Below are 144,179 nucleotides of genomic sequence, written 5' to 3'. Positions count from 1 at the left end.
CACAGAGTCACCTGCTTTTCTGACCCTGAAACCTGGTAAACGGAAATTTCAATGACACCAGCATCCATGGACATTGTAGATAAAAAGAGACAGAGAACTTAGGAAGGATACTAATGTGCACCCACCAGAGACAGGCTTAACACAGGGTCTAAAAGAAAAAAAAGAAAGAAAAGAAATAACGGTGATACGACATCTCTTTGGTTCTCCTGGAGAGAATTGGGACCCATTATATTAAGTGAAGTATCCAAAGAATGGAAAAACAAGCATCACATGTACTCGCCAGAAAATTGGTTTCCCTGATCATCACCTAAATCCACATCGGGGAAGCATACCAATTGGATATCAGACTGAGACGAGGGGTGTATGCCTACATGATGAGTGTGTTGTGCACCATCTGGGGAATGGTAATGCTTGAAGGTGCTGACTCGGGGAGGTGGGGGGTGAGGGGAGGGGATGGAGGTATGACTACATGGTGAGTGCCAGGCACACTGTCTGGAGAATGGACACGCTTGAGGCTCTGACTCAGGGGGATGGGCGGAACATGGACAATGTATATTACCTGAACTTATGTACCCCCATGATGAGCTGAAATAAAAAAAAAGAATCAATGATTATAAGATCTTCTTTACTGAGCTTGCGTTCTGATAAACCTCAGTTACTCAGAATGCTTTCAAACATTCTAGATCATTGAGATTTTTGAAGTCCTTTGGGCTTCAATTCTTGTTGAAACACTTAAAGTATCAAGTGTTTTTTCCTGCCTTAGTAAATGGAACTAAGTATGTGTGGTTAAGTTTTTCTTGCCTTAGGGGGTCTGTAAGTGATTTGTTAAAACGGCAGTTGTACAAACTGTGGACTATGAGATAGTTTGGGTTGGATATATATAAATCCCAAGTGTAATCTGGACATTAATTTATTTTAACTATCCCTCATTAAAGATTATAGGGTATACAAGAAAAAACTGGGGAAATATCAGATAATTGCGAGTTCTCATTAATTCTGGGGAAAAACAAAAATTTGTGATGTATATTAAAAGAAAAATAATTCTGATCTCTTGAATGGAAAATCAATCTCTCTCTCTCTTTCTCTCTCTCTCTCTCTGTCTCTGTGAAGACTGATTCATTCAACAATAACTGGCTCCCAGATCATTTGTGAGGCCCTGGAAATGCAATGGTGTACAAAGACCCACATAGTCCTTGCTACATGGAACTATTAATAAAAATTCAGGGCCAGGTGTGGTGGCTCACGCTTGTAATCCTAGCACTCTGGGAGGCCGAGGCGGGTGGCTCGCTCGAGGTCAGGAGTTCACGACCAGCCTGAGCAAGAGCGAGACCCTGTCTCTACTAAAAATAGAAATAAATTATCTGGCCAACTAAAATATATATATAGAAAAAATTAGCCAGGCATGGTGGTGCATGTCTGTAGTCTCAGCTACTCAGGAGGCTGAGGCAGTAGGATCGCTTAAGCCCAGGAGTTTGAGGTTGCTGTGAGCTAGGCTGACACCACCGCACTCACTCTAGCCCGGGCAACAGAGTGAGACTCTGTCTCAAAATAAATAAATAAATAAATAAATAAATAAAATAAATAAATAAATAATAATAAATAAAGTAAAAATTCATCTGTGTAGACAGACACCATCAAACAGTCACACCAAAACTTGTGAAAGTAATTGTATGAAGGAAAGTTTCGAGATGCTACAGAAGTGTGTCTTAGGGGCTTCTGTTTCACTAGGGAAGTTGGGAAGGCTTCCCTTGGGAAGTGACAGTTGAGCTGAGATAGAAGAAAAGTGGAAAGCAAGTTAAGGGCATAGAAAGCAGCAGATGTAAAGCCCAGGGTGAGTGATAGCAGAGTTGGAATAATCATCCAAGAGAGGACCCTTTGCCCCTGGAGAGTGTGTGTATGCAGGTGGGGAGAGAGTGGGAGATGCCTGAGGGAGGCAGGGAAAGGTCAGTCCAGATCCTTAATTGCAAAAACAATCTTTTATCATTCACTGTTCTCAAGCCTCTTGTGAAATTCTTAGAAATAGTTTCCATTCTAATTTAGGATCTGAAACCATGGGTCCCACTGAATTAGAGATTTTGCCAAATGCCTATCAGTTCTAACTAGTTGTGGCTTAAAGACTTTACATATTCCAGTGTGGTGTAAATTCTCCTTTGGTGGTGTGTGCTGGTAATTCTCCATCCGTCACCCTCCTAGTCTATGAGTCACCGTTCTCTGCCTTGCTTGTTGACCCAAGAGGGTGAACCTCTCTGGCCATGATGATGGCTCCCACTTTGGTTTGCTCAATGGGAGGTCCTGGGAAAAGATCAGGCAATGAGTAGGGAGAGAGTTGCGGGGTATCTACTCCCACTGCAGTCTGTCTTTCTCCTCGTGTTTCTTGCAGGATCTGTGTCCTTTCATGGCTCCAGCCTGTGGTGACATTCCTCCACCCTGTCCCCCTCTACCTCACCAGGCTCTGGTAACATGTTCTCTTCCTTTGCTTGTTTAGGCCCAGGGTCCTAAAGGCATGCTACTGCAGCTACTCCCAGGTGCTTCAACATCTTTAACTTGTAACCATACCTACACCTCTGAAAATAGTTCCCTCCTGTAATTCTCTTCAAAGTTGCAGATGAATGTGACCTCTGCTTCCTGCCAAGATCCCTGTGGATAGCATCAGAGCCTGGTTTTCTCCTGCCTATTTTATTCTCTCCCTTCCAAAACCTGAGCAGGCTTCAGATTGAGATGACTGGGGACCAGAAGAATGATGGTGAAATTCCTTGGATTAGACACGTTCACTTTCCTCTTTAGGCTCAAAATAGATGAGTCTCTGGAGGGAGGAAGGGCCCTGTTTGTCATCATATATCTGCCTGGATGTCATTCAGGACCTAATTGGACTCTCTTAAATTTCATTCTATTCCTGCTTGTCATGTTTCTGGGCCCCTGTGAAATTTCCTGCCATGTGTATTCTGAAGCAGGACATTTTGACATAGCCATTTTGATGGATATGTTGCTCTTCAGAGTCCAAATAAGAGGATTTAGGCCACAGGCACAATAAACATCTTCACACTCTCCTAGGTCCTCTACCCTATCCTTGAAACTCACCTTCACTTTAATTATTTTTTTACTCTTTTAAAATGCAAATATTCTTATATATGCAAAAGTTGAGGGACTAGTATAATGGACTCTTATGTGCCTGTCATCCAGCTTCCATGATGATCACCTTATTCCTTAGCACACGTGTGTGTGTGTGTTTCCTGAAATATTCAAAGTGAGTCCTAATCATTTATTTAACCTGTAAATACTTTAGTATGTTTCTTTAACAGATAAGGACTTTAAAAGTAACCACAGTAACATGCAATAAAATAAGCAATGATTCTTTAATACCTAATATATAGTCCATGTTGGGTTTTCCTACATTCCCTCAAAAAAGTTTTTTTCAGTAGAGTTTTTCAAGTCATAAGCCATATGATATCCACACATTGCCTTTGGTTGCTATGTCTCTTAGGTTTCTTTTAATTTCTAGAAAACTTTTACCTATAATTTTTTTTATAGAAGTATAACCAAAATATAGAAAAAGTAAACAAATTTTAATTGTATAGCTCTATGACTGTTTTCAAAAAGAACATTCCATGTAACTACTACTCAAAAAAGAGATAGAACATAACTAGTGCTCAGAGGTTTTCCAGCCATTAAGTGCACACTTGCTGCCCAAGATACCCACTGTTTTATCACCATAGATTGGTTTTGCCAAATTTTGACCTTTATATAAATAGAATCATACAGCATGTCGTCTTTTTGGTCTGGCTTTCTTTGGGGAAATTCAACTGTCTTTTTTTAAAAATCAACTTATTGAGGTATACTTTGTATACAATACACTCTGCACATATAAAGTAGTTCAGTGAGTTGTACAAAAGGTGTAAACCCATGACTTCACTGCCGCAATCAAGATACAGAATGTTTCTACTGCCCCCAAAACTTTTCTCATGCTCCGCCATGATCATTCCTTCCTCCTATTCCTAGCATTCAGGCAACCTTTGATTAATTTTCTGTCACTACAGATTATTTTGCATTTGCAAGCATATTTAATAAATGGAATCATATAGGATGTATTTTTTTTGTGTCTGGCTTCATTTAGTGAGCACAAGGACTTGGAGAGTCATCTACGTTTAAGTAGTTGCATGTTCCTTCATGTCGCTGAATAGTGTTTCCATTATGTGCTTATTCCACACTTTGTGTATCCATTCACTTGGTTTACATCCGGGTTGTTCACAGGTTTGGATTATTATGAATAAAGCTGGTTGTGTACAGATCTTTGTGCAGACATATTTTCATTTCTCTTAATATATACCTTAGAATGGAATTTACTCCGATTTCCCTGGTACTCTTCCTTCCATCCTGCATTCTATGCTTTCATCTGGGAAATTTTTCTTCTGACCAAATAACTCCCTTTAGTTCCTTTTAGTATTTTATTTAATGTGGCTTTTGCTATCTTCTTCCAGGGAGATGTTAATATTCTGACAGGTAGATACACTATGAACGGGATATATTGATGTAATCAGGAAATGAGATTTTTTTCAAAGCCATGTCTGGTCTGTTTCCAGTTTGTCCTAACAACTCAAGCCCTTGGGCTTTCTCAACTGAAAGTGTGGGGTGTTTATCATGGCCCTTTGTTCTTAGCAGGTCCTACATTCCAATTTTTGTCTCCTCAATGCTATTAGACAAAATTACTTCTTATCCTTTTAGTCTTTTAGCAACTGATTTTGCTCAGTTTCTTGGTCTCTTACTTTGCATATTTGTAGTGTAGAAATTTTCAAATGCCTCAAGGGGAAACTACATCAGGAATATTAGGCTCATTTTTATGTGGTCCCCCATTCTCAGAAATCTTAGCCCTCAAGTCCTAGCTGCTTCTTTGGTAGCCCTTAACTTCAAGATTTCTCTCTCCCACTCAGAGAAATTGCTTCAAGCTCTACCTGCTACTTTCTACTGACAATGCAAATTAGCAAGTGACCTTAATGGGCTTTCTTTCGCTCCAATGGGCTTTCTTTCTCTGCAGAATCTAGCATGCTTGAATCCTGGATGCTTTGTTTTGTGCCATAATGCCTTTAAACAGCTCATCTTATTTTTTATTTATGCAGCTATTATAATTGTTTTCTGTAGGAGGATTAGTTGAAGTATGAAGTTATTCCTTCATAGCCAGAAGCACAACTCTTCTAGTTATATTTTAAGAACGGTCCTCCACCCTTGCCCCCACACACATCATTTTTAAAAATGCCATGTGTTTGTTGGAAAGATAAGCCATTCCTACCCTCTTTGAATACCCCACACATTGGATTTCCCTGATTGTATCCTTTTAGTGTCATTCTTTAATATGTTTCCCTCTTCTCTGTGTTTCTAGCAAATATTTAATGAGATTTACAGGTGTTAGGTCATAGCATATCAAGGCAGCATTGTGTATCTCCTATTGCGTCACATCATGAACCACAAAGTGGAATGGTTCCCAAACTTCGCTCCACATTTGAATCACCAGGAGAATCTTACAAAAACCAAAACTACTGATGCTTGAGTTCTACCCCAGACATTGTGATTTTATTTATTTGGGAGGTGAACTAAATATTAGGATTTTTCAAAGTTCCCCAGGTGATTCTAATGTGTGGCCAAGTATTGGAACCACTGATGGTAATGTCTGATTATCCAAGTTGTAGTTTGGTTAGGATGACTTCATAGATTCAGGTGTTGTCCATCTGATGCCTTCACTATCAAGTTCCCCATCAAGCTTGAAGACAAAGGTTTTGCAGCAATCGATGGTAGTTGCCTAGACCCATTATTTCATGAAGAGCTGTGAAATGGTGATTTTTCTATTTCTGTCATTCTTCCTGCTCTTAGTAGCTGTGATTCCTCTAAAAGGAAGAACTTTCTCTCAATGCCTTTTTGGTTACTTTGAAATGTTGTCCACATAGGAAAGACATGGTAAATGCTTAACTTACCTTAATTTTTCTTTTTATTTATATAGTTTCTGAATCATAAGTTGGTGTTCCAACAACTTTTAAAGGTGACCAATGATTGTTTAAATGCTATTAAGACATGCATGGATTTTTATATATTCGATCTATTTCATTCCACCATTTTCATTATTCTTACTGAAGATGATTCATCTTTGACCAGTGGGAATCCCTTTCAAGTTGGCTCCAAGTCCTTTTGACATGACTCCAGTAGTTTTTGATAACTTGCCATGACAAACTTTGATAGTATATCATCTCTATTTCCTGACACAGATCTGGAATCAGTCATGTATTTAAGGATCTCCAATACCTTTCAGTGAAAAGAAATGTTTAAAAGTCTAAAATTAAAGCACTAAGTACAACCTTATCCTTAACTCTCAGCCTATTTGTCATTTTCCCCAGTTTATTTGACCAAGAATATTAATGATAACATAATTATTCATATTCTACCACCTACTGTATATTCGTCTTAGGATACTTCTCACTTTTCTGTATCTCAGTATTTTCATTTATAAAATGGGAATGATAACTGAAATAATCCAGGCATAATGTCTACCCTATCGCATTTTTATTAAATAAAAATAGACATCCAACAGGAGAAATGGTTAAAGTAATGGGAATTATAAAGCAATACTGGTAGTAGTGATAGAAGCAGTTCATTTTTTCAGCAAATTATTATGTACCTACTGTGTGTAAGCACTGGACATGGGCAGTAGTAGTGATGTTCATAGTAGCCATTTATTTTTTCAATAAAAATTTTCATACCCTTCTTATGTGTGAGGTACCATGTTGGGCACTAGAGAAGCAATGGTAAAAAATACAGCCATAGTCTTTGTCTTAAAGGAGAGAGATAAAAAACAAGTAGGCTGGCAAAGATTATTATTATTGATTATTAAATTATTATTACTGATCCAAAATCATTCACTTGGATATTTATCTAGTTTCTTTCTACTGAAAGTCCAAGTAGTTTCATACCACCATCAAAATGACTGCTTCAAGTGGTGCTGTCAAGATGGCCATACTGAAATGTTTTCTATCCAAGTAGCGCCCCACTCATTTTGCTGAGTCACCACACTTTTTTCCTAAGAACCTTTCCCTTGAGGAAACCTAATTTTAATAAAGGGGAGTCATTTTCAGTGGCTCAGAGGATTGAAACTGGAGCTTCTCTTCTTCTGCTCTCTCTTCCCCTGGTGCTGCCAGGATTCCTGGAGAGCAGCTGCTTCCCAAGGAAATCCAGCCCTCCTGGGAATAGAAAAGGTGCCCTTCCCCCATGACTTGGCCTCAGAGGAGCAGAAAGATGCCATCAAAGCGAAGTTTTCTACAGAACCTGAAGGCAGGAAGCCACTTGGCTCTCTCTGTTACTTCAGAGTGAAAATAAGGTCACAGGATGTCCCTTTCTGTGAGTGATTGAATTAAAGACCAAGAGAAATCCTCCTCCCTGTCCTACGGCTAAAAGTACCCTCACACTGTGAAGGACTCACTTTTCTGGCTTCTTGTACAGTAGCCAAAAGACAGTCTCAGCAGGGCAGGAGCACAGGAAGCCAGCAAGGTGAGAGCAGTTATTTTCCTCCTCTCTCACATCTGGCGATGCTTCCTTTCTCCATATGGAGAAAACCTCTTAATTGGAAAAGAAATAACAGATCTTTCAATTTTGTGCCATTCCTGACCAGCTTTACATGTCCCTGACTGCATAGGAAGTTCTCAGGGTTCTGCCTCCTCTTGGTCAATGTATCCAACTCCAAGTCTTACCTTTATGTAAGCTCGAAGACCTTGCTATCTAGAGGGCAGAGGTAAAATTCATTCATTGCACAAATCTTAACTGATTCTGTACAAGGTTCTTAGGCCTGGGATGAAGTCTTGAACCAATAGAAAATGCTCTTGTTTTCTTGGGCAAAGATTGGCAAACTAAGGCCAAATTCAGCTATGGGCTGTTGATACCCTAAGAATAGATTTACATATTTAAAATGTTCTTTTGTAAAGAACTGCAAGAGACTATATGTGGCTCACAAGTCAGAAATACTTGCTATTTCCCCTTTAGGTAAATAGTTTGCCAACGCTGCTCTTGGACTTTTAGCCTCAGATGACTTTTCCATTGTATAAAGCTCATGGGTATGGGCTGGAGTTGAAGTCCTGGCTTGGCCACTTACTTACAGTCTTAGGCAAGTGGCTTTACTCCTCTGAGCTTTTAGTGTCTTTATCTCTCAAAAGGAAATATTAAGAGTCAGTCAGAGCCGGGCATGGTGGCTCATGCCTGTAGTCCCAGCTACTCGGGAGGCTGAGGCAGTAGGATCGCTTAAGCCCAGGAGTCTGAGGTTGCTGTGAGCTAGGCTGATGCCACGGCACTCACTCTAGCCCGGGCAACAAAGTGAGACTCTGTCTCAAAAAAAAATAAAAAAAATAAAAAAAATAAAAAAAAAAGAGTCAGTCAGGCAACAAATATTTATGGAATGTCTACAATGTGCCTGGAATGTCTAGGCATGGGGGATGAAGTCACACAACAAACATATATACAAATAAATGAGATGGTTAAAAATCATTATAAAACCATGAGGAAGTCCAATAGAGCAGGATAGTAGAGAAGGAATCAGGTAGTGTATTGGGCGGCTTGTGTGTAAGAAAATGGTTTAAGAAGGAGGGGAGCAGCCAACTGACCAGATGCTGCTAAGTGGTTAAGTGAAGGGAGGCCAGAAATTGGCCAATGGCTTTGGCAAGATATGTTTTACTAGGGACAGACTATTTGACCTTTATATGTGCATAATAAAGGGGAAAATGTGGTGATTCTGGGTTTTTAAAGAATCTAGGGTGATCCTTTAAAGTCAATGAATTCTATAGTTAGGCTGAATTAATAAAAAACTCTACGTAATTTTGCATTTCTGACTCTAATAATTGCATTGTAGATAATAGGAATAAAATGAATGAATGCCTGCCTGCTGTCCTTTTGGTTTGTGTTACTAAGATCTGCTGCAGTATCCTAGAAATATCCTGCTCTTGGGGTGCTCATTAAAAACATTTGTCAATTAAAATCTTTTACAATCCAGGCATGGTAGCACATGCCCCTAGTCCCAGCTACTTGGGAGGTCCAGGTAGGAGGATCACTTGAGCTCCGGAGTTCAAGGGTATAGTGTGCTATGACTGCACCTGTGAATAGCCACTGCACTCCAGCCTAGGCTGCACAGCCAGACCCTGTCTCCAAAGATAACCAGATAAATAAATAAATAAAATAAAAACTTTTACATATGGGAGCACAAAATTGACCAAGTTAAAAAAAATCCTGGTGATTTTTAAATGCATATCACAGCCAATATTCATAAGCAGCAAAGAATGGAGCACTTTCTGGGGTTCTGACACAGAGAGGGAGTCTCCCAAACTTCTTTTCCTCTATTTTTCATTTAGCACAAAGATTTTTTCATCTTGTTGCTCATCTGCAGCTATCAGAGGACACTCTGGCCACAGAGTGCTGCATCACTGGGGAGAAAAAGCTGGTGCTGTTACCCTGGGAAAGGCAAGGGAAAAAAAAAGCCAACTTCCATTGATTCTCATTTCTCAAAGTGATGCCTTTAACACTCTGAAATGAAATTGTTTATATGTGAGAGGGATTGATAACATTGGGCTGTTATTGTCCTTTGATGTGCCTCAGAAATATTAAAGTAGAAGTTATTAAAGAATAAACTGTGGGGAAGCCAACTGCTCTACTCAAGTGGCTTTTTCTTTGCCCCTAGCCAATTTATGTAGCAGTGAATTTTCTTTCTTCCTCTCCTAGTTAAGTTTGCTAGCTTTTGGAAACTTTTTGTTTTTTTTAATTAGTGGTGTGAGAGTAGATTGGCAACCCATTTCAGTTCAGGACAGCAAATGAATCAAGTCTTCAAAAGGAATAACATTATCTAGGCATTTGTGCCAAACATGCACAGATCTGCAGAATTCATTAAAGTTGGCTTTTGCCCATTTTACAGACAGGGAAAGTGAAGCTCAGAGAGATCAGGACAAGGTCATGGTGACAATTGAATGCCCACACAGGAATGTAAAAAAGACTCGTATTACTCAAAGTCCAGTGATTTCTACTTATAGTACAGCAGCTACTGTGTCGAGAGAGAGAGAAGGTTAAAATTGTTTAGAACCTGGAAACTGATGAAATACAAAGAAATCATGTGTTGTGAGCCTGTGTGTCCCCAGCTTCCCACTGAACCAGAAATTGCTAGAACACTCCTATTGGTCTGAAACCTGTCCCTGGCAGCTGAGCTTGGCATCCGCAGAGGCGAGCTGTGGCTTGTGGTTAAATTGTACAGATGGATACAGGCAGTGCTCGGGTATGGGCTCATGCTTTTTGCCCGCTTGCCTGAATTAAGCTGCCTAACTGTGTTTCCGGAGAGGGTGAAGGTTTATCAAGGGTCAGCTAGCATTTCTTAACAGCTCTCCAGAATGCAAGGAGGTCCATTTTCCTTTCCCAAGTGACCACAGACACAGTCACCACAAAGTAGTTCAAAAGATTTTTCTAAATTTGGATTGGCATATTAATCCAAAGGACATTGCATAATGCCATGTTTCTTACAACTCTGATTTGTTCCTTAATGTTATAGATTCTCAGGTAAGAAATGTTCCAAGTATGTAAAGATTACCTTTTTACATTTAAATAGAATTATTCTTCATTGTCTTTCTAATAACAATGATTAATATTTATTGTGTGTTTACTGTGGGTGTGGGCATTGGGCTAACAGCTTTATACATATTTTTGGATTTAGCGTTTGCAGTAACCCTGTGATATTGGACCTTTTCTTATTCTTATAATACAGATAGGAAAGCTAAGACTCAGAGACGTTAGGCACCTTCCTCAAGATCACACAGCTAGTTCATAGTGCAATGAAAATGTGGAATCAGTTGGTTTTACTCGTACCTCCTATTTCTAACCACCATACTACATGGCCTCCCTAGTGCAGATTTATAAACTATGAGGATATTTTGAGCACATTTTTCTTCCTATGAATTAAGTTGCTTTAAAGTCCATGTTATTTATTTCTTAATTAGAAATTGACTTTTCTTTCAGGCTTGTCTGAATCTACCCTTGCATTTTCCACAGGTAGAAACTAACACCTAAAGAAGTAAGGTGCCAGCAGCATGGTTCTTCTGATGTTTTCTCACTCTCGCAGTCTCTTCCCTTTCTCCTTTGTTCTCCATGGCTTGCAAGGTACCCACCATGGAAGAAGTTCAATGTCAAATTTCAAGATTCTGTGTTCTTTTTTTTTTTTTCTTTTTTTTGAGACAGAGTGTCACTCTGTTGCCTGGCCTAGAGTGAGTGCTGTGACGTCAGCCTAGCTCACAGCAACCTCAAACTCCTGGGCTTAAGCAATCCTTCTGCCTCAGTCTCCCGAGTAGCTGGGACTACAGGCATGCGCCACCATGCTCAGCTAGTTTTTTCTATATATTTTTAGTTGTCCAGCTAATTTATTTCTACTTTTAGTAGAGGCGGGGTCTCGCTCTTACTCAGGCTGGTCTCAAACTCCTGACCTTGAGCTATCCTTCCACCTCTGCCTCCCAGAGTGCAAGGTTACAGGCGTGAGCCACCTCGTCTGGCCAGGTTCTACATTCTCGAAAACATGCTTAGTGCCCAAAGGCTATGGCTAAAGAAGCTGTTCCTTTGTCTTCTTGGGTCTAGAAGTAACATTTGTTGTATTGTCTGAGAAGGTGGTGGGAGAAATGAATCCATCCTCAAAAGAAAGAGAACTTTAGATTTTACTTCTTTCCTAGATGACACTAAATTTTAGAAAGAAGATTTATTTAGATTAAGACTGGTTTAACTCTTTTTTATTTCAGCTTATTATGGGGGTACAAAAGCTCAGGTTATATATATTGCCCATGTCCTGTCCATCCCCTGAGTCAGAGCCTCAAGCGTGTCCATTCCCCAGACAGTGCGCCTGGCACTCACCATGTAGTCATACCTCCATCCCCTCCCCCCATCCCCTACTTCCCAAAGTCAGCACCTTGAAGCATGACCATTACCCAGACAGTGCACAACGCACTCATCATGTAGGCATACACCTATACCCTCCCCCCACCCCACGGCTCGGTCTGATATCCAGTTGGTATCGTTCCCCAATGTGCATTTAGGTGATGATCAGGGAAACCAATTTTCTGGTGAGTACATGTGATACTTGCTTTTCCATTCTTGGGATACTTCACTTAATATAATGGGTTCCAACTCTCTCCAGGAGAACCAAAGAGATGTCGTATCACCGTTATTTCTTATAGCTGCATAATACTCCATGGTATACATATACCACAATATACTAATCCATTCATGAATTGATGGGCAGTTGGGTTGTTTCCACATCTTTGCAATTGTGAATTGTGCTGCTATAAACATTTGGGTGCAGGTGTCTTTTTTATAGAATGACTTTTGTTCTTCTGGGTAGATGCCCAATACTGGGATTGCTGGATTGAATGGTAGGTCCACTTGAATCTGTTTAAGGTATCTCCATATTGTTTTCCATAGGGGTTGCACTAGTTTACAGTCCCACCAGCAGTGTATGAGTGTTCCTGTCTCTCCGCATCCACGCCAACATGTATTGTTTTGGGACTTGTTGATAAAGGCCATCCTCACTGGGGTTAAGAGATATCTCATTGTGGTTTTTATTTGCATTTTCACTGATGATTAGAGATGTTGAACATTTTTTCATATGTTTGTTAGCCATTTTCATATCTTCTTTTGAAAAATTTCTATTCATGTCCTTTCCCCCTTTTTGATAGGGTTGTTTGATTTTTTCTTATTGATTTTCCAGAGTTCTGAATATATTCTTGTTATCAGTCCCTTATCTGATGTGTAGTATGCAAAAATTTTTTCCCATTCTGTAGGCTGTCTGTTTACTCTCGTGACTGTTTCTTTGGCTGTGCAGAAGCTTTTTAATTTGATCAGGTCCCATTCATTTATTTTTGTTGTTGCTGTGATTGCCTTAGGGGTCTTCTTCATAAATTCTTTGCCTAGGCCAATGTCTGTAAGACTCTTTCCTACATTTTCTTCTAGAATTCTAATCGTTTCCCACCTAAGGTTTAAGTCTGTTTTCCACCGTGATTTGATTTTTGTGAGAGGTGAAAGCTGTGGGTCCTGTTTTAGTCTTCTACAGGTGGCTATCCAGTTTTCCCAGCACCATTTATTAAATATGGAATCTTTTCCCCAGACTATGTTTTTGTCTATTTTGTCAAAGATTAGATGGCTATATGAGGATGGTTTTATATTTGGATTTTCTTTTCTGTTCCATTGGTCTGTGTCCCTGCACTTGTGCCAATACCAACCAGTTCTAATAATCACAGCTTTGTAGTATAGTTTGAAGTCAGGCAAAGTAATACCTCCCATTTTGCTTTTGTGGCTTAAAATTGCATTTATTTTATTTTATTTTTTTTTTTGAGACAGAGGGTCACTTTGTTGCCCTGGCTAGAGTCAGTGCCATGGCGTCAGCCTACCTCACAGCAACCTCAAACTCCTGGGCTTAAGCCATCCTACTGCCTCAGCCTCCCGAGTAGCTGGGACTACAGGCATGCGCCACCATGCCCGGCTAATTTTTTCTATATATATTTTAGTTGGCCAGCTAATTTGTTTCTATTTTTAGTAGAGATGGGGTCTCGCTGTTGCTCAGGCTGGTCTCGAACTCCTGACCTCGAGCGATCCACCCGCCTCAGCCTCCCAGAGTGCTAGGATTACAGGCGTGAGCCACCATGCCTGGACTAAAATTGCTTTTGCTATACAGGGTCTTCTCTGGTTCCACACAAAGTGTAGAATTATTATTTCTATATCTGTGAAAAATGACGTTGGTAATTAAATAGGGATTGCATTGAATCTATAGATTACTTTGGGCAGTATAGTCATTTTAACAATGTTGATTCTTCCGATCCACTAGCATGGTATGGTTTTCCACCTATTTACATGTTCTGTGATTTCCTTCCTCAGTGTTTCATAGTTCTCCCTATAGAGGTCATTTACCTCCTTAGTTAAATATATTCCTAGGTATTTTATTTTCTTTGTTGCTATTTTGAAGGGTATTCAGTCCTTAATTTGGTTCTCCGTTTGACTGTTATTGGCATGTATGAATGCCTCTGATTTGTGTGTATTGATTTTGTATCCCGAGACTTTACTGAATTCATTGATCAATTCCAGGAGTCTCTTGGTTGAATCCTTGGGGTTTTCTAGATATAACATCATATCATCAGCAAAGAGTGAGAGTTTGATCTCTTGTTTCCCTATTTGGACTCCCTTGATTCTGCTCTCTTGCCTGATAGCTCTCGCAAGGACTTCCAATACTATGTTGAAAAGTAAGGGGGACAGTGGGCAGCCTTGTCTGGTTCCAGTTCTAAGTGGGAATGCTTTCAATTTTTCCCCTTTCAGTATGATGCTGGCTGTGGGTTTGTCATATATGGCTTGTATCATTTTTAGAAAGGCCCCATCTATGCCTATTTTGTTAAGTGTTCTTATCATAAAAGGGTGTTGAATTTTGTCAAATGCTTTTTCTGCATCTATTCAGAGGATCATATGATATTTATTTTTGCTTCTATTTATGTGAATTACATTTATAGATTTGCGTATGTTAAACCATCTCTGCATCTCTGGAATGAAGCCCACTTGGTCATGATGGATTATTTTTTTGATAAGCACTTAAATTCTATTTGCTAGGAATTTACTGAGAATTTTTGCATCTGTATTCGTAAGGGATATTGGTCTATAGTTTTCCTTTTTTGTTGCATCCTTTCCTGGTTTTAGGTATTAAAATTATGTTGGCTTGGGAAAAAGTGTTGGGGAGAATTTCATCCTTCTTGATACTGGAAATATTTTATGTAGGATGGGCACCAGTTCTTCTTTGCAGGTGTGGTAATATTTAGGTGTGAACCCATCTGGTCCAGGGCTTTTCCTTTTGGGAAGGTTTTTTTATTACTGTTTCGATTTCAGATCTAGATATTGGTGTATTCAGGAATTCTATTTCTTCCTGGTTGAGCCTGGGAAGGTTGTGTGTTTCTAAAAATTTGTCCATTTCCTCCTCATTTTCCAATTTGTGTGCATAAAGATTTTTGTAAAATTCATAGATGTTGTCATGTATCTCTGTGGAATTGGTCGTGATTTCTCTGTTCATGTTCTTGATGGAGGTAATTAGAGTTTTTTCTTTTCTGCTCTTGGTTAGCCTAGCCAGAGGTGTGTGAATCTTGTTTATGTGTTCAACTAACCAACTTTTTGATTTATTAATCTCTGTTATGGTTTGTTTGTTGTCTTTTTCATTCAATTCTGATTTGATCTTAATAATTTCTCTCCTTCTGCTGGGTTTGGGGTCGCTCTGTTCTTCCTTCTCCAGCTCTTTGAGTCTATTCATTAGATTGTCTATTTGTAACTTTTCTATCCTTTTGATATAGGCATTTATGAAAAGAAATTTTCCTCTCAGGACTGCGATATCTGTGTCCCACAGATTTTGATAAGTTGTGTCTCCCTTGTTGTTTAATTCAAAGAATCTTTTGATTTGCATCTTGATTTCTTCATTTATAAAATAATCATTCAGGAGAAGGTTATATAGCTTCCATGACTTCGAGTAGGAATGAGAATTTCTGTTAGGGTTCATGAATACTTTTATTCTGCTGTGATCTGAGAAGACGCATGGTATAGTTTCTATTTTATTTTTAATTTTTTAAGACATGCTTTATGTCCTAGGATATGGTCAGTATTGGAGAATTTCCCATGGGATGATGAGAACAAAGTATATTCAGTGGATTTGGGGTAGAATGTCCTGTAGATGTCAATCAGGCCCATTTGTTCTAGTATTCTATTTAAGTCCTTTGTTTCTTTGTTTATTTTTTGTTTGGAGGATCCATCCTATACTGTCAGCGGGGTGTTAAAGCCTCCGAGTATCAAAGTGCTGTTATCTATCATTTTGTTCAAATCAAGTAGGGTTTGCTTTATGAATCTGGGTGCACCTAAGTTGGGTGCATATATATTCAGTATAGTTATGTCTTCTTGTTGAATTCTACCCTTCACCAGTACATAGCAACAATCTTTGTCTTTCATTACTTTTATTGATTTAAAAACTAAATTATTGGAGATTAAAACCACCACGCCAGCTCTCTTTTGGCTTCCATTTGCTTGAAATATCGATTTCCACCCTTTTATTTTCAGTCTAAATGCATCCTTGCAGGTTAGATGAGTTTCCTGAAGACAGCACATACTTGGCTTGTATTTTTTTAACCATTGGGCCAGTCTATGTCTCTTCAGTGGGGAATTCAATCCATTCACATTTAATGAGAGAATTGATAAGTGAGACTGATTTCTGTTCCTCATGTTGGCTTGAATTTCATTATTCTGTTTTCTCACTTGAGCCATTGTGATAACTGGTTTTTTTCCTTCTCTTGAGTAGTTTTATATTCGTGGGTCTTTCTTGTGCTGGTCCATGTGTAGCTCTCTTTTGAGTACTTCTTGGAGAGCTGGTCTTGTCTTTGTGAATTCTCTGAGTTTTTGTTTATCTGAGAATGTCTTAATTTCACCGTCATATATAAAGCTGAGCTTAGCTGGGTATAAGATTCGAGGCTCGGCATTATTTTGTTTCAGAAGAGTGAGAATGGGGCCCCAGTCTCTTCTTGCTTGTAAGGTTTCAGTTGAGAAATCTGGCGTAATTCGGATGGATTTTCCTTTGTATGTAACTTGTTTCTTCCTCCTTACAGCTCGTAGAGTGGCCTCTTTAGTGGAAATTTTGGTCAATCTGATAACTGCATGACGTGGTGTCTTGCTATTTGGTATGAATCTCCCAGGGGTTCTTTGAGCTTCTTGAACCTGTATATCTAGCATTTTGGCAAGACCTGGGAAATTTTCCTCAATTATGTCTTCAAATAGCTTATCCAACCCTTGCTTATTGTCTTCCTCACCCTCAGGAATGCCGACAACTCTCACATTAGACTTCTTCACATAGTCCCACATTTCTTGTAGACTCTGGTCTTTTCTCTTATTTCTTTGCACCATCTCTGTGACTGACTTATTTAATTGGAAAGTGTTGTCTTCGATCTCTGAGATTCTTTCTTCTGTTTGATCTACCCTGCTCTTGAGACTTTCCACTGTGTTTTGTAGCTCCCTGAATAAATTCTTCATTTCCAGGAGTTCAGTTTGATTTTTCTTCAAAATTTCGATTTCTTTAGTGAATTTTTCTTCCAAGTCCTGGATCTTTTTTGTGGTTTCTTTGTGTTAGTTATCCATTTTTTTCTTGCATAATATTCAGCTTATTTATGATCCATGTTTGAAATTCTTCCTGTAACATGTTGCTATTTCGAGTTTGGTTTGTGTCAATGGTGGAGAACTAGTAATCCTCTTTGAAGGCAAGGTTTCAGCTTGATTCTTTATACTCCCAGAGTTCTTTTGCTGAGGCCTTCCCATCTGGATCAATCCTTAGGTCCCTTCTTTCAGCTAGCTTTAGGCTGGACAGAGGCACGCTGTGTATGCGGATCTTGGGCTGTGCAGCAGGCCAGGTAAGCTGCCTCCTCTATCACTAGGGGGAGCCCTTCACATGTTGTTCAGGATTTTGCTACCTCAGCTGGGAGGCTGCTCCTGTTGGGTCCAGCCCAAGAGAGTTAATTTGGCCTGAAACCTGTTTAAGAGTCCCGTCACTGGGTTGATTTAATTGCAGACGGAAAGCGACTTTTTCCTTGCCTCTTCCTCTCCCGAGGTGTTTTCTGCATCTCTCTGCATGAAAGACAGCGGCTAGGGGGAGGGGGAGTTGCCCACGTTTGCCCAGCGCCCCAGCTGCTGAACATCCCGGGGGGCGATGGTCCTCCCTGCCCCAATGTCCGCAAGGTCCACACTGCGCTCCCTCTCGACTGGGGAAGCACTCATTGTTCAGGCAAAGGCAGAGCACCTAGTGGGGGACCACGGACTAGGGGATGGAGCCACCTGGTTCCCCATCACTCTGCAGCGGCTAGGCTGTGGACCCCAACAATGGCGGCTGCCCACCCGCCTGTCGCTGATGCTAGGGATGAATGTTCAGGGTCCGGCAGGGGCTGGAGGAGCCGGGGATTGAGGGAGCACAGCCGCCTGCATAAAAGAGGCAGTTCAGCGTCCCCCAGGTGTCTTTCGCTGCAGCCTAGCGCAAACCATCTCCTGCCAGTTGCAGTCTGCCCACAGAGTTCCGGGGTCCAAAATGCCTCCCGCTATTGTCTCCTCTCCGCAGAGCCCTGTGTCTCCCGTGGTGATTCTGCACCAGCTTCAGGACGATCCCTAATTGAGTGGGAGTGGAGGTCAGTGGGGAAACAGCCCACTTTCCTGTGAGGCTGAACCTCCCCTCACTTGCTGGTGAGGCGTGTACAGCCGTCCCACATTCCCCTCTCTATTGTCCATCCCGCACTCTCCAGATTTTCAGGATCTGATTTCCCGTTCACCTGAGTCTTTTCTTGCTCTCTGTGTCCCACGCTGATTCTCCATGGATTCACACCGCTGTTCTTGCAGGGGAGCGATCCTCTAGCATTGTGGCAGGCCAAGATCCGTGCCTTCCTCTCCAGGAGCACGAATCCAGGAGGTCACCCCACTCCGCCATCTTTCAGCCCCCAAGACTGGTTTATTAATAGAAAATATTAATTGAGAATAAGATCAAAATACCACGAAGTGTGTCCTTTTCATGATTTTTGGAACAAGGGACAAATCATGGCTGTTTGCCTATTCTGTTAATAGAAAAATATTATTAACTATCCCCAAGGAGTTCTTTAGAGCACTGTGAGAGGTTTGGGGCACATTTTTATCTGATTAGTTTTATTTCTGAGCCAGACCTGGAAGGTGGGATCTGTATTCCTTGCCTTTGTTGCCTCTTTCTGGCCCTGAGAAGAGGCACTTTCATACCACACCTCTTCTGTATTCCAAGTCATTCCTTATTGCAAAACCAAAAGACATTGAACCTTCTGTCAATGGGTCCATGTCAACTTGGAGCCTAAGATAGATGTTGCATTTTGTTTGAGGAGAAGTACAGGTGTAAGAAACACCATGTGCTATCAGCAGTTCCGTGGAAACCCAGTTCCTTCTATATCCCCCACTTTAACTGAGAAATCAGAACTCCTGGGAGAAAAATTATTCTCATACATCATTTGCTCTTTGACCACTAACCACTCTCAGAGGAAATAGCAAGTTCAGAATTAGGTAAGCCCTGATGATGTCTGTGGCTGTCTTCATGATTTCCCCCACTCTTGGAAGTTAGCAGCCCTGATTCCCCAGAATCTCCCCAGCTGCAGGTAACACAGGCCAGTTGAAATTAGAGACTTTGGCACAAAAATAATTTCCACTTTAAGAGGTCTAGCCATGGGGTCCCATGCATCCATTTCTAAATCCCACTGGAAGCTGGTAGTAATCCACCCCATTCTGCGTAGCTGTGTAGCGCAAACGATTGCAAGCAACAGTTAACACTTTTCCATGCCTCATCTCAGAAGAAACTGGGTTTTTGTGATACTTAAAGTGATATATTTGCTGTGCAGATGAGAGCCAAATTTTAAAGTAGCATTAAGATTGTTCTGGAGAAATGGCACACTCTGCGTGTAAGTCATTATCTGGGGGATGCTGTGCAACACGTATACATCTCAGCATATGGCAGTGGTGGATGGACCCAGGCCCAGTGAGACAATTTGATGGATTTCTTTGAGACTCTGAATGAGACAGTGCCTCAGGAGATGGAAGTGTGGATGTGTGTGGACGTGAGTGGACATGAGTGGACATGAATGGACATGAGTGGACATGGGTGGGCATTAGTGGACATGAGTGGACATTAGTGGACAGGAGTGGACATGAGTCCACATGAGTGCACATGAGTGTACATGAGTGGACATAAAGGACATAAGTGGGGGTGGGTGGATGTGAGTGGGTGGTAGTGGACATGAGTGGATGTGAGTGGACGAGAGTGGACGAGAGTGGACATGAGTCCACATGAGTGGACCTGAGTGGAAATGAGAGGAGATGTGTGGACATGTATAGACATGAGTGGACGTGGATGGACGTGGGTTGACATGAGTGGACGATAGTGAACATCAGTGGACATGTGTAGGCATTAGTGGATATGAGTGGACGTGGGTGGATGAGAGTGGGCATGGGTGGACATGAGTGTACGTGGGTTGAAATGAGTGGACATGAATCGACGTGAAAAGATGTGAGTGGATATTAGTGGACGTGAATGGACATGAGTGGACATGAGCGGACATGAGTGGACATGAGTTACATGAATGGACATGAGTGGACGTGGGTGGAAATTATTGGATGAGAGTGGACATGAGTCCACATGAGTGGACATGAGTGGATGTGGGTGGACATGAGTGGATGTGGGTGGACATGATTGGGCGAGGGTGGACATGAGTGTACTTGAGTGGACATGAATAGACATGGGTGTACATGAGTGAACGTGGATGGACAGGTGTTGACCCTAAGTTTACTGAGTTATAGAAATGCCCCCTGAATTTTTGGAGACAATATTTGATCTCAGAAGACAAATAAGGCTTTGCCTTAAAGAAACAACAAATGTGTTAGTTCCAAAGCTGCTTCACCTCAGCGGGGTGTCTCATTAGTCAGTGATAGCTGCATTTCAAAGAGACAGCTGTAAGCTGGGCCTATGGTTCTCACCTGTTTTGAAATACAAGACAAGCTCCCCACCTAGGGCCATAGGCTGCCCGCAGCTGATCAAAGGCCACCGGAAATGAGAGCTGATCAAATAGATATGCTAATGCCCAAGCCGGGCCCAGACGGAACCGTGCGGTTAAAGTAATTAACACAAGGCACAGCTCATGTTGACTTCTGAGATCATCTCTGTCTCCAAGAACCCAATTACCGGAGCTAAGATGTCTCTGTTTTTTGCTAAAGTAATAGCCTTATCATAAAACTTAGAAGTTTGTCCTAAGAAGATTTGTAACTCATTGTTCACCTAGATAGTGTTACTTAAAGGATCTGTAGTAGCCTTTTAGAAGACTTTGACCTAAACCAAACTGCCTGTTAATATGTAAATCCCATTGCCCTTGGCAACGGGAGCCTGTACCTACCCTGTAAAGTACCTGTGTGGAGTTTCAGTCTTGGATATATTTCCGTGGGAGAGATATATCCATCCGGACACCCTCTCTTTGTCTATCTTCATAAACCTTTACTTTATAAACTATATCTTTGGCTCCGTGTATTATTGTTATTATTCTTTTCTTTCTGTTTCCTACTATTTTTTCATCCTTTGCGATGACCCTGACCTGAGAGACTTGACCGGAAGAAAAACCTCTTTGCGGGGAGCATAGCTCACCCCCCAGACAGGAGTGGACATAAGGTGATAAGTGTGGACATGAGTGAATGTGAGAGGAAAAGAGTGGACATAAGTGGACTCAGGTGGACATGAGTGAACATGTGTGGACATGAGTGGATGATAGTGAACATGAGTGGACATGAGTGACATGGGTGGACACCAGTGGACATGCGTGGATATTATTGGACGTGTGTGGACACGACTGGACATGAGTCCACATGAGTGTCCATGAGTAGACATAAGTGGATGTGGATGGACATGAGTGGACATGAGAGGACATGAGAGGACATGAGTGGACTTGAGTTGACTTGAGTGGACATGAATGAACATGGGTGGACATGAGTGAACGTGGGAGGACATGGGTGGACGTGCGTGGACATGAGTGGATATTAGTGGATGTAAGTGGCGCTTAATGGATATGAGTGGACGAGAGTGCACATGGAAAATCATGGGTGGACGTGATTGCACATGAGAGTGAACATGATTGGATTTGACTGGACATTACTGGACATGCCTGGACATTAGTGGACACGGGTGGATGTGGGTGGACATCAGTGGACATGAGTGGGCGAGGGTGGACATGAATGATCATAAGAGGTCATGAGTTAATGTGGTTGGACAGGAGTGGACATGATGGGTATAGAGTGGACATGAGTGTACAGAAGTGGACGTGGGTGGACATTAGTGGACGTGTGTGCACATGAGTGGACATTAGTGGACGTGAGTGGACATGGGTGAACATGACTGGAAATCAGTGGACAGGTGTGGCCATTAGTGGACGTGTGTGGATTAGAGTGGACATGAGTATACATGAGAGGACATGAGCGGACATGGGTGGACATTAGTGGACGTGCATGGACATGAGTGGCCATTAGTGGATATGAGTGGTGCTTAGTGGACGTGAGTGGACAAGAGTGCACATGTATAGACAGCGGTGTACATGAGTGGACATGAGTGGAGGAGAGTGAACATGATTGGATATGACTGGACATTACTGGACATGATTGGACATTAGTGTACATGGGTGGATGTGGGTGGACATGAGTGTGAGTGAGTGGACGACAGTGGACATGAGTGTATGTGAGTGGACGTGGGTGGCGATGAGTGGAATAGAGTGGACATGAGTGGACGTGGGTGGACGTGATTGAACATGAATCGACGTGAATAGATGTGAGTGGAATTTAGTGGATGTGAATGGACATGAGTGTACATAAGCAGAAAAGAGTGGATGTGATTGGACATGAGTGGTGGTGGGTGGACACGAGTGGACATGACTGGACGATGGTGGACATGAGTGGAATGAGTTGACAGGAGTGGACATAAGCGGACAAGTGTGGACGTGAGTGGACGTGAGTGGATGTGGGTGAACATCAGTGGACATTAGTGGATGTGAGTGAAGCTTGCTGGATGTGAGTAGTGGTGGGTGGACATGGGTGGAGATGACTGGACATGGCGGACATGAGTAGAATGAGTAGACATGAGTGGACACAAGCAGATAAGAGTGAACGTGAGTGGACGAGAGTGGACATGGGTGAACATCAGTGGACATTAGAGGATGTGAGTGGACCATAATGGATGTGAGTGGCCATGGGTGAACATGAGTGGACATGACTGGATGACGGTGGACATGAGTGGGCAAGGGTGGAAATGAATGATCATAAGTGGACATGAGTGAATGTGGGTGGACAGGAGTGGACATGAGGGGAAAAGGGTAGACATTCATGGACATGAGTGGACAGGAGTACACATGAGAGGACAAGAGTGGACATGATTGGACGTGGGTGGACATGAGTGAACATGAGTGGACACGAGTGGATGTGGATGGACATGAGTGGACATGAGAGGACATGAGTGGACGAGGGTGGACATGAGTGAACATGAGTAGACATCTGTGGACGTGGATGGAAGTGGGTGGACATGAGTGGACGATAGTGGACATGAGTGGATGTGGGATGACATTAGTGGACATGCGTGGACATGAGGGCACATTAGTGGATGTGAGTGTACATTTGTGGACATAGGTGGACGTGGGTGGATGAGAGTGGACATGAGAATACAGCAGTGGACATGAGAGGACATGAGTATACACGGGTGGACATGAGTGAACATGAATGGACATCAGTGGACATGGATGGAAGTGGGTGGACATCAGTGGATGATAGTGGATATGAGTGGACATGGGTGGACATGAATGTACATTAATGGATGTGAGTGGACATGAGTGGACATGAATGGAAGTGAGTTGACGTGGGTGAACATTAGTGGACATTATTGGCCGTGAGTGGGCCTTACACGATGTGAGTGGTCGTGGGTGGACATGAGTGCACATGACTGGATGATGGTGGACATGAGTGGAAGGAGTGGACATGAGTGGACATAAGCGGACTAGAGTGGACATGAGTGCACCTGAGTGGACATGAAGGACATGAGTGTATGAGGGTGGACATGAGTGAACATGAGTGGACATCAGTGGACGTGGATGGAAGTGGGTGGACAATAGTGGATGATAGTGGACATGAGTGGACATCGGTGGACATTAGTGGACATGGGTGGACATGAGTACACATTAGTGGAAGTGAGTGGACATTTGTGGACATGGGTAAACATGAGTGGATGAGAGTGGACATGAGTCCACCTGAGTGGACATGAGTGGATGTGGGTGGACATGAGTGGACATGTGTGGATATGAGGGGACATGAGGGTACATGAGTGGATGACAGTGGACATGAGTGGAAGACAGTGGATGTGACCGGACGTGGGTGAACATGAATGTACCTGAGTGGATGTGTGTTGACATGAGTGGACATGAATGGACGTGAGTGGACATGGGTGGATATCAGTGGATGTGCATGGATATGAGTGGACATTATTGGACATGTGTGGACATGACTGGACATGAGTCCACATGAGTACACATGAGTAGACATGAGTGGATGTGGATGGACATTAGTGGACATGAGAGGACATGAGTGGACGTGGGTTGACTTGAGTGGACATGAATGGACATGGGTGGACATGAGTGAACGTGGGAGGACAAGAGTGGACTGCGTGGGCATGAGTAGACATTAGTGAATGTGAGTGGCGCTTAGTGGACATGAGTGGATGAGAGTGCACGTGGAAAAACATGGGAGGATGTAAGTGACATGAGTGGAGGAGAGTGAACGTGACTGGATATGACTGGACATTACTGGAAATAACTGGGCATTAGTGGACATGGGTGAATATGGTTGGGCATGAGTGGATGTGAGTGGACGACAGTGGACATGAGTGGATGTGAGTGGATGTGGGAGGACGTGAGTGAACAAGAATTGACATGAATAGATGTGAGTGGACTTTAGTGGACATGAACACACATGAGTGGACATAAGCAGACAAGAGTTGACGTGAGTGGACGTGGGTGGACATGAGTGGACATGAGTCAACATGAATAGGAGTGAGTAGACTTTAGTGGACATGAATGGACATAAGTGGACATAAGTTGACAAGAGTGGAAGTGAGTGGATGTGAGTGGACGTAGGTGAACATCAGTGGACATAAGTGGATGTGAGTGGACCTTACTGGAGGTGAGTCTTCATGGGGGGACATGAGTGGCCATGACTGGACGAATATGGACGTCAGTGGAATCAGTGGACATGAGTGGACATGAGTGGATGACAGTGGATGTGAGTGGACGTGGGTGGACATGAGTGGACGTGGGTGGACATGAATGTACATGAGTGGATGTGAGTGGACATGAATGGATGCAAGTGGATGTGGGTGGACATCAGTGCTCGTGTGTGGACATCAGTGGACATTAGTGGATGTCTGTGGACACGATTGGACATGAGTCCACATGAGTACACATAAGCAGACATGAGTGGATGTGGATGGACATGAGTGGACATGAGAGTATATGAGAAGACATGAGTGGACTCGGGTGGACATCAGTGGACATGAGTGGACATGGGTGGAACTTAGTGGAAGTGGGTGGACATGAATCGACATGTGAGTCGACGTGAGTGGACATGAATCGACATAGATGTGAGTGGACTTTAGTGGACGTGAATGGACATGAGTGGACATAAGCAGACAAGAGTGGACGTTAGTGGACATGACTGGCCATGAGTGAACATCAGTGGACATTAGTGGAAGTTAGTGGAACTTCCTGGACTTGAGTGGTCGTGGGTGGACATGAGTGGACATGACTGGACGACAGTTTACATGAGTGGAATGAGCGGACATGAGCAGACATGAGTGGACGTGGGTGGACATGAGTGGACGTGGGTGGACATGAGTGGACATGAATCGATGTGAAGAGCTGTGATTGGACTTTAGTGGACATGAATGGACATGAGTGGTGATAAGCAGACAAGAGCGGACGTGAGTGGACGTGAGTGGATGTGGGTGAACATCAGTGGACATTAGTGGAGGTGAGTGGAACTTACTGGAGGTGAGTTTTCATGGGTGGACATGAGTGGTCATGACTGGATGATAGTGGAAATGAGTGGAAGGAGTAGACATGAGTGGACATAAGCGGACTAGCATGGACATGAGTGCACATGACTGGAGATGAATGACTTGAGTGGATGAGGGTGGACATGTGTGAACATGAGTGGACATCAGTGGCTTTGGATGGAAGTGGGTGGACATCAGTGGACGATAGTGGACATGGGTGGACATAGGTGGACATTAGTGGACATGCGTGGACATGAGTGCACATTAGTGGACATGCGTGGACATGAGTGCACATTAGTGGATATGAGTGGACATTTGTGGACTTAGGTAGATGTGGGTGGACGAGAGTGGACATGTGTCCACATGAGTGGATGTGGGTGGACATGAGTGGACATTAGTGGACATATGTGGATATAAGTGTACATGAGGGGATATGAGTGGACGACAGTGGACGTGAGTGGACGTGGGTGAACATGAATATACCTGAGTGGATGTGAGTGGATATGAGTGGACATGAATGGACGTGAGTGGACGTGGGTGGACATCAGTGGATGTGAGTGGACATCAGTGGACGTGTGTGGAAATGACTGGACATGAGTCCACATGAGTGCACATGAATATAGATGAGTAGATGTGGATGGACATTTGTGGACATGAGTGGACATAACTGGACGATAGTTAACATGAGTGGACAGGGGAGGACATGAGTGGACACAAGTGTACATGGATGGACATTAGTGGACACGTGTGGACGTGAGTGGACATTATTGGACGTCTTTGGACACGACGGGATGAGTCCACATGAGTACACATGAGTAGACATGCGTGGATGTGGATGGACATTAGTGGACATGAGAAGACATGAGAGGACGTGAGTGGACGTGGGTTGACTTGAGTGGACATGAATGGACATGGGTGGACATGACTGAATGTGGGTGGACATGGGTGGACATTAGTGAACGTGCATGGACATGAGTAGACATTAATGGACGTGAGTTGCGTTTAGTGGACTTGAGTGGATGAGAGTGCACGTGGATAGACATAGGTGGACGTGAGTGGACATGAGTGGAGGAGAGTGAACATGATTGGATATGACTGCATATTATTGGACATGACTGGATATTAGTGGACATCGGCGGATGAGGGTGGACATGAGTGGACATGAGTGGACAACAGTGGACATGAGTGGATATCAGTGGTCCTGGATGGACATCAGTGGGAGTGCATGGACTTTAGTGGACATGGATGGACTTAATTGTATGTGAGTGTATGTGAGTGGACATGAGTGGACGTGGGTGAACATCAGTGGACATTATTGCACATGAGTGGACTTTACTGGATGTGAGAGATTGTGGGTAGACATGAGTGGACATGACTGGACAACTATGGACATGAGTGGATTGAGTGGACATCAGTGGACATGAGTGGACGTGGGTGGATAATTTGGGCGAGGGTGGACATGAGTGATTATAAGTGGACATGAGTGAACGTGGGTGGACATAATCGGAAAAGATTGGACATGATTGGTCAGGAGTGGACAGGAGTGGATATGAGAGGACAAGAGTGGACATGATTGGACATGGGTGGACATAAGTGGACGTGCAAGGACAGCAGTGGATATGAGAGGACATGAGTGGACATGTGAGGATAAGACTGGACATGAGTGGATGTGGGTGAACATGAGTGGATGTGAGTGGACATCAGTGGATGACAGTGGACATGAGTGGGCATAAGTGGATGTGGGTGGACATGTGTGGATTTGGGTGGACAGCGGTGGACATGAGGGGACATGGGTGGACACAGGTGGACCTGAGTGAACATGAGTGGACATCAGTAGATGTGGTTGGAAGTGGGTGGATATCTGTGGACAACAGTGGACATGAGTGGATGTGGGTAGAAATTAGTGGACATGCGTGGACATCAGTCCACATTAGTGGATGTGATTGGACATTAGTGGACGTAGGTGGACATGAGTGGACGAGAGTGGAGATAAGTCCACATGAGTGAACATGAGTGGATGTGAGTTTTCTTCAGTTCATGACAGTGGACATCAGTGGGCATAAGTGGACATGGGAGGATATGAGTGGACGTGAGTGCACCTGGGTGGACAGCAGATGACATGAGAGGACATGTGTGGATGTGGGTGGACATAAGTGAACATGAGTGGACATCAGTGGACGTGGATGGAAGTGGGTGAACATCAGTGGATGTGCATGGACATGAGTAGACATGGGTGGACATTAGTGGACATGCATGGACATGAGTGCACATTGTTGGACGTGAGTGGAAATTAGTGGACCTAGGTGGACATGAGTTGATGAGAGTGGACATGAGTCCACATGAGTGGACATGAGTGATTGTGAGTGGACATGAGTGGATGTGAATGGACATGAATCGATGTGAATGGACATGAATCGATGTGAATAGACATGAGTGGATATGGGTGGATGTGGCTGGACATGAGTGGACGTGAGTGGACATGAGTGGATATGGGTGTACGTGAGTGGACATGGGTGGACACGAGTGGATGACAGTAAATGTGAGTGGAAGTAGGTGGACATGAGTGGACAGGAGGGAACATGAATGGGTGTGTGTGGACTTGAGTGGACATGAGTGGACATGAATGGACATGAGTGGATATGAGTGGACGTGAGTTACATGAATGGACATGAGTGGACATGGGTAGACATTAGTGGACATGGATGGACAGTAGTGGATGTGAATGGATGTGGGTGGATGTGAGTGAACATGAGTGGATATGAATGGACATGAGTGGATATGAGTGTACATGAGAGGACCTGGGTGGACACGATTGGATGACAGTGGATGCCAGAGGAAGGGCGTGGACATGAGTGGACATGGGTGAACAAGAATGGATGTGTGTGTACGTGAGTGGGCATAAGTGGACATGAATAGACGTGAGTGGACACGGTGGACATTATTGGGCGTGAGTGGACATTAGTGGATGTGAGTGGACATGAGTTCACATGAGTGCACATGAGTGGACATGAGTGGAAATGAAGGACATCTGTGGGGGTGGATGGACGTGAGTATATGGTAGTGGACATGAGTGGACGTGAGTTGACATGTGTGGACATGAGTGGACGAGACTGGACATGAGTCCACATGAGTGGACCTGAGTGGAAATGAGAGGAGATGTATGGACATGGATAGACATGAGTGGACATGGATAGACGTGGGTTGACATGAGTGGACAATAGTGAACATCAGTGGACATGTGTGGACATTTGTGGATATGAGTGGATGTGGGTGAATGTGAGTGGATGTGGGTGGACATCAGTATATGTGGGTGGACGTGACTGGACATGAATCGACGTGAATAGATGTGAGTGGGTATTAGTGGATGTGAATGGACATAAGTGGACATGAGCGGACATGAGTGGATGTGAATTACATGAATGGATATCAGTGGACATGGGTGGAAATTAGTGGACGTGAGTAGACATGAGTGGACATGAGTGCATGTGGGTGGACATGAGTGGACGTGACTGGAAATCAGTGGACATGTGTGGCCATTAGTGGATGTGAGTGGATGAGAGTGGACAGGAGTCCACATAAGTCGACATGAGTGGACGTGAGAGGACATGAGAGGACATGAGTGGACTCAGGTGAACAGGAGTGAACATGAGTGGAAATGAGTGGACTTGAGTGGACATGAATGGACATGAGTGAACGGGTGTGGGCAGGTGTTGAGCCTAACTATACTGAGTTATAAAAATGCCCCCTGTATTTTTGGAGACAAGATTTGATCTAAGAAGTCAAATAAGGCTTTGCCTTAAAGAAAAAAATAAATGTGTTAGTTCAAAAGCTGCCTCGCCTCAGGAGGGTGTCTCATTGGTCAGTGACAGCTGCGTTTCAAAGAGACAGCTATAAGCTGGGCCTGTGGTTCTCACCTGTTTTGAAAGACAAGACAAGCTCCACCTAGGGCCATAGGCTGCTAGAAGCTGATCAAAGGCCACTGGAGATGAGAGCTGATCAAATAGATATGCTAATGCCCAAGCCGGGCCCAGACGGAACCGTGCAGTTAAAGTAATTAACACAAGGCACAGCTCATGTTGACTTCTGAGATCGACTCTGTCTCCAAGAACACAATTACCGCAGCCAAGATGTCTCTGTTTTTTGCTAAAGTAATAGCCTTATCATAAATGTTAGAAGTTGCCCTAAGAAGATTTTCTAACTCATTGTTCACCTAGATAGAGTTAGTTAAAGGATCTGTAGTAGCCTTTTAGAAGACTTTGACCCTAAACCAAACTGCCTGTTAGTATGTAAATCATGTTGCCCTTGGCCACGGGAGCCTGTATCTACCCTATAAAGTGGAGTTTCAATCTTGGATATATTTCCATGGGAGAGATATATCCATCTGGACACCCTCTCTTTGTCTATCTTCATAAACGTTTACTTTATAAACTATATCTTTGGCTCTGTGTATTATTATTATTATTCTTTTTTTTCTGTTTCCTACTATTTTTTCATCCTTTGCGATGACCCCTGCCTGAGAGATCTGACCGGAAGCAAAACCTCTTTGCAGGGAGCCCCAGACAGGAGTTGACATAAGGTGATAAGAGTGGACGTGAGTAGACAGTAGTGGACATGAGAGGACAAGAGTGGACATGAGTGGACTTGGGTGGACATGAGTGGACGTGAGTGGATGTGGGTGGACCTGATTAGACATGAGTGGGTGAGGGCAGACATGAGTGCACATGAGTGGACACGACGGATATGAGTGGACATGTGTGGATATTAGTGGACATGAGTGGACATGGGTGGACAGCAGTGGAAATGAGATGACATGAGTGGACGCGGGTGGACATGAGTGGACATGAGTGGACATCAGTGGACAGGGATGTAAGTAGGTGGACATCAGTGGACAATAGTGGACATTAGTGGACATGAGTGGCATTAGTGGATGTAGGTGGACATGAGTGGACGAGAGTGCATATGAGTCCACCCGAGTGGACATGAGTGGATGTGAGTGGACATGAGTGGATATGAGTGTATGTGAGTGGACATGTGTGGACATGAGTGGATGACAGTGGACGTTAGTATAAGTGGGTGGACATGAGTGGACTAGGGTGAACATGAATGGATGTGTGTGGACGTGAGTGGAGATGAGTGGACATGGATGGACGTGAGTGGACATGGGCGGACATTAGTGGATGGGAGTGGACATTAGTGGAGGTGATTGAACATGAGTCCACATGAGTGCACATGAGTAGACATGAAGGACTTAAGTGGGGGTAGATGGACTTGAGTGGATTGTAGTGGACATTAGTGGATGTGAGTTGACATGGGTGGACATGAGTGGACATAAGTGGACAAGAGTGGTATGGATTCTATGGTATGCAGTTGTATCACATGGTGAGCCGAGTGTGTGGTATGCGTGTGTAGCATGTGGTGTGTTAGATGCTGTAGTGTGCACGTGTAGTACATGGTGTCTATGACCCTTTGGTATGTGTGTGCAGCATGTCATGTGTGGATGTGTGGTATGTGTTTGTAGCACGTGGTGTGTGGATTGTGTGGTATGTTTCTGTAGCATGTGGTTTGTGGAGTTGTGATATGCATGTTTAGCACATGGTGTGTGGAGTGTGTGGTATGCGTTTGTAGCCACATGGTGTGCAGAGTATGTGGTAAGTGTGAGTAGCACGTGGTGTGTGAGACTCTGTGGTATCCGTTTGGTTCACATGGTGTCTGAGAGTCTGCGGTAAGCCTGTTCAGCATGTGGTGTGAAGAGTTTGTGGTATGCAAGTATACACATCATGTGTCAGTTTCTGTGGTATGCGTGTGTAGGACTTGGTGTGTGAGACTCTGTGGTATGTTTGTGTAGCACATGGTGTGCAGAGTGCATGCTATGCATGTGTAGCAACAGGCATGCAGAGTATATGGTATGCATGTGTAGCACTGGGAGTGTGAAGTGTGTGGTACACATGTGTAGCACGTGGTGTGTGAAATGGGTGTTATGCGGGTTTAGCATGTGGTGTGTGGAGTGTGGAGTATGCATGTATAGCACTTGGTGTGCAGAGTGTGTGGTATGCATGTATAGCACATAGTGTGTGACAGTCTGTGGTAGGCGTGTGTAGCACATACTGTGTGAGATTCTGTGGTACACATTTTTAGCATGTGGTGTGCACAGTGTGTGGTATGTGTGTGTAGCACGTGGTGTGTTAGACTCTCTGGTATGCGTGTGTAGCACGTGGTGTATTAGATTCTCTGGAATGTGTGTGTTCCATGCAGTGTGCAGAGTCGTGGTATGCATGTGTGACATGTGGTTTGTGAAGTGTGTGGTATGTCTCTGTAGCAAATATTGTGCATAGTGTTTGGTATGCATGCACAGAACGTGGTGTGTGAGACTCTGTGCTATGATTATGTAGCATGTGGTGTGCAGAGGTGTGGTATGCATGCTTAGCACGTGGTGTGTGAGACTGTGTGATATGCCTGTGTAGCACGTGGTATGCACAGTGTTTAGTATGCCTGTGTAGCGCATGGTGTGCACAGTGTATGGTATGTGTGTGTATCATGTGGTGGGCAGAGTGTGTGTTATCTGTGTGTAGCATGTGGTGTGTGACACTCTGTGGTACGCATGTGTAGCACGTGGTGTGTGAGAATCTCTGGTGTGTGTGTATTACGTGGTGTGAGGAGTGTGTGGTATGCATGTGAAGCTCGTGTTGTGAGGAGTGTGAGGGATATGCGTGTTGCACATGGTGTGTGAGACTTGTGGTTTGCATTTGTAACACATGGTGTGCAGATTGTGTGGTATGCGTGTGTAGCATGTGGTGTGTGAGACTCTGTGATATTCATGTGTAAAACGTGTTAAGTGAGACTCTGTGATATGTATGTGTAGCATGTTCTGTGTGGAGTGTGTGGCATACATGTGTAGCATGTGGTATGCGGAGTCATCGTATGTGTGTGTAGCACATGGTTTGCATAGTGTGTGGCATGCCTCTGTAGTATATGCTGTCCACAGTGTATGGTATGCATGCATAGAATGTGGTGTGTGTTATTCTATTGTATTCTTGTGTAGCATGTGGTGTGCAGAGTGTGTGGAATGCAAGTGTAGCACATGGTGTGTGAGAGTCTGTGGTATGCCTGTGTAGCATGTGGTGTGTGAGATTCTCTTATATGCATGTGTAGCACGTGGTGTGCAGATGGTGTTGTATGCGTGCATAGAACATGGTGTGGGAGATTCCGTGGTATGCATGTTTAGCACGTGGTTGCAGACTGTGTGGTATGCATGTGTAGCACGTGGTGTGTGAGACACTCTGGCATGTGTGTGTAGCACGTGGTGAATTAGATTCTGTGGAATGTGTGTGTACCATGTGGTGTGCAGAGTTGTGGTATCCATATGTGACACGTGGTTTGTGAAGTTTGTGGTATGTCTCTGTAGCATATGTTGTACATAGTGTTTGGTATGCATGCATAGGACATGGTGTGTGAGATTCTGTGGTATGCTTGTGTAGCACATGGTGTGCAGAGTTGTGGTATGCATGTGTAGCACGTGGTGTGTGAGACTCTGTCATATGCCTGTGTAGCACCTGGCATGTGATATGTGGTATGCGTGTGTAGCATGTGGTCTGTGAGACTCTCTGATATGCATGTGTAGCACGTGGTGTGTTAGATTCTGTGGAATGTGCTATACCATGCAGTGTGCGTACTATGCATGTGTAGCACATGGTGTGCAGACTGTGTGGTATTCGTGTGTACGTCATGGTATGTGGAACTCTGTGGCATGCATGTCTAGCAGGTGGGTTCCAGTGTGTAGTATGCCTGTGTAGCACATGGTGCATGAGAGTCTATTGTATGTGTATGTAGCATGTGGGGTGTATAGTGTGTGGTTGTATGTGTAGCACATGGTGTGTGCAGTGTATGGTATGCATGTATAGCAAGTGGTGTGTGGAGAGTGTGGTATGCGAGTGTAGCACGTGGTGTGCGGATTGTGTGTTATGTGTGTGTACCACGTGGTGTGTGTGTAGCATGAGGTATGTTACATTCTGTGGAATGTGTGTGTATTATGTGGTGTGCAGAGTGTGTGGTATGTGTGTGTAGCACGTGGTGTGAGAGTGTCTGTGGTATGCATGTGTACCACCTGGTTTTTGAGACTCTGTAGTATGCATGTGTAGCACGTGGTTTTCAGAGAGTGTGGTATGCCCTTGTAGCACATGGTGTGTAGAGTGTGTGGTAAGCGTTTGTCGCACGTTGTCTGTGAGAGTCTGTGGTAAACATGTGTAGCATGTGGTGTGTGGAATTCTGTGGTATGCATGTGTAGCACGTGGAGTATGGAGGGTGTTATATGTGTGGGTAGCAGGTCTTGTGCTCAATGTGTGGTATGTGTTTGTAGCACATGGTGTGTGGAGTGTGTGGTATGTGTGTGTAGCACCTGGTATGCACAGTGTATAATATGTGTGTGTCATTCAGTGCCTACTGTGTTGTATGCATGTGTAGGACTTTGTGTGTCGGGTGTTTGTTATCTGTGTGTAGCACGTCGTCTGTGGCATGCATGTGTAGCACATGGTGTGCAGAGTCTGTGGTATGCGTGTGTAGCATGTAGTCTTTGAGTGTCTATGGTATGCGTGTTTAGCACATTGTGTGTGAGACTCTGAGGTATGTGTGTGAAGTACATGGTGTGTACAATGTGCTGTATGCATGTGTAGCACATGGTGTGCAGAGTGTGTGCTATGTGTGTGTAGCACATGGTGTGTGTGGTGTAGCATGTGGTATTTGCAGGCCATGGTAAGCATTTGTAGCATATGGTCTGCAGTGTGTGCTATGCATGTGTAGTACGTGGTGTGTGAGACTCTGTTGTATGCATGTGTAGCACATGGTGTTCCGAGACTGTGGTATGCACTTGTAGCATGTGGTGTGTGGAGTCTGCTGTATGTGTGTGTCATGTGGTGTGTGAGACTGTGGTATGCGTGTGTAGCATGTGGTGTGCAGAGTTTGTGGTATGCACATGTAGTACATCATCTGAGTCTCACACAGCATGTGCTACAGATGCATACCACAGACTCTCACACACCACGTGACAAACACATAACACGCACTCCGCACAGCAGATGCTACTAATGAACACCACGTACTCTGGACACCATGTGTATCATCTGTGGTATGCGTGTGTAGGACTTGGTGTGTGAGACTCTGTGGTATGCATCTTTAGCACATGGTGTGCTGATTCTGTTATGCCTGTATAGCAGGGAGTGTGTGGTGTGTGGGGTATGCGTGCATAGCACGTGGTGTGTGAGACTCTGTGGTATCCGTCCGTAGCATGTGGGTGTGCAGAGTGCATTTTATGCATGTGTAGCATGAGGTATGTGGAGTGCGTGATTTGTATGTGTAGCACATAGTGTGTGCAGTGTGGGGTATGCGTGTGTAGCACGTGGTGTTTGAGACTCTGTGTTATGTGTGTGTAGCACATCGTGTGAGGAGTGCATGGTATACATGTGCAGCACATGGTGTGTGGAGTGCATGGTATGCGTGTGTAGCACGTCATGTGTGGAATGCATGGTATGCATCTGTAGAACATGGCGTGCATTGTGTATGGTATTCATGTGTAGCACCAGGTGTGCGGAGTGTCTGGCATGCATGTGTAGCACCTGGAGTGTGGAGTCTGTGGTACACAAATGTAGCATGTGGTGTGTGAAATGGGTGTTATGCATGTTTAGCACATGGTGTGTGGAGTATATGGTATGCTTGTATAGCACATGGTGTGTGGAGTGTGTGGTATGCGTGTGGAGCACGTGGTGTGTGAGACTCAGGGATATCGGTGTGTAGCACGTGGTGTGCAGAAAGTGTGTGGTATGCATGTGTAGCACGTGGTGTGTGAGACTCTGTTCTCTGCATTTGTAGCACATGGTACGCAGAGTCTGTGGTATGCATGGGTAGCTCATGGTGTTTTAGAGTCTGTGGTATCCATGTGAATCACATGGTGTGTGAGACTCTGTTGTATGCGTGTGTAGCTCGTGGTGCGCAGAGTGTGTCATATGCTTGTGTAGCACGTGGTGTGTCAGAATCTGTGGTATGCATGTATAGAACGTTGTATGTGAGACTCTGTGGTATGCGTAAGTTACATGTGGTGTGCTGTGTGTGGTGTGCGTGTATAGCACATGGTTTGCAAAGTGTGTGTTATGCCTCTGTAGCATATGGTGTGTGTAACGTTTGATATGCATGAGTAAAATGTGGTGTGTGAGAATCTGTGGTATGCGTGTATAGCACGTGGTGTGCAGTGGGTGTGTTATGCCTGTGTATCACATAGTGTGTGACACTCTGTGGTATGTGTGTGTAGCATTTGGTGTGCAGAGTGTGTGTTGTGCATGGGCAGCACGTGGTGTGAGAGAGTCTGGAATGCCTGTGTAGCATCTGGTGTGTGAGAATCTGTGGTATGCGTGTATAGCATGTGGTGTGCAGAGGGTGTGTTATGCCTGTGTAGCACATAGTGTGTGGCACTCTGTGTAGCCCGTGGAGAGTGGAGTGCTTGGTATGCATGTTTACCACTTGGTGTGTGGAGTTCTGGTATACATGTGTAGCACGCAGTTTGTGAAAGTCAGTGGCATGCATGTGTAGCATGTGGTGTGTGAGACTCTGTGGTATGCATATGTACCACATGGTGTGCAGAGTGCATGTTATGTATGTGTAGCATGTGGTGTGTGGAGTGCATGTATATGCATGTGTAGCACGTGGTGTGTGCTGGGGGTGGTATGTGTGTATAGAACACGTGTGCATAGTGTATGGTATGCATGTGTAGCACATGGTTTGCGGACTGTGTGGTATGCTTGTGTAGCCCATGGAGTGCAGAGTGTGTGGTATATGTGTGTAGCACATGGAGTGTGGTGTTGTGGTATCCTTCTGTAACAGGTGATGTGTGAGAGTCTGTGCTATGCCTGTGTTGCACGTGGTGTGCAGAGTATGTGGTATGCATGTGGAGCACGTGGTGTATGAGACTCTGTGGTATGCATGTGTAAAACTGGTTGTGTGAGACCCTGTGGTATGTGTGTGTATCACGTGGGATGCTGAGTGTGTGGCATGCATGTGTGGCACGTCGCATGTGAGAGTCTGTGGTAAGCATCTGTAGAACATGGTGTGTGCAGTATGTGGTTTGCCTGGGTAGCACGTGGTGTGCACTGTGTTTGTTATGTGTGTGTAGAACATGGTATATAGAATGTGTGGTTTGCATGTGTAGCACGTGGTGTGCAGACTCTGTGGTATGTGTGTGCAGCATTGGTGGGCCAAGTGTGGTATTCATGTGTAGCAGGAGGTGTGCAGAGTGTGTGGTATGCATGCACAGCACGCAGTGTGTGAATCTCTGTGGTATGCGTGTGTACCACCTGGTGTGTGGAGTACATGTTATGTGTGTGTAGCATGTGGTGTGCAGAGTGCATGTATATGCATACCACAGAGTCTCAAACACCACGTGTTACACACACCTACCACAGACTCTCACACATCATGTGCTACACATGCATAACAAACACTCCACACACCATTTGCTACACATGCATACCACACATTGTGCACATGACATGCTACACACACAGACAACACACTCCATACACCATGTGCTACACATGGATACAACACACTTCATACACTACGTGCTACACACACATTCCACACACTCCACATATGACTTGCAATACAGGCATACCAGAGACTCTCACAAATCGCATGCTACACGCAGATACCACAACTCTCCACACCACGTGCTACACAAGTATCTCTACACTTCCCACACCATGCTCTACACACACATACCACACACTCCGCACAACATGTGCTACACACGTGTACCAAGCACTCCACACATCATGTGCTACACATACATCACAAGCACTCTGCTCACCACGTGCTACAGACTCTTACCACAGATGCTCACACAACACGTGCTATACATGCATACCACAGACTCTCACACACCATGTGTTACACGCATACCAAGCACTCTGCACACCATTTGCTACACACACATACCACACATTGCACACACGATGTGCTACACATGTATACCACACACTCCACACACCAGGTGGTGCGCATGCAAACCACACAGTCTGAAGCACCACATGCTACATACGTATACCACAAATCTGCACACCATGTGCTACACCCACATACCACACACTCTGCACTCTACATGCTACACACCTATAGCACACAATCCACACATGTGCAACTCATGCATACCATACACTACCACAGCATGTACTACAGATGCATACCACACAGTCCACACACCACAGGCTACACACACATACCATGCAATCCACACACCACGTGCTACGCATGTATACCACACCCTCAGTACACCATGTGCTACACAAGCATACTATACACTATGCACAGCATGTGCTACAGACACATAGCACACACTCTGCACACCACGTGCTACACACAAAGACCACACACCCTCACACCATGTCCTATACAGGCATACTGCACACTCCTCACACCACATGCCACACACACATACCACGGACTCCACACACCAAGTGCTGCACATGCATACCACACACTCCGCAAACCATGTGCCACACACGTATACCACACTGTCTGAAACACCATGTGCTACACACGGATACCACAAATATGCACACTATGTGCTACACCGCCATGCCACACTCTCCACACTCTATGTGCCATACACATATACCACACAATCCGCACACCATGTGAAACACACGCATACTATACACTATGCATCGCATGTGCTACAGATGCATACCACACACTCCGTTCTCCACATACTACACATGCATACCACAGAGTCTCACACGCCACAAGCTACACACACATACCATACACTCCACACACCACGTGCTACACATGCATACCACAGATTCTGACACACCATGTACTACACATGCATATGACACACCCACAACCCACAAGCTCACACACCATGTGCTACGCACACATACCACACACTCCATACGACTTTTGCTACACACGTATACCACACACTTCACATGCTACACACGCATACCACAGAGTCTCACACACCACGTGCTATGCACCCATACCAAACATCCACACACAATGTGCTACACACATACCACACACTCCACACACCACGTGATACACATGCGTACCACAGAGTCTCACACCACGTGCTACACATGTATAGCACAGACTCTCACATGCGACGTGCCACACAGGCATACCACAGATTCCGCACACCCCCTGCTACACACGAATACCACACTCTGCCCACCAATGCTACACCCACATATCACAGACTCCGCACTCCATGTGCTAGAGTTGCATACCACAGATTCTCACGCACCACATTCTATGCATGCATGTCACACCCTCCACACACCATATGCTATAGATGCATACTACACACTTCACAAACCACTTGCTACACACGCATATCATGACTTCACATGCTACATGCATACAACTCACGCTGCACAACACATGCTACAGATACATACCAGAGAGTATCACTCAACATGTTTTACACATGCATAACACAGAGTCTCACACACCATGTGCTAGACATGCATATAACACACTCTGTACTCCACGAGCTTCCAATGCATACCATGCACTCTGCACACCATACGCTACAATATATACCATGCACTGTGCACACCATGTGCTATCCATGCATACCAGTCACACACCACATGCTACACATGCATACCACACACTTCGCACACCATGTACAACACATGCATACCAGAGTCTCACCACGAGCTACACACGCATACACACACTCCGCACACCACATGCTACACATGCATAGAACACACTGCATACAACACGTGCTACACAAGCATAACACACACAGCGCACACCATCTGCTACCCAGGCAAACCACACTCTCTGCACACCACGTGGAAAAGATGCTTACCACAGACTCTCACACACCACGTGCTACACATGCATACCACACACTCCACACCCAACGTTCTAAACATGCATAACACAGAGTTCCACACACCACATGCTTCACACACATACCACAGACTCTCACACACCATGTACTACACATGCATACCACACACACTCACACACCGCATCCTCCACACTCATACCACACACTCCAAACATTGTACTGCACACAAATACCACACTCACACACCACATACTACACACCCATACCACACACTCCACAAACCACATACTACACAGGCATACCACACACTCCAGACACCCCATACACCTGAATACCACACACTCCACATACCACATACTACATACCCATACCACACACACTCACATAGAAGATACTGCACATGCATACCACACACACTAACACACCACATACTACACAGGCATACCACACACTCCCCACATGACATACTACACACACCATTTTCTTCAAAGGTAGTTCTCTCAGTAGAGTGAAAATCAGAAAATCACTGTCTTTTGACACAGCTGCAGAGAAAATATGACACCAAAATCGATCAAACACACCTCCTCCCATCTGAGCAATCACACCGTATGGTCACATAGGCTGAGCAATGGACTGTCTTCCCACCCTGTCATTTTGTACCTTTCGTTGCGGTTTTTTCCTTTAGTGGATAGAGGAGGAGACACAGGGGGTCAGCTGGCTTGCGAGTGAGTTTATTATCCTCTGCGAGTATCAACACACGACACTACCTAAGTGAAGGAACATGCCAGTGTTTCATGACCTTTGGTTCAATGCCTGGCAGATACTAGTCTTTGCAGACCTCTTCATGACCGACAGGACGTCACCTTAGACATGGACTCATCTTGTCCCTCCCTCCTGAGGCAATTCTGTACCTCCTCGGGGTCACAGCATAGTCTGCCTAGGCACCTACAACACGTGTGGCAACAGCCTTGATGGCTCTGCTATAAGAACAAACTCATGTGGGCCAGGGGTGGGGTAGGGGGATGGGTACTGAAGAAGTCAGCTGTGTGAAGGAATGTCACGGGATTCAGAGTGCCATCGGTGGGCTGAGAGGCGAGCAGGGCAGGATTTGAAAGCCTAACATTGTCCGTGCCTTTCATCTGTCAGTTAATACAGATCATACGGTCCTTTCCAAGGATTGATTCCTCCCAAGGCAGCAAGTATTCCAAGTGGCCACACCGTGGGTTTTCTACACCACCTGTCACCAACTCTGACCAAGCCAGAGGACAGTGTTTGCTTTGGGAAAAGAGTCATGCCACAGCAGTGACCATGTCCAACAACGTCATCAACGCTCTCAGCTTCACAGTCCCACGTTTCAGACAAGCCTGGATGACTACTCCATGTCACCATTTGCCAAATGCCAGCCACTGCCCACTCCCCACCCTCCATCCCCCTCCCCCCATTTGGCCACCACAACTCTTCATCCCTTGGGGCTCTCTGTGGTGGTGCATTCCTATCTGTCCATCTACCTCTTTTGGGGGGCGGGGGGAAGGAAGTAAATGAGTTGGCTGGAGCAGGCCCACCTGCCCTGAAAGTTGCAGGTGATTGAGGACAAAGGGGCCTGTACAGTAGGGAGGGTGCTGGGTACATACCCCAGGGTGGACGGTTCCTATTCTCCCCCACCCCTAGGCCAGGCCAGGCCTGGGCACTTCCTACCTCTCTCCCAAGAGGGTCTGTTTAGCAGTCTCCTTGGACTTGGCCACAAGGAAGACAGAAAGTAAGGTGGCAGCCTCCTCAGAGCAGAGGTGGTGGTTCTCAAAGCATTTGGGGGGCAACCTGATTTGAGTTACAAATAGTAGGGGACTGACATTTTGCCCTGGCCCAAGACAAACAGACAGAAGACAAACTTCCTCCCTCTCCGTCTCTCCCTCTCCCTCCCTCTCCCCCCTCCTCTCTCTCTCTCTTCCCTTCTCTCTCTCTCTCTCTCTCTCTCTCTCTCACACACACACACACACACACACACACACACATATCCCCATGCAGTTTGGAAGCCGGACGCTAGCTAGGTGGGGGTCACAGATGAAAGCTTTTTAACAGGAGAGAAGCCCCAGGCTAGCTATGAGGGCTACTAAGTGCAGCCTCAGCTCTGAAGGGAGGGGACCTTTAGACCCTTCAAGGAGGCTATGATTGAAGGGATTCCCCCCAAGGCGAGTCCATCTGGGAAGCCAGACTAGCTACGGGTTCTCCTCCCCGCCTCCAGGCAGAAGCACAACACTCTGGGTATCTTGGAAAGGTCACGTGGGGATGAGATGAGACTCATCCTGGGAGCCAGTGCTTTCCTACAGGCCTGTCCTCATGGACCTTTCAGCCAGGGCTCTGGCCCGAGGGGAGAGGGTGGGGGTGGAGGAGACTAGCCAGTGCCCAGGGCACATGCTCCCTCCCTCCATTCCTTCCTCCCTCCCTCCCTCAGAAAATTTATTTCCTTCTGGAGACATTTTCTGACTGACCTCTGAATTAATTTTTTTTTCTTCTTCTTTTTTCTTTCGTAGTCTAGATGGCCTAACCTTTGGTTAACCATTAACCAACATTTGGACATTTTGAGGTCATGGCCAGTTATTTTGCCACAACACCTATGGATGCAAGGAATATTTTAGCTCATGGATCCCTATGTACCAGTGTGTTTATTTGTTACGTCCTTAATTTTTGGGGGGGTGGGGCTGCGATGAAAATAGATATTTCATAAAACTGACCAGCTTAACCATTTGTAAGTGCACCACTCCGTGTTATTCAATACACTGCCAAATGTCATAGAACGATCACTGACTTCTGTCTCCATTCCTTCTTTCACGTCATCAGAAAGAAACATGCAATAGCCAAATAACCCTCTGGGAAGTCATCTCAGTCATAATAGGCAGCACTCGCCACGCGGTGGGGAGATGGGGGGGGAGGGGAGGGTGTGGGCACCGCAGGCAGCGCAGCCACGGCCCGCCCACCCGTCTGTGTGTACACCTGGGATCAGAAGGATCAGGAGCATCCATGAGCCAGGAGCCATCCGTGTCCAGACAGACCCTCGATCTTTCAAGGGTAGGATCCCTTTTTGCCCAACAACCTGGCTCCTTCATGCTGCCACTGGAACACGTGGAGGGTTTCCTGCCACAGGGCTGGGGATGGGAAGTGAATAGCTCCCTCTGTGCTTAGAGCTTATGTGGATGAAAGTCCACCCCAATTTATCTTCTGAGGTTTGCCCCAGCGGGAGTCACTAGCCTCACACCGACTCCAGAGTTCCAAAACAGTTCCACCGGGCAGGTCATGCCAGTGTCCGTTTCGTCCAGGTGGGGAGACAGTAGAAGGAGGTGAGGTCTCTCTTCACTGCTCTCCAAACGTGTATTATTTCTTAATGACTAAAAGTAGAGAAATCTCTCCACGAACGATCACGTCTAGAAACCGGGACATACGTCACGGATATCTCGTCTCTCTAAACCGCCTACTCATCTGGAAGATGGGTAGAAAAGGTAGACGTGAGAATTTAGACACGGATCGATCCACCATGACGATCCAGAGGAACAGCAGTCTTTCACTCAGATTGTAGTTTTCCCACTCGACTGACATTGTCGTTTCCCATCCTGTGAAATTCGCACGTGCACGCGTGCTCCACCTCCCCCGCGCGGCGGGCCGGTGGTGCGCCCTCGGCGGACTGCAGAGTCCTCAGGATCCCACCTCCGCCAGTGAGCAGCGCCGGCCTCCACCTTCATTTCGCCACAGCGGCTTTTGTGCGAGTCCCTGACACGCACACGTGTTAGACTCCTTGGTCCGTGTTTCAAGACGGGTCAGGTGGGTAGCCGACGTCGCCGCCGACCCCATGCGCTCGCTGGGCTTCGAAAAACTTCTGGCGTGGCCCCTGGAGAGAAAAAGATTCCCCAGGCCCCATGGTGCAATCCGCCCTGGGCACACTGGGGACAGTACGCCCCACCCATGGCGGCGCGGGCCTCCCCGGAACCCACCCCCAGACGGGGGTCGGGGGAGAGCGCGGAAGGGGTGGGGGAGGAGTCGCGCCATGGGAGGGGGGGCCCAGCCCCCCCCGCAGAGTCACAAGCACGCCCCCGCGGAGGGGAGCCCCCTCGCGGGGGACCCACCGTGGAGGTGAGCGCCGGCAGGGGGGAGAGCACCACAACGGTCTCGCTTTCTTGGCCTCGGGATTGGGGAGCGCTGCTGCCTGGGGGCTGTAACACCCGGGGCCTGGGCCCGCCCCCCCCCACGCCGCCCCTCCTCTCGGGGAGAGGCAGGGCGGCAGAGAAGACGACGACCCCTGAGCCATATTCCCCACCAGGCCTTCCCAGCCGTCCGGGAGCCAGTCACGGCGCACCACCAGCGGTGGAATTGCACCCGGTGGTGGCCGGGGGTGGTCCCCCGGCGACCCCACCCGCCCACCCCCGCACCTGCCGGAGCCCCCAAACCTCCCCTGGGAGGGGGAGTAGGAGGGGCGGCAGGGGACGGAGGGCGGGTGGAGGGGTCGGGAGGAGCAGGGGGCGGAAAAGATCCACTGGAGCGCCGGCAGAGCCAGACCTGGCCGTCTGGTTGAATCCTCCGGGCGGAATGCGCGGACCCCACGCCTTTACCTCTTAACGGTTTCACACCCTCTTGAACTCTCTCTTCAAAGTTCTTTTCAACTTTCCCTTATGGTACTTGTTGACTATCGTCTGGCCAGTATTTACCCTTAGATGGAGTTTACCACCCGCTTTGGGTTGCATTCCCAAGCAACCCGACTCCGGGAAGACCCAGCCCGGCGTGCGGGGCGGCTACCGGCCTTACACTGTCCACGGGGCTGGGGCTCGATCAGAAGGACTTGGGCCCCCCAAAGAGCGGCGCGGGGGAGTGGGTCTTCCGTAGGCCACATTTCCCAGGCCCCACCGTTGGGCGGGGATACGGCGCTGGGCTCTTCCCTATTCACTCGCCCTTACTGAGGGAATCCTAGTTAGTTTCTTTTCCTCCAGCTGACTGATATGCTTAAATTCAGCGGGTTGCCACGTCTGATCTGAGGTTGCCTCTCGGAGGGAGGCACGCGCGAGGGCGGCGGGGAACCACGGCACATCCCAAGGCGTGCATGGACGCTTGGCGAGGCAAGAGGCGGGAGGCGACCCACAAGCGCTGGATGGAGCGGGGCGGCGGGGGCGCCACGGTTGAGCGCCGCCCCTGGCCCTCCGGACGACGGCACCTCCCCCAGCCATGCCCCACGACCAGCCACTGGTGGCGGCCCAGGTGCATCACAAGGGCGGGCGTGGGGAAGGAGAGCGCGCGTTGGAGGCCGCGGGGACGACGGGACGGTGCACGGGCCAGCAGGCACAGACCGGGGCCGGCAGGGAGGACACCCGCGCCTCGACCACAACACCCATCCGCCAGACCTCGAGGGGCACAACACCGCGACACGCGAGGGAGGGAGGGGGTCGTGGAGGGAGGGGAGGCCCAAAGAGACCAGAGGCCACCCCTCCCCAAACCAACGGACGGCCCTTCCCTCTTCCTCAGGCGTCTCGGCGGCCCCTCGGCCGGGAGGGGACTCGGCCGGGACACAGCATCGGCCCCCATCCTGAGCCCCGCGCCCAGGCTCAGGACACGCAGCGCGGCAGTGGGCCACGGCGACCCCGGGGGCGGCCACGCAACGGCGGACAACGCCACGGCATCCCACGGGTCGCCACCGGGGCACGCATCCCCGGGGTGCGGCCCCGAACGGGCAACACGGCGGGGACATGGACCCAGCCCCACCCCCGTACGCGCGGGGCACATTCGGTCGTCGACACCGGGGGTGAAGAGGGGAAGAAGAGGAGGGGGCGGCGGCGGCGGGAGCGGGGCCAGACCACCGGGGTGGGCAGCTAACGACCGTGACCCAGACACGACACCCTGCACACACACAGACCCCCCCCTCATCCCCAGACCCCCGGCGCCGACTGGCGGAGACCCACAGACGCCCGCGGTAGGTGCAGGAACCCCCCATCGGGCCCTCCCAGGCGAACCCCCCCAGAAGGGGGAAGGCCCGGCTACGCACGGCGCGAGGCGTGAGGCATCTCCGGAGAGGATGGCACCGTGGCGGCCACGGGAGAAAGCCCTCCCAGCCTCTCTCCCACATCGCCGACGGCGGCGCGACGCCACCAGGCCCCCACCTCCACGTGCCAACGACGGGCCTACATGGGGGGACCGGACGGAAGAGGAGGGGCGCGCCACCAAGGTCTGCACTTAGGGGGATGGAGGGCCCCCCTCAGCGGGGCCCTGCGAGAGAAACCCCAAGCCGCACTACCCTGCGGAGGCCCGGAGGCACACGCGGGGGGGGGTGGGCATTGATCATCAAGAGATGCTCAGACAGGCCTAGCCCTGGGAGGAACCCGGGCCACAAGTGCGTTGGAAGTGTTGATGATCAATGATGATCAAGGTGTCCTGCAATTCACATTAATTCTCGCAGCTAGTTGCATTCTTCATGGACGCAGGAGTAGAGTGATCCACCGCTAAGAGGCCTATGAGGTTTGATGGGAGAGGGCCTCCGCGGAGGGAGGCCCTACCTGGCACACCTTCCCCCCCCCACCAAGGGGGAGGGAATTTGTCTCAGGCCCACCCAGTCAAGAGGACAGGACCAGACTCCGAAAGGTCGGAAATTTTCACACGGGGCGCCCGGCCCATGGGCAGGGATGCCCCACAGGTGCCCGGGGGGGGGGGGGGGGGTTCCCACCCCCATGGAATGGAGCGCCAGCGCGGCACACGGCAACGGGCGTGACAACGACCGCCAGGGTCAAGCCCCCTTTTCCATGACGGCCACCGGCAACCCGCAGCACATGCGCACGTGCGCACGGCACCCCCAGCCCGTGGGCGGAGTCCGGGTGACGTGGGAGGAGGAGGAGGACGACGACCCGGGGTCTTGCTGGGGCAAGGCCAGGCCCTCCGGACCTCCACCCCACCCCCGACCTCCCCCCAAAAAAAACACCGGGCCCACCGCCCCCGACCTATGGGGCGGACGGGCGACCCCCAGTGGTCTTTAAACCTCCGCGCCGGAACTCGCTAGGTAGCTGGACGGGGGGGGGGGCAGACGGGGAGGGAAGACGGAGGCGCCCACCCTCCACCACCAACAGCCGGCCAACACTGCCACCACCGCCACCACGCCGGTTCCGGCGGCAGCCGCTCACGGGGCTCAGGCCCTGCCTGTGACGGGCCAGCCGACCCCGCCCCAACCACCACACAAACGGACGGCAGGCGACCGACGCGGGGGGCGGGCGGGGACGGCGGAACACGTCCCAGGCGGGTGGCAGTGGCGGCGGGACCCCTCCCGGTGGCCCAGAGCCCCTGGCCTCCCGGGAACTCTGGCTAAACGCCACACGGATGGGACCGTCGCGCCTTCACCACGCATCCCGAGAGACGCGCCGGGGGCAGCCCGCGGCACTGGGCGGGCGCAGATGGCGCCGGAAGTGGTGCATGTGGCTGGCGGGGGCAGCAAGGTGGCGAGACGACGGGCGCGCACACGCTCCCCTGAGCCTGGAACCGCCCTAGAGGGAGGGTGGGGGGCTGGCATGGCGCCGGCCCCCGCACCGCGTGCGTGAGGAAACACACACGCGACCGTGGTCGGTCGCTCGCTTGCTCAGTGACAGGCCCTGTGGGGCTCTTGTTAATGATCCTTCCGCAGGTTCACCTATGGAAACCTTGTTACAACTTTTACTTCCTCTAGATAGTCAAGTTTGACCATCTTCTCAGTGCTACGCCAGGGCCGTGGGCCGACCCCAGCAGGGCCGATCCATGGGCCTCACTAAACCATCCAATCGGTAGTAGCGACGGGCAGTGTGTACAAAGGGCAGGGACTTAATCAATGCAAGCTTATGACCCGCACTTACTGGGAATTCCTCATTCATGGGGAATAATTGCAATCCCCATCCCCATCATGAATGGGGTTCAACGGGTTACCCGCGCCTGCCGGCATAGGGTAGGCACACGCTAAGCCAGTCAGTGTAGCGCACGTGCAGCCCCAGACATCACAGACCTGTTATTGCTCAATCTCGGGTGGCTGAACGCCAGTTGTCCCTCTAAGAAGTTGGGGGATGCCGACCGCTCGGGGTTCTCGTAACTAGTTAGCATGCCAGAGTCTCGTTCGTTATCGGAATTAACCAGAAAAATCACTCCACCAACTAAGAATCGCCATGCACCACCACCCACAGAATCCAGAAAGAGCTATCAATCTGTCAATCCTGTCCGTGTCCCGGCCGGGTGAGGTTTTCCGTGTTGAGTCAAATTAAGCCGCAGGCTCCACTCCTGGTGGTGCCCTTCTGTCAATTCCTTTAAGTTTCAGCTTTGCAACCATACTCCCCCTGGAACCCAAAGACTTTGGTTTCCCGGAATCTGCCCAGCGAGTCATGGGAATAATGCCGCTGCATCGCCAGTTGGCATCATTTATGGTCGGAACTACGACAGTATCTGATCGTCTTCGAACCTCTGACTTTCGTTCTTGATTAATGAAAACATTCTTGGCAAATGCTTTCGCTCCGGTCTGTCTTGTGCCGGTCCAAGAATTTCACCTCTAGCGGCGCAATACGAATGCCCCGGCTGTCCCTCGTAATCATGGCCTCAGTTCCGAAAACCAACAAAATAGAACCGCAGTCCTATTCCATTATTCCTAGCTGTGGTATCCACACAGCTCGGGCCTGCTTTGAACACTCTAATTTTTTCAAAGTAAATGCTTCGGCCCTGCGGGACATTCAGCTAAGAGCATCGAGGGGGCGCCAAGAGGCAAGGGGCGGGGACGGTTGGTGGCTCCGCCTGGCGGAGGACCGCCCGCCAGCTCCCAAGATCCAACTACGAGCTTTTTAACTGCAGCAACTTTAATATACGCTATCGGAGCTGGAATTACCACGGCTGCTGGCACCAGACTTGCCCTCCCATGGATCCTCGTTAAAGGATTTAAAGTGGACTCATTCCAATTACAGGGCCTTGAAAGAGTCCTGTATTATTTTTCATCACTACCTCCCTGGGGCGGGAGTGGGTAATTTGCACGCCTGCTGCCTTCCTTGGATGTGGTAGCTGTTTCTCAGGCTCCCTCTCCGGAATTGAACCCTGATTCCCCATCGCCCGTGGTCACCATGGTAGGCACTGCGACTACCATCTAAAGTTGAAAGTTGACAGGGCAGACGTTGGAATGGGTCGTCGCTGCCACGGAGGCGGGGGGGGGGGGGGGCGGGGCGTGCGATCGCCCGAGGTTATCTAGAGTCACCAAAGCGGCTGGCACCCGGCCCCTGGCTGGGGCCGGGGAGGAGCTCACCGGGTTGGTTTTGATCTGATAAAGTCACGCATCCTCCCCACGAAGGGGGTCAGCACCCCTCGGCATGTATTAGCTCTAGAGTTGCCACAGTTATCCAAGTAGGAGAGGAGCGAGTGACCAAAGGAACTATAACTGATTTAATGAGCCATTCGCAGTTCCACTATACCAGCCGTGTGTACTTAGACATGCATGGCTTAATCTTTGAGACAAGCATATGCTACTGGCAGGATCAACCAGGTAGGAGAGAGCAGTGAGCCGAGAAGCACCTCCCCGAGGGAGGGGAGACGTTCTCTCCAGCCTCTTTGGGGGGGCTGGGTGTTATCGGAGCCGCGAGGGCGAGGCCGCCGTGAGCCGAGTGGAGCGCGGGGCAGGACGGGGGAGGCGGGGTGCAGTGCAGAGACGGACCCCGCCCCGACACCCCGGCCTGCCCCCGCCGTGGCGGACCACCGGAGCACCCACCAGCCTGACTGCGAAGGAATGAAGGGCACCCCACGCGCATACGTGCGGCGGACGTGGAGCCGTGGGGGCAGGGCGACGGCCCCCCCAGCGACACGGACCCCACTGCGGGAGGTAAAGCGCGCGGGCACGGAGAGACGGGCCCGGGGGCCCACACCCCGCACAGCCAGTCAGCATAGCGACCGTAGCCGCCCGCGCCCAGCCAACCCGGAACTAGGCTCCGGCTGGGCCAAAGCCCGTCCGGGTCCCGCCATGGACGTCCGGGCGCAGTGGGTAACGGCACAATGTCTGGCCAGGGGAGAGACCGCCGGACCCGCACACTCACGCACGCGAACCCACCGAACGGGGCAGACAGCCACCGCGGGGGAGGACGGCGCCCCACACGCCGTCGACACACAACGCCACCGCAGGCAAGTGGACGGGCGGCGGCGGACCACGACGGGGGCCGCTACGGACACACGAGGGGAGCGATAGAACACCAGGGCATGGACAACGCTCCGGTACGAAAGCCAGACAGGAGAGGACGAGATGGCTCAAGGCAGCGGCAAGTGGCGGGCCATCGGGCACGGCATAAGGCGACGACAGGGAAGGGGCCGCCGGGCGCCAAGAGGCCCGAGTGGGGCGGGGGGCCAAGCCTCAGATGACAACCCACCGGCCAGGACACACACGGGATCTGACTGCCAGTGGCCTCCGCTCACAAGGGTGGTCCCGCGGCACCTGGAACCACCGGCTGTGCCTTCGCCGAGCCCCCCAACCACGCGCGCACCTGGCAGGCCTCGGAACCAGACCGCCATAGCGGTCGCGTGCAGCTCTAGAGAAACGCTCTTCATGCACGCAGGCGCGACCGGCCGCCCCCTGACGCCATACGGCCCGCCAGGCGGAGGCCCGCCGACCGTTCAAAACGGGGCACGGCGCCGGGGGAACGCCGTCCACGGCCTTGGAGGCCAGGGCGACGCTCCCCCTTCGCGGCGAGGTCAGGTTCGAGCAGCGCAGTCGGGCGACCGCTCGTCGGGGGGTGGTTGGCAGCGGGGAAAGGAAGAGAGGGAGCGCCCTTGTACAGGATGAGACCCCGTGAGGGCGAGGCACAAGAACCCGAGGGAGGCGAGACCTCCGCCGCGACTGGGCCACTGGGGAAACAACGCCACGGGATCCCACCACCCCAAACTGGAGAGCGGTCCCGCAACACGCCCATGACGCCAGCCAGCCAAAGCCTCCGGCACCCCTCGACCCTCCCACGGGGCCACGGCCTCACCACCGGGGCGTCCCAGAGCGACCTCGGCCTTCGGCCCTCGGCCCCCACGCCACCGCACCTGATCCCATTCTCGTCCGTTCCCAATCCGGTCTCGCTCCGGGGAGCACCACGCCCCCGTGGAACGACCCCCCGTTGGCCGGGCGGTCCCCCAAGCCGCAGTCCACAGGCGCCAGCATGGGAGCACCCATCCATCCACGGCCTGGCACGGGACCGGGTGGAGGGCCGCACGCTCACAGGGGAGGGGGGCGTGAGACGGGCCCTACCCCTCCTCCCCCAGCGCACACCGGGGCGACCTGCGGCCGCCGCACACAGCGCACACACGCGGGCGCCCTTCACGGCTGGAACTCCGGCCCGGCCCGGCGTGACCCTCCCCCAGAGTTAAGAGTGGGGGGAGGCGCGGACCACGTTAGGCAAAGAGTGGCACTTGGCCCCCACCGCGGGGGCCGGCGGACCACTCCACCCCCACGGCAGGGGAGGAGGGAACTCTGCCCACGCACAACTGGCAGCCGCAGGGGTGGCGGCTGACAATGCGCAGAGAGGCGGCGAACTGGGGGGGATCCGGCAAACCCCAGAAGAGGACACGCCTCCGTGGATCGTAGAGAAGACGCTTTCTCGCCGAAGGTGGCTCACCCCCAACACCCGGTCGCCCCCGTCAGGGCCCCGGGCGGAGGCGTCCAGGCATGCCCTGGGAGGGTGTGGGGGGATCTGCGGTATGGGGTAAAAAAACGCATGGTTGGCAGCTCCTGAGCATTCGCGGTCGGGGGGTGCCCTCGTCCTAAAACCACCTCACTTCGAGAGGAACACCCTCCAGTCGGTACGGGAGAGGGGTCACTGAGGCAGACCAGGCCGGGGTAGAGGCCCCCCTCGGGCCGGCCGGCCCCACATCGCCGGCCCGGCCCCACCACTATCGCCCACACGATCCTGCAGCAACTCCCTCTTGCGCAGGCAGGGAAAAGCACAAGCCGCGCGCCCGCCTCTGGAAGTCCGCCACGCACACATCGTGGGGACGCTGAGACAACGCCCCCCCGACCGCCCACATGGCGCAGGGGGATGTCTCTCGGCTTACCCGCCTTGACCCCCACCACCACCCGAAGCAAATTGCTCAAGGGTGTACCCAACGCAGCAGACGCTGCAGCGGCCACCAGAGGGGAACGCCGGGAACTAGGACGACAACCACCACTCGGTTTCCGGCACCTTGGGGAACAACCAGGTGTGTTCCAAGGGCACCACAAAAGAGCCACAAAGACCCAGCAGCCGCGCGCCAAACGGGGCGCGCGACCGGGCGGGCGGGACGGCACCCCCCCATTCGTCGCGGGGAGGGGTGACCCCGGCCAGGCAACAGCCACAAAGGGCGATCGAGGGCTGCCCGCTGCGTCAAGAGGACCCACGACCCCCGCCAACGCCAGGAGGCCGAGGGCGAGGCGAGCGAGGTCGGGCCGGATAGTCTCGCACGGCGCCTCGCACCCGGCGCCTCCCACCCACCGCCCACAGGCGGGGAAGGAGAGGCGAGATGCCCGCGGGCAGAACGAGAAGAGCGGCCCCCATTCACCACGAACGGGCCCGTCCCTCGCCTGTCACGCGGCTTAAGACCTGGGAGAGCACGACGTCACCACATCGATCAGGCCCCGAAGGACGGGGAGGGTTGGGGAGGCCAGTGAGGCCAGCGATCAGAGGAGCCCACTTCAGCCTCGCCAACCCCGTCTCCGGAGGGGGGAGGCAGACAACCCAAACACGAGGACCGCCTGACACGCAACGGCACAGAGCCAGCGGGGTAGGGGGAGGGTTGCCGCAAACGGCCCCCGGGTGCCGTCCCTCCAGTGGCCAGAGACCAACCCGAGAGGCCAGCACCCCCGTCGGGACACTCCGACGCCCTAGAGCCGGCGCGCGGGCCCAGGCGGTCAAGCTCAAAGGGAACAGCGCAGGGCGCTGGATCGCCAGGAACCCGGAACCCTGTCGGCGTGCGGAGGCCCAACCCCTCCAGCCACAGTCACCGAAGGACAGCGTGTCAGCAGTAACCTGGAGGCGGAAGATGACGATATGAGGTGATCAAAAACACCGCGCAGGGAGACAGGGAGTAAGCCACTTGACCACGCCTGCCTCCACGACACTACAGGGCCACCTGTCCCCAGCAGGTCCCTAGCGCCAGCAGACAAGGGGCACTCAGGGACATCTGGTCGACCCCAAGGACCCCCGTGGCATAGAGGGTCAGGGAGGCCCTCGCTGGCCACACGCGCCACCCAGTGCCCGGCCCCCCGCCCCTGGCCCCTGCCCCAGGCACTGGGACTTGTGGAGGAGAAAACATCAGGATGGGACCGCAGCGGTCCGACAGGGGTCGCCCTCGCTGGCCACCCGCGCCACCCAGGGCCCGGTCCGTGCCCCCAGAGTAGGACTCGGAAGAAGCCACGGACGACTGGGATCCCGCGAGAGACCCAGCCACCTGTGCCACTCACAGGGCTGTCCCTGCCTCCTGAGCAGAACCCAGGGAAAATGGGTAGGAAAGGCGAGGCCGAGGGAGAGGGACACGCATGCACGGGACGGCGGCTGGTTGCCGAACACCCTCCTCTCCGGTCCACGTGTGCCATCTCCTTCCTGTCCCCGCGGGTTGGGTCGGGTCTCCAAAGCAGCCACAGCGTGCTGGTCAACCTGCCCGGGCAGCCCCACAAGCCGCCCGGCCGCTGAGCCTGGGAGCGTGGCGACATCGTCCCCCCACAACACTCTGTAGGCCCAAGCTCCGCCTCACAGATGTCCCAGCCGGCGTCCCGGCAGAGAACCAGATGGCCTTGCGAAGGCTACTTGCTTCCCAGAACTCAGCCTCGGTCACATCGGGGACTGTCCCCTGCTTTGCCTGCTGCACTGAAGATTCAGAGGACAAGAGACTTGTAGAAAAGCAGCCGCCAGGTGGAGCCCGACCACAACCGGCGCCAGCCACCAGAGGTCTGCTGCAAAACACGGGGCAACCCTCTGGAGCCCGTCATTTCAGAGTCCAGAAGGTCCCCCGAGGGCATCAAACACAGTCTCCCTACTCCCCACGGAAGCCATCGAGAAATGACGGGTCAGTCTAGGGCCACACAACCCTGAACGCGCCCAATATCGTCTGATCTGGGAAGCTAAGCAGGCCCCAGTCTGGCTAGCACTTGGATCAAAGAAAGGACGGGTCGACCCGACCACAGAAATCGTCCACCAAACCCGTCTCTGCACAGACCACAACATAGCCGAGAGACAGACAGGCAGAAACAGAAAGAGGGAAAGAGAGAAAGGGAGAGAAAGGAAAAGAAGAGAAAGAAAAGAGACAGAGAAACAGAGAGAGAAAGTCAGAAAGAAGAAAACAGTAAATAAGAAAAGACAGGAAAGGGGGGGAGAAAGGAAAAGGAAAAGAAAGGAAGGAAGGAGATAGGAAACACAGAAAGACAGAAGGAAAGAAGAAATAAGGAAAGAAAAGACAGGCAGAAAGAAAGAGAATGACAAGAAGGAAGGAAAGAGAAAGGAGAAGAAAGAAAAAGAAAGAAAGAAAGAAAGAAAGAAAGAAAGAAAGAAAGAAAGAAAGAAAGAAAGAAAGAAAGAAAGAAAGAAAGAAAGAAAGAAAGAAAAGAAAAAGAAAGGAAATTAAGAGAGAAAAAGAAAGAATAATACGGAAAGATGGAAAGAGAAAAAGAGAGAAGGAAGGAGAGAGAGAGAGAAAGCAGAGAAAGACACAGAAAGAAAAAAGGAAGGAAGAACAGAAAGACAGAAAGAAGGAAGGAGAGAGAAAGGAGAGAATGAGAAAGAAGGTAGGAAAGTAGAAAGGGGGAAGAAAGATGGAAAAGAGAGAGATAGAAAGACAGGATAACAGGAGGAAGGAAGAAAGGAAAGAAAAATGGCAAGAAAGAAGGAAGGAAGGAAGGAAGGAAGGAAGGAAGGAAGGAAGGAAGACAGGAAGACTGAAAGAAGGAAACAAAAAAGAAATAAAGAAAAGGCAGAAGGAGGAAGAGAAAGAAAGAAGGGGGGAGAGAGATGATAGGATGAGAAAACCTTTCTGTCGTGGAATCCTAAAACCCCTTCCTATCTTAGGATCCTGCAACCCAGGGTGCAAGTATGATACGCTTCACATTCTTAGAATATGCTGCCTGGTGAAACGAAGAAAGAAGTGAAGGACAAAGAGAACACATTCACGGAGCCTGGCCAGGGGCCAGGGTGGGGAGGCCCGAGGCTGTTGCCAGAGCCATCTCTGTGGCAGAAGGTCGCAACACGCCTACCGGGATTTTTCCATAACGTTCGCCCGCCCACGGCTAGGTAACCCCCATCATCCACGGATCCAAGTGTCAGCCTGGAAAGGACGCGCTCCCTGGTGGGGGAGGGAGCGTGGGGGCGGGAGTGGGTACACACTGGGTCGCAGGCCTCCTCCCGGCCCCTCTCGGACCACGTCTCTCAGCCCCCGGGCACCCTCCCCACAACTAGTCCACCAGAGAGCCCCCGGGGGGTGGAGGGGGGGTCCACGGCAAGGAGAGAGGACAGGGCCCCGTCGGCCTGTGCTAGATGCCACGGGTGGAGGCAGGACCTGCTGAAGACACAAGAACAGTGCGGAGAGTTTCAGAGCAGGGTCTAGGCGCAACCACTCACGATCATCTCACAGTTGGAATATCTGTCACGGTGGACCGAAGCGCATGAAGTGGGCGCTCCCGGAAACGGTGTGTGTGTGTGTGTGTGTGTGTGTGTGTGTGTGTGTGTGTGTGTGTGTGTGTGTGTGTGTGTGAGAGAGAGAGAGAGAGAGAGAGAGAGAGGAGAGAGAGAGAGAGACAGAGAGAGAGACAGAGAGAGACAGAGAGAGAGAGACAGAGAGAGAGAGGTGGGAGAAGACGGTCGGTACATTCAGTCACTCCTGTACCCGGGCCAGTCGTTTCTCCCGAAGGACAGAAGTCCATAAAACACCCACATCTAAAGAGTGTTTACACAGAGCTAACCTTAGGTCGAATCAGTCAGGAGTCCAGTGTGGTGAATCCTATGGTCCCAAAGTGGGACTCCAGTCCTGGCCCCATAGCAAAAGGGGGTCATTTCTCAGAAAACACACGCATGCAGAAATGGGTAACGTTTATACATTTTTATACCACGGTAGTGACTTCCTTTCCCAACTCCTGCCCCCCCCCTTCCTATGATCGGTCTCGCTACATAGTACTGTTTTCTTTCTGAGCTTTATTTTATCTTATTTTATTTTATTGTAATTTCGTTAGAGATGATGGGTTTCATTGTTTTTGTGCACAATAAGAGATGACACTTCAAAATGATGGGGTTTTTTTTTTATTTTCAGACAGCTCATGAGGCACCCACTTATTGAGCTTTTTCACCTTCCCAATTTGTTTCAAATGCCAAATGACCACAGAATGAATGCTCAACATTGAGTTCTTCAGCAACTTCTCCTGTATTCGTTAGAGGATCAGCTTCGATGATTGCTCTCAATTGGTTGTTGTCAACTTCTGATGGTCCGCCACTACGTTCCTCTTCTTCAGGGCTCTCCTCTCCTTGAAAAACTTCTTAAACCACCACTGCACTGTACATTCATTCCTTAGCAGTTTCTGGGCCAAATGCGTTGTTGATGTTGCGAGTTGTCTCCACTGCTTTACGACCCCATTGTGAACTTGAATAAGAAAATCATTTGAATTCTCTTTTTGTATAACATCATTTCCATTGTCTAAAATAAATATAAAATAAACAGCAAATACTAACTCCTTAGCAAAAAAATATAAAGTGAGAAATGCGGATTAAAATAATGTATAACATAACCACATTTATTTAAGAATGTATTCCAGTATCAAACGGCAAATGTTAGCAATGCTAAAACCACAATTACTTTTGCATCAAGCTAACACAAATTAAAGTAATAATAAATACCTTTTTTCCTCTTAAAATAGACAAAAACTGAAAATATTGATAATATCTAGTGATGGTGAAGAAATGGGGATGTGGATATTTACATATTCTTGCTTGTAGTATACTTGGAACAAATTATTTAAGAAGTAATTTAGTAGTACTTGCTATAATTCAAAACAAGCACATCATTTGCATCAGCATTTCAACTTCTAGAAATCTAGGTTATGAAAATAAAAGCCTAAGTGTGTAAGGGTATATATGTGCAGATGGATTTTTGTATTATAAGCAATATTGAAAAATTTGAAGCAATCTAAATATACATAAAGAAATGACTGAATAAACTACAATGCCACCATATAATTGAATATTATGCAATGAATATAAAAGACAAACCTACATATTGACTTGGTAGTGTAAAAACCAAATTTTAGCTCAGTAAGCACATAATGACTCCATTCTTGGAAACATGAAAGTGTGTGGTTATTTATACATATAGATTTCTTGCATATACTCAAGAAAATGTCAGAAAGGAACTTAACATAGGTCACCTTTGGGAAGATGGAATTTGATGAGTGGGTGATAGAACAAATGTTCACTTAACAACTCTAGATAATTGTTTTAAAGTAGTGGAATTACAAATTATTTTTCATTTTTGTTGTTTTCTATCATTTTTCTGAAATAGAGAGCAAATAATGGCTGGATCAGGATCCTGGAGGAGACGGGAGAGGAAGGAACCAAGGGTATAAGCAGAAGGATGGACTTCAAACACAATGAATACTTCACTCCGCAAGTGCGCAAGTGCGTTGAAAGAGGGAAGAATTGGTGGGGATGTAGATCAGCACGTGTGCAAGAGGTAGGGTCGGAGAGCTAGGAGTGGAGACATCTTGCCTGATGACCCTGCTTTCTCAGTAAAAACGAGAAGGAAACCTGGGCTTGAGGAGAGTGGTGAAGGTTTGGAATTGTCAAAGAGGAAAAGATGCTCACCAATGACAGGTGAGGAAAAATGCACCTGGGAAGTTTTTCTTATCTAGGCCTAGCGGTGGCCCCTCACTGCAAGACACTAACAGCAAGACAGGCTAACGATGCAGTCTTGGTTTCTTGCCAGAAAGAGGAGAATGGATTTGGTGGACTGCCATCATTCTCTGCCACACTGTGACTACCTTAGATGTTTTCTGTAACAGAGATCACTTTTCCTACCCCCTCACGCATCCATATTCAATTTTACACTCACCCATCCTCAATTTGAAATTCCTTTTTTAAATGTTATTATTTATTTTTTTAGTTGACAAAATTGCATACATTTACGGTGTACAACATCATGTTTTACAATGTGTATATATTGCGGAATGGCTAAATCAAACTAACATATGCATTACCTCATAAACTTTTCTGTGGTGAGAACATATAAAATCTACTGTCTTAACAATTCAAGTTTTTTTTTAAATGAAGACATCATACACTTATTGGAGCTAAAGATGACCTCTGAAATAAGCATTGTATCTATTAAGCAAAAATTACTCCTATAGAAGGTGATAGCATGATATGTAACATAAACATACTGCAAATAATTTTATATGAAATGCATAAAAGAGCATGAGTGAATAATTTGAACTGATGCATTTTTTTTAGTACCAGGAGCTTCTCCAAATTCTAAAATTTGCACCATATTCATGATCTTCAAAACACTATCCAAGGATACACCATGTTTTTGGAAGGACTACACTGCCCTCTACAGCTTCAGCATAAGTAATACCGTTTGTGGGGAAAAACCAAACCAGCAGCTGAAACATCAACAGGGAAGTGTGTGCGATTAACATGCCTCAGAAATTCACTTTTCCTTCTTGAACTGAATGAAAGAATTAAAGTTTTAATAAAATTTAATAAATTTTATTTATTTTAATAAATAAAATGAAAATATTAAAATAAAGATCACATTTTAAGCAAAGTGTACTACAGTATGTATAACAGGTACCTATTTATGTAAAAAGATATGAAATATAGAAAAAGATGAATATATGTGCATATCTGTAGATTATTTTCAGGAGAACCCTTTAGGAAATGACACAGTTGCCTACAGGGAGGCAAACTGGCACCTTAGGGGTTAAATATGAGATTTATTTTTCACTGTGGATATTATTGTAAAACTTGAACTTTTTGATCATACACTTTCATTAATCTTTCAGGTAAGAAAAGAGTTAATCAGTAAAACCTTTATTAATAATTACCTACCAGAGAAGTTTTATGCATCCAAGGAACAAGATCACATAAGGCTTGGGAGACAAATGAAAGATTTGGGTTTTATTCTTAGAGAATCAGAGGGTGCAGGGGAGGATTTGGGGGTCTTCAGAGAGGAGTGGTATGACCCAAGTTACATTTTCTAAAGGCTCCCTCAATTGCTAGGTGGAGAATAGACTGGCAGTGGGGGGGGGGAAAGGTAGAAACAGAGATGAGTTCAGTGTCAGATGATGGTATTTTGGACCAGGTGGCTAGCATAAGTTGTGACAAACTGTCATATTCTGGAATATTCTCAAGGTAGCCCCACAGAATTTTCAGGTACGTTGAATGCAGACTTTGAGAGAAAAGAAGAAGTTGAGCAGCATGACTGGATACCTGGGAGGATGATGCACTTGCCCTCAATCGAGATGCAGAAAACTGCTGAGCAAGCAGTTGGTGAGAAGGAGATTATGAATCAGTGTTGGACATTTTAAGTTTAGGGTATCTATTAGATATCTAAGATGGGAGAAATTACACCATATGTTTGCTGCTGAGACTGGCTTATTAGAGCAGGAGAAGATGCCGAGGCAGAACAGAGAGGAGTAAGGAAGGGAAAGGACCTAGTGTACACATGGAGAGATCTTCAGAGGGGATAACGGTTGTTCATCTAGATACAACCGGGAAGGCAGGTATGTGGGCACAGGCACAGGTAGGTGGATAGATAGGTTGACAGGAGCTAGTGCAGAGTCTCTTCTGGAAGCTTCTGTTTTCATAGTGAAATAAAGGAATTCTTGTTTGAAGGAATTAATAAATCCCTTTTCACTCCCTTGCTTAAAACCCTCCCCAGGCTTCCTCTCGCCAGCAGAATAAGATCCAAATGTTTTGTCATAGCCCACAAGTCCCCACAGGATCTCACCCCGCCCACCTCTCTCCATGGCCCCAAATGCTCCAGCCACAGGGGCCTTCCTTCTGTGTCTCAGACACATGACAAACTCAGACAACCATGGGTTCACCCTCTGTCTGGTACGCCCTCTCTCTTATCCTCATCACATAAGTTTTACCTCAAAGTTCACCTCCCCAGGCCTTTCTTGAACTTCCCATCTAAAGTGTCCCCTCCTCCCACCATGAATTATTTTACTCATTTATTCTGTATTGTCTGCTTCTTCCCACAAGAATGTGTTTCCTAAGAAACTAGCACCCCTCCCCCTGGCTCCCCCTCCCCCTCTCTCCTCTTTCCTGATTTGGCTTTCTCAGTACTCATCAGAACCATATTTGGCACATAGCAGGAGCTCAGTCACTATTTCTTGATGAACAATTTTGACAATTTAAATGAAACAATGGATATAGAGCATATAGCAGAGAGCCTGGCATATAGTAAATATTCGATAAATGTTACCTGCTATGGTGATGGCAACAAAGACAGCCACGGCAAGAATCAGAAGCACAACTCTGAAAGGCTGATGCCTCCTCTGTACTCTTGAACCAATTCCCTGTTGTCTCATCAGAGACTTTCATTGATCATGTCCCTTCTTCCTCTTGATAGCATCCTTCCCTTCAAGTAAATATTAATATGTGCAATATTAGCCCACCATTAAAAACAAAAACAGTTAAAACATACCTTCCTTAACTCTGGGTCTTAGATACAGCCAAGTGTCCTCATAGTTTAGCAATTAAAAAAAATTCTATACTAGTTCACAACTGGTTAACCAAAACAAATCTTGAATAAGTAGACTCATTTTTATTTACCACTCTTATCTATTGACTAGTTTCTTTAAATTGAAAAAAACTACTTAATATTTGCATGGTTACGATATTAATAACTATAAAATAATATTCAATAAAAGATCTATTATCTAATTCAGTCCTCACTCTGCAAAAAACTGGCATATCTGTGTATCTTTCCAGAAATTATATACGCAGATCCAGACATATAAATATCTTTTGAAACTACCAATATACACACAATTCTGCACCTTAGGTTTCCTTTAGTTAATAGATATCATGACTATCTTTCTAAAGTACACATAAAGAGCTATATCATTACTTTTACTGGCTACGTAGTGTTCCATTGGGTACGAATGTAATGTCATCCATTTAACTAGTCCCATATTTACTGGCATTTAATGTGTTTCCAGTCATTTGTTCTTGTAAAGAACGCTGGAATTAATAGTCTTGTATATGTATATGTATATTCATGTATACATTTGATATATACATACTTCTTCAAATATATCCATACATAAATTCTTAAAAGCACAATTGCTGGCATAAAAAGCATATGTCTTCAGTTTTCATCAATATTGACTAATTACTTTCTAAATATTAATAATTTTATTAAATCAGTAGATTTTTTGACTTCTCTAAATTATGAACAATCACTAAGTGCTTTGCTTCACATTATTGTTGAGGGAAAGTGGATAATTATTTATATTCCCTGTATCAAAGCAGAAAAGGACTGAAACCACTTTTAAAGAAAATGTTAGTACCTACTACGATACATACAGTTGTCCCCCCCTTATCCAGGGTTTCACTTTCCACACTTTCAGTTACCTGTGGTCATCCATGATCCAAAAATGTTAAATGGAAAATTCCAGAAATAAACACCTCATAAGTCTTAAATTGCACACTGTTCTTTCTGTACTGAAATCTCTCACCACCCCACACAGTAGGTGAATCATCCTTTTGTCCAGTGCATCTCTGCTACACATGCTACCAGCCTATTAGGCACTTAGTAACCATCTCCATGATCAGATCAGATCCTCTGTTCTGGTTCCACAGTGTTTCTGTTCAAGTAACTCTTATTTTACTTAATAGACTTAATAGTAGAATGAAGTAAATACTATATAATAGTGGTCCCAAAACTCAAGAATAGTGACCCTGGCAATTCGATATGCCAATGAGAAACTGTAAAGTACTTCCTTTAGGCGGAAAAATGAAAGTTCTAGACTTAATAAGAAAAGAAAAAAATTATATGCTGAGGTTGCTAAGATCTACATTAAGAGAAAGTCTTCCCCAGTAAAACTGTGATAAAGGAAAAAGAAATTCTTCTATAGCATATAGAGGGTTCAGTACTACCTGTGGTTTCCAGCATCCACTAGGGGGCTTGGAATGTATCCCCCTCGGATTGGGGAGAGGAAGGGGAAAATACTGTGTTTAAGACAAAGGAAAACCAAGCACTATTTTGGGGAAAGAATTTCTGTATTTAGAATAGCTCAGTGTTGGAGATAAGTTCTTTGTGCCCCTGCAAAGGCTCCTTGCTTGCCCAGTTTGTACCAGTTAGGTGGTAAGGAAGAAAGGATGAGGTCACTCATTGCTCACACCGCAACTTTGAGCACCTATGGGTCTGCAGTGGTGACTGACCTGCACGATCCTCCTAATGATCCTGAAATTCAGGATCTGTGATAGTTGGGCTCACTTAGAATTTCATTTAAACTTCTTTTGTAGTTGTAATTCAAGTAATGTTTTTAAAGTTTTAACATGGATGTCCAAGTTTCAAGCTGGTGTACAAATCTTGGCACACAGACAGACTGCTGTAAGCCTTGAGAAAGATATGAGAGTTTAACAGGGGTGTGCTTTCATTTGAAACTGGACATTTTTTTTTTTTTTGAGACACAGTCTCACTCTGTTGCCCAGACTAGAGTGCCGTGGCATCAGCCTAGCTCACAGCAACCTCAAATCCTGGGCTCAAGCGATCCTCCTGCCTCAGCCTCCAGAGTAGCTGGGACTACAGGCATGCGCCACGGTTGGCTAAATTTTTTTCTGTATATATTTTTAGCTGTCCATATAATTTCTTTCTATTTTTAGTACAGATGGGGTCTCGCTCTTGCTCTGGCTGGTCTCGAACTCCTGACCTCGAGCGATCCACCTGCCTCGGCCTCCTAGGATTACAGGCGTGAGCCACCGCACCCGGCCTTGAAACTGGACATTTTCTTTGATCTTTCAAGAATAAAGTAATTGTATTTGTTAAAAAAGAAAAAAAAAAGAGTAGCTTTCTCTTTCGGCTAATGAAAGTATCAACACATTAAATGAACTCTTCCAGTCCTCAGTACTTCTTTCCCCTAAGTCAGCCTCTTAGAAACTCACAGCCTATGGAAACAAGAGTTAAAGAAACAGAAAGAAAAAAAACCTAAACTCAAAGAGTTTCTCAGGAGCACAACGAGCTTCTTACCTTTCTAGACCGGCCAGTGAGTTTCAACTTTCGTCGTTTGAGGTTTTTTTTTCTTTCTTTCTTTCTTTCTTTCTTTCTTTCTTTTTTAAACTGTTAGTGTGGTTTAAAAAAGAAAAAAATCGTCATTCTCTTTTAGTGGAAAAGTACGTGTCCCTGCCTTGTTTCTTCTACAGATTGCAAACTCTTCAAGGGAGGGGTGGAGAGAGTGTTCAGGGGCTTTTAGCATAGCAGTGTCCGGCCATTACCGAGACGGCCGCTCTCTGTCAGGCCACCATCCCGTCCCTGCGACCCCCTCCCGCTCGCCGCGAGACTCCGCCAGCCGTGCGCCGCCTGCCTTCGCGCTCCCCGCGCTCCCCCGCACCGCGCCGCAGGTGGACTCGTCCGTGACGTCACGAGACAGCGACCCAATCAGAGGCGGCGTTTTGGACGTTTTCAACTTAAAGGCGGGTCGGCCCTCGCGCCCTGAGGCGCCGGCGGCGGAGGGTTTTGGCCACTTTCCCGGGGCCCGGCGGGAGGAAGACGGCGGAGGAAGGCCCCGTGGCGGTCTGCGTGCGAGTGCGGCCGCTCAGCAGCAGGTGGGGGGCTCAGACCGCGGCGGGGCGCACGGCTGCCGGCGGCGCGGGCCCGGGCGGGAGGGGCGAGTGCCGCGGCCTTTCCCAGGGCTGCTTTCCGGGGTTTGCTTGTCTGTGAAGTGACAGGGAAGGATCCGAGATCTGGACGGTAACTTCCAGCTGCGAGATTCACGTAAATCTAATGCGGGCTCGCTGACGTTGAAGACCTTCACCCGCTGTTTTTCCCACATCTGAACCTCCTTACCCCATTCCACCCCCTAAAGAAGTCGTATGGGAGAGTGTAGTCATTTTAAGCTTAATTGGCTGTCTCTAAACTCCCTGAGGGCAAGGACTAGTCTGTCGCATTGTGTTCAATAGGCACTCAAGACTGCATCCATTCATTCGTTCTACAAATACTTATGGATCTGCATGTATATATTTTAGTACACCATTACAGCACTGAACAGACGCTGCCATAATTGCCCTGTGGATCTTCCATACTACTGGAGAGAGAGACAGAACATAAAGTTAAAAATGTGGAGTGTTAAGTGGTGATATGTAAGTAATAAATGCTATGGAGAAAAACCAGGAAGGGGAATAAATGAAGTCAGTTTGTTTCACGAGCCTCTGGTCCTGGACCCCAAAGGCTAACATTTTCTGTGTTTGAGAAATTTTTGTTGAACACAGTGTTTAATTACAGAGAATATCAAGATCTGGGACTTCCCGTGTTTTAGGAGCTGCTTATCTAATACGTTAGGAGACATCAACATAAAGAAGCCCTTACAATAAGTTGTGACAAGTGTTATGATGGGCAGGTGGAGAATGTTTGCTAAAATGATTAGTCCATAAGAGAGATGACACTTTGGGTGGGGTGGGCTCGTGTCAGGAGAGTCCTGACAATTTTCACAAGTGAAACAATAGATAAGTTACTTAATGGAAAGGACGGTCAGAATATTCTAGGCCCAAAGAGGTTAAATCTGTCATTTTAAAAAGACCTTCAAGTAGAGCTTAAGGTTCGTATAGAAATTTAGAGGACGATGAGGTTGGAGAATGAAATGACATGATCCAGGTTTCATGTGCTATGCTAAGGATTTCATACGTTTCCGGAAAGTTTTCAAGAGTTTTAAGCAAGAGGGACATAATCAGTTTCATTTTTACTCTATCCTCTCAGTTGCCAGTGTTGGGTGAAACAGTGAATGAATGGTTTCACAAGAAACTCCCATGACAGGGCAGGAGGCACTGAAACCCCATTTAAGAGAGCTGAATCCTCAAAGCTCGATTTTCCATCTTTCTAAGTGATATGTTATTACTATCTTTTGAAATAGTCTTCATCTGGGCATGGTGGCTTATGCCTGTAATCCTAGCACTTTGGGGACTAAGGTGGGAGGACTCCTTGAGGACAGGAGTTCAAGACTAGCCTGGGAAACATATGGATACACCACCCCTCCACCCCCTACAAAAAATGCAAGCATGTTGACACAGGCCTGTAGTCCTGTCTACTTCGAATGCCGAGCCAGGAGATCACTTGAGACCAGGAGTTTGAGGTTGCAGTGAGCTATGATTGTACCCCTGCACTCTAGTGCCAGCAACAGGGCAAGACGCCATCTCAAAATAAAATAACATGTTCTTCAGAAGATGAAATCTTAAATTATTCTTCCTACAACATAACTTTTATGACCAATTCTGCTAAAATGCAGTATTATTATATTTTTAGAGAAGAACTTGGAGAAACTGCCCAAGCTTACTGGAAAATTGACAATAATGCCACGTATCAAGTTGATGGAAGTAAATCCTTCAATTTTGGTAAGATATAATAGCATCAAAAATTAGCTTGCTATTCTTTTGCCATTAAGAGTACAGAAGGCTTATCAATAATACTAGATTTATTACTAAAGATCAGACTAAGGCTTCTATAAACTGCTTCATTGAAAATGAAAAATTGTTTAGCCATCATGTATGATAAGTGAGATAATAAATTGATATTTAAAGCACAGTTATATAATTTGTATCCAGACAGATTCCAGACCCCCGTGTGCAACCACTATGGCCTACTGCCTTGTAAAAACACATAGGATCATTAACTTGTATATTTTTTGTCTTTGAGGACCAAAACATTTTACCTCAAGGAGAGGTTTTTTCAAAGGACCAAAAAGCTGAAGAAAGTACTGTATTACATATTTTATCATCCTAGATTGACAGTTTTATTTCTTTGGGTAATTACTAGTTCAGAATGAAAACACATTTGATTTGTTTGGTTTAACTTCAAATGTGTTGTTGTTTTGTAGATCGTGTCTTTCATAGTAATGAAACTACTAAAAATGTGTATGAAGAAATAGCAGCACCAATCATCGATTCTGCCATACAAGGCTACAATGGTTTGTATTCGCTCAGTGTTGCAGAAACATTTTAGTCTTGGGTGTCTGTGCAACATGTATTGATAGTTTTACTCACTGCAGATTCATTTTTAAGTCTTTGTGTGTGTGTATTTTGTTGGTTCAGGGACTATATTTGCCTATGGGCAGACTGCTTCAGGAAAAACATATACTATTATGGGTTCAGAAGATTACTTAGGACTTATGCCCAGGGCAGTTCATGACATTTTCCAGAAAATTAAGAAGGTAAATAACTTAGCTGAATTTCTAGTATATACTGGTAAAAGTAGCAACAATCTTAGTGTTTTTCTTGTGTAATAATAAAAGGAAATAAATTTACAGTTATCTCTTGGTTATCCATGGGGAAAGAAGAGAGGCATAACATAGATTTACTTTTATCCCAACAAACTTACTTTTTAAAGCTTACAGTTCTTTTATTCTTTCCCTTGAATGCTACAACAGTAATACTTTCAACAAAAAATATTCATTAAGGAACAGGAAAATCTTATCAGAATGGTTTGCTCCTCATTGCCTTTGTTTAACTACTAGTGACTATAAAGGAACAGTAAAAAGTGAGTGTTGGTAAAGGAGAACGGAAGTAGAAGGCCAGGGCAGGCAACCTAATTAGTTAAGAGTTGGTTTTAAATTGGCATCTTCATTAAAATAAGAACATCTAATGGTAGAGTTTTATTTTGAGCCTGGAGAGTTGGAAAGAGTGCTCTCCTCTTCTAATTTTACGATACATTACTTTTCATTATTTCTGAAAAAATGCTTTTATATTTTTGTGTTTATTATTGTCAACATAGAATCATGGGTTTTGTTTTACAAACATAACTTCCTTCTTTACCTCTTTAATATAAGCACACAAGCATAAAATACTAGGTTTTCATAATTTGATGCTCACTGATGCTTTTACATATTTTTTCTTCCAGTTTCCTGATAGGGAATTTCTCTTGCAGGTGTCTTACATGGAGACATACAATGAAACCATTACAGATTTATTCTGTGGCACTCAAAAAATGAAACCTTTAATAATTCGAGAAGATGTCAATGTGAGCAACAAACATTGTAATCAACTTATTGGGATTATTGTTCTTGAATATTTACCTTTAATTTTTAAAGTGTCTGCTGTTTTTGTGGTTTTCTTTCTTTTTTGAAGTGTTTATAGAGATGGATTTTTTAAATAATATGTATAGTTTTAACATACTGATAGCTCTAATAGGCTTAAGTGCCTAAAAATAGCAATATGGAAGTATCAAGTTAGAATTTAGTGTGCTTTGCTATAGGAAATAAATTGTATTCATGGAGTTGCTTGTTATATTCTTACAGAATAATGATTCCATTTTCCACTTTTAACTCCCACAAATGAACTCTGTAATAGTTTGTACCTTCTTTTTGAAAAGCAGACTTTTAAGTGACTTCTATTTCTTTAATCTTTCCACAATTAAACTTGTTTCAGAGGAATGTGTATGTTGCTGATCTCACAGAAGAAGTGGTTTATACATCAGAAATGGCTTTGAAATGGATCACAAATGGAGAAAGTAAGACTTTCTGCTGTATTTCTTTAAAACCCTTATAAACGCTATCTTTTCAAACAAGTGTGTTTAGGCTTCAAAGCATACTTTATTAAGTTAAAATAAAAATTACTATTTTTTGTTGGATTTTAATATATGTGCAGCTGAAATATAACTCATTTTCACAGGGAACAGCCATTATGGAAAAACAAAAATGAATCAGAGAAGAAGTTGTTCTCATACAATTTTTAAGATGGTAGGTAATATTAACTCTCTCTCTCTCTGTCTTTCTCTCCCTTTTAAAACATCTGATGGTAGGGTTTTACTTTGAGCCTAGAGAGTTGCACTAGACGCGCTCCTCTTCTCATCTTATGATACTTTATTTTTCATTATCACGCGTAAGAATGCACTAATTCTTATACAAGTTGCCTTTTCTATCTAGATTTTTGAAAGCAGAGAGAAGGATGAGCCTTCTAATTGTGAAGGGTCTGTGAAGGTGTCCCATTTGGTGAGTATAAATGAGCTAAGATAATGTACTGTATGGGCCTAAACAACAGTTAATTCAGCTGCTGCATATTTGGTTTAATATGAACTGTTATTTAAATGTGGGGGAGGGGAACTACAAATTGGCAGTTTCATCTTGTCAGTAGCATCAAATTACTAGCTGAAATGCTGTAGGAAAAATTCAGAGGGTCTTTCTTCCTGTTATGTCATGGCTGTCATCTCCTAAAAGTTAGATGTAGGAACTATAGGAGTTGAGGCTTTCTCTACCCACTAATGAAGTAGGGTTTTTTTTCTGTACACATTTAAGAGTTTAAGTGCTCTTAGAATTTGGGAATTTTTTTTTTAATCTCAGCCAATATCATTTAGACTTGTGTGATTAACAGAAATCTAGGTGGGATGGTTAAAAAATAAATCACATATTGAAGGCTTTTCTTAAGTATAATAAGATAATATATTTTGTATTATAAACATAGTGTTTTAGGCTATAAATCTCTTGAAGATGGAAGAAGAGTGATACTGCATTCATCTTTGTAGCCCCAACACATGTATATTACATAGTTTATGTTCAATACATGTTTGTTGAATAAGTGAATATAAGCATTTTGCAAACATTCCTTTTTTCCACAAAGTAAACTTCCCATTTCCTTCTTGCTGCATGGTATCACTGTCTTTCTTACTCCTTTCCTCTTCTTTACCTTTATTGCTTTATTCTCTGTTTTCAGGGCCTTAGTTCTTTAGCTTGATGTGGATATGATTTGAAAAACTTCAGGGGAAGAAAGTAATAATATGTTTATTCATTTTCATATTTTGTAAAATCAAATTCTTGATATCCAATCCTAACTTCACCTTAGTTATTTTGGTATAAAAGTATATAACTTATTTTAATCTTTAATTTTTATTTTAATCTTTTGATATTTAGTCTTTAATCTTGTTTTAATTTAACAACAGAAAAACCTAAGACCTAACCTCTGTTTTGTATTCTGACCCTGGCCTTTGATATTTCACTATAATTTAACATTTCTTTTAATAATTTAGCTTTAATACTCTTGGTATCATCAGTGATGTATTTGGTGATTTTCCTCAGATTCCTTGATGCTCTGTCATTTATGGTCCAGGTGGTCCAACCCTCCAGACTACCCAACAACTGTAAGAATCTTCTTGGAAAGAAGTCTTCCCTAAAGAGTCATCTCCTGGCTCTTTAGAGGTGGAGCTTTATTCTATCTAGATTGTGAGGTTGTCTCTTGGCCTTGGTGGGATAATAATATTCAGTTTCTCTTAGCTCTGTTCCTTCCCTGTTTTCTGCTGTGGCTTCTTTTGTAATCCCCTACTAACAAAAACTCAGAAGTGTTATGTAGCCTTTCTTACTTGACGTTCTTGCCCTTGGACATTCTATCATCATTTCTGTGTTGATTACTGCCAAATATATATTTTATAGTCTCTAAGTCCTAATTCATATCTTCCTAAAGATTGTTATAATTGTGTCCCGCTGTTATCTCAAACTTCAGTGTACCTAAAACCAAATTAATTTCTTCCTACCATAATGAATATTCTTTTCCTCTGATAAAACAAGCATTATCTCAGTTACCTGGGCTGCATACCTGAGTTTTTTGACTCATCTTTTTCTGCCTTTCTCTTTGTTCACTTGTCCCATTTCTTACTGATTCTACCTTTGAACATTTCTATGGGCGTTATACTCATTTAGGTTCTCATCTCTTTTGAATTACTACCTCAGTCTCCTCGACTCTGGTCTTCCTTTCTTCAGTACATCATACAGATTTCTAATACACTCACAACTGCTTCGTTATGTTGTCTTTCCTGGACAAGATCTAGCCACTCTTCATCAGTTTAACTTTACTTCCTTCTATTCCACAGGAGCCCCTCTCTCACAGACTGGGCCTCTTAGTGTCTTTGACTATGAAAGCTGGTTGCCATCTATACCTTCCTCCTACTGCCTTCATTACTACTTTGCCCAATTATTATGCGTCTAAGTCACGATAGTGGATATTATGGAAGAAAAATTACACCTCTTTGAGTATTTTAGAGAAAGAAGTATATGAGGTAGTACTATAAAACAATATCACATAAATACCTGTATACTCTTGAAAATCTCCATAGAGAGAGATAACTTATAGCTCATTCTTTTTAAGATAGGGTCTTGCTCTGTTGCCTGGGTTAGAGTGCAGTGGTGTCATCATAGCTCATTCCTACCTCAAATTCCCTGGCTCAACCAATCTTCCCTCCTCAGCCTCCCGAGCCAGAACTACAGACACGCTGCCATGCCTGGCTCTTTTCTCTGTCTTTTTATAGAGATGGGTTCCCGCCATGTTGCTCAGGCTGGTCTTAAACTCCTGTCCTATCCTCCCATCTCAGCCTCCCAAAGTGTTAGGATTACAGGTGTGAGCCACCGTGCTCGGTCTCTAACTTTCTTTTAACACATTCAGAATACTTAATGAACCTTTATCATGTTCTGAGCATGCTGCTGGGCTCTAAGATTAAAAGAGTAAACAAGACATCCCTGCGCTAACTCACAGGTAGTCTCCCTAGCGCAAACTGCTGTCACCTCTCACTTGGATCCCTGCACCAGCCTCCCAGTGAGGCTGCTTGCTGCCATTCTTGCCCTTCTTGAATCCATCCTCCATCCAGGGGCCACAGTGGATACTTTAGGAAGTTGAATCAGGTTGTATTACTCCCTTGTGTGAAGCCCTCCAATGGCTTCCCAATGCATTTAGAAAATACAGACTTCTTAAGCTTGCTCACAAAGTCCTGCCTAATCTGACGCCTGCCTACTTCTCTTACCCTATCTTCTCCTGTCTTCACTTCACCAACTGTCCCACTTTGTTTTTGAACACACCAAGCACATTCTGCTTTGTGACCAGGTGTGCCGGCTGTTCTTTCTGACTAGACTACAGTTTGCCTTGATCTTTTCATAACTGGCCCCAACCTCTCTGTCACTTAGATCTTAGATTAATGTCAGGCCTTTCCCTGCCACCCAGTCCAGCGAATCTACTCAATCCCTCCCTGTATCCTCTTCCAACTCTGTTATCTCTGTTACACTCATCACAATGTGTTTCTTATTTGTCTGTCTTTTTTTCTCTTCTAATCAGCGTCTTTCTGTACAATGTAAGTTCCATGAGAGCAGAGACCTTATTTGTTTGGTTCATTGCTGTATCCCCGCACCTAACGCTCCACCTGGAGCATGATAAGCACTCATTTTTTTCAGTAATATTTGTGAAATGAGAGAGAGGTCCATGCTTTTAAAGATGCTACAGCACAGTTAGGGACACAAATGACTAGCCCAATAGAATAAGTGCTCCAAGAGTAAGTCTCATCTGTAAATAAGTCTATAAGTATTTATTAAGAGTTCTGGAAATGCAGTTGAAGGAGCAGTTCATTCAAGATGTAGGGGAAGAAGGGTAAAGTATGCAAAGCTATCTTGAGGAGGTAACATTTGCCCTGGTTCTTGAATAAAGAATAAGGGCAGACTAGAACATTAGAACTAACTGAACAAAGGCAATAGCAAAAAGCTGCTGCTTGGAGGTATAGAAGTATGGGGGGGGGTGTTTGGAGAATAGTGAGTAGTTCGGCTAGAGAGGTAAGAGTAAGGGCTGGGTAGATATAAAGCTGGAGCAGTGGAAGTGCCAGGTTGTGAAGAATCATTCACCATGGCATCGTTTTGGACTTTGTGGGAAACAGAACCTACACTGGCAGAATTATGGAGAATATATTATAAAGAAAGAAGGAAACGTAGAGAACAGTTTGATTCAGAAAAGGGAATGCCTCAACAGTGAGCTGGGAAACAAGGATACAGATGGGATATTCAGATATGGCATGTATTTAAAATGTTCTTTTGGTAGTTTGGATCTTATAATCAAAATACCTTTCCTACAGATTTATTTCATCTGTCTTACAAGAATTTGGTTGACCTGGCAGGCAGTGAAAGAGCTGCTCAAACGGGAGCTGAAGGTAATAAAAACTCATGAAATACATTAGTCTTTTTTTTTAATAGGACGCCCAGTTTAGTTTGAATTTATAATAATCAAGGAATATTTTACTATAAGTATTTCTCAAATATTGCATTATGGAAATACCAAAATGGTATTTAAGGTAATAAAAAATAGCAAATGCACTGAGAGACTATCAAATATTGCATGAGACATACTTAATACTGAAAAATTATTCATTGTTTACCTGGAATTCAAATTTAACTGGGCATCCTTTATTTTAGTTTGCTAAGCCTAATACAATCAAAGAAATAGTCTTAATGTCTTACTGTTCTTTTATTGGATAAAAAGTACCACAGGAGACTTTTAGAAACTGCTAAAGTAATAATAGTAATCATTTTCTGATAAAAAGTCTTTAACGTAAAAATTGGCATCTGATCAGCATGCAGTGAGATGGCTTTTTTAAAAAAAAATTAGCATTTGTATCTGGCTGATTATTTGCTTTGGGCTACTATAGCATCAATTAAAAAACTAAAATTATGCAATTAATAAGATTGTATAGTTTGAAAGCCCATGAGAGTATCATGAAAAATCATCTAAAGTTTGAAAATTAATAAGGAAATTAAGAAAGTGAAGTACAAAATTAATATACAGGTATAAATAACTCATAAATGAAAACCAGTTATAATATTTAGCAGACAAAAAGACTCCATTTACAATAATGATTCAAAAGATGTGATACCGACGAAGGAACGCAACAAAGTTTGCACAAGACTCATATAAAGAACACCTTAAATTAGACATGAAGGATGCAAATACTTGGAAATATGGAAAAGCATACTTAGATGAGAAGATTCGAAATCACAAAGATGTCAGGCTTCTTTATGTTAATTTCTAGATTTATCACAATCCTAATAAAAATAAAATAGTACATTTTCGTGTGGTTTAGATAAGGTAATTTTAAAATTTGTATGGAAAAATAAAAAGAGACAAGACTAGCTAGGAAAATTCTGAAAGTGGAATTTAGCCCTACAAAATAGTAAAACATATTATGATACATACTGTAGTAATTAAAGCAGTGTGAATTGTCAGCCCAGTGGAAGAGAATAGAAAGTCCAACAAGAGTTCCAGATACATACAGAACTTAGAATATAATAAAGATGATCTTTCGATTAGTGAGGAAAAGACAGCTTATACCTGAGTTGATAGCCATTTGAAAATAAAAAAGGTTGGATTCATACCTCATGCCATACACCAAGGAATGCATTATAAATGACTCAAAGAAGTCAGTGTGAAAACAGAATCACAGAAACTATAAGAAGTTAACTTGCAGTGGGAAAGACCTATTCTAACTATGACACAAAGTACAGAACCTTAAGAGAAACCAGTAGAAAACCAGGCAAAGAATATAAATAAATACTTTGTAATGCTTAAATGGGTTTAGATCATGACTGCACTCTTACCATACGCCATGAGAAGAGCTGCTGATCCAAGGAGGATGAGATTTGTGCAGCAGAGCTGAGCTCATTAGTAGAGCCACTCAACCGAGCCTGGCCTACATCCAAACCAGTCTATCCTCAGAACTGTGGATAAGAAATAAATGTTTGTTTTAGCTGATTTGTTAAGTAGCAATATTACAACAATAGCTAACTAATGAACCTGTGAAATAACATCTATTCAAAATTATTTGTTCCAGTATTTTTTGCATAAGCAATGAATTGGAAATCTACATGTCCCTTAACAGGGGGCAAGGTAAATAAATTTTGGTACATTCATACAATGGAATTATGTGCTATAAAAGAATGAAAAAGACCAGTGTTTACTGATGTGGAAAATTTTCAAGATATGTTACCAAATGAAGAAAAGCAAAGTACAAAGTAGTGTGTATAGACTGTGAATATTTGTATAAATAAGGAAGGGAGGAAATGAATATATGGACTTGTGTTTCTAAAAATGTCTGGAAGAATAAACATAATGATACCTGGTTTCTTGGTAGAGGGACAGGAACTGGTTGAATGGGGGATAAAATTGGAAGGCAGCTTTTTCAGAGTGTGCTTATTTTTTTCTTTATGAGCCATGTAAGCACATTAACAAAAAGTAAGAAATTAGAGACTAATTTCATTGTAAGTCCATGGTTGCCCTTTTTTAGAGGTTAAAAAAATAGATCTGAAGTATTAGAGGAGCTCTTTTAGGAAACAGGCTTTTTATCCCTCATTCTTTTCTCCCTTTTCATCTTTTTCTTTTTACTATTTCTCTCAGGTGATAACATTTTTGATTCACTTAATAGCTGATAGCAATAGGAAGAGAGCTCCTTCTACCAGAGAGATGTTAAAGGTGGACTCGGGTCTGATACTAAGCATAAACTTTAGCATCTGATCCTTTAATTTCTAGTTTATTTTATACACTACTGATAAATAAGTTTATCATCTAGAAAAGGAGACAAGTTTAGTTTTCATATTTGCGTAACAAATTCAGGTGTACGACTCAAGGGAGGCTGTAATATAAATCGAAGCTTATTTATTTTGGGACAGGTGATCAAGAAAGTTAGTGATGGACAAATTGGATAACTTTATCCCATTGCACACTTTCCAAATCATGCTTGTGTTTTTCAGTATATTGAAAATTATAGTATTTTGGTGACTCAAATAAGTGTACTGATTATTCTATATATTTAAAAGTTTTTGTGATTCTTTCTATTTTAAATATTTACAAGTTGTTAGTTTTAATCTGCCTCATATAGCTTGTAAAGAATTAATTTTTAAAACTGTGGCTGATTTAAGTGTTCTACGTTAAAAACCATCTTCTTTTGTTATATAAAAATTTTTTCTTTCTTTTTTTTTTTATTTCAGCTCATCCTGGGGGTACATAAGTTCAGGTTATATACATTGCCCATGTCCTGCCCATCCCCCCGAGTCAGAGCCTCATTCTTTCCTCTTTTTTTAAATTCCCCTCCCTCCTTCCCTCTTCTCCCCCTGGCCTCCAGCTCCCTCCTCCCCCTCCCTCCCTGCGCCGCCGCCGCCGGCCGGCCGAGGACTGGGCTCCGGGGTCTGGTAGGAAGCGCTGGGAGCGGGGGCGCTTTGAAAACGCTGATCTGGGTGTTCTTAAAACCTCCTTTGAAAAAATGATGGCCAACTCGACGGAGAAGGTGCCTCCGGACGAGCGGAGAAAGGGACTCGCTTTCCTGGGCGAGCTGCGGAAGTCCCAGCACAGCAGAGGGCGAGAGCGGAACCGGGCAGCGGCGGGCGAGCTGGGCGAACGGGCCGGGCGCGGGGCCCGGCTGACAAGCGCGGGGCTTTCTCTCTCCCGCAGGTCGCCTTTTAAAAAAATCCCTGCGGTGGCTGGGAAGGAGCCGGGTCTTCACGGTCTCTACAACAGAGTCACTACTTTGGGCGGATTCGCGAAGGTGAGTGGAATTCTTAATTTGTATTTCCCTCTCTCTGACCTGCTCCAAAAAGTCTCCTTTGACCCCCGAGTGGGCGCTCGGGGCTGGGGGGTGGCCCGCGGAGGCAAAAGGCGTTCTTTGCGCTCCCAGCCGGTGGCACGGACGCGGACGGCGGCGGGGCTGCTTTTGGCGTGGTGGCTCGCTTGTGCGCAGCTGGCGCGGGGCTCGGGCGGGCGGGCGGGGTCTGTATATAAACATTCTTCATCTTTTTCTTCCTAAACTCATTTTTTGCTAAGCGGTTTCATAAGTTATCGAGATAGCAAATTAACATGAATTCTCCAGAACTCCTTCGGAGGAAATGCAAAAACACATATTATCTGCACAATTACTCTGCTGTCTTTTGATGAAACCCTTACAACTCTCCAGGTGAGTTAGATTTTTAGCTCAACTCAATATGGAAGATCAACCTTAAGAAGAAAAAATTACCTACTAAAATTAGGCATAGGTTTTTTAAATTGATTAATACATTTGTTATAGTAAAATTGATGTGTTATCTACTAAATAGAATTCCTTAATTTAATTTTCCCAGACTCAATTTCTGTCTCACCCCCATGATTTTTGCCACATCCAGCACTATTTTAGTGAAATTGACTTGATATTTTTCTTTAAATGACTCACTTTTTATACTTAATGTATGATAAAACTTTTATATCATTCTTATCAATGAAAAACTATTACTTGCCACAAATAGAAGGTAACAAAAAAATGTGTGTATATAACAAAATAATTCTTAAATTCCTGCCACCTGTTTCCTTTCTTTGCTCTGAGCCAAAGGCCTGTATTTACTGTTTTAAAAAGGAAAGGAAAAATGAGAACTGTCAGTGGAATAGCTTTCTCAAAGAAGGATTTGATGTTATTTAATGGTCACCTTCATGTACCCACTTAAAGTTACTTGTGGTACTCATACTCTGAAAAGCATTGCTTTAGCTGTTGAGCACTGTACCAAGGTAATGTCAGAGGTACAAAGATAGAAACTGGAGTCCCTGGCTTAACAGAATTTATGAATTCTGTGACAAGGCCGATAACACTTGTCTTCTAGCGTGATTGCCTTGGATTAATAGTTAAGTGAGTAACAAGTAGAATATAGTTAAAAGGAAAGAGAGAGACCTTTGGCTGGCAGCAAAACATCAGAGTAGAGGGAGCATTTGCTCTGGACCTTGAGGGGTAAATGGTATCCCAATACGCTGGTGTTTGTAGGTTCTCTGTTAGTATCTGTCTTCTAAATATCTTTTTTCTTCTGAAGACTATCAGCCAGGGTATGTTACAGAGCACTGTTATAAGAACATGGAATGTTCCCTGTGTTCAAGAGTATTAAGCCAACTAGAACAGATTAAGGAACACGTAGCTTTTCTTAAATTATGAAAAACAGAGGGCTCATCATTGTGAGACGCCCCCTGTTGTTTCACACCGTGATTCAAGCATGTCACTGATGACATGATTGCAGCAACTTGAACTTAACATGCTCCTCCACCTGTGGTCTGACCAGTGTACTACCTTCCTGGCCCCTAGTCATTGGAGTTTATTACATGTCTGCCACATGCCAGGTCCCATGCTGGGTGCTTTACCTCAGGAGATAGGCTTTATCGCTCCATTTATACACAAGGAAACTAAGGCTCAGAAAGGAAATTTAGCAGTTGCCCAATTTTACACAGCTAATAAATTGGTAGAATAACTTGAAACCAAGTCTAAGTTCAAAACTTGGGTATAGAAACATTTTTACAAATATAGTTTTATTTCCTGCAAGCTTAATGTCTGTATCTTTTTATAGATTACATAGATATATAGATGGAGTTAATGTTTTACTTAATTCCCTGGAAAACTTTGTGGTATTTATTTTAGTCATCCTGTTGATGGAAATGGCTCGGTAACTTCCCCAGTTAAGAAGTGCCAGAGCTAGAACCTGAACTCTAGCACTGAGAGAGGGCTAGAAAGCAGATTCTTGGCAGATAATAGAAACATGTGAAGTGGCTATACCAAGCTTGCAGATAGGCAGTTTGATTCTTAGTCTCTTGTTTTGGCTGCTAATTCATACTGCTTACTATAAACATAAGCCAGCATTGAGCCTTGAGCTACAATGCGTACTAGATTGAATTCATTCAAATTTCTCATCAGACTTTGTTAATGTTCATACAAAGCACGGATATTCAAAAACTAAAAGAAAAAGCATCAAAATGATAAGAATGGTTGTTCCTGGTTTTCTTTGTAATGTTTAAATTTTTTTTTCTTTTTTTTGATTTCAGCGCATCATGGGGGTACATAAGTTCAGGTTATATACATTGTCCATGTCCTGCCCATCCCCCCGAGTAAGAGCCTCAAGCGTGTCCATTCTCCAGACAGTGTGCCTGGCACTCACCATGTAGTCATACCTCCATCCCCTCCCCCCACCCTCCACCTCTCCGAGTCAGCACCCTCAAGCATGACCATTCCCCAGACTGTGTGCAACACACTCATCATGTAGGCATACACCCATCCCCTCCCCCGAACCCCCATCTCAGTCTGATATCTAATTGGTACCCTTCCCCAATGTACATTTAGGTGATGATCAGGGAAACCAATTTTCTGGTGAGTACATGTGATGCCTGTTTTTCCATTCTTTGGATACATCACTTAATATAATGGGTTCCAACTCTCTCCAGGAGAACCAAAGAGATGTCGTATCACCGTTACTGCTTATAGCTGAGTAATACTCCATGGTATACATATACCACAGTTTACTAATCCATTCGTGGATTGATGGGCATTTGGGTTCTTTCCACATCTTTGCAATTGCAAATTGTGCTGCTGTAAACATTTGGGTACAGGTGTCTTTATTAGAGAATGACTTTTGTTCTTCTGGGTAGATGCCCAATAATGGGATTGCTGGATCGAATGGTAGATCTACCTGAATCTGTTTAAGGTATCTCCATAATGCTTTCCACAGGGGTTGCACTAGTTTGCAGTCCCACCAGCAGTGTATGAGTGTTCCTGTCTCTCCGCATCCACGCAAAAGTGTTGTTTTGGGACTTTTTGATAAAGGCCATTCTCACTGGAGTTAAGTGATATCTCCTTGTGCTTTTGATTTGCATTTCCCTGATGATTAGGGACGTTGAGCATTTTTTAATATGTTTGTTGGCCATTCTTATATCTTCTTTTGAGAAATTTCTATTCATGTCCTTTGCCCATTTTTTGATAGGGTTGTTTGATTTTTTCTTGCTGATTTTCCTGAGTTCTAAATAGATTCTTGTTATTAGACCTTTATCTGATGTGTAGTATGCGAAAATTTTTTCCCATTGTGTAGGCTGTCTGTTTATTTTCATGACTGTTTCTTTGGCTGTGCAGAATCTTTTTAATTTAATCACGTCCCATTCGTTTATTTTTGTTGTCGCTGTGATTGCCTTAGGGGTTTTCTTCATAAATTCTTTGCCTAGACCAATGTCTGTAAGAGTCTTTCCTACATTTTCTTCTAGAATTCTAATAGTTTCCCCCCTAAGATTTAGGTCTGTTAGCCACCGTGATTTTATTTTTGTGAGAGGTGAAAGCTGTGGGTCCTGTTTTAGTTTTCTATATGTGGCTATCCAGTTTTCCCAGCACCATTTATTAAATAAGGAATCTTTTCCCCAGGGTATGTTTTTGTCTGCTTTGTCAAAGATTAGATGGCTACATGAGGATGGTTTTATATTTGGATTTTCTGTTCTGTTCCATTGGTCTGTGTCCCTGCACTTGTGCCAATACCAAGCAGTTTTAATAATCACTGCTTTGTAGTATAGTTTGGAGTCTGGTAAATTAATACCTCCCATTTTGTTTTTGTTGCTTAAAATTGCTTTCGCTAAACGGGGTCTTCTCTGGTTCCACACAAAGCGTAGAATTATTCTTTCTGTATCCGTGAAAAATGATGTTGGTAATTTAATAGGGATTGCATTGAATTTGTAGATAATTTTGGGCAGAAGAGTCATTTTTAACAATATTGATTCTTCCGATCCACTAGCATGGTATGGTTTTCCACCTATTTGCATGTGCTGTGATTTCCTTCCTCAGTGTTTCGTAGTTCTCCCTATAAAGGTCGTTTACTTCCTTAGGTAAATATATTCCTAGGTATTTTATTTTCTTTGTTGCGATTTTGAAGGGTATTGAGTCCTTAATTTGGTTCTCCATTTGACTGTTATTGGCATATATGAATGCCTCTGATTTGTGTGTATTGATTTTGTATCCCGAGACTTTACTGAATTCATTGATCAATTCCAGGAGTCTCTTGGTTGAATCCCTGGGGTTTTCTAGATATAACATCATATCATCAGCAAAGAATGAGAGTTTGATCTCTTCTTTCCCTATTTGGACTCCCTTGATTCTGTTCTCTTGCCTGATAGCTCTCGCAAGGACTTCCAATACTATGTTGAAAAGTAAGGGGAACAGTGGGCAGCCTTGTCTGGTTCGAGTTCGCAGTGGGAATGCTTTCAATATTTCCCCATTCAGTATGAGGTTGGCTGTGGGTTTGTCATATATGGCTTGTATCATTTTTAGATAGGCCCCGTCTATGCCTACTTTGTTAAGTGTTTTTATCATAAAAGGGTGTTGAATTTTGTCAAATGCTTTTTCTGCATCTATTGAGAGGATCATATGGTCTTTATTTTTGCTTCTATTTATGTGGTGAATTACATTTATAGATTTGCGTATGTTAAACCGTCCCTGCATCTCTGGGATGAAGCCCACTTGGTCGTGATGGATTACTTTTTGATAAGCACTTGGATTCGATTTGCTAGGATTTTATTGAGAATTTTTGCATCTATATTTGTAAGGGATATTGGTCTGTAGTTTTCTTTTTTTGTTGCCTCCTTTCCTGGTTTTGGTATTAAAATTATGTTGGCTTGGTAAAATGTGTTGGGGAGAATTCCATCATTCTCGATATTGGAGAATAGTTTATGTAGGATGGGCACCAGATCTTCTTTGTAGGTATGGTAAAATTCAGGTGTGAACTCATCTGGTCCAGGGCTTTTCTTTTTGGGAAGGTTTTTTATTGCTGTTTCAATTTCAGATCTAGATATTGGTCTATTCAGGAATTCTATTTCTTCCTGGTTGAGCCTGGGAAGGCTGTGTGTTTCTAAAAATTGGTCCATTTACTCCTCATTTTCCAATTTATGTGCATAAAAATTTTTGTATTCATAGATGATGTCATGTATCTCTGTGGCATCGGTCATGATTTCTCCTTTCATGTTCCTGATGGAGGTAGTTAGAGTTTTTTTCTTTTCTGCTCTTGGTTAGCCTAGCCAGAGGTGTGTGAATCTTGTTTATGTTTTCAAAGAACCAACTTTTTGATTTATTAATCTCCGTTATGGTTTGTTTGTTTTCTTTTTCATTCAATTCTGATTTGATCTTAATAATTTCTCTCCTTCTGCTGGGTTTGGGGTCGGTCTGTTCTTCCTTCTCTAGCTCTTTGAGTCTGTTCATTAGATTGCCTATTTGTAAGTTTTCTGTCTTTTTGATATAGGCATTTATAGAAATAAATTTTCCTCTCAGGACTGCTTTAGCTGTGTCCCACAGATTCTGATAAGTTGTGTCTCCATTGTCGTTTAATTCAAAGAATCTTTTGATTTCTGTCTTGATTTCTTCATTTACAAAATAATCATTCAGGAAAAGGTTGTTTAGCTTCCATGACGTTGAGTAGGAATGAGAGTTTCTGTTAGCGTTCATTATTACTTTTATTCCACTGTGATCTGAGAAAATCCATGGTATAATTTCTATTTTTTTATATTTTTTAAGACGTGCTTTATGTCCTAGGATATGGTCAGTCTTGGAGAATGTCCCATGGGCTGATGAGAAGAAAGTATATTCAGTGTATTTTGGGTAGAATGTCCTGTAGATGTCAGTCAGGCCCCTTTGTTCTAGCATTCTATTTAAATCCTTTGTTTCTTTGTTTATTTTTTGTTTGGAGGATCTGTCTTGTACTGTCAGCGGTATGTTAAAATCTCCGATTATCAGAGTGCTCTTATCTATCATTTTGTCCAAATCAAGTAGGGTTTGCTTTATGAATCTGAGTGCACCTAAGTTGGGTGCACAAGGGTGCAATATAACAAGAAGTATAGTTATGTCTTCTTGTTGAATTGTACCCTTCACCAGTATATAGTAACCATCTTTGTCTTTCATTACTTTTATTGATTTAAAAACTAAGTTATTGGAGATTAAAACTGCCATGCCCGCTTTCTTTTGACTTCCATTTGCTTGAAATATCGATTTCCACCCTTTTATTTTCAGTCTAAATGCATCCTTGCAGGTTAGATGAGTTTCCTGAAGACAGCACATACTTGGCTTGTATTTTTTTAACCATTGAGCCAGCCTATGTCTCTTGAGTGGGGAATTCAATCCATTCACATTTATTGAGAGAATTGATAAGTGAGACTGATTTCTGTTCCTCATGCTGGCTTGAATTTCATTATTCTGTTTTCTCACTTGAGCCATTGTGATAACTGGGTTTTTTGCTTCTCTTGAGTAGTTTTATATTCGTGGGTCTTTCTTGTGCTGGTCCATGTGTAGCCCTGTTTTGAATACTTCTTGGAGAGCTGGTCTTGCCGTGGTGAATTCTCTGAGTTTTTGTTTAGCTGAGAATGTCTTAATTTCACCTTCATATATAAAGCTGAGCTTAGCTGGGTATAAGAGCCTAGGCTGGGCATTATTTTGTTTCAGAAGAGTGAGAATGGGGCCCCAGTCTCTTCTTACTTGTAAGGTTTCAGCTGAGAAATCTGGCGTAATTTGGATGGATTTTCCTTTGTATGTAACTTGTTTCTTCTTCCTTACAGCTCGTAGAATGGCCTCTTTAGTGGAAATTTTTGTCAATCTAATAACTGCATGACGTGGTGTCTTCCTATTTGGTATGAATCTGCCAGCGGTTCTTTGAGCTTCTTGAACCTGTATATCTAGAGTTTTGGCAAGACCTGGGAAATTTTCTTCAATTATGTCTTCAAATAGCTTATCTAGCCCTTGCTTATTGTCTTCTTCACCCTCAGGAATGCCGATAACTGTCACATTAGGCTTCTTCACATAATCCCACATTTCTTGTAGGCTCTGGTCATTTCTCTTATTTCTTTGCTCCATCTCTGTGACTGACTTATTTAATTGGAAAGTGTTGTCTTCGATCTCTGAGATCCTTTCTTCTGTTTGATCTACCCTGCTCTTGAGACTTTGCACTGTGTTTTGTAGCTCCCTGAATAAATCCTTCATTTCCAGGAGTTCAGTTTGATTTTTCTTCAATATTTCGATTTCTTTAGTGAATTTTTCTTCCAAGTCCTAGATCTTTTTTATGGTATCTTTGTTTTGGTTATCCATTTTTTCTTGCATAAAATTCAGCTTATTTATGATCCATGATTGAAATTCTTCCTGGGACATATTGCTATTTCGCATTTGATTTGTGACAATTGGTGGAGAATTAGTAATCCTCTTCGAAGGCGAGGTTTCAGCTTGATTTTTTGAACTCCCAGAGTTCTTTCGCTGAGGCCTTCCCATCTGGATCAATCCTTAGGTCCCTTCTTTCAGCTAGCTTGAGGCTGGACAGAGGCACGCCGTGGGCGCTGAACGCTGTGGGCTCTGATCTTGGGCTGTGCAGCAGCCCAGGTAAGCTGCCTCTTCTGTCACTAGGGGGAGCCCTTCACGTGTTGTTCAGGATTTCGCTGCCTCAGCTGGGGGGCTGCTCCTGTTGGGTCCAGCCCCAGAGAATTAATTTGGCCCGAAACCAGTTTGAGAGTCCTGTCCCTGGGCTGATTTAATTGCAGATAGAAAGCGACTTTTTCCTTGCCTCTTCCTCTCCCGAGGTGGTTTCTGCCTCTTTCTGCATGAAAGATAGCGGCTGGGGGGCGGTGCCCACCTTTGCCCAGCGCCCTGGCTACTGAACCCCCCAGGGGCAATGGTCTGCCCACCCCAATGTCCGCAAGGTCCATGCTCCGCTCCCTCAAGACTGGGGAAGCGCTCAGTGTTCACACAAAGGCATAGCTCCTAGTGGGGATCCACGGACTAGGGGATGGAGCCACCCGGTTCCCAGTCACTCTGCAGCGGCTAGGGTATGGACCCTTACAATGGCGGCTGCCCACCTGCTGGTTGCTGACGCTGGGGGGCGAATGTTCAGGGTCCGGCAGGGTCCGGGGGAGCCGGGATTGAGGGAGCCCAGCCGCCCGCGTAAAGGAGACAGTTCGACGTCCCCCAGGTGTCTTTCACTGCACCCCAGCGCGACCCCTCTCCCGCGGGTTGCTGTCCGCCCACAGGGCTCCCGGGTTCAAAATGGCCCCTGCTATTGTCTCGTCTCCACAGAGCCCCGCGTCTCCTGCGGTGATTCCACACCGGCTTCAGGCAGATCCCTAATTGAGTGGGAGTGGGGGTCAGTGGGGGAACAGGCCGCTTTCCTGTGGGGCTGAACCCCCCTCACTCGCTGGTGAGGTGGGTACAGCCGACCGACATTCCCCTCTCTGTTGTCCATCCCACACTCTCCAGATTTTCCCGATAAGATTTTCCATTCACCTGAGTCTTTTCTTGCTTTCTGTGTCCCACACTGATTCTCCGTGGGTTCACACCGCTGTTCTGGTGGGGGAGCGATCCTCTAGCATTGCGGCAGACTGAGATCCATGCCTTCCTCTCCAGGAGCACAAATCCAGGAGGTCACCACGACTCCGCCATCTTTCAGCCCCTAAATTTTTTTTTACTTTCCACACTAATGATATATTATTTCTTTAATCCAGAATAAAAAATAACAATTTCTTTTTTTTTTAAACATAAAAGTCTTAATTTATATCTGGTCCACAGAACATGTAAAAATGTAAGTTTAGTTAAAATGTTAGGGTTGGAACTACTTCTTGTTAAATTTGAATGCATTGTTAAGTTGAATGAATTCTAATTTCCTTTAGGAGCTCCTGAAGAGATACTCAGAGATGAATAATCACTATGAGTGCTTAAATGGATTGTCTCTTGACTTGGAGACAGAAATTGAAACCTAAAAAGAGCTTTCAATTAGAGTAAAAGCAAACCTGTCACTTCCGGATTTGCAAACCAAACAGATTCAACAACTTCTTTCTGCAAACCAGAGATATTCTATGGAATTTCATAGAATCATAAAGAAATTTAATGTACTGCCTTTTTTAGTAATACCTTTATAGATATAGCTATAAATTTCAGTTACAAACTTCAGTGTATTTAAGTCCTGCTATGGGTGCTGGCATATTTGCTATTTTGTGTACCAAATTAAATATTACGTAGATCTGTGAATAATATGTACAGGATCTTCAGTATTCCTAATACTTGTTCATTCAACAAGGCCTGAGCTCTGCCTGTGGGTCTAGGCACTGCCAGGGTGCTCATGAGGCAGATGTGAACAACATCTGAAAGATCTCATTACAGCTTGTAGTTCATTTTGTAGATGATAGGCAGTCATTGGACGGTTATTTTGAGTGGTGGCAGTAACAGGATCAGATGACCATCGAGGTACTTCAGTACAGAATAAAGAAGAAATGAGTTTGAGGGGGATATTTCTTCAAGTGGTAGAAAGAAGAGACAAGAGGCAGTTACAATAGTCCAGATGAGATACTTTGTGTGACTATACTACTAGGGAAGGTTTCATAGTGCTGGAGAGGACAAAAGGGATTAAAGCAATATTTAGCAGCTTAAAATGGTAGGTCTACATGACAGATTGTGGAGGTAAGGGAGAACAGTTTAGATGGAGTCTCAGGTTTGGGCTCGGTATGGTTTGTGAATAGTGGTACCATTAAATGAGATAAAAAAGAAAGAGGAGCTTGGTAGGTGAGGCAAAAGAGACCAGGTGATTAGACTGAGATATTTTGAGGTTGAAAACCTTATAATGGAATATCCAAGAAGAGAAACCAAGTAGGCATTTAGTTGTGATTCTGAGGTTTGGCAGGAGAAAAGTCGGGACTAAGATTTGAGATTCATCAGCATACAGGTGATAGATAATAGAAGAAGTGTGAGGTAAGATCATGCAGAAAGCCTTTGAAGAATAAGAGCCTTGGGCTAAGAAGAGAACTCTGGAAAAGATAAATATCTAAGAGGCAGTAGCAGAAAAGGGAGCAATACATGGGTTCAAGGTTGGAAAAGTCAGTGAGACAGGAGAGAACCGAGTCAAAGTGGTATCGCTTAAGTCAGTGGAGAAGAGTATAAAAAGTGAAATGGTCAAGGCCTGGCACAGTGGCTCACAGCTGTAATCCTAGCACTCTGGGAGGTTGAGACGGGAGGATTGCTTGAAGCCAGGAGTTAGAGACCAGCCTGAGCAAGAGCAAGACCGCATATCTACAAAAAATACAAAAAATTGGTCGGGCGCAGTGGCTCACACCTGTAATCATAGCACTCTGGGAGGCCGAGGCGGGTGGATCACTCAAGGTCAGGAGTTCAAGACCAGCAAGAGCGAGACCCCGTCTCTACTAAAAATAGAAATTAATCTGGCCAACTAAAATATATATAGAAAAAAAATTTAGCCGGGCATGGTGGCACATGCCTGTAGTCCCTGCTCCTTGGGAGGCTGAGGCAGTAGGATCACGTAAGCCCAGGAGTTTGAGGTTGCTGTGAGCAAGGATGACACCACGGCACTCACTCTAGCCGGGGCAACAAAGCAAGACTCTGTCTCAAAAAAAAAAAAAAAAACCAATACAAAAAATTAGGCAGACGTAGTGGTGCAGACCTATAGTCCTGGGAGCCATGCACCATACTACTACGCGGGAGGCTGAGGAAGGAGAATCACTTGAGCCCAGGAGCTTGAGGTTGCAGTGAGCTGTGATAACGCCACTGTTCTCGACCTCGGGCAACAGAGCAAGATCTGTCTCAAAAAAAAAAAAGAAAAAGATGAAATGGTCAAGAGTGGCAAAGACTTCAGAGAGCCAGAATATGGACTGGTGATATCCTCTCAATTTGGTGATAATAGAGCTCATTGGTGACCATTGTCAGAACCATTTTCATTGGGTGGTTAGGGAAGAGGCCAAATTATAAGAGGTTAAGAAATGGTGGAAGTTGAGCAATTGGGGAGCAGTTGTCTCCTAGGTAGATTGCCCCTCAGGCCCTGATAATTCTTCCTCAAATCCTGGCAATCAGACATCCAGAACTTATTTCTGAGGTCCACAGATGCATATGGCATTCAAGTCATTGTCACCTTGAATTCAAACATCTAAATATGCTTAACAAGGAAGTTTTGAGGTATGTAACATCATCTGTTTGGTTACCCAATCAAGGAGGGGAAGAGAAGATGTTGAAAATGAATCTCAAGTGTCTAACTAGGAAACCTGGGTAATTGGCAATATAATTAACCAAAAAGAGGGCAATAGAAAAAGGAGTAATCATTATAGGGAAAGGGGTCATGTTACATTTTAAACATACTGAATTTGAGGTACTTATAAGACATCCATGAGGTATATCTAGTAGGAAGTCAGAAATATGGAAATAGAGGTCTGGAAGTTATTCTCCCAAGATGCTGAGAAGAAAAAATTAGGGATAGAGAGAAGCTCCTTACCTGTTCCTCACTTATCAGAGTATATAGATAAATAAGAAATACCATCCTACCTCATAGTTTCAAGGATTAAAACTTCCTCTAAATGTGATAAAAGTTTCATTTTACAATTTGTTTAATTTTTTTCTGCCGGTGTGTATTAAGCTATATTACAAAGATGAAAGAAGAACAACATGAATCCAATAAATTTGAAATGGATTTTATTGGTGAAGTGGAAAAGCAAAACAAATTGCTAATTAAAATACAGCACCTTCAACAAGATTGTGATGTACCATCCAAGGAATTCAGGGACCTCAAGTTGAACCAGAATATGGATCTACATATTGAGGCATAAATGGATTTAATTAGATTTTAAGTCATTTTAACAAATAGAAAGGGGTCTTCTCATGTGCTTAGAGCCATTTATATTTAACATAAGTTAAAGATAGGGTTGCAGAGTGACAACTGGCCAGACATAAAGGCTGCCAAGTAATGGACTAGCCTCCCTACTGCCCTCCATAGATAGAGAAAAACAGATTTAACATTAGCAAGTGGGAATTCATGGAACCTCAGAACAAGTTTCCAAAATGCCTTCTAAAACTTCTTTCATCTGTGCTAGGAGTCAGAAACTTTTTATTGCAACAACTCCATGTGGAGTGTGTTACTTTAACCCAAAAATGTGAGGCTGGCATCCAGCTCCTAACATGCATGCTGTATGTAAAAAGCTACATTCAAAAGCACTTCATGAAGCTGGGCATGGTGGCATGCACCTATAATTCCAGCTCCTCTAGAGGCTGAGGTGGGAGGATCACTTGAGCCCAGGAGTTCAAGACAAGCCTGGGCAACATAGGGAGACTCAGGGAAAAAAAAAAAAAGAAGCACTTCATGTATTATGATAATGAACCGTAGATTTATCATTTTGACAGGTTCGAATCCTAACGGGTAGAATCTATTACATGACCTATACTGCCAAAATTTTATTACACAAATAACTAGAATAAAGTTTTAAATTAGAATTATATTTCTTAGTTTACTTTAAGATATTAAGAACAATAAAGGACCAGTAGATACTTTACTTTTTTATGATATTTGTATCATGTATGATAAAATTTATATCATATTTGGATAAAAACTTTCATAATGTTCAGGCCCTTCAATGCTTATTCTTCACTAGGAAATCCTTAAAGATTTCTCAGAAAGTGACTTCCCCAACATAAAGACTGAATTTCAACAAGTTTTAAGTAATAGGAAAGAAATGACGCAGTTTTTGGAAGAGTGATTGAATGCTCATTGTGAAAAGCTTAAAAATGGCATCCAGAAAGAAAATGATAGAATTTGTCAAGTGAATTACTTCTTTAACAACAAAATAATTGTAAGTATTAATTTCTATTATACCACCTCATTCTTGTTGTTTGCTTTAATTTTTTTTACCTCCTTAAATGGGGTTAGAGCAACTTAATTTTAAGTATTTTTTAAAATTTATTTGTATATGCTTTATAAAAATTGGTTGTATAAAACGTGTTCTTTCTCTAATGTATTATGGTTCCTTAAGATAACTAAATATATCAATTTATGCTGATAAAGGTAACAAAATATTGATGTGTAATATTCAGTTTCCACTTGTGGAATCTTGAATCCTCTTACTGTTCTCTGTTCCATCTCCTCACAGCTTTTGTAAGAATTGAGCCTTTTCCCCGAGTAGCCTTAGAGATGGTGAGACATGAGTCCACTTCAGGGCTTTGGGCAGCAGCTGTGGTAAAGCCATAGCCAAGCCTGGCCAGCTACGTTAGTAGGGCCCCATGTGTTAATCCTTGAACTTTGAGGTTCAAAAATGTAGTTTGTTTTTTATTAATAAACTTTATTTTTCAAGAGCAGTTTTTAGTTCACAGCAAAATTGAGCAGAAAGTACAGAGAATTCTCAGTTACCTCATCTCCACAAGCACACATTCTCTCCATGGGTCGTCATCTCATCCCAGAGTGGAATATTTGGCACAATTGATGAATTGATATTTCATTATCACCCAAAGTCCATAGTTTACATTAGAGTTCACACTTGGTGTTATACATTCTATGAGTTTTGACAAATGTATAATGACATGTATCCATTTTTACAGTTATCCTACAGAATAGTTTCACTGCCCTAAAAATCCCTTGTGGGCTCTGCCCATATTCATCACTGTCTTCTCTAACCCCTGGCAAGTGCTAATCTTTTTACTGTCTCCATAGTATTGCCTTTTCCAGAATGTCGTATGTTGGAGTCATACAGTATTTAGCCTTCTCAGATTGGCTTCCTTCACCTAGTAATATGTATTTAAGTTTTCTCCATGTCTTTTCATGGTTTTGTAGCTTATTTGTTTTTAACACTGAATAATAGTCCATTATCTGGATGTACCAATTTACTCATCTCCTGTAGGACATCTTGGTTGCTTCTAAGTTTTGGCAATTATGAATATAGCTATTGTAAACATACATAGGCATCTATTTGTGTGGACATACACTTTCAACTCATTTGAGTAAATATCAAGGAATGCAATTGCTGGATCCAATAGTAAAAGTATGTTTAGTTTTGTAAGAAACTGCCAGACTGTCTTCCAAAGAGGGTATACCATTTTGCATTCCCACCAGCAGTCAATAAGAGTTCCTGTTGCTCTACATCCTCTCCAGAATTTGGTGTTGTCACTTTTGGATTTGGGCCGCTCTACTAAGTATGCAGTGATATCCCACTGTTTAATTTGCAAGTCCCTCATGGCATATGAGGTTGAACATCTTTCATATGGTTATTTGCCACCTGTGTATCTTTTTTGATGAAGTGTCTATTCAGGTCTTTTGCCCATTTTTCAGTCACGTTATTAATATTTGCTTTCTTCTTATTATTATTATTATTTTTTTTTGAGACAGAGATTCGCTTTGTTGCCCGGGCTAGAGTGAGTGCCATGGCATCAGCCTAGCTCACAGCAACCTCAAACTCCTGGGCTTTAACGATCCTTCTGCCTCAGCCTCCTGAGTAGCTGGGACTACAGGCATGCGCCACCATGCCCGGCTAATTTTTTCTATATATATATTTTAGTTACCCAGATAATTTCTTTCTATTCTTTTATTTTTAGTAGCGATGGGGTCTCGCTCTTGCTCAAGCTGGTCTCGAACTCCTGAGCTCAAGCAATCCATCCGCCTCGGCCTCCCAGAGTGCTAGGATTACAGGCGTGAGCCACCATGCCCGGCCTGCTTTCTTATTATTAAGGTTCAAGAATCCTTTGTATATTTTGAATAGCAGTCCTTTATCAGATATGTCTTTTGCAAATATTTTCTCCTACTTTGTGGCTTGTCTTCCCATTCTCTTGGTGCAGTGTTTAAGTGCTGAGGATTTTTGCATCTATGTTCATGAAAGATGTTAGTCTGTAGTTTTCTTGTGTAATGTCATCCTCTGGTTTTGATATTAGGATAATCCTGGCCTCATAGAATGAGTTGGGAGGTATTCCTTCTGTTTCTATTTTCTGGAAGAGATTATAGAGAATGGGTATAATTTTTTCCTTGAATTACTTGAGCATTTGGTAGAATTCACCAGTTAACTCATGTGGGCCTGGTACTTTCTGTTTTAGAAGGCTCTTAATTACTGATTTAATTTCTTTGATAGATGTAGGCTTATTAAGACTGTCAATTTCTTCTGTTGAGTATTTGTAGATTGTATCTTTCAAAGAATTGGTCCATTGCATCCATGTTATCAAATTTGTGGCTTAGAATTGTCCATAATATTTTATAAGATCTGTAGTGATGTCTCCTCATCCATTTCTGATATTAGCAATTTGGGTCCTTTCTCTCTTTTTTTCTTAGTTGGCCTACCTAGAGATTTATTTATTTTATTGCACTTTTCAAAGAACCAGTGTTTGGGTTTTTTTTTATTTTCTCTGTTGATTTCCTGTTTCAATTTCATTGAATTCTGCTTGCTTTAAATTTAATTTGTTGTTCATTTTTAGTGTCCTAAAGTTACAGCCTACTTTATTGATTTAGATCTTTCTTCTTTTCTAATATATGTATTCAGTGCTATAAGTTTTCCTTTAAGCATTGCTTTCACAGATTTTGATAAGTTGTATTTTCATTTTTATTTAGTTCAAAATATTTTTTAATTTCTCTTAATATTTCTCCTTTGAGCTTTATGTTATTTAGAAGTGTGTTGTTTAATCTCCAAGTATTTGGGGGATTTTCCAGCTATCTTACTGGTTTCTAATGTAATTGCATTGCAGTCTGAGAGCAGACCCAGTATAATTTCTTTTAAGTTTGTTAAGATATGCTTTATGGCCCAGAATGTGGTCTGTCTTGGTAAATGTTCTACGTGATTTTGAGCAGAATGTGTAATGTGCTGTTGTTGGATTAAAAAGTAACGGGCTGGAGAAATTTATACAGCTACTCTCACTTTTTTTGATTAATGTTAGTCTCTATGTGCTTTTATATTTAAAGTGGGTTTCTTGTAGACAACATATAGTTGAGTCTTGTTTTTTGATTAGATCTGACAATCTGTCTTTTAATTGGTGTATTTAAGCTATTGACATTTAAGGTGATTATCAATATAGTTGGATTAATATTTACCATATTGTTACCATTTTCTATTTGTTGCCCTTATTCTTTGTTTCTGTTTTTGTCTTCCACACTTTTTATGCCTTTTATGGTTTTAATTGACTATATTATGATTCCATTCTCTCTCCTTCCTTAGCATATCAAGTATACCTCTTTCTGTACTTTTTCAGTGGTTGCTCTAGAATTTGCAATATACATTTACAACTAATCCTAGTCTACTTGCAAATAACACTATACCACTTCATGAGTAGTATGAATACCTTATAATAACAAAATATTTCTAATTCCTCCTTCCCCTCCCTTGTATCATTGCTTTTGTTCAGTTCACTGATAAGCATGCATATATATGGACTTCTGTAATGAAATACATTGTTGCTATTATTATTTCGAACAAACTTATTTGTTAGCTCAGTTAAGAACTCATTTATTCTGTCTCTAATGTTCTTCCTTTCTTTATGTAGATCCAAGTTTCTGACCTACATTGTTTTCTTGTCCTCTGCATAACTTCTTTTTAACATGTCTTGCAGGGAGGTCTGCTGGCAACAAATTCCTTCAATTTTTGTTTTTCTCAGAAAGTCTTTATATCTTCACTTTTGAAGGATAATTTCACAGGGTCTAGAATTACAGGTTGGTGTGTTTTTTTCTCTTAACATTTTAATTATTTCACTCTATGCTCTTCTTGATTGCATGGTTTCTGAGAAGTTGGGTGTAATTCTTAGCCTTGCTAAGGTAAGACGTTTCTTCTCCTCTGGCTTCTTTCAAGATTTTTTTTCTTTATCTTTGATTTTTCTGACGTTTGAATATAATATGCTTAGATATAGTTTTTTGGGCATTTGTCCTGTTTGGTGTTCTCTGAGCTTTCTGCATCTGTGGTTTGGTGTTTGACATTAATTTGGCAGAAATTCTTAGTCATTATTACCTCAAATATTCCTTCTGTTTCTTCTTTTCTTCTGCTTCTGGTATTCCCATTATGTATATATTACACCTTCTGTGTTGCCCCAGAGTTCTTGGACATTCTGGATTTTTTTTTTTCAGTCTTTTTTCTCTTTGCTTTTTAATTTGGGAGATTTCTGTTGTAATTCTCTAAAACTAATTTTCTTTCCTGAGCCCATCTACTGAGCTCACCAAAGGCATTCTTCATTTTTGTTAACAGTATTTTTGATCTCTAGCATTTCTTTTTTATTTTTTCTTAGAATTTTCATCTCTTTGTTTATATAATCCATCTGTTCTTGAATGTTGTCTGCTCTTTCCATTAAAGCCCCTAGCATATTAATCATAATTTTGTTTGTTTTTTTTTAAATTCCTGGTGTGATAACTCCAATGTTCCTGCCATTTCTGACTTTGTTTCTGATACTTGTTCAATCTCTTCAAACTGGGTTTTGCCTTTTAGCATGCCTTGTAATTTTTTGTTGGCAGTCAGGCATAATGTACTAGGTAAAAGGAAGTGCAGTAAATAGGCCTTTAGTAATGTAGTGGTCAGGTGTGGCGCAGGAGCATTCTATCACCCTATGACTAGCTCTCAGTCTTTTGGTGAGTCTGTGCCCTGGGGCTGTAAACTTCACCAGTGCTTTTCATTACCCCTCCTTAGGTGGAACAAGATGGCTGGATGGGGTTGAAGTAGTGTATTTCCCTCTCCCCACATGGAAGGCTAGTGGTACCTGGAATTGAGGACATTTTTTCTTTGTCCCTATGGAAGGTTAGAGGGAGCTAGAGTTGGGTATTTCCCTCCTCCCACATGGAAGGCAAGAGCCACCTAGAACTGGGTATTTCCCCTTCCCCCAGATATATTAGGCCCTGATGAAAGCCGAGCATGTTAGGGTCTGCTCAATAGTTTTTCCTGAGAACAGGCCTTGTTAAGAAAAACAAAATGGTATGTTTTATTTCAAAATGGTTCCTTTTCTCCTCTCCTGTCAGAATCAGGTACAGTTGTCCACACTGAGCCTCCAACAGTTCATCAATTACAGTTCAGGTTTTCCTACCTCTTAATTGATTCCTGCAAATGTTTCTGTGATTCTCTGTATCTGCCTCTCTGTCTCTCCAATTTTGGGGGCAGCCCTTTGTTCTGTGGCCGCACTTATCTGATGGATCTATACTGAGTTGTTGAGAGTTTTCAGTGTTTTCCTTTTTATTTGTTGTTAGCATAGACTGGCAACTTCTAAGCTCCTGACCTGCTATACCACAAACTGCAAAGTTGTGATTTTTATCATTGTTCCCAAGATGGTTGGTTGGTCCTAATTTACTAATTCATAAGAAGCAACATTGCCTAAGACCAGTTTGTTGACTTGTTTTACTTTTTGGTGACGGGTATATTCATTCTGCTTCCTGAAGTAATTTCTTCTCTATATATTTTGTAAAATATGTAGTATTCAAAAGGTTGCTTGTTTATATGAAATTGGAGCAATGGGTCTTCCCATGCATAGTTCATCCCATTTGTAGAATAGCCAGAGTTAACAAAATAGTAATTGAACTCTTTAAGGAAAAAAGAAAAAATCACAATCAATAGAGAAAGGCACAAAACCAGTGTTTGGATAAGATAAACTCTATGTAATTTGGTGGGTTTTTTTGTATAATATTGAGGGCCCAGCTGCAATTAGAAAGTAGGGATTTCTACTGTGTGGATCAGCATGGATATGTGGCTTCTTCCAGCGCCACGAGAGTAGGAATTGATACAGTGTGAGGTCAGTAGTCCAGAGCCAAGGAGAGTCCAGGATACCAGAAATACAACTAACCTAAAATCCAAACCGGGTAGAATGACCACAAAGCCACAAAGAAGTTATAGATGAGAACACAAAGTACATTCCATAGGAATTAGGAAGTAAAAAAGATATAAATAGGCCAGGCGCGGTGGCTCACGCCTGTAATCCTAGCACTCTGGGAGGCCGAGGCGGGTGGATCTCTCGAGGTCAGGAGTTCGAGACCAGCCTGAGCAAGAGCGAGACCCCGTCTCTACCAAAAATAGAAAGAAATGATTTGGACAGCTAAAAATCTATATAGAAAAAATTAGCCATGCATGGTGGCGCATGCCTGTAGTCCCAGCTATTCGGGAGGCTGAGGCAGTAGGATCCTTTAAGCCCAGGAGTTTGAGGTTGCTGTGAGCTAGGCTGATGCCACGACACTCACTCTAGTCTGGGTGACAAAGCGAGACTCTGTCTCAAAAAAAAAAAAAAAAAGATATAAATAATTTTAGAGTGAGTTAGCCTTCAGTATAAAAGAAAGTATAGATTGACTCTTATTCCTTGCACAGAAATATAAGATTTCCAGATTAATTACCAAAAGTCAGTGAGTTATTTTCCATATTAACACTGAGGTTTGGAATGAAGTAGGAAAATAGATAATTGTTAAGTTTCTAGGTGTGCTTTGCTATTTGATGTCAGTTAATGTTTCATTATCAGTCATAGCATATATAATGATTTTAATCTGCATCATTCTTCAGTTTCTCTTTATATGTGAGTATAAATCGAATAAAGTGAGATTATCATCTTGCAGATCAATATGAATCCTCTCCAGTCCTTATTTTCATTCCTATCATCCACTTCCAACATCTCAAATCTCAGTAACTGATGCAAACCACAAAGAATGTTCACAGTCTTTTAAAACATTGATCTAAATAATGAATTTCAGCACATACATTATCCTAGAATTCTAATTTTTTATTAGGGTTTTTTTATATGTACAGTAGTCCCCCCCACCTTACCCATGGGGATATGTTCCAAAATCCCCAGTGGGTGCCTGAAACCCTCCATGTAGGTAGTAATGAACCCTATATATTCTGTTTTTCCTATGCATACATACCTATGATAAAGCTTAATTTATAAACTAGGTACCATAAGAGATTACTAATAATAATTAATGATAAAATAGAACAATTATAACAATATACTATAGTAAAAGTTATATGAATGTGTTGAGCCTAAGAATACTGAGTTATAGAAATTCCCCCTGTATTTTTTGAGATAAGATTTGATTTCCGAAGTCAAATAAGGCTTTGCCTTAATGAAAAAATAAATGTGTTAGTTCAAAAGCTGCCTCGCCTCAGGAGGGCATCTCATTGGTCAGTGACAGCTGCAAGCTGGGCCTGTGGTTCTCACCTGTTTTGAAAGACAAGACAGGCCTCACCTAGAGCCATAGGTTGCCAGAGCTGATCATCAAAGGCTGCCGGAGATGAGAGCTGATCAAATAGATAGGCTAATGCCCCAGCCAGGCTCAGATGGAACCATGCAGTTAAAGTAATTACCACAAGGCACACCTCATGTTGACTTCTGAGATCATCTCTGTCTCCAAGAACACAATTACCGGAGCCAACATGTCTCTGTTTTTTGGTAAAGTAATAGCCTTATCATAAAACTTAGAAGTTTGCCCTAAGAAGATTTTGTAACTCATTGTTCACCTAGATAGAGTTAAAGGATCTGTAGTAGCCTTTTAGAAGACTTTGACCCTGAACCAAAATTCCTATTATTATGTAAATCCCATTGCCTTTGGCAACCTAAGCATATATCTACCCTGTAAATACCCATGTAAAAAGTTCAGTCTTTGTTATATCTCCGAGGGAAAGATACATACCTTCCGGATATCCTCCCTTTGTGTATTTTCATAAACCTTTACTTTATAAACTATATCTTTGGCTCTGTGTATTATTATTTTTTATTTCTGTTTCCTACTATTTTTTCATCCTTTGTAACGACGCCTGCCTGAGAGACCCCACCGGAAAAAAAAAACCTCTTTGTGGGGAGCGTAGCTTACTCCGCATGAATGTGGTGTGTCTCTCTCAAAATAGCTTATTGTACTATACTCTTCCTTCTTGTGATGATATATGACGATACAATTCTGCATGATAAGATGAAGTGAAGTGAACCACGTAGGCATTGTGATCTAGCAGGCTAACACTGATCTTCTGTATAACCATGCCTTACCTAGAGTAAATGGCTTGATGTCACTTGCTTTAGGGGGATCCCTTGCTGAAGTCTTTGCATAGGCTCAACACTTTCTGGTGCAGCATTTTGTCATTAATTGGAACACTTTTCTTTTGATGTCTTCCACCCACAAATGTAAGGCTTTTTCCATCTTAACTGAGCACTGTCATGCACTGGGGCTATAACTTTTGCAGATTGGAGATGCAATAGCAAAACCAGCATGAATTTCTCTTTCCTTCTTTACAATTTCATGGGAAGATTTGTTTTTACCATAGATACTAGCAACCTCAGCATATGATTTTTTTTTCTTATTAAATTGAGGACTTTCACCTCTTCACTTAAAGGAAGCACTTGACAGCTCCTCTTGGTATATCTGAATTTTTAGCATTACTACTCTTGCATTTTAGGGGCATTGTTAAGTAAAATAAGAGTTACTTGGGGCTGAGCATGGTGGCTCATGCCTGTAATCCTAGCACTCTGGGAGGCTGAGGTGGGGGGATTGTTTGAGCTCAGGAGTTTGAGACCAGCCTGAGCAAGAGTGAGACCCCTTCTCTACCCAAAAAAGAGAAAGAAATTAGCTGGGCAGCTAAAAATATATAGAAAAAATTAGCCGGGCATGGTGGCGCATGCCTGTAGTCCCAGCTACTCGGAAGGCTGAGGCAGTAGGATGGCTTGAGCCCAGGAGTTTGAGGTTGCTGTTAGCCAGGCTGATGCCACGGCACCCTAGCCCAGGCAACAGACTGAGACTCTGTCTCAAAAAAAAAAAGTTACTTGGACACAAGCACTGATACAGCATCAGTCAATCTGATAACCAAGACGGCTACTAAGTGACTAATGGGCAGGTAGCATATACAGTATGGATATGCTGTACAAAGGGATGATTCACATCCCAGGTGAGACTGAGCAGAATGGCTTGAGATTTCATCATGTTACTCAGAACAGCATGCAATTTAAAACTTATGAATGGTTTATTTCTGGAATTTTCCATCTAATATTTTCAGACAACTTTTGAACATGGATAACTGAAACCACAAAAAAGTAGGGACTACTATAAATGATTTTAGAGCTATAGTGGTATGTTTTACTGTTTTATAGGCCATAATGAATGAATCAACAGAGTTTGAGGGAAGAATTGCTATCATCTCTAAAGAATGGGAGCATGACCTGAAATCATTGAAAGAGCAAAATGTAAAACTATTTAAAAACTACCAAACTTTGAAAATCACCCAGGCTTCTGGTGTCCATGTTAGTAATCCTAACACACAATACAGTAAGAATCCTCATATTACCTCAAGAGCTATACAACTAACCACAGAGGTACAGAATTTTTGTAAGATATCTTCAATTTGCAGCTTCATCATGGACTTCAGAGCAAAATTATGCTATTGAATGTATTTATTAAGGAATGAGAACAACACTTTCATGTATGTGATGGCCTTATTTTTTACATACAGTTAATTCTACTGTGGCTGTCATTCAACTGAATTAACAATAAAGCTAGATATCAGGTAAACTCTTCCCTTTGGACTATAAAAGAGAAGTAAACTGTAGCTTGATTTGATTATTAAATTTATACAATATAGTTAAGTTACTACCACTTTAGGTATTATTATCATACATTATAAATTTTCTAAATCATGTGACTTTGTATTAAACTATAGTCTGTGTCTGTATGTAGAACAAATAATAGCTTGGAAAGAAATGGCAACTTAGCTTTTCTCTAATTATCATTAGTGTCTTTAATATTGCTTAATGTTATAACCACAATAAAAATGAAAGAGGCTAAAAATATAACAAAATTGTCAGTACATTATTTGAATAATCCAAATACTAAAAAACTAGAAACAACCCAAACATTCAATAGTAGGTAACTGATTAAATAATTTTTGATACCGTCATGAAATGAGATTCTGTGTGTCAATGAAGACAAAAAATATGAACGATCTATGTGTTGATAATAGATATGGAAAATATGTTGTCAAGTTAAAAGCAGAACTGTAGTAGTATATAGTGTGTATTACTGACTTTAAAACTATATATTCATATATATTTAAATACAGATAGAAAATTTCTAGAAGGATACTCTTGAAATAGTGTTTTAGTCATTGCTTTAGGGTCAGCTGGGGATCTGAGAGTGAGGAAGCTTATTCTTATGTGCTTCTTAATATTTTCCACATATTTGAATTTTTTCCTTTAAGACTAATAAAAATGAAGGGAAAGGAATGTTACAGGTATTACTTTAGAGAGTCAATTAAGAAATGTACTTTCTTTAAGTCGTGTTCACCTAAAATGGGAGTGCCTATTGAATATGCTTAGCACTCTACTAACCAGTAAATAGCATAACCACTGTGCTGTATTCATCTGCATGGTTTAAGAATTTGTGGGCAGGTTATAATGTAAACTTTTGGCATTTTTTAAACCAAAAATCATCTTTTAAATGAAGAAAATAAAATACATGTAGATTGACCTTTAGCCTTTCTTTTCTATTCTTTGTTAATGCTATCTTTGAAAAAATTCATAACACCTAAATGTGATCGTCTTAGTCCCAAGTTTGTGCACTGTGATTCTGATTCTGTCTTTATGATAGACCTTATGAATGTGTGCTTTTCTAATAGAAAAAATTCAGGAGCTGGAAACTTCACTATGTGAAGCTAACGAAAGTGCTATGCATAAGGAAGACAAGATTATAAAGATGCAGAAGGAACTTGAGGTGACTAATGACACAATAGCAAAACTTCAAGCCAAAGTTAATGAATCAAATAGATGTCTTGGAAAAATAAAAGAAACAATCCAAGTACTTCAGGTAACTTAAACTTATTTTATAAATAAAAATTGTTGTTTTTTTTCACCTATTGAATGTGACAAATAATTTGGTGCTGTGTTCTTCCCTTTCACCACAAATTCTTACTATACCCATGTGTGTCTGAAGTTCAATACTCAAGCATGAAAAAAGGAAGTAACTTAATTAGAAATGAAATGCAATATTGAATGCTTTTATATGCTAGAAAAATAAATTATTTTTTTACAATGAGCAATTTAATGAACTAAAAATAAATACAATTTTAACAGGATTTGTTTTTGAGTGCAAATTCACATTATTCTTAGAATCGTCTGCTTCTCACCCTTTCCTTACCTGCCCAGCCCAAATTGAGCCCTGAGGTCTAATCAGGTGCATCTGTATATCCCCCAAATTAGCGATGTGCTAGCAAAACAGTTCACATTATAAAACAAAAAGCAAAAGATCTGAACAGGTACCTCACCAAAGAAGATATGTAGATAGCAAATAACCATATAAAGAGATGCCCCACATCATATGTCATCAGGGAATTGCAAATTAAAACAACAATGAGAGCCACACCTACTAGAATACCAAAATCCAGAACATTGACAACACCAAATTCTGGTGAGAATGGGGAACGACAGGAACATCATTCATTGCTGGTGGGAATGCAAAATAGTACAGCCATTTGGAAGACAGTTTGGCCATTTCTTACAAAACTAAACATATTCTTACCATATGATCCAGCAGTTGTTCTCCTTTGTATTTATTCAGATGAGTTGAAAACATAGCTTACACAAAAGCCACATGTGTATGTTTATAGCTGCTATATTCATAATTGCCAAAACTTAGAAACGACCAAGCTGTCTTTCAATAGGTGAATGGATAAATAAACTGCAGTATATCATGCAGTGGAATATTATTCTGCAATGAAAAGAAATGAGCTATAAAAAGACGGGAGAATGTTAAATGTGTATTGCTAATATGGTTCCAAATATATGACATTTTGGGAAAGGCAGTGGACACTGTAAGAAGATTAGCTGTTACCAGGGATTGGTGAGGGGTGGGAGGGATGAATAGGCAAAGCACAAGAGATTTTTAGGGCAGTGAAACTAACCTGTATGATACTATTAAATATAATGATGGACATGTCATTATACATTTGTTAAATGTATAATACCAATAAGAAGCCCTAATGTAAACTATGGATTTTAACTTTTTCAATTAATAATATCTCAATCTTAGTTCATTACTTGTAACAAATGTACCATACTAATGCATGATGTTGATAATAGGGAAAAAGGGCTGGGCACAGTGGCTCACACTTGTAATCCTAGCACTCTGGGAGGCTGAGGCAGGAGGATCACTTGAGGCCAGGAGTTCAAGACCAGTCTGACCCTGCCTCTACAAAAAATAGAATAATTAGGTGGGTGTGGTGGCACACACATGTTGTCCCAGCTACTCAGGAGGCTGAGGCAGAAAGATCGCTTTAGCCCAGGAGTTTGAGGTCGCAGTGAGCTGTGATGATGCCCCTGCCCTCCAGCCCAAGTGACAAAAAAATAAAGAAAAATGAAGAAAAAGGGGTGGGGACAGGAATATATAGGAACTCTCAGTATTTTCCATTCAATTTTTCTGTAAACCTAAAATTTCTGTAAAAAATAGTCGATCATTTTTTTTAATTTTGTACACACACATATACTCTGCGTGGATAGTAGATATATTTATTCCACTACGTTGGACTGTCTTTCGCTACAAAATATACCCAGTAGTGCTTTGCTTTGTGGCTTGAATGTAGTTCTCCCTTGATGTTTACGTTGCTCCTCTGACATCTTTCTGTTTAATTTCCTGATTTACCTTGGTCCACCTATTTCATTATTTTCAAAGTGTTTCATTTTGTAGTTATATCATTTTCTAATGGGGAAAAATGCTCATTTTAAGAAATAAAAATCATATCTATACATATTAGATTCAAACATAATTCATATCACATAGTTATTATCATTCAGTTAAAATTCATGCCTTTCATGTTTTTCATATATTTGGAGTTGTTTACTATTTTAAAATATTCTTATTACAGCAAAGGCATCTAACTACTCTTTAACACTGGAGAAATTGAAACTGCTCTTGCTCTAATAATTATTTTATTTTTATATTCTCTAAAAAATTAGGACAAAGTTGCTTTAGGATCGAAGCCCTATAAAGCAGAAATTGAAGATCTGAAAACGAAGCTGGTGAAAATAGACTTAGAGAAAATGAAAAATGCCAAAGAATTTGAAAAAGAGTATGTCTTTGCCTTAACTGAACATGGCTTTAATAGCTTAAATTTCCATTGTAAATTACGTAAATCTCTTTGATTAGTTAACTATTTAAAATACAATTTAAATATTGTTATTGCTTTTTATAAAAATACAAACATAGATTTTTTAACTTATTTAATTCTCATTACATATGCAAAGTTTTTAAAACTACGCACAATTCTGATCAATTACCTCACTGTGTCTTTGAATGCTGCTTCTTTAATCATGTAAAACAACTTTAAAATGGCTTTTTCATGCTTGAAAGTGATGTTAACCTTTATGTGTCTGGGGGGGGTCTTTAGCAGTTTGACTAAGGTTTCTGCTGTTTCTCTTAATTTCATTTGTTCTTCCTGTTGTGTTTTTGTGTAAAGGTTATATTTCCTAGAGCCCAAGAGCATGTCTTCTTCTTATTGATTTATTTACAAGTAACATTGTGCATAATAGTATGCCTAAATTTCTTTGTGGTATAGCATAAGAAAGAGAACATTAAACAGAGAGTCAAGAAAACTAAATTAGAAATCTCTTCCCACTTATTAGTGCATCACCTTAAACTATTTAATCTCTCTGGTCCTCACATTCATAATCAGTAAAAAGAAAGGTTTATATTAGAGAATTTGTTAAGATGTCTTCCATCTCCTAACACTTCATTCTTCCTATAAATCTTGAATAAATATTTAATGATCACCTGTAATTTTGCCCCAAAAGTAGCACTCTGAATCTTCATGCTGTCTAACCAGACTTCCATTGATAAGACCTATTGATTTTAATGAAATAGATACCTATTAGGTTCTTAATTATAAAAACCAATTTTACTTATAGAATAAAGTCAGCAGATACCTTCATAGTAGTTAAGAAAGGCAGAAAGTCTTATAATTTATCATTGATAATTAATGCCCAAACCAACAATTCATAAAATTTCTCTAATGGGGCACAATGATCAGAATTAGACCTTTGACTGTAGCACTTTAGACCAGAGCTCCAGTCAGGGTTTGCCTTCCTGACAATGTAGAAATGAAACTGCTTTTTCTCTTTCATGTTTTATTAATTGTACCTTTAAGATGTCTCTAGGACCCCATGATAATAGCTCAATTATTTGTTTTATGGTACCTCCAAATATAATTTTGTTCAATATCCAATTAATAGCTCTTGGGCCTGCAGAAATTTTAAAAGAACTGTTTTTTCAATATTAAGAATATTGGACTGTCCCTATAACTAAACAAACTACTTCTAATTTCATGGCATTACAGCCATAAAGGGCATGATACCAGAGAGATATCATGAGGGCCTATCTGCTGCAGCTGATGGATATTATATCAATATGCTGTATTTGAAAATTCTTGACAGCAGTTCTGTTATTCTCCCATAAAAAATTAGTTCCGTATTTTTATCGTTCTTGTTAGAATTACTTCCACAAAAGCCACAATAGAACATCAAACAGAAGTTATAAGGCTACTGAGAGAAAATCTTAGAAGAATTCAACAGGCCCAAGATACCTCAAGTAAGTATAAAGTGCAGATATTTTCAGATCCTTTCCATGTTACTTCTCAACACAGTTATAACAGACTTTGAAGACTACTATTATATATGTGACAGTCAAGAGTAAACCTAAGTTAACCACTAATCTGTTTTTCACATGAATTTATTCGAATCATATTTATCTTCTGACTGACATCTCCTTAGTTTATGATAATCTCAAGTGTTTATCCATTATAGATTATTGAAAAATATATGAATTCTACTTTTGCATTATCATATTTTTACATATTAATGAAGATACCTTCAATACTATAAAAGAATGACTTAACAATCAAAGTAGAAGTACCCTTCCTAATAAAAATCAAACACATGTCTTAATAGGTTTTAATTTTATGCAACTAATAAATTATAATCAGTGTGTAGTAAGAATAAATAATTATTAGTGTTCTTAAAACTAAAAATACCAAGTTAATATGTACTTGCAAAACTCTGAAATTTAAATATACTTTTTAGATCTAATGGTCATGTTTCTGCTTAAACATTTCTCAAACTATCTTTTTCTATATTTCTGTCTCTTGGGTTTTATTTGAAAAGAGAATGCTGAACAGTGCTTGGGATAGCTTTGTATAGTACAATAAGCACTGAACTAAAAGTCTGGCACAGGCCTCATTTAATGGCTGTGTGAAATCGCAGGATCAGCTTATAAGCTTATACATATATATACTTGTTATAAAGATCAAGCCAAAAGTTGTGTGTGAAAGCACATTGAAGATAAATGAAAATCAAAATATAAGATGATATCTGCTTGTATTATTATCCACTCATTAAAAAAGTAGAGATGGTGTTAAAGATGTTGCCTAGTACCTATTGTAGCTGAACTTTCCCAGTGCCTATTGCAGAACAATCACAGCTCCTACCTGGAAAACTTCAAGGGATGAAAGTAGAAGTGAGGATTCTTTGTTACAGAAGGGTCAGGATACTCACTCTTAACTTGCAGGTACATAGTACACCTAAATTCAAAATAAAATGAACAGCAAGAATCTACACACACACACACACACCCACACCCACCCACCCACCCACCCACCCACACCAGGATACTCACTCTTAACTTGCAGGTACATAGTACACCTAAATTCAAAATAAAATGAACAGCAAGAATCTACACACACACACACACACACACACACACACACACACACTTCACACACACACACACACACACACACACACACCAGGATACTCACTCTTAACTTGCAGGTACATAGTACACCTAAATTCAAAATAAAATGAACAGCAAGAATCTACACACACACACACACACATACACACACACACCCTACCACTCTTGTGAATTGTTGGTGACCCAATGGATTATTCCACTTTATAAACACCTCACATTTTTATGCAGCTCTACCTACAATTTACAGTCTCTTATGTTACTTTTACACACATAGTATAGAATACTTAATAATATATGCTTCCATATCATACCAAGGTTTATTAACAAGTATGTATTGAATACTTAAAGTGCATTGAATGACTGGGGGTGGACCACACACACATACATACACATGCACACACTGGGTTATAACAAGCCCTCCAGGTGAGCACTGATATAGAAGGTAGATCAGTGAAGGACAGCTCTAACAGGGGAGGATTGCTACTGGTGCAGTCAAGATGAAAGATTTTAGTGAGCTAGATATTGTAGTGGAATTGGTTGAGATAGAGTCTAGAGATATTTAGAATTGATGATTGAACAGGCAGGGTATGTGAGGTAAAACGAAAAAGTCAAGGGTGACTTCCAGGGACATGGTGGTTAAGGTGGTTGGGTTTTTATAGTGGCTTATTGTACTTAGTAATATTTCCTTTATTTTGAACTTTGAAAATCATTGAAATTATCACCTATTTGTGTATTTGCCTCCCACAGTGGTATCAGAACATATTGATTCTCAGCCTTTAAATAAACCCTTAACCTGTGGGGGTGGTAGCGGCATTGTACAAAGCACAAAAGCTCTTATTATGAAAAGTGAATATGTAAGGCTACAAAAGGAAATTTCTAAATTAAAGCAGCAAAATGAACAGCTAACAAAGCAAATGAATGAACTGCTAAGGTAAGATTTGCTGACATGATATAGATATTATGTTTATGGCTATTATATATATGTAGGGGCATAGTATGTATACATACTTTTGCAGGTGGTAACCATTCACACATTATGGAGAAAGTAATTTTTAGAACTCAGGTAGTAAATGTCTTTTAAAAAATTAAGAATATGGTAGCACCATTCCCAATGTTTGCTATCCATCAGCTGACCTATTTTTAACTAAGCCAGGAACCAGGGAGTGAATAAAGACCTTTGAGGGGGCAGCTGAAATACACCACAAGTTCATATACCCAAGCCAGTGAGGCCTTACTCAGAGAACCCCTTAAGTACATTATCATAGCTTTTTGACTTTATTAAACAGAGCTAACAAATTTAACTATTTGGCTTCTACCTCCATGAAAGATCTTTGTGCCAAGCACTCTGCTAATGTACAGTAGAAGACAAATAGACATTCAATAATTTTACAAATAACTGATTGTTTGCAATGAGTACTATTAAAACGAGCAAAAAACAAATCCCCAAAAGACATTCTAAAAGGATTCTACTGTGAAAGAGGGATCTAACATTACCTAGGTGTTGGGGAGGAGGGGTGGTCATCGGGAAACTAATATACAAGCAGACCTTGTTTTACTGCACCTCGCTTTATTGCACTTTGCAGATATTGCTTTTATGTATTTATTTATTTATTTTTGCCACTTGAAGGTTTGTGGCAACCCTGCATGAAGCAAATGTATTTGTGCCATTTTTCCAGGAGCATGTGCTCACTTCATGTCTCTATCAGCATTTTTTAGCCATGAGTATTTCTTATTTAATGTATGTGCATTGTTTTTTTAAGATATAATGCTATTCCACACTGAATAGACTATAGTGTAAACATAAACTTACATATACACTAGGAAACCAAAAGTTTGTGTGACTTGGTTTTTTGCTGTGGTCTGGCACTAACCTGCAATATCTCTAAGGTATGCCTACATAATAATATATCTGAAAAATGAGTGGAAATTAGGCTAGATGAGAGAAGAAGAGGGATAAACCTTCAAGGCCAAGGGAATAGCATATGCACAAGCTTTGAGTCAGGAAGAATGACCAGTGGTGGGGCTGAGAGATATCCATTGTGGCCAGCTGTAGAGAGTGAGGCAGAGTAAGGTATGAGATGAGGTGCCAGAGGTAACTGGATCCAGATCACACAGGCCCTTCTAGGTCATTCAGAGGATGTTTGGGTGTTCTCCTAAATGGAATGGGAGGATGACCTGCACTGGGGGGTTTTAAGCTGAGGGCCTGATGAGATCATGTAGCATCTTTGGCTGCTAGAGCATCATAGGGGAACCTGAATTCAGACTCTGTGTATGGTAGCCCAGGTAAAAGATAATTTTGACATGGACCAGCATGTCACCAATATGGTGAACATAAGGAGATGACTTTGGAAGATAGGTATGAGATTGTATCAACAGACAGGTGACTGGTAAAATAATAGGCAAAAAAATAGGAGAGCCAGGCTTCTAGGATTGCTTCCCAGGTTTCTCTCTGGAGGAACTAGATAAGTGCTGCTGGCATTTCCTGTAAAACTGAAACTGTAACTACCTAATCTTTTATAAAGTACAGTGTAATATGTCCCTTATAATAATAAAGGTACATCAAAGATTCTTATATCCAGGAGACTAATTTGTTAAATTATTATGGCAGAGTGTCAATAGATAAACCACTCCAGATGACATCACTGATTCGTTTGAAAACCTAATGTCATACTTTCAGCTTTCTTTTCAAGACTCCATGATCATGGAAGTTTACTACAATTATTCAATCTATATAGATCCCTTTCATTTTCTGAACAGTAGAATTAGTCCAAACAGGAAGCATCAGGTTGAAAATAAAATGTAAATGTGATAAAATGGTAAATTTTCTTATGTATATTTCACCATAGTATTTTTAAATTTTTAATGTAAATGCCAATACATTTTAAGAATTGAGAAGTCTTACAGTCTCCCGTTTTTCCCTCCCCAGATTTAACCAGTAATCATCGTCTTTCCAACGAGGTCGAAACTTGGAAGGAAAGAACCCTTAAAAGAGAGGCTCACGAAGTAGTTTGTGAGAATTCTCCACAGTCTCCTAAGGTGACTGGGAACAGCTTCTGAAGAGACAGGTTACACCTTCTCAGTGTAAGGAATGGAATTTACAAGATCCTGTGCCAAAGGAGTCACCAAAATCTTGGTTTTTTGATAGCTAATCAAAGTCTCTACCAGCACCTCATCCAATTTTCTATTTTGATAACTCAAGTTTAGGCCTTTGTCCAGGTAGGTGATATTTCTCCAGGCACAGCACTGAAGTTCAATCACTTTTACCCCAAGTAAAGTACTTATTCTATCGCTTAAACCTGCAGTTTTCTCCAAAGATAGAAAGAGAGAGTCTATTTTGCTGGGAAAGGAGGAAATAGGGTAGAACTGCTTGTCTCAAAATCCCAAAGTTCCTGAACATAGGGCTAGGCAGAAATACAGAGCTTTTAAAGGGAGGGTTCTCAGCTTTAGCAATGATTGTGGTTAATTATTTCAATCATCCCAACTCTGCCAAAAACAAAGCCTGTGAACTCTGCTGGCCACTCACCTGGGGGCTGGGGACCACTTGGGAGTTTTAAGAAAAGATTTAACTTGCCTTGGGGATATAGGCCAGACTATAAGTTCCGAAACCCGTGGGGAGGGGAGTTTTAAAAGGACAGAAAATCTTTCTGTCCTTTTTTTTTTTTTTTTTTCCTTTTTTTCCCCCTAGGCCATTACTTCTATGACATCGAGAAACTCATGATGTGAAATAGTTTGTGCCTAGAAGAAACTTTTCGGTTGGCTACGTTAAGTATGAAGCATGTTTTATATGTTTCAAGGACATTATAAAAAATTCAGCAGACTTGTCCACGATCATTAGGGAAATGAATGATTTTCCTTTTATAAATGTTTAAATACCACAAGCTGCACGAGGACTGTCATTGACACCTATCCACCAACAGAGGTTATTTTCATTGTCCCAGAGGCCCCACAGGAATGAGGTGCTCACCATATTCACTAAGGAATGTATATTCTCAATTAAATAAAATTTCCCAGTCCCCAGTTACTGTAGTCAAGTCACTTAAATCTGATTGCTGAGTTTGCTCCCTTTCAGCCAATGACCAAGGAAGCCCGATTTTCTAAGATCAAAGTGAAGGGCAGAAGGGGGAGCAGGAGTGACTGACTCCATGACAGGCTGAATCTCCTGACACAGCCCTAAGTTTCAGTTTCCCCAAGACGGGTGGGCCTAAGTCACGAGTTCCTGGGACGGGTCCTCCTCTTCCTGCCCAATGACTCTGCAAAACAGCTGGAAAAGTATTGGAGCACCTTGGAACCAACCAATCAGGAGACAACTCGATCAAGCCACCTTTGAAGGAGCAAATGAACTAAGGGGGGAGGGGGAATGGTGTGCACAGCGTATGCAACCTACTGAAAAGCATAAAAGCTTAGTTTTTACCCCAGGGCAGGGTCCTAGTTCGTAAAGAGACCACTGCGTTCGTTGGTGCTCTGAGACTTGGACCCTGGCTCGAGCCAGCCAATAAACTCCTTTGCCTTTTGCAGCCTTGGACTCTGCCATTCTGTTCCTGGGGCCGAACAGGGAACCGGTTCTAACAAAAGAGCACGGTGCCAAAAGATATGAGCCTGATGCCGAAAAGAAATAGGTTCAGGCGTCCTCGTGCACACACAAAGAGACAGGATCGGATACATTGTGTTGACAGTGTTTTGAGTCAGGGAAACTGGAAGATGAGTTGGAGGTATCATGAACAACTTTGTATTTCTTCCAGGACAGGAAGAGAAAATGCATTGTTCTCAGCATAGGATAAAAAGACACATCTTGTTATATAATTCATTCTGTGATTTAAATTTTTATACGATATGATATTCAATAAACCTAAAAAACAAGGTAAAACAGAAACAAAAGAAAAAAAAAAAACTACGGGCAGAGGCCTATGGTCCCGGGAGGAGGCAGGGAGCGGGAGGAGGGGCGCCTCCCGCAGACAACAGGGCGGGTGGGCGGAGACCCGCTAGAGGCTAGCGCTGCCTCGGGCGGGGCCCAGAGCTGCGGGCCCAGGAAGAAGAGGGTGGGACCCTACTGTGCTCTACTCCCCGCTGCTGATGGGAACCCCGCCCCGCCCTCCACACCTCTAAGGAGTCAACTCTTAAGCTCCCAACATCAGCTGACTTTCCCCATCCCGATGTCTGATCAAAGTGGCCGCTAGGTGACACCCAATAACCGGTGCCAGTGTCAGCCTGAAAGGAACCGACCCTCTGATGGGAGTGGGGTGGGGAGGGGTGGGGGTGGGGCACACCGTGCGTGGCCCGTCCAGCTCCCCTTCCTCCTTGGAGCGCATTTTCCGAGTGGACTTCACCCGTGAGCTCTACGGAGTAACACCGGCAGGCAGTGCGCATTGTCAGTCTTACTAATTAAAAATATAGAGAGAGAGAAAAAAGAAAGAAAAAAGAAAACAATTAAAAAGTCCTACCAGATCGATCTGTAGCTTCCAATCGTGACGACCCGGTGTTGACACGCACGTGTGAGACGTGTCTTCTCCCTCACACTGCGTTTCGTCCACACAGCACCCATCTGACGCGAAAAAAGAAACAGAGAAAGAGATGAAAAAGGGAAAATGAACAAAGGGAAAAAGAAGAAAGAAATTTTGAAAAAAGAGACCAAAGTCACAGCGAGAAGGAAGAATACTGAGCCCAGAGCGACACCTAGTGACCACACCGTCAACAGCACCCTACGGCCCCAATTTGCCGGAGACTTCTGGTGGACCCCAGGGCACTGTGCCAAGGGAGGCCAAGGACAACATGTGGCGGACCCGGGGCCACGACGTCTGCAGCCGATTCCCAAGCGGGCACACGAGCTCGCGGAGCTCATTGTCAGCGCGGCGAAAGGGGGGAGGGAGGGAGAGAGGGGAGGGAGGGAAAAAGAAAATAATCACAAAGTCACACCAGATCCCTTCATAGTTCATAAACATGGTGATTGAGTGTTCACACACACGTGTGAGATGTGCTTCCTAGTGTGTCGGCACATCACCCGTGTGACGTGAAACCATGAATACAGGGGAAAAAAAGCGGCAGGAAAAGGCAAAGAGAGAATAAATAAAATGAAAGGGCAAAAAAGAAAGTCACACCGCGGTCACATAGTAGGGGAGTGAGAGCAAATCAACAAGCTGCAGACACAAACTCCGAGAGCAACACTCGGGTGCGCCCCTCCCCCGCGCCCCGCGCCGGAGGAATACCGACCGGAGGGCGACCCCTAGGGGCAGTGGGACCAAAGGGACCAAATCCAACCCGAAGCCTCTGCCGCGATGGCTGCCAGAGACCGGGCATCTGGTCGACCAGTGAGTTCAGCGGCACACCGGCCCGGGTGAGCATTGCCAGCGGGGGACTGGAAGGGAGGGGGGCGGAAATTAAAGTCAGGCCAGGTCCCGTAATAGTTCATGAGCGTGATAATTGCGTGCGTTTGGGAAAAAAAGGGGGGTGGGGAGTAAAGAAACGAAGAGGAGAGAGAGAGAGAGAGAAGAAAAATAGTCACAGCTTTGGCCACGTAGTAAGGAAGTGAGAGGGAGTCAAGAAGGTGCAGCTGCAGAACCTTCTCCCGGAGACCCGTAGGGTCAATGAGGCCGCAGGGGCCGATGCCAGCCCCAAAGAGACCTAGTGTGACGGGGACATCTGGTCGACCCCGTGGACCATGGCGTCCGCCGCGGCACCGGCGGAGGCGTGAGCCCGACACCCGAGAGACCCTGCCGCTCTACCCCGACGGGGCCGGCGCCCAGCGCCGCTGACGGCCGGCCTGCTGGTGACCTCCACTCGCGGGAGAGAAGAGGGGCAGTGGAGGCAGGCGGGGTCCGGACCGAACGACCCCCTCCACCCCTGTGGCCAGGGAGAGGGCCGCGGCGGCTGGACGGCCGCCCTCAATGGCCCCGAGCGCCACCCCCACCCCCGGACAGGGGATGCCACGCGGGGCCACCCCGCCGACCACCACCGCGGCCTCGGTCGACCACTCCCCACAACAGCGCTCTCCTTGGAACCGGAGTCCCAGCCCTGGGACGAGCCCTGGCGGGGTGTGCAGGGAGGAGGCAGAGGGGGGGATGGGCCACCCCGAAGTGCGACGCCCGGCAGCGGGAGGGCGTCCCCTGCCCCTACCTTCCCCCTCCAACGACACCCTGATCCCCACCCATCCTGCCAGGGCTCGCCCAATCAAGTCCAATTAGCCAAAAAGGCAGGAAGGTGGTCTGGGCCCAGGGCAGGGCGGGAGGGCTTCTCCGTGGGAGATGGGCCTGGCCCAGGGACTGTGTCACTCATGGAAACATGCCATGGGCCCAGGCCCCGTCAAGGGCAGGATGGAAGGGAACTAAGGCTCAGGTCACCAGGGTCTCTCTGTTCAGCGAAGTTTCAGCCATGGGATCCAGTGATGTGACACTTTGTGGTTCATGTGATGTTCTGCTCATAGGGCCAAGATCACCAAAAAGCCACATTTCAGTAAGGCATACAGAGGGACAAATACTGTGTGATGGCACTTCTATGAGCGACCTGGGACAGGCAAATTCATAGTGACAGAAAGTGGAGATAAGGGTTCAGGGGCCCTGGGGAGTTAGTGTTTAATGGGCCTGGAGTTTGTGTCCGGTGATGAACAATGTCAGGTACAGATAGTGGTGATGGTTCAACACATTCTGAATGTTCTTATGTCACGGAATTGTACACTTACATATAAATGGGTCACACGATCAATGTTACGTATACTTTCCCACAATGAAAAAAAGACCTTGCCTAACTGTGAAATCAGCATTTAATCACTCCAGTCAATTGGTTCATGAAATGTGTAGTTTAATTTATTAGTTGCATAGCAGCGTTTAAAGATTTGGGGAAATGTGCTTTTTAGATATGAATGCTTCGTAAGCTGAACCCTAAAAATAAATAAATCTTACAAAGCTCCGTGTCAGGCCGGGCAGGAGAGAGAAGGTCTGTGTAACCCAGCGGAATTTCCAGGCTTTTCCACAGAGGGCTGAGGTGACAGCTCTCTCCGTCTCCACTCCAGGGCAAAAGGAGTCCCTCCCCCTGTGCTCATCTGATGGAGGAGACAAGCTAGCCACCTTAGCGAGGCTCTGGAGTTGAGAAGCTGGATTCCTTGGATGTTGCTGTCACCCTTCCTATTTGTGGATGAGGATGACCATCCAGGGAAGTGACACAGAGTACCACAGGGTTCCCTGAAGCACCCTGGGGAGGGCTCCATGTGGCCCCTGCTCCACCATCTTCCCCACCCCATGTTCACAGTCACTCCTCAGGGTCACGTGGAGCTGGGATTTGTGGGAATGAACCTGTCCCAGCCCCCTGCCATGGCCGGTGCTCAGGTGAGTCACAGCAAGAAGATGGCACAGCTGGTAGCAACAGGGATCTTCCTGCCTTGTTTTGAAGTGGCCCCATCCACCCCAGCTGCTGACCTCCAGGGACTCTCCCAGCCTGAGGATGTCATTCCTCATCCCCTGGTCCTGCACTTGGTGGGGCTTGGAAGCTGCTTCTCATCCCGACTCACTAAACCACCATAGGCCAGAGACCTCCCTCCGTCTTTGCCAACAGGAAGTCAGCCCATGCGATGGCAGAGGCCCTCACAGCCTGACCCACCACTGCTGATTGGGCTGTGGCTGTGACCAGGGCACCCTCTTTTACCCATGGATGCCCCGTGGTGTCTGTGATTGGACCCCAGCTTAGTTTCCTGTGGCTGCTGTAAAAAGTGACCACGAATGAGTGGCTTAAAACAACAGAAACTTATTTTCTCACACTTCTGCAGGCCAGACTCCAAATGTCACCAGGGCAACTGACTCTCCCTCCAGAGGCTCTAGGGGACGATCCCTCCTTGTCTCATCCAGCTTCTGGGGGCTCCAGGTGTTCCTTGGCTCGTGGCCACATCGCTCCAATCTCTGCCTGTGTCTTCGCATGGTTTTCTCTCATTCTCTGTCTCAGATCTCTGCCTCTCTCATAAAAACACTTGTCATTGGAGTTAGTGCCTAAGGGACAACCCGGGAGGATTGCATGGCTAATGGCTCCTCATGTCAGTCTCTGCTTCTGCCTTCCCATGTCGTTTGTCCTCGTGCTTTCCTGTGTTTCACAATTTCCTCTGCCTTTCTCTCATCAGCAACGTGTCACTGGACTCAGCCCCACCCGAATAATCCAGGATGATCTCATCTGGATATCCTTTTCTTAATGTCTACGTAGACTCTTTTTCCAATGAAGATCACATTCACAGCTTCCGGGGATCCTATGTCCCTTTTGGGGGCCGCCATCCACTCCACTACAGCCCCTGAACACACCACATGTAGAAATTAGGCACCTGCCGGAGCCCAGTCAGTTCTCTGGGCAAATCTCTTCCCTTTCTCTCCCTCTCAGCTGGCGTCCCAATCAGACCTGGCTGGCTCATGAGGCAGAATTCTCTTTGAAGACTAACAATCCCAGAATCAAAACCACCACCAATAACCAACTCTGGAATGTTTAACATTACCCGGTAGGACTGACTCTCCCAGGCCAGGTGATGTTCACAGGGCTGAGCTAAGGGGCAGCAGGGGAAAGCTGGGGGCCCACACCTTGCCCAGGAGGATGCCCATGCAACCCCCATCCAAGGGCTCATGTCTTGGGTCAAAACCTGCCTTTAAGTCTTACTTGCTACTCTTGGGGGCTTGTGCAAGATTCACCTCTCTGTTCCTCAAAAAGTTAAGCACAGAATTACCATCTGACCCAGCAACTCTACTCCTACATAAAGACCCAAAGGGATTAAAAACAGAAACTCAAACAAACCCTTGTATCTGATTGTTCACCTGACCGATACACGTTCAACATCCTCAGGTGGTCTGCTTGTGGCAGGCCTTCCAGAACGTGGATCACTTTTAACAGATTCTCGAACATCACTGAAGTGTTTGTGTCACGCTTTGATCTGTGCCGCACTCATCGCATCATCCCTGAAAGCTTTCTGAGTCATCCGAATAGTTTCTGCGGAGAAAGGTTCAAGCTTATGCAAAATGTGATGCAGATTCATTGCTCCACTCGCTCAGTCATTTTGAATGTGACAGCCACACAGTGCACATGCTCACTCCATGGCATCTAGCACCCCACTGACTAGTACGGTGACAGTGCCATTGCTCAGACAGGCACATCCCAGTCCACTCTCCTTGGCTGCCAAGTTACATCAACGTCACGCAAACTGTTCTCGTTATATGAACAGTGGCTGGTTACTTTCCAGACAGACCTTGTATGTGGTCAACCTGCAGGGGGAGGACACCACAGGCCGAGCAGGGCCACAGGGGGTTGCATCCAGGAGAAGAGTGAGCTAGGCTGACACGACGGCACTCTAGCCCAGGCAACAGAGCAAGATTCTGTCAAAAAATAAAAAAGCTATGGATCTTTTTCCCAGAAAACTGCCCTTCCTGAATATATACAAAAATATGTATGTAGTTTCCATTTGTGGATCACGTCTTTAGGGCAGAGGTCCATGAAAAGAACAGATTGAATTCAGGGGGCCAAAACTGAATGGGAATAAAATTACATCTCTATTTTCACAAATAGCAATTCAGAAATCAATGATGGGATGACACATAAACTGTTGTGAAATGCCAGTTAATTACTTTGAATGTAAGTATTTTTTTTCAAAATCATTTATGTCCATAAACTGATTCCTTCAACAAATCAATAAGAAAATGATAAAACGATTCAACATTAAAAATGAACAAAGGACAGAAAACTCAGAGAAGAAACCCAAATGTTCAATAACCATATAAAGATATTTAAATTCACAAGTAATTAGAAAAATTCAAATTCAGATGGGACCCCTTTTGTTCACCCATCATATCAGCAAACAGTTGGAGAATACTCAGCCACAGAAGGGAAAAATGAACGCTGTCATATTCTGTTGACTGTAGTATAAGGTGGCATAACTTTTTTGAGAATAATTGAAATTTCATACCGACATAGTCTTCACACCAACAATTCCATTTCTAGACGTCTATTCTACAGAAATACTTGCCCATGTTTATAAAGAAGCATGTACAAGGATTTCATAGCAGCAATGCATGTAACAAGAAAACTGTATGTAAAATATAAACATCCAGCAATGGGGGAATTATTAAATAAACCACGATACATCCATACTATGGAATACTATGCAGGAGATTAAATGAATGGAGTAACCCTCTAAGTACTAGGGAAGAAAGAAATCTAAGACATACCATGAAGTGAAAGAATCAAGTTGCAAGATGTTACCATTTACGTAAAAAAAAAAAAAGATAAAAAGACCACACAACAAATCTGTTTTGCTATATGTAAATATGTATGTGGGCAAATGCTTGTGAAAAGATCTGGAAGGATATATGCCAAGCTCAGAGTAGTGGTTACCTCAGGGACCAGGGACCAGGACACAAGGAGGGCTTTCATTATACCTATTGTTTCATTTTTATACATTAAGAATATAATCGTGTATTACTTGTAAAATACAAAATAAATTTAAATTGTTTCTTGGCCAGGCGGGGTGGCTCACGCCTATAATCTTAGCACTTTGGGAGGCCAAGGTGGGCAGATCGTTTGCACTCAGGAGTTCAAGACCAGCCTGAGCAAGAGCAAGACCCCGTCTCTAAATAAATAAATAAATAGCTTCTTATTTTAAAAAGAGCCCACCAAATTTAATTTTAAAATAATCATAGAATTACCATCAACACAGGTTCATTTGAGATAGGGAGGGGGAAATACCTTTCCTCAGAAGTATTAACCTCAAAATTCTGGACCAAGAAGGATCTCATTTTTGTACTCATATTTGGAGAGAATATACTCACAGTTTCTCAGTCCAACGGTATGAGTTCCATACATTCTCATCAATGTAAGAAATAGCATTTCCTTGGAAATTTCTGTGAAGAAACGTAATTCATATCCTTGAATAGGTAGGAAAAGAATGAATAGAATAAAAGAATCATGGCAACCTTGTAGGGGATATTCAAATACAGAAAATAATCCCAGCTTTCTAATTTCCAGAGCTCTCAGCTTCCCAGTTTGTATAATTAATCTAGAAATGAGGTGGGACCACTGGCACGGATGATGACGCATCTCCTCAGCAGCTTTTTTTTCCAAAATCACTTATGTGTCTAAACTGACTACTTCTACAAACCAATAATAAAATGATAATTAATTCAACAGAAAAATAATGGGCAAAAGTTTAGCATTATCAGCATATAAGAATAAAGAAAAGAAACGTATGTCAGGTAACAGCAAAGCTTTGGCTAAATGCCCTCTGCTGAAACCTCTCCAGGTATTGGAAGGATAAGGGCAATTAGAAATTAGAGGGACTAATGTACTGACATGGAAAGATCTCTTAGACATATTGCATAGGGAAAAAGCACAAATCACAGAGCAAAGAGTGAAGTAGTACCTCATTAGGAAATAAAAATTGCAAAGGAGAGAGATTAGAAGGAAGGACACACACCAAAAAGGTTAATGGAGTTATGGGTAGTAGGATGCAGGGAACAGGGGTGCTGGGAGGATGAGAGTGCGGATTTTCTTATTTTATCCTACATATATATGCTTCTTCTTCTTCTTGTTCTTTTTTTTAAGTGGGAATATTTCCATGAATGACACATATTTAAAAGAAAGGCAGGGCGCAGTGGCTTGCACCTGTAATCCTAGCACTCTGGGAGGCCTAGGTGGGAGGATTGCTTGAGCCCAGGAGTTCGAGACCAGCCTGAGCAAGAGTGAGATCCTGTCTGTACTAAAAATAGAAAAATTAGCCAGGCTTGGTGGCCCGTGCCTGTAGTCCCAGCTACTTGGGAGGCTGAGGCAGGAGGATCACTTGAGCCCAGGAGTTTGAGGTTGCTGTGAGCTATGAAGACACCACTACAACTCTACCCAGGATGACAGAGTGAGTCTTTGTCTCAAAAAATAAATAAATAAATAATTGTTTTAAATTTATAAATAACATAAAAAATAATTTTTAAAAATAAAAGCAAGCATTTTTTCCTCATGGTTAGGTTCTTATTAAACATTTTTGTCAAGAATGCTAGACAAGTGATATTGTCTATTTATTATACAACACCAACGGTGATATAATTTCAGGTTTTTCCACTATTGGTGATATGTTCACTTGGTTAAGGTGCTGACCACCACATCACTCCGTCATAAGGGACAGTTTGTCCTTTGTCTTCAGCAGGTTGGTACTTGGCACTGTTTGACTATCTTATACTTTCATTTAATTTTTATTTTTTGTGTATAGGTTTATAATATATATTTAATTCTTATTTTTACATATATAAAATATTGTATTTTTAACTGCTTCCTTAATTTTTATATTCTCCCAGTTTTTGAAAACAATATATATTGATGTGTTTACGTTTTTGGTTTTTTTTGAGACAGAGTCTCACTCTGTTGCCCGGACTAGAGTGCCATGGCGTCAGCCTAGCTCACAGCAACCTCAGACTCCTGGGCTCAAGCGATCCTCCTGCCTCAGCCTCCCAAGTAGCTGGGACTACAGGTCCATGCCATCAAGCCTGTCTAATTTTTCTATTTTTTAGTAGAGATGGGGTCTCACTCTTCCTCAGGCTGGTCTTGAACTCCTAACCTCAGGTGATCCTCCCGCCTCAGCCTCCCAGAACGCTAGGATTACAGGCATGGGCCACCGTGCCTGGCCTGATGTGTTTAAGTTTTATTCATTCACTATTTGGACCTTGTTTCCCCAGTTTCAGTATATGTTGAATGACATATGACATATGTAGCAAATTAAAGTATTTGAGTTCCTAAAAATAAATAAATAAATAAAGGAAAAGGAAAAGGAAAGAAAAAAAGCTGTTAAGTACCTTATGTTCAGTTTCAACTCTGTGGATGACTTTCAGTCTTTACCTTTAACTCTGTCCTCATTCCTCAGCAACAATTTTACTTATTCAGTTTCTAGATTCAGTTCAGCTCAATTTCTTCATTCAGTTTGCCAGTGGGGGGGCAGAAATCAGTCAAAACAGACATTTGTCTGCTCATCTGCCTAGTGCACATTTCCATTCAACCAGAAACTTCTGGTTGCTTAATGCTCACCATAAAAAAATTAAAAATGTCCAAACTAAACTCCCTCCCTCAAACTGACTCTCTTCCCTGACTGCTGCACTTCATTCTCTTCGTCATCCAGGACAGAAACCTTGGAGTCACATTTGATTTCTCCCTCCCCTGTACACACTGTCACCCGACTCCCTAGTCGGTCACTAAATTCTGTCTGTTCTCTTGGTCATATTGCCAGGACTTTCTTCCCACTCCTGTCACAGCCACTCGGATTTAGCCCCTTCTCACTTTACTCCTAGATTTTGCTAGAGCTTTCTATTTGGTCTCCCCCAGTTAAGCTTTCCATTCTAGAGTGCTCTACATGAGCATTCTAAAAATAATCCTCCTGTCTTAATCATTTCTCTCTCTTGCTTGAGAACCTTCAATGGCTCTCCATACCTCATCGCATAACTTTCAAACTCCCATAGCTGATATTCGAGGTTTTTCCTAATCACGTCTTTCATTGCTTCCTAACCCAATTCGTTGCAGCCAGACTGGTCTACTAAATTCCCATCATTTCTTTCTTTCTTTTTTCTTTTCTTTTCTTTTTTTTTTTTTTTTTTCTTTTTTGAGACAGGGCCTCACTCTGTTGCCCGGGCTAGAGTGCCATGGCGTCAGCCTAGCTCACAGCAACCTCAAACTCCTGGGCTCAAGCAATCCTCCTGCCCCAGCCTCCTGGGTAGCTGGGACTATAGGCACGCACCACTGTACCTGGCTAATTTTTCCTATTATTAGTTGTTTGGCTAATTTCTTTGTATTTTTTTTTTCGTAGAGATGGGGTCTCACTCTTGCTCAGGCTGGTCTCAAACTCCTGAGCTCAAGCGATCCTCCTGCCTCTGCCTCCCAGAGTGCTAGGATTACAGGTGTGACCCACCGTGCCCAGCCTAAATCCCCATCATTTCTGCAGCCATGTCTTTGCCTAGGCTTTACTCCCTATTTTTCTTTCTACTTAACAAATTATAGCCACTGTTTAAGCCCCAGGTAAAGTTTCAACTTATGCAGGGAGTATTCCTCTGACCCCCACACCTCAGTGATTATAGATTCTGGGGAATTACGGCGCCTCTGGTCTGCATCTCTTGTAGTACTTCATTATAAATCACCTCCCTTTTTGTGCCTAGTCCCTTTCTTCCCACCTATCATTTTCATGTTCTAGAGACAATGTCATACTTTGCCCTGGGTTGGGCACAAAATGGCTGCTACATATAGAAAGCCAGGTACAAAGTGAGTTCTGGATATAACTAACAAACTGAATAATAACAATAGCAGCTAACCTTTGTAAGTATGCCAGACACTGATATACGCATTACATGTACTCATACACCTAAATCTCATAACAGTCCTATGAAAAGGTAACTATCATAATCCCCATTTTAAAAATGAGGAAATTGAGCCACAGAGCAGAATCACTTTCTGAAGGTCACAAAGCTGATAAATGACAGGCCTAGGTTCAAACCCAGGCAGGCTGGCTCCAGAACCCACTATTAATGACTTTGTTGTATCATCGCTAAAGAGATGGGGAGAGGGACATGCCCTGTGAAGAGAGTGGAGCAAACACAGTGGGGCAGAGGTTAAGCAAGGATATGATGGGGCTAAATAAAAATGGTTAAGGAAAAAAGAAGAGTCATCACAAGTAAAAGTTCGGAGAAGGGGCACAATAGTAAGAAGGAGAATGAGGATAAGGAAAAGTTGACAAGTAAAAGGTAAAAGGAGAAAGTGAGTCAATGAAGAAGGCCCAGGAAGGTCTCAAGGAAAATGCTGCCACACGAGGCAGGTGCAGAGAACCAAGGAGGAAAGACAATGCTTACAAGATGGTGAAGGTGCCATTATGGGCATTAGGCTCCTGCACAGGCACTTGGAAGAGCCTCTGCTTTGGGCTGAGACCCACGCATGACATTGTCTCATCTTTGCAGGTGCAGAGCTCACATATATTTGTGGCATATGTGGTGGCACTCTGTTCTGAGATGTGATTTACAGTAAAATCCATCTCAGAAGGTTGAATTGCAACTTCAGGCAGGTTGGGAGGCTGAATCTGAACCTGGTCTGTTCAGCCCACATGGTGGATACTGAAATCATGGTAAACTCCAAGTCCGAATGTTGAACTGTGACACTGGGTGACGTTGGATGCTGAGCTTGAGCTTGACTTGGTGTTGGAACTTTTGTCTCATAATACACAGGAGCTATAATCTCCTTCAGCAGCTCTGGAAGCTGAGCTGGGGTCTCCTGCATGACTGAAGAAAGTTCGACCTTTATAGTGGGTTCTGGTGTTATGGTAAGCCACAGGACCAAAAGTTGAACTGCGACAGTGGGCAATGTTGTATACTGGGCTTGATCCTGACGTAGTGATGGAACTGTCATCTCATAGTTCACTGAAGGTTGACCTACAACTTAATTAGGGGGCTCTGAAGGCTGAGCTGGAAACTCCTGCTGAGGTGGAGAAGGTCTGACATCTTCAGTGGACTTTGGAGGATGGCCCAAGGCTTCCTGCTGAGTCCCAGATGGTTCAACCTCCTTAGGGGATGCTGGTGGCTCAGCTGGGGCCTCCTATTGGACTGGAGAATGTACTAACTCCTTAGGGGGATCTGGAGGCTGAGCTGCATGCTGTTGCTGGCCTGGTGAAGATCCAACACCCACAGGGGGCTCTTGAGGTAATGCTGAGATTTCCTGCTGGCTTGGAGATGGATCCTCAGGAAGCTCTTCAGGCTGAGTTGGGACCCCTTGATGGACTGGAGAATGTTCATCCTTTTCAGGGAAGTTTGGCTGCTGAATCATAACCTCTTCTTGGCCTTTCAAAGTTTTAAACTGCTGAGGGGACACTGAAGACTGAGCTGGGGCCTCCTGTTGGGTTGGAATTTCAACTTCATTAGTGGACTCTGGAGTTGTGGTAACCACAGGATCCACAGGTTTTACAGTGACATTGTGTAACGTTGGAGGCTGAATTTAAGAAACTGTTACCTCATGATGCTCTGGAGGTTGAGCTGCAACTTCATTCGGGAGCTCCTAAGGCTGAGTTGGGGCCTCCTGCTGGGTTGAAGGTTCCACATCATTGGCCCTGAGAGCTGAGATGTAGCCTCTTGGTGGAATGGAGAAGTTCCCACCTCTGTAGTAGGCTCTCCTGCTATGGTGAGCTGCAGATCTGGGGATGTAACAGCATGGGGCAAGTCTGAATGCTGAGTTTGATGGTTATCTGGAGGAGAAACTGTTACTTCATGATGTTCTGGAGACTGAGCTGGTTGTTCCTGCTGGATTGGAGAGGGATTCCACCTCCTCAGGATGTTCTGAAGGCTGAGCTGGAGACTCCAGCTGGACTGCAGAAGATTCAGTCTCCTTGGTAGGCTCTGAAGTTATAGTAACCTCCACATCCAGAGGTTTAACTGCAACATGGGGCAAGTTATAATGATGAGGTCGAACTGTCACCTCATGATTTGGTGGAGTTTGAGCTATACTCTCCACAGGGGACTCTGGAGCTTGAGCTATGGCCTCCTGCTGGGTCGGACAAGGTTCACTCTCCTCAGGAGACTCACAATGCTGAGCGGCTGCTCTTGCTCACTGGGGGAAGGTTCAGCCTCCACAGGAAAGCCTGGAGACTCAGCTCGGGTCTCCTCCTGTGTGGCAGCAGTTTCCACCTCCTCAGGGAGCTGTGGTCTTTGAACCAGGCCTTCTTGTTGGGTTGAGGAAGGTTCTACCTCCTCAGGGTGCTCTGGAGGCTGAACTGGGACCTCCTGCTGGGTTGAAGAAGGTTCTACCTCCTCAGCGGATTGTTCTGGGGCTTCTTGCTGGAGTGAAGAAGATTGCATCTCCTCAGGGGTCTCTGGATTTTGAGTTTCATCCTCTAGATGGAATTGAGAAAGTTCAGGGGGCCTTGGAGACTCATCTAAGTTCTCTGGGAATTCCAGAGGTAGGCCACCAGGATAAACTATATCCATACTTGGATCTAGATAATCATCATCCTGTAGAGTTTGTTTTTGATGCTGAGGTTTTGATGCAAATCGATTTGAAGTTCCAACAACCACCTTAGCAAGCCATGGATGCTGAGCTAGATCTTTCTTTAGGTTCTTTGGTGAAATAATAAACCTTGTTGGTTTTGAACTCTGACTATCTAGAGGTGGAACAAGTATTTCAAATGCCTGGTGATCTGAAGCCTGATCTAGACCTACAGCTTGAATCTTACTTCTGAGTTGAGGAGGCAGAACTAGGACTTGAGTCTGATTCCAACCTGGCACTGGAACCACCTCCGGGACCCTTTGTTGTGGAGTCAGCTTGTCATTAGGATCCCAATGTGGAATGGCAAACTGATCTGGCCCTGGAGGCAGCACTTGAGCTGAATGCGTGTCCAGCAATAGAGCCAAAGTCTCAGTCAACTGCTGAGGCAGGGCCAACATCTGGGAAGAAGCAGAGGACCCCAGGTAATCAAAGCCCTAGGGGTCTGCTGAGGGTGTAAGCACATGGGGCGATTCGGGTGGGAGATCAGAGGAGTGGGAAGACCAGGGCTCGGTCGGTCCTGGGGATTCAGAGGTCAGTGGGAATGGGTCCCAGGCCCACTTTGGAAGTGGAGCTGCCTAGACCAGCAGCCACGATTGCCATGTGAGAAGGACCCACAGGGTCCAGAAGCGCAGTAGGGACATGACGTGTGGAGGCTCCAGCGCCAGCGGGAGCCGAAACATTTATGGCAGCCCTGCAACCGCGTGCCCCGCCCTGCCCCGCCCCGCCCTGCCCTGCCCTTTATCTATGACACCTTTATTTACGCAGCAGCCTTTATTTAGCTCAGGCCCAGATTGGCTGCGTGCCACCGGGGCGAGCTTTTCCCCACAGTCACTGGGCCCAAGCCTCTCTTCCCCTGCAGAGATACAACTGTCCCCTGCAGGAAAACCACTACCCCCTTAGCCAGGCAGGATTTGGGCCACAGACCTGGGTGGCCCCAGAAGTCCAGCAGCCCATTGGGGTAGGGACAGCTGAGCTTCCCAAGGAAGTCACAGGGCCTCTCCTCTCCGTATATTCAGAAGTGCTAGTCCAGTTTTGGCAGCCTGAACTTGTCTTCCTCCAAGCTAAAATCTGAGAGATATTCTTCCTCTCCCTGGCTTCCAAGAAACACAACTGACCTGTACAATGAGCGCCAGTTAGTGTGGCAGGCAGAACACACATTACAGTTATTTACTCCAGAATGTTACCATTTTTGCTCAACTTTCAGTATCCTTTGATCCATGTTTGATAATGAATTCACCACTCTATTAGATAGGGGTTGTCACAGAATCAGTGATGACTCCAAAATTTCTATAGGATGGGTTTTAGGAGTCGGGCAATTCGGTCTAGGAGAGACTGTGTGAATCGGAGTGAATAGCCCTTTATGTCAGCTTGGGCAAACTTCCCCCATCCTGCCTTAGCTAAACACGGCCATTAACCTAGAAGTAACTACGCCACTTTTCAGAGGTCTATCCTATGTGCACACACGGAGAAGACACTTAGGATCTTAAAGTCAGCAGGTTAAATAATTTTCTTGAAATACTGCTATAATAGAACCCAACTGACTTAATTCACAATGCTTCCTATTTTATGACTTGTTTATTGTTTGGTACAACTCGTAATATGTAAACTGAGAAAGTGCTTCATCTTTTTCCCAGTGTCTAGCACATGGCTTGTGTAAGGTTGGTGGGGGGGGCTGTGTAGCCCCCTCCCCTGCTGCAAACCCCTCTGCCCTAAGCAGTGAGTCCGCTCCACTTTTCCACTTGAACAAGCACCTGGCCTCACCAAGCCCAGCCACATCCTGTGACTGGCAGCACACCCAGCCCCCATGCCGTCTACCCGATCCTGGAGATATCCTGTTGCAGCCCCAGAGACATCCTGTTTACGGAAAACTTAATAAACCACTTAAACAAGCACCTAAAAAGCAAGCTCCCCTCCACTTATGCCTCTCACCGCATATAATTACCCTTGCCTCAGTCCCAGACAACTGTGACTTCTCGAGTCCCTGGTTTCTCCTGGGACCTGGGAACCTCACCCAGGCCCCTCCCTTGGGACCCGTTACCCTCACCTAGGAGTGCTCCAATAAAGCCTCTTTGCTTAACCCTTTCAACTCTACTCGTCCTTCTTTCTCTGGCACTGACCACCCAAAAACCTTACAGCTTGGTACATAATAATGGTTTTAAGTTGGGAGTGATTCTAAGATTCGCCTCATTTAGGGATGGACCTGTTACAATTGTATTTCTGAAATCAGTGCTGACTTCTTTCTTTCTTCTCACATTTCACAGGAAACTAGTATTTTTAACATTTGACATTACCTTCACTGGTTTTATTTAAATAAAATTAAAATAATTATTTTACATGGAAAAAACTTCAAATACTTTTTCAGAATGCAACTACTTTCTCTCCCTTCTTCAAAACAAAACGCTTTGCAATTCTGGAGCAAGTTAAATAATCAAAAATCTAGCCCCAAATTAAGTTTCCACTAACACAAAACACATTGTTTGCTCCTTAAAAAAAAATAAAATCCTATACATAGTAAATAATGACTACCTTAGATATTATGTTAGCAACTTAACCCCTAATAAAGGGATTTTATATACAGTTATATATTGTTTGCCATGTGAGGAGGAGCTTGAAAAATGCATCATTGGGCAATTTTGTGGCTGCGCAAACATCATAGAGAGCACTGACACAAACCTAGATGGTGTATCCTACCACACGCCCAGGCTACATGGTATGGCCTATTTCTCCTGGGCTACAAACCTGTATAACATGTGACTGTACTGAATACTATAGGCAACTGTAACACAATGGTAAGTATTTGTGTATCTAAACAGAAAAGGTACAGCAAAAATACAGTATAAAAGATTAAAAAATGGTACACCTATATAGGGCAACCCATTATATTCTAATGGAATCACCATCACTTTATGTGGTTTGTTGTTGACCAAAAGGTCGTTATGTGGCATATGACTGTAATTTATCTACAGAAAGGATCTTCAGCAAAATATTCCTTCCAAGATATATAGGAGATGTTGAGCTCTAGGTAATAGGCCACATTTGAAAGGCATAATAGTTTTCGAAAGCTATAGCATAATCACATTTAAAGCAGTTGTTAACTTTCTGCCCAAATCCCTGGGATCTTGTTTGAGAGGAATTCTAAAAAGGCCTGTCTTCAAGCATCCCAGAATCCTTAACCCCTGGTGGGAGAGACTAACCCCTCTCTTGTGTCTCCAACAGTAGTAGTATTCTAATAGTCCTCAATTCTGCTCTCCAAACTTCAAATAAGGGGTCAGAGCCAAGGGCCGGGACTTCAGTAAAAGCCCCAGAAATACCCTGCACTCAAAAGCAGTTTCGGAGTTTCACATGTTCCTAAGAATGATACATGCTGAAGTCTTCCAAATACTGGTGATTGTTTTGAATTATGGCTACCCTGGCTACATTACCCTTAAGCTTTTATTTCCACACACTTGAATTAAATCATGTAGTTCTTCACTTCTTCTTTTTTTTTTTTTTTTTTTGAGACAGAGTCTCACTCTGTTGCCCGGGCTAGAGTGCTGTGGCATCAGCCTAGCTCACAGCAACCTCAAACTCTTGGGCTCAAGCAATCCTCCTGCCTCAGCGTCCCGAGTCGCTGGGACTACAAGCATGTGCCACCATGCCTGGCTAATTTTTCCTATATATTTTTAGTTGTCCAGCTAATTTCTTTCTATTTTTTAGTAGAGACAGGGTTTTGCTCTTGCTCAGGCTGGTCTCAAACTCCTGACCTCGAGCGATCCTCTGGCCTCAGCCTCCCAGAGTGCTAGGATTACAGGCCTGAGCCACCTCGCCCGGCCCACTTCTGACATCTACGATCTCTTCACTGGGTCTGTATGCCACAGCTATTTTACCACTTTCTGAAATAAAGTTAACAAAGATTAATTCAGAATTTTTTTTGTTCTAAAACTTACTGCATATAATGGTGACGCCCCATAATGAGACATTCTTTTGATCTCTAAAAGCAGAAAATAAGGGCATTTTCCTAGAAATTTCCTCCTCTGACACTTCAGTTTTTAACGTAACTATTAAAAATACACATGAAGTTTCAACTTCGGTTCAAAAAACTTCATGATCTTACAGACAAGAACTGTTGAATTTATAATTGATAGAAAAAAAGTGAAAACAAAAACGTTCAATCATAATATGATCAACTATTGTAAGGCATTAGGTGGGGGTCAAAGTAAGTTCAAACCTGGGCTAGAGACCCCAGGACTAGTGGACACTTCATATTAGAAACAAGGGGCAAGTGTCTCTCCCTGGGAACCAAAATTACACCAGAGACAATGAACAAAGCTTTTCAGAGAGAAAGCATTTGACCATTTTATTAGCAGAAACTGGCCCACATGCCATATGGAAAATACAACTTCCTTCAAGGCAAACTATAGCCGTAAGGGTTTTGGTCTAAGGAGTTTTGAGTATGTATGTACAAGGGATGTCTTCACATACTAGGGACAGGTAAATAACCCAGACACCTAGTTTGGTGCTTGAAGATTATTACTCAGACTTGACATTTGGTCAGAAATTCTACCTGGTGACCAGGGAAGTAAGACTTTCACTAGAAGGGCTGCCCGGGTTGGAAGGCTGAGATTAATCAGAGCCATCTCTTTTAAGCAAATAATGGTCTCTGGTAACTTAGCTAGGATTTCTCAGTCTCTAAGCCTTTGGGGCTGTGACACAGAAGAGCAGTTCTGTTCAGGGACTCTCTGTGCATCAGGTTTCCTTTGGGCACAAACTGTAACATTCACACTGCTGTAAAACTCAACAGGGGACATAATTAATGCCATTCAATAGTGTGACCACTTTCAAGGCTCACATGAAAGCAGCCAATTATTACATAAGAATCATAGTCCCCCAATGTCAGGGCCAGAAATTAAAGCTGAAACTGAATTTTTGATTCATAAATCATAATCTAATAAACTCTCTTCAGTAGAGTTTATTTATCTATTTATTCAGGTAGAAAACAATGATAACAATAGTTAACGTATTTTATCTGTTTACTATGTAAGCATAGTTCTGAGTTTTTGCGTTTGTCATGTCATTTACTCTTACAATATCCCCCATGAGGCAGGTTGAATTACTGACCTCAGTTTGCAGAGAAAGAGATTGCAGCTTAGAGATATTAAACATCTTCAAATCTCTGTGGCTATGAAACCTAAAACTCCATTAAAAATCTAAAAGACAGAGTTAGGCCTCAAACCCATGTGTCCAAAGCTTATAGTCAGTATTCTGTATGACAGGCAAGCAGTTGAGAAAGAAAACTTGGATCAAATACTTTCCGTGTGAACTGAGGCAAGTCATTCCACACCTGTAAACTGGGGACAATAGTATTTGCTGTCATTTTTCTCATAAATGTCACAAAGAACAAATCCGAGACTGTGGCTGTAAAAGAATTTAGTGAATAAAAGCATAATGTGGAACATTTTAGATATCCATATTTTCATCCAGTTAACTTTTCTTGCTCATTGAAACTGAAGTCCTTCAAGAACAATCAAGAAAGTCTTACCGGCCGGGCACAGGTACTCACACCTGTAATCCTGGCACTTTGGGAGGCACTTTCCCTCACCTGTTTCTTTTGGTTTCTAGGGCCAGTGATGGCTTTCACACGCATTGTGTCACCACCCACTTCTCATGCACTGTATCGTTTAACTTGTGAGTGTGATTCTTCTTCTCACCCCCAACATCCAAAATATCAGGAAGTTCTTTCCCTGTTTCTTTCAAAACAGAGCCCCAACCCTTCAGTTTCTCCATCCTCAGCACCGCACTCTTGGTGCGAACACCACGATTTCTCTCCTAACTGCTGACATTATTTTATTTTATTTTATTTGAGACAGAGTCTCATTCTGTTGCTCGGGCTAGAGTGCTGTGGCGTCAGCCTAGCTCACAGCAACCTCAAACTCCTGGGCTCAAGCGATCCTCCTGCCTCAGCCTCCCGAGTAGCTGTGACTACAGGCATGTGCCACCATGCCAGGCTAATTTTTTCTATATATTTTTAGTTGTCCAGTTAATTTCTTTCTATTTTTTAGTAGAGACGGGGCCTTGCTCTTGCTCAGGCTGGTCTCGAACTCCTGACCTCGAGTGATCCTCCCTCCTCAGCCTCCCAGAGTGATAGGATTACAGGTGTGAGCCATTGTGCCCGGCCTGCTGACATTATTTTGATTTTGAACTGGGGTGGACAAACGCTTGGAGCTGCTGAGAAGACAGATGACAATGACAACAACAAAAAAACAAGACCAATGAAGGAGACTTGAGTAGAACACATGCACTGAAAAAAACTTCGGAGAAGCCAAAAACATGGTATTTGAACTGAGAAATGAACACGTGAGCTGAAAGTTGAGGATATTCTCTCTTCAGAATAAACTTGAGAGGCAGGAGAGCACAGTGGTTAATGGCACAGCCTCTCAGGCCAGGGTGCCTGGCTCAGCTTCTTGATATCTCTATGCCTCAGTTTCCTTGTCTGTAAAACAGGGGTGATGATAGATATATTATGCCGGGTTGCCAGGAGAAGTAATGAGTCACCATGGGTAAGACACATAGAACAGTGCTTGGGGCACACGGAAGTGCTCTGCCAGCATTGGCTACAGTATTACCCTGTGTGGCCACCATCTTGCTCCTCACTGGACATGGCAGATGTAGCTATTGGCACTCCTTGTCTGCTCTTACCTCCAACACCCTCTACCCTGCCCCCACGTGGAGTCGTTTATTCATTCAACGAGTATTCCTTGAATACCTGCTTATTGTCCAGGCTCTAAACTCTTATTTTACTAGCACAAGTCCTCCAGCTTATGCTCAGGCTGCCCTGGGCTTGCTGTCACTGGAGATAGGAGACTCCCTCCCCTACCATTTCTTGCTCATGCTCAAGGTCTTCTGGATGAAAAGCCACTTCTGTGTGGCCCAGTTACCTCATGTCCTCCCTTTGGACCTTTGGCTGCTGGCTCTGAGTCCCTGGCTGAGCGTGAGTCATGAACGACCCGTGGACCCTTCCTCTCAGACTCAGGAGGGTGCAGTGGGAAGCAAGGCTGAGGGTTTTCCTTGGGCCCTTGGCAGCATGGGAACTGGCTCTCCCGAGCGGGTGCACATTCCGTGTGGACCCTGCCTTGGCCGTGGCCTTGCGTGCTCCTGGCTCGAGCCTCCTTTTCCTAGACAGCAGCTCTAGGCCACAGGAAAGGACCTGGAAGGGAGGAGGGAGAGGTGAACAGGAGGAGGCACAGTGAGTAGAAGAAAGGAGTGAGGCCAAGTCAGGCGAGAGGGGCTGAGCGGGGACAGGGGAGAGGATGCTGATGACGACATTGACATGAATTGACTGGTTAGTGCCCTAATCCCTGGGAGGCCAGTGCTGTTACCATCCCCACTCTGCAGAGGGGACAGAGGCAAAACAGGTTATGTAAATTGCCCAAAGCCTTTATCTCTGTAACCTGAAGAGCTGGAGTTTGAACTTGACTAGTCCAGCCCCACCCCCTGGAAGGGGAAGGATGCGGAAGTTCCACAAGGGCACCCAGGGGAGGGCAGGCGGCTGGCACACAGCAGACTCTCAATTGTGTTGAGTGGACAGCGGTGCGGGGGTGTTGGGCTGAAGGCCATGGGCTGACGCTTTACATAAATCCCTGGTGTCTGTGGCACCAACTAGTGAAGCATCTTATCTTCCAGTGTTGTTGTCATCTCAGCTCTTTGTCATACCCGCACTGCAACCCTTCCTGCTCCCACCTCAGTCTGACTCGGGTCCCCTCAGCAGGTGGAAGGCACCACAGAACCTCCCTCTCAGTTTCACAGAGGAGACTTGCAGGGGTCTGCATGGGTGCCAGGGAAAAAGGGCCCCCTGGGTGGGGGAGAAGGGGACCCCAGAGCCCGGCGCAGCCTGCCCTCCCCTCCCCCCTTAGCTGCTCAGTCCACTCCCTGGCTGGGATCTGCTTGCCCATAAATGATCCTCACATCCCTTTCCAGTGACAGCCTGACCTCATCCACGTGGAGAAAAACAGGAAGCTGGGCACTGCCAGGAACTGGAACCTGCCCTTCCTCAGCCCTGGGCTGAGGGGCTGGGGTAGTGGGGTGCTCTAGGAGAAGGACATGGGACAGGGTGTGGGGTGGGGGCTCCACAGGCTAAGCCAGGTGGCTTGGGCCACTCTAAGGGGATTGGCTCAGGCCGCTGGACTTGCTGCGACACTCCAGGGCTGACAGGAAGCAGGAGGTGTGGAGGTGGACACAGGTCCACGGGGCACCAGGGCCACGTCTGACTTTTGCCTTCATGGGTCCCTTCCTCCATAAAAAAATAATAAAAAGTATATCATATGACTGTGTTGGTATAAATATAATCCAAGCTGGATTTGTGATTATATTCATTATTATTTTCTTCAATTTTTCTTCTGATTTTAAAATAAATTAAAATCAAAACATTTTCATGGGCCAGTGAGCAATGGCGCATGCCTATAATCCTAGCACTCTGGGAGGCCAAGGCAGGAGGATTGCTTGAAACCAGGAGTTTGAGACCCCGTCTCTACAAAAAGTAGAAAAAATTAGCCGGGCGTGGTGGTGCACACCTGTAGTGCCAGCTACTCAGGAGGCAGGAGGATCGCTTGAGCCCAGGAGTTAGAGTTTGCTGTGAGCTACGGTGATGCCACTGCACTCTACCCAGGGCAACAGAGCAAGACTTTGTTTCAAAAAACAAAACAAACAAAACAAAACATTTTTATTGCCCCCTAAATGTATCGAGGACCCCAGGCACTGTGCCTCCTGTGTCTAAGGGAGAAGCTGGCTCTGTGGGAAGGAAGCTTCTCGTGCTTTCCTGTCCCCTCATGGCCATGCAGCACAGAGATTAGAGACCAGACATTATAGGGGAATGCTGGTTCAGCTGAAACAGAACCTCGCGGAGCCTTGGTTTCCCCTTCTGTAGAATGGGGGAATGAGAATACCTGCTTCCTGATGCTCTTACGAGGGGACCCTGTGACAAATGTTTGGCCCAGTGCATGACCCAAGTGAGCCCTGCGGTTCTCCCAGTGTATGTGAGCCTCAGAGCCTGGGAGGGACTCCAGTGGCTGCACTGGGCCCAGCCTTGGGGTTTGGGACATTCCCAGGGTTCCCACGTCTTTTACTTCTCCCTCCTCTCCTGTCTGTCCCTCTTGGACCCCTGCTTCAGTTAGACCCAAGGCAACCAGGTGTCAGTCCAGTTCACGAACGTCTTTGGCTCCAAAATGCCATCTGTCCTCACAGCAGCCCCGTGACGAATGTCTTGTGCGATTTTTAAGCTCACTGTCCGGGAGAGGATACTAACCATCAGAGAAGTGAGGGACCTTGTCCAAGGTCACACAGCTGGAAAAGACAGAGCTGGGACAAGCACTTAGATGTGTCAATTCTGCCCTCAGTTGGCTCTGTTACATTTGGCACCCCAAGCTGTTTGTGCCAGCATGTATGTGCTAGTGTCTCATCAGAAGGCAGGTGACAAGGATCGGAGTGGGTCTGGAAGGCCTCAGGACCTTGCTGGGATGTGCTGATGGGTGGGTCACAGCATCTGGACTTTTGTCTTTGCCCTGTTTGGGGCTGGGGTGGGACCTGGTCGCTGCCTCCTTGGCTGTGCTGCCCCAAAGACCCCCCATGCCCCTGTCCCCTCTTTCCTAGCCGTGTCCTTACTGGCAATGTAGGCGAGGCAGCTACTGGGTGCAGAACTCAGGAACGCGGCTGAAGAGAACTTGCTACTTTCTATCAGGGCTCTAGGGTCATCTTTAATTTTTAAATTGTAACTGGAAAATAATTGACTATCTTCAAATAGACCCAATTTCGCAAAACAGAAATACAGCGAAAAGCTGGTATTGGTGATAGATTGCAGTAAAGAAGATTTAGGCTTATGATGAACAAAGATTCATATAAACCTTATTTAATATTATTTAGACACAGAAACCGATGACTGTGTACCCTGTAGTGCATGGAGAACCCTTTTTAAAGAACTTGCAGGAGAGACTGAATTTCCATCTGGCAGGGGATGGTTCGGGTGAAGGTTTTAATTTCTGTGATGTTTCTGATTAAAACCTTCCAGCTCCTCTGGCTGAGTTAGGCTGCTTTGGTCTCTTGTTATTTTGTTCTTTCCTAAGACTCCGAGCTGGGGTTGGATCACAAATATGGTCCTCTGCTGGGTCAGCCGGGGGCCTCCCGGATCAACCCTGCCTTTGCAGAGGAGGATGGGGTGGGGGTAGGCAGGACAGGCCCCCCAGCTGATGGGTGCTGACCCTGAGAGTGGGTCCCCTGCTGCTGGAGGATCTCCCAGTGACTCAACTCTGATCCTGTCACTTCTCTGCCTGGAACCCTCAGGGGCATTTTATGGCTCTCCCAGTGGGTTGGGGGTGGACAGCCTGCTCGCAGCCCTCCCCAGCCCAGCATGGCTCTGCCCCCTGCCCCCTCCCCCACATCCTTCTCCCCCCACTGCTGGGACCAGGCTAGCTCCTTCTCTGCTCTCCCATCCTCACAGCCACTCTGGCTGAAGCAGGCTCCACAGTTCCTCTGGGCTCCAGCCTCCTGTTGGCCTCCTTCCTGGCCTTCAGCACCTGCAGATGACCCACTCATGGGTGCGGGTCTTTGGACAGAGTCTGTGAGTCCACTGGGGTCCAAGTTCCTACCCTCACCTTGTCCTGCTCACCGCACTGTGCCCAGTATCCAGCTTGGCCAGCCTGCATGAGGCATCCAGGAAATACCTGTTGAATCCATGATTTTATTGAACCATACCTTATTAACTTGCACAATAATGGGTTCAACAAATATCTCCTGGAGATGGGCTTAGAAGTCACACAGACCAGGGTTCATATTCCAGCTTAGCAAGCCACTGGAGCTGAGTCCTCAGTTGCCTTCACAGGGCACATTCCACCTGGCTCACTGCACACCTGTGGGGAAAATGGGGCCACACACATAGAGCACTTTTCAAGTGAGCCCAGGCGATTCTGACTTGCAGCGGAGAGTGAGAACTGCTGCCTTACTCCAGGTGAGACTTCAGGGCCTTCCGGCTTCTCACCAGTTTTCTTCCTCCATTTGACATGGCACGAAGACGAATGCAGAGGCCGACCGGAGAGAAAATGGCTGACTCTTATTCCTACACGTGCTCGTCAGGCAGCGGTCAGATTCTTTCCTGTCTCCCTAGCAGGGTGGGGATTAGGGCGGAGGGGCTGGGCCCTGGGAGTGGGGAGAGAAAGAGGATCTAGTGTCTGAAGACCCATGTCAGCTTTGCCACTGTGTAAATATGAGCAAATCACCCCTCTCAGCTCCCCCTCCATGAAATTCCCTTCCTTTGAGAGCCAGCACCTTGCAGCTAGGGACACAATCCCTGAGAACCAGGCTTGCAGCAATCCCAAAGCCTGCACCTCTGTGTAGCTCCCCGGGGTCTCACTGGCCCTGCTTTCTGAAATTTATTTGCCTTAACACAATTGAGTTATTATAAAGTTTAATTCCCAGAAGACATCACTGTACTTTTGAGGTTATCACACAACTCAAAGTAAATTTATAAGGTGTTGACAAGTAGAGGTCATGGGGACCAGCTTTTTATTGCACAGAAAAGAACCTTCTATAGTCAGCTGGGGGCTTATCTGCAGCAAGATGTCGTCTGAGAGAGTGAAAACATTTCCTCTCTTGAGCAGGTCAGTGTGGAGCCACTGTAATAACTTTTTTGCACAAGTTGTTTAAGGCAAACCCTGTTCTGATTCCGGTGGTTACCAATTGATGAGGTTTTTATAGTTCTTGGAATAAAGAAAAAATGGAAATTCTAAGGAAAGAGACAGGAGACCTACAAAGCACTTTTAATTAGATGCAGGAGTGAGGAGTGTTGTGGTAGGGAATGTCCTGGAAGCAGCCTGAAGGGTGGGCCAGGAAGCTGTCCCTGGGTGACTACTCCTGGCTTTCAGATTTTTTCCACAGTCATGGCCTAGGGTCTCCCAGCTGTGGAGCCTAATCAGGCTGCAGTGATTAAACAAATCATAGACCAATCAGCACTAGACCAATCAGGCCCAAATCCAACATTTAGGTCAAGCTCTGTTGGACACAGAGAGGAAGGGTATTTGGGAAAGCACAAAGTTTTTCCAGAAACTCAGCCTCTCTCCCCCCAATTCAGATTTGGGAACACATCCAAAGCAAGGCAACAGCACAAAGACTGGGGAAGCTTTCTAGATAAAATCCACCTGATCAGCTGAAAATATGCATTGACTGAGTCTCCTTGTGCCTAGCACTGGGTTAGATCCTTGAGAAAAAGGTGGAAGGTAGGTGAGCTTGGCATTATCTCTGTTCTCTAAGGAGGATTGAATAGTCCTGTGTTCTATGCATTGTGCCAGGGATTGGGGGTTCAGAGGTGAGGAAGACCTGCCCTTCCTCTGGAGGGGTTTATACTCTGTAGGAGAGACAGACACTAGGCCTGGCCTGACTATCCTGTGCCCCACCCAGACAGACCCTGGCTCTTGTTTCCACTCATGGTGATCTTTAAGCACTCCGTATGCCGCTATACCCCTCCTTTATCCCACTGGCTGCCTCATGAACTATCTGGTTGACTCAGCCTCCAAATAATAATTTATCTTGATTAGTGAGTTTTTGGTACCTCCTGAAAGTTTGCTCTTGAGGCAAATACCTAACTCACGTAACCACAACAAACCTATAACTGATGGCAACACATCTAAAAGCAGCTGGTTGAGTGCTTAGAAAAAAGCCACATGAGATTCTTTCTGGAGGGACATTTGAGTAGTTCCAGGGCAGTGTTTCCCAAAGTGAACACTGTGGAACATCAATCCTATGCAGTGCTCCTCCAAAAAATAAAAGATTTTGAGAACAAGTGCATACTTGGGAAACAGTGCATACTCTAGCTTCCCCTTTAGATATACATAATGGACATGAACATAACAAAGACTCTGGAAGAAACATTATTTTCATTGACCATCCTCTTTGGCTACTCAGCTGAGTCAGCTTGGGCAAGTCTGTCAGTGTTTCTTAAAGGACACTCATCTGAGAATCTCTCAGGAGTGCTTGTTAGAAATAGAGAGTACCTAGCCCTGCTGCAGACTTTCTAAGTAAGAGTGTCTGTAGCCCAGGAACCAGGCATCTGCTTCGAACAGCACCATTGATTGTGATGCATATTAAAGCTGAGAACCCCAGATAAATCTGCCTAGGTCTTGGCTTTTTCTCAGAGTGTTGTATAAACATTAAGAGATAAGTTTGACCAAATGTTTAGTCAAAAAGAAACTTAGACACTTCACAGCTCATTCTATTGGGCTAGTGTTACCCTGATACTAAAACCAGGCAAAGATGTCAGAAAAAGAGAAAACTAAAGATCAATATATATCATGAACATAAATGCAAAATTCTCAGCAAACAAATCCAGCAACATATCAAAAGGATTATACACCATGACTAAGTGGGATTTACCCTAGGAATGCAAGGTTGGGTTGACATCCAAAAATTAATATAATATACCATTTCAATAGAATAAAAGACAAATACCATACGATCATCTCAATCCATACAGAGAAAGCATTTGACAAAGTCTAACACCCCTTTGTGACAAAAACATTCAACAAACTAACAATAGTAAAGAACTTAGTTTGAGAAAGGGCATTTGCAAAATCCCACAGCTAACATCATATTTAATGGTGAAAGACCAAACACTTTCCCCCTAAAATCAGGAACAAGACAATGATGTCCACTCTTCCCACTTCTATTCAACATTGTGCCGGAGTTTCTAGCCAGGGCAATTATGGAAGAAAACGAAAGAAAAGGCATCCAAATTGGAAAGGAAGAAGTAAAACTATCTATGTTCTCAAATGACATAATCTTTAATAAGAAAATCCTAAGGAATCCATTAAAAAATTTAGAACTAATAAGTATGTTCAGCAAGGCTGCAAGATAAAAAAAAAATCAGTTGTATTTCTATATACTTATAATGAACAATCTGAAAATAAAATTAAGAAAATTATTCCATTTACAATAACATTAAAGATAATAAAATAGGAATAAACTTTAAAAAAGTGCAAACTTCATACTTTTGAAAACTATAAAACATTTCAAAAGAAATTAAAGAAGGTCTAATTAAATGGAAAGACGTCCTATATTTGTGGATTGGAAGACTTAATATTGTTGACAATATTCCCCAAATTTATCTATAGAATCAATGCAGTCCCTACCAAAATCTCATCTGACCTATTTCCAGAAATCAACAAGCTGATTATAAAATGTATATAAAAATTCAAGGGATTCAGAATAGCCCAAACAACCTTGAAAAAGAATGAAGTTGGAGGACTCACACTTTCCAATTTGAAAACCTACTGCAAAGCTACAGTAATCTAGACAGTGTGATACTGGCATAAGGATAGACATATTGATCAATGGAATAAAATCGAGAGTCCAGAAATATCCTCACATTTATGATCAGTTGATTTTTGGCATGAATGCCAAAACAATTTGATGGGGAAAGAATTTCAACCAATAGTGTTGACACAACTAAATATCTACAAACAAAAAATAAATAAATAAAGTTGGATCCCTACATCACACTATATACAAAAATTAATTTAAAATGGATCAAAGACTTAAATTTTAGTGCTAAAACTGTAAAAGTCTTAGAAGAAAACATAAGGGCAAATTTTCATGATCTTGGGTTAGGTAATGGTTTCTTAGATATGACACCAAAAGCACAAGCCACAACAACAAAAATAGATAAATTGGCCTTCATCAAAATAAAAACCTTTTGTGCTTCCAAGGACACCAACTAGAAAGTGAAAGACTACCCACAGAATGGGAGAAAATATTTGCAAATCATGTATCTGATAAGGGCCTAGTATCTAGAATATATAAAGAACTCTTACAACTCAATAAAAAATTTGATTTAAAAATGAGTAAAGGATCTGAATAGACATTTCACCAAAGAATATATATAAATGGTCAATAAGCACATGAAAAGATGCTCAACATCATTAGCTATCCGGGAAATGCAAATCAAAACCATAATGAGATACCACTTCACGCCCACTAGAATGGCTGTAATAAACAATAACAACTGTTGACAAAGATAGAGAAAAAAATTGATGATGAGAATATAAAATAGGCAGCTACTTTGGGAAATAGTCTGGCAGTTCTTCAAAATGTTAAATGTAGAGTTATGCTCTAGCAATTCCACTCCTAGGTATGTACCCAAGAGAATTTAAAACATACATATGCACAAGCTCTGTGCATGAATATTCATAACAGTATTATTCAGAATGGCTAAAAAAGTGGAAACAACTCAAATGTCCTTCAACTGAAGAATGGATAAATAAAGTGTGGCATTTCTGTACAATGCACCATTATTCAGCAATACAAGGAATGAAGTGTGGATACATGCCTCAACCTGGATGAACCTTGAAAATTTTGCTAAGTGAAAGAAGCCAGAAACAAAAGGCCACTGACTGTATAATTCCATTTATATTAACTGTACAGAATAGGTAAATCTATAGAGATAGAAAGTAGATTAGTGGTTGTTTGGGATTGGGTGAGGGTAGGGGAATGTGGGACGACTGCTAAAGGGTATGGGGTTTCCTTCTGAGGTAATGAGGCTGGGTGTGGTGGCACGTGCCTGTAGTCCCAGCTACTCAGGAGACTCATGCAGGAGGGTCACTTGAGCCCAGGAGTCTGGAGCTGCAGTGAGCTATGATTGAGGCAGTGCACTCCACTTTGGGTGACATAGTGAGACCCTATCTCTAAAAAAAAAAAAGTGATGAAAATGGTCTAAAATTGATAGTAGTGATGGTTGCACATCTCCGTGAATATACGAAAAACCACTGAATTGTACACTTTAGAAGGGTGAATTGTATGGTGGATGAATTAAGTCTCAATAAAGCTGTTACAAAAAGAAAAGTAAAGAAACCTAGGGAAGGAACTCCAGTTGCACCCTCTGAACGACAAAGCTCATCAGCCTGCAAGCACACAGAGCTAACCCAAACATAAATCACCACTGGCCACCTCTGCTTCCTCTGACTTCCTCAGTGTGCTTTCCCTTGCCTTTCCCTGCACCCCCTGTGACCACTGATTGACACCGCCAAGGAACCCCAGCTGCTGACCCTAGGCTGGTGCTCAGGGTAGATTCATATGATGCTTCTGGCTAATTTTTAAGATCTCTCTCGTTCATCCCAATGAGCATTTATTTAGAATCTATGTTCTGCAATGCACTTTGAAGAAAATAAATACAGCCATTGTCCTCAAGTTGCCTGCAGCCTAGTAGGAGAGATAAAACTGTCACTTAGGATTCATTCAGTTGATATGAGAAAAACCCAAAAGAACCATGGCTTTAACAAGATAGAACTTATTTATCTTACACAAAATAGAAGCCTGGAGGAGGCAGTCCAGGACTGGTCCTTGGGGTCACTGAGAATGCAGGCTCTTTGTCTTTTTGTCTTGTTCTAGCTGGTGATTTCCCATCCTAAGAGCCACTCCCTCCCTCCCTCCCTCCCTTCCCTCCTTCCTTCGCTCCTTCCTTCCTTTCCTCCCTCCTTCCTCCTCTTCTTTCCTTCCTCCCCCCATTCCTTCAACAAGCATTTATCAAGCACTTACTGCATGCCATGGCACTACTCTAGATGCTGAGATTACAGTAGAGAATAAACAGACAAGAACATCTAGTTACCTGGAGCATACATTCTATTAGGTGGAGAGAGTCAACTAATAAAATGAATAAGTAAGCTGGGTGTGATCCCAGCACTTGGGGAGGCTGAGGCAGGAGGATCTCTTAAGCTCAGGAGTTCAAGACCAGCCTGGGTGACACAGTGAGACCCTGTCTCTAAAAAAAGAAAAAAATATTAGCCAGGCATGGTGATGCACACCTGTAATCCCAGCTACTCAGGAGGCTAAAGCAAGAGGATCTCTTGATCCCAGGAGTTTGAGGTTGCTGTGAGCTATGATGATGCCACAGCACTCTAGCCTGGGCAATGGAGTGAGACTCTGTCTCAAAAAAGAAAAAAAAAAAGCATAAGTAAGTTTTATTGGTTTTAGAAAGCATTAAATGCTACAGAGAAAACTAAAACAAGCAAGAAGGTAGGGCATTTTAGTAGGAAGGAGAGATGAGAATTAGAGAAGGGGCCATGGAGGAAGAGTGCGTGGGTGGCGGGATTGGTGCTGTCCTCACACTCAGAGGATTGGTGCAGTGGGGACAAGAGTCAGAAAGCTAGAAGGAAGGGTGACAGTGTCCACGTGTGGGATGCCAGGAATCGGGATGTCAGAGGTGGGGCAAGGTCTAGAGTGTGCTATGCACATGGGTGGCTGGATTGGAGCACAGCAAAAGGTCTCTGGGGATGAGGAGGTCAAGGAACTGAGAAGCCAGAGTATTGAAGGTCCTGCAATGTGGTCGGTGAGGTCACAGGAATGTTGACAGGGTGTGGGGGTGGGGTGGAGACTCTGCCTGGAGCTCAAGTCCATGAACAGGAGGCTGGTCGGGAGGCAGGTGGACGCACTGGGGAGAGGTACAGAGTGGTTTAGCGGGTTGGTGGGAACTTCAAAGGAACTACAGTAATTGAGGGAGTAAAGGAAGAGAAATCACTTGGAAGGAACATGAGGGCAAGGAAAACACCTGCTCCCTCCCACCTGCTGGCTCTGAGGGTCTTAGAATATGAGAAAAAATAGTTTCCTCTGAGCAGGAGACAGCATCTTGGGGACTAGTTTGGTTTCTCTTAGGCTCAGGAGGTAGGGGGAAATTTCCAGAAGAGATCGAGAGTCCAGTGGAGTGGGAGCTCCAGAGAGCCCAGGGGAGGGCCAGGAAAGGGGTTGGGCAGCTTGGGATGAGGGTCTGGGTGATAGTGGACCAACAGCAACTTCTTTCCTGAACAAGGACATGCAGTCTGATAGGGGAGTCTCAGGGGTCTCTTAAAAGGAGAAACATGGTCCAGAAAAATGGAGATTTGTTTGTTTTCCCCTTTATCCAAAACCTTTTATTATGAAAAATTTCAAACAGGCAAAAAATTGGAAAACTGGGCATTCATATACCTACCATGTAGATTCTACAATTAACAGTTTGCTCTATTTGCTCAATCACATAAATGTACATCTCTCTCTTTCCATCCATCCATTCATCCATCCTTCCATCTTTTTGAACCATTTCAAGGAAAGTTGCAGGCAGGTAAAGAAGCTGTATTTTCCCCCGAAACACTTCAGGATGCATATAATTGATTAGCATTCAGTATTGGTCTTTTTTAAGGTAAAATTTAAAAACAGGAAATGCACAGATCTTAAATACACAATAGGTGAGTTTTAACAAATTCCTGTACCTGTATAACTCAAGCCCACTGCCCTGGAAAGTAGCCTCTTGAGACTTCCCATTGTGATTTTTTTCACCATAGATTAGTTTTGCCTATTCTGGGACCTCATATAAATCAATGAAATCATGCTATAAATACTCTTTTGTGTCTAGCTTCTTTCACTCACTGCTATGGGAGATTCATTAATGTTGTTGCATGCATTAATTCCTTTTTATTGCGGAGTAATATTCCATTATGTGATTATACCAGAAGAATTAGTCATTCTTCTGCTTATAGTCACTGGAGCTGTTTCTAGTTTTTAGCAATTATGAATAAAGCTGCTATGAACATTCTTTCATGGGTCTTTCTGTGGACATATGCTTTCATTTCTCTCAGGTAAATACTTGGAAGTGGAATTGCTGGATCATAGTAGGTCTAGTTTTATAAGAAACTACCAGCTTTTACCTAAGTGTTTGTACCATTTACATTCTGTCCAATAATGTATGAGAGTACCAGTTGCTCTATATCCTTGTCAACATTTGATGTTGTCAGTCTTTAATTTTAGCTATTCTGGTGGGTGTATGTTAGTGTCTTATGGTTTTATTTTGTATTTCCCTGATGACTAATGATGTTGAGCACTTTTTTACGTGCTTCTTGCCCATCTGTATATCTTCCTTTGTGAAGTTTCTATTCAAATATTTTGCCTATTTAAAAAAATTGAGTTATCTTTTCATTAATATTATTGAATTGTTGGGGGTTTTTATATAGTCTGCATATAAGTCTTTTGTCAGATACGTTTCACAAATATTTTCTCTGAGTTTGAGACTTACTTATCATTTCTTAATGGTGTCTTTTCACGAGCAGAATTTTTTTTATTTTGATGAAATCTAATTTATCAATGTTTTTAAAATAGTTATTGCTTTCTGTGATCTGTCTTAATATATCTTTTCCTACCCTCCAAGTACCAAAGATATTCTCCTATGTTTTCTTTTAGAAACTTTACAGTTTTAGCTTCTAAAAAATAGTTTTAGCTTTTGACTGATTTCTATGATCCATTTAAAATTAATTTTTGTGAATGGCATGAGGGGGAGGGATTAAAGTTTATTTTTTTCCATGTGGATATTCCATTGTTCTGGCACCATTTGTTAAAGGATTTTTCTTTTCTCATTGGATCACTTTTGTGACTTTATAAAAAAGCAACTGACTGTTTAATTGTGGGGCTATTTCTGAGGTCTCTATTTTATGCCATCGATCTATTTTTTAATTCTTATGTTAGTGCTGCAATGTCCTGACTACTTTGGCTTTATTATAAGTCATGAAGTCAGATAGGGTAAGTCCTCCAATTTCGTTCTTCTTTTTCAAGATGTTTTGGATAGTCTAGGTCATTTGCATTTCCATAACAATTTTAGAATCAACATGCTAATTTCTACAAAAGAGTCCACTAGGATCATGATTGAAATTGAGTTAAATCTAAAGATCATTTTGTAGGGAACTGTCATCTCAACGATATTGAGTCTTCCAATCCATACACATATCTCTCCATTTATTTAGGTCATCTTGAATTTCTCTTAGCAATGTTTTGTAGTCTTTTGTATAGAGGTCTTATACATCTTTTGTGAAATCTATTCCCAAGTGCTTAATGGTTTTTAAAAGAGCTATTGTGAATGGAAATTTTAAAATTTTGTTTTCTATTAGTGTCAGCAGAACTGAACACCAGAACAGTGACAGAAAACAGTCCATCCGGATAACCCAGGTGTGGGGAAGCAAGTATGCAGGAGGTGCCACTTATTTGCAGACAGCTGTGTCTGCAGGGTTGAAAAGAAGGTGGCCATGGGAAGGGAGGGAGGTCAGATGCACGACACCGTGTGGAAAACTGACTTCCTTTCTCTCTCCTGTTCCTAAGAAGGGATGTTATTCCTGAACACTGTCCTGCAAGGGGAAGGCGGGCAATACCAAGGGGCCTTGGGATCATGCTCTTGTTCCCCAGAACCTTCTGAGCTCCATCATTCAACTAGCCCTTGGGATGGTTCAACCAGCCTGGGATGAGTGTGGCCCTCTGTGGGCAGGTGAGCTGGCCTCAGTGGTGTGGGTGGTCCATTCTGCTGTCTCCTGGAAGAGCCACCTGGCCTCTGAGCCTTAGCTGGCTCAGCTTGCAAAGGAAGACGGAGGCTGAAACTCTTGGGCTTTCTTCTACTCAAAATGTTGCAGCCAAACCCCTGGGCTGGCCTCCCTCTCTCTCCCACTGGCTGCCACCCTCAATGGTTTCTCCAGCCCATTTCATCATGTCACTCCATCCCATTACAAAGTCAGCTGCCCACATCTTTCAAAAGAGCCAAAACTTCTGACTCAACTCATGCTCTGAGGAAAGATTCTCAGGAAGCAGAAAACTAGACAACCCAGACCCCACCCCCCCTGGGTACTGTCCCTGTCATTGCGAAGGGTGTGGGTGGGGAAGCAGGGCAGCAAGGCAGGACAGCTTTCCCATTGCCAGGCAGAAGGACCATCAGGGGAGGGGCGGTGGCAGTGCCAAAGGTGGGGTGCATCCTACACTGTACCTGTCACAGTTCTCCCAGAGCCCCTTCAAAGAAAGACATGCTTACCATGCTTTAAGACAATTCTAGTTGCCACAACCAGTAACCCCCAAATGTATTATGTTTATTTCTCTCTCATGTACCAGTTCCTAGCAGGTGTTCCTGGTTTGCAGGGGGCCTTCCTCCATGCAGTGATTTAGAGACCAGGCTTTTTCCATTTCTGAGGCCGTGCCATCCCCTGGTCTAACCATCGTCTTCTGCACCCACCTAGTAGGAGGGGCAAGAGACCCCAGGAAGGCATAACCGCTTCTCAAAAGCCTTGGCCCAGAAGTGACACAGGCTACTTATGCCCACATCCCATTGGCAAGAACCTGTCATGGGGCCAAGGGGACCTGGGAAATGTGGTCCCTGACTCAGCAACTGCTTCCCAGTGACAACACTGAAAAGGAGAGTTCAGATTTTGCTGTCCCCGCCACTGGGCTCTGTTGAGTTTTCATCAGTGTGGTGGCCTTGCTTTCTAAACTGCTGCAGCGCTGTTTGGATGTGAGGCGTTGTCTGCTACTCCAACGCCAGCATGGTTTCTCGTGGTCTCCTCCAGCTCTGAAGTTTCTTGGGCTGTTCTCCAGCCCTCTCCACCTCACTCAGCACCCCCAGGGGACTCCTCCTCCTAGAAGCTTTCCTGAATCTGTCCTCCTCCAAGAAGCTTTTCAGAAATCTCAGTATCCACATGGAAGTCTTCCATTCTCTGGGCACTTTGTTTGCCAGAAACATGAGAAGAAAAAATGTTTGGGGGCAGATGGGCCCCCTCTCCTCCGCTTGCTAATGTTTGGAATTCTTCAACTGAGGAATGAGAATTTGTCCCCGCAATCAACACTGAGTCTTCACATACACATTCCCTGGGAGAGGGGGCAGATATTGTCACACACAGGACAGTGGGCACCTGGGGGTCCCAGGAAGGGGAGAGAAGGAGAGCAGGGGACCCTGGGCAGGAGCGAGGAGGGGGACAGCTGTTCAGAGGGAGGCTGTAGGTCTAATGCAAGTTTTTCTGATGTCTCAGCTGTGTTTTTCAATCATATATTAAACATCTTTAACTTTTTCTAAACAAACTGAGTCTAATCAAATAGTGTCTGTTTATTAAATGCATCACCAGGACTTTTTATAAACATTATCTGATTTATCTTCCCAACAACCTAATGATGTAGGGACTCTTATTTTAGCCCCATTTTGCACAGGAGAAAAACAAGGCTCAGAAAAATTTGGTAATTTTCCCATGGTCACATAGTTCATGAATAGAAGAGCTCGTATTTAAATCTAAGCATCTGACCTCAAAGTCTGTGGTTTCCTCTGTGTCTCTGTCTCTTCCTCCTCAGGACAGTCAACGTGGCCACCCTGAAAGCTCATTGGCTGTCCTTGCAGTCAGGCTGGGGCCACGTGATGAACACTGACCAATGGGCTGAGATTGGACATGACACATGTCATTTCTGGACAAAAGCATTTAAGTGCTGGTGTCCAACCCTCCTATTCTCTCTTTGCTCTTGATGGTGAGCACAGAACCCATGGCTTGAAATGGTGGAGCCACTAACAGGAGGCAGCCTGGATCACTGGGTCATCGTACAAGGGACAGCTGACCTGGAGAGCTGCCCAACCCGCAGCAGCTTTATGTGAATGAGAAATACACGTTTGTGTGTGTGTGTGTGTGTGTGTGTGTGTGTGTGTGTGTGCTAAGAAACCACTGAGATTTGGAGGTAAGTTTGTTACTGAGGCACAC

At 44.1% G+C, this 144,179-nt stretch overlaps 2 protein-coding genes, 3 long non-coding RNA genes and 1 pseudogene across 8 annotated transcripts; 5 read left to right on the top strand and 1 right to left on the bottom strand.

The window, feature by feature from the left end:
* Window positions 1-55,910: 55,910 nt before the first annotated feature.
* Window positions 55,911-63,060, bottom strand: LOC123628842. 3 transcript variants are annotated; one of them, XR_006731764.1, is made up of 3 exons: window positions 62,697-63,060; window positions 59,925-60,080; window positions 55,911-56,081 (listed from the first exon to the last, which is right to left on the bottom strand). It is a non-coding gene; the product is annotated as an uncharacterized LOC123628842 (long non-coding RNA). The 3 variants fall into 3 exon arrangements; XR_006731766.1 differs by having other exon boundaries at window positions 55,911-56,061; XR_006731765.1 differs by lacking the exon at window positions 55,911-56,081 and adding an exon at window positions 56,096-56,135.
* Window positions 63,061-63,158: 98 nt separating this feature from the next.
* Window positions 63,159-74,444, top strand: LOC123628845. Of its 2 annotated transcripts, none has more exons than XR_006731770.1 (10): window positions 63,159-63,271; window positions 63,626-63,805; window positions 64,962-65,050; window positions 65,533-65,622; window positions 66,579-66,671; window positions 67,079-67,160; window positions 67,322-67,389; window positions 67,576-67,641; window positions 71,526-71,600; window positions 74,428-74,444. It is a non-coding gene; the product is annotated as an uncharacterized LOC123628845 (long non-coding RNA). The 2 variants fall into 2 exon arrangements; XR_006731771.1 differs by lacking the exon at window positions 74,428-74,444 and adding an exon at window positions 73,275-74,413.
* An 88-nt stretch (window positions 74,445-74,532) lies between these two features.
* LOC123628841 (AT-rich interactive domain-containing protein 2-like) lies at window positions 74,533-87,829 on the top strand. The gene is made up of 2 exons (XM_045538812.1): window positions 74,533-74,981; window positions 87,632-87,829. The coding sequence occupies exons 1-2, from the start codon at window positions 74,700-74,702 to the stop codon at window positions 87,734-87,736; spliced, it is 387 nt and encodes a 128-aa protein (XP_045394768.1). The 5' UTR covers window positions 74,533-74,699; the 3' UTR covers window positions 87,737-87,829.
* Window positions 87,830-97,213: 9,384 nt separating this feature from the next.
* On the top strand, window positions 97,214-107,854 carry LOC123628840 (centromere-associated protein E-like). The gene is made up of 6 exons (XM_045538810.1): window positions 97,214-97,253; window positions 98,552-98,739; window positions 100,884-100,996; window positions 102,413-102,510; window positions 104,419-104,602; window positions 106,598-107,854. The coding sequence occupies exons 2-6, from the start codon at window positions 98,602-98,604 to the stop codon at window positions 106,608-106,610; spliced, it is 546 nt and encodes a 181-aa protein (XP_045394766.1). The 5' UTR covers window positions 97,214-97,253; window positions 98,552-98,601; the 3' UTR covers window positions 106,611-107,854.
* A 1,730-nt stretch (window positions 107,855-109,584) lies between these two features.
* On the top strand, window positions 109,585-109,676 carry LOC123629009 (annotated as a pseudogene).
* Window positions 109,677-121,696: 12,020 nt separating this feature from the next.
* On the top strand, window positions 121,697-123,748 carry LOC123628846. The gene is made up of 2 exons (XR_006731772.1): window positions 121,697-122,084; window positions 123,297-123,748. It is a non-coding gene; the product is annotated as an uncharacterized LOC123628846 (long non-coding RNA).
* Window positions 123,749-144,179: the final 20,431 nt, after the last annotated feature.

This window comes from Lemur catta, chromosome X, assembly GCF_020740605.2.
Source record: "Lemur catta isolate mLemCat1 chromosome X, mLemCat1.pri, whole genome shotgun sequence".
NCBI lineage: Eukaryota > Metazoa > Chordata > Mammalia > Primates > Lemuridae > Lemur > Lemur catta.
The sequence above is the reverse complement of the archived record's forward strand: the minus strand, read 5'-3'. Positions and strand labels throughout refer to the sequence as shown.

Coding starts and splice junctions, on each gene's coding strand:
- LOC123628841 (XM_045538812.1), top strand. CDS start 74,700: ATGATGGCCAACTCGACGGAGAAGGTGCCTCCGGACGAGCGGAGAAAG. Junction 74,982..87,631: donor CTTTGGGCGGATTCGCGAAG/GTGAGTGGAATT, acceptor ATTCTTCACTAG/GAAATCCTTAAAGATTTCTC.
- LOC123628840 (XM_045538810.1), top strand. CDS start 98,602: ATGCATAAGGAAGACAAGATTATAAAGATGCAGAAGGAACTTGAGGTG. Junction 98,740..100,883: donor AAACAATCCAAGTACTTCAG/GTAACTTAAACT, acceptor CTAAAAAATTAG/GACAAAGTTGCTTTAGGATC. Junction 100,997..102,412: donor GCCAAAGAATTTGAAAAAGA/GTATGTCTTTGC, acceptor CGTTCTTGTTAG/AATTACTTCCACAAAAGCCA.